This window comes from Pongo abelii, chromosome 19, assembly GCF_028885655.2.
Source record: "Pongo abelii isolate AG06213 chromosome 19, NHGRI_mPonAbe1-v2.0_pri, whole genome shotgun sequence".
NCBI lineage: Eukaryota > Metazoa > Chordata > Mammalia > Primates > Hominidae > Pongo > Pongo abelii.
In genome coordinates this window covers 18,654,678-18,774,505 of record NC_072004.2, presented here as the reverse complement: position 1 = coordinate 18,774,505, position 119,828 = coordinate 18,654,678, and the positions used below count along the sequence as shown (strand labels likewise).

The 119,828-nt window shown below is 54.5% G+C and overlaps 1 protein-coding gene, 1 long non-coding RNA gene and 1 other non-coding gene across 3 annotated transcripts; 2 read left to right on the top strand and 1 right to left on the bottom strand.

Annotated features, from left to right (window-relative positions):
- Positions 1 to 9,355: 9,355 nt before the first annotated feature.
- On the bottom strand, positions 9,356 to 98,350 carry PEMT (phosphatidylethanolamine N-methyltransferase). The gene is made up of 7 exons (XM_002827100.5): positions 98,059 to 98,350; positions 80,509 to 80,616; positions 25,849 to 25,964; positions 16,281 to 16,426; positions 13,203 to 13,314; positions 9,932 to 10,006; positions 9,356 to 9,641 (listed from the first exon to the last, which is right to left on the bottom strand). Exons 1-7 carry the CDS (start codon positions 98,152 to 98,154, stop codon positions 9,584 to 9,586), a joined length of 711 nt encoding a protein of 236 aa, XP_002827146.3. The 5' UTR covers positions 98,155 to 98,350; the 3' UTR covers positions 9,356 to 9,583.
- LOC129051021 (uncharacterized) lies at positions 59,117 to 61,626 on the top strand. Its single transcript, XR_010137937.1, has 3 exons — positions 59,117 to 59,196; positions 59,596 to 59,764; positions 60,019 to 61,626. It is a non-coding gene; the product is annotated as an uncharacterized LOC129051021 (long non-coding RNA).
- LOC112129859 (U6 spliceosomal RNA) lies at positions 82,189 to 82,297 on the top strand. The gene has a single exon (XR_002912196.3). It is a non-coding gene; the product is annotated as a U6 spliceosomal RNA (small nuclear RNA).
- Positions 98,351 to 119,828: the final 21,478 nt, after the last annotated feature.

The window sequence follows — 119,828 nt, the reverse complement described above, 5'->3', positions numbered from 1 at the left end:
CGGTCCCCAGCCGGGCTCTTGTTCCCGGGAGGCGACCGCCGGGCGGACGCGGGGTTTGGGTGCCTCTGGCGCGGAGCTCGGCACCGCGCGCTCGGGCCGCCAGAGGGCAGCAGAGGGCCCGGCCGGCGACCCAGCCGGCAGAGCTGGAACAGAGGCTAGGAGCAGGCGGGTGGGGAGCGGCAGGGATGGAGCAGGGGCCTCAGGGCGCCAGGCTGGGGCCCAGCAGGAGCGGTCCCCAATCCCGCGCTCTGCTGCAGGCCTCAGCCTGCTCCTTTCTCCCAGCCAGAGATGCTCTGTGGCATGGAGGGCTCTGCAGCCAGTGGCCCACCCCCTCCATCATAGCATTTTGGGCTTTTACTGTGCCGCGCGTGGGCCGACGTTCTCATTGTCTAGCTGAGAGAGCTGGAGCTCAAAGCCACAGCGAGCCCAGGAAGGCCCTGGGAGCACAGCACAGCCTCTTACCTTCTCCTGGGCCTCAGTTTTCTCTTCTGGAAGATAGTGATTCTGGTTCTGTGATTAAGGGTGAAAATATGCAAATGCTTTAGGAGGGCGGGGCCTGGTAATAACACTAGCAACAATAACAGTAGTATTGACCCATGGGGCCTGGTGAGGGTACTCTCAAGAGCACACCAGGTTGATCAGTAACCAGGAGTGGGGTGATGTTGCTGAACAGTGGCAACAAGCTATCTGGAGCCAGCTCCTCATCCCTGAGCTCTTGAGGAAGTCACTGCTCCTCAAGGCAAACTGTGTGCTCAGTGTTTTGCTTTGGCCACGTCTGACTTAGGAGAAACCTAGGGAGCCATTAGCTGTCACCACCGGCCCAGCTGTCAGGTGGTGGTGGTCTGCGGGCAGTGCTGTGGGTGCCATACCACCCACCCCATGCCTACCCGCCTCCCTCCCACGCTGGCACTTGCTGTAGGGGCTGCTGCAGGACACTCCTAACTTGTTTCTCAGCCCAGCTTGGCCCCCATCCTGAGTCCCTGCATGTCTCCCAGGCCTCACTCTTACTGTCAGATATTTCAAATGCATGCATCACACAGTGAGCATCCAAGGGCTCATCAGTGGCCCTGGCCTGGCTCTGATTCCTGGTGTCACTTATGCAGCAGTTATCCGACAGGCCAGCTGGGGCTGGAGCCCTGCCATTCTTGGTTCCTGCCCCCATCTGAGGTATGTCTGCCAGAGTCTGGGAGAAGGGGAGAGGGAACTGAGCCCCAGCCCTGGATATAGGGCTGCAGTGGTGTGGGATGTTCACTGCAGAAAGCAGCCAGTTGAGGGTACATGCGGGGGGCTCAGTTAAGGTACGGACCTGAACCACCTTCAGACTGAGCACCGCCTTCCTGTGTCTCCCACAGCGGCACTGCATGGGCAGCCGGGCTCTAACTTGGGATGACTGATGGCCAGGGCTATAGTGAAGGTAGACCCCACACAACCATTGCCTCCTGGGGCTCTAGTCCCAAGAGGGTCCATTTGATATGAGTGGAGGGCCCGAGGGTCAAGGATCACAGCCCAGCTCTCTCCTGGTCAGTGTCCAGGCTGGCCCCTTAAATCAGGAACATGACACTGGCAGGCACTGATCTAGCCTGTGTCCTCAGCCACAGTGATTCCTGGTACCATCTGTGCGTGGCCGTCTGCCCTACGGGTGCTGGGTTGTGAAGACCCAGGCCCACCTGCCATTCCCATTCTCAATGCCCCAGAGCGCCTCCTGTCAAGGAGGTGGCCTCTGGGACTTTACTCTCTCAAGCAGCAAACCAACTTCCTTGTTTCCACCCTCGTCTTTTCTTTTAAAAGGGCATCTCTTTCCTTTTATTACAAAAGTAATAAATGCTCCTGGTTTTTTAAAAATCCAAACCATTTCAGAAAGGACCAGAATGAAAGAAGCACTGGGATCAGGGCCTCTCTTGGCCACACCCAGGACAGCCTAGCCACCAATTCTGTGGGGTGGCATCTCCTGATGTCCCCACATGGCCGGACTCCCAACTGCATGAAGGAAGTCTTACCCCGGTGCAGCCTCTGCCACCCAGCTCTTTGTTCATGCAGGTGCCCTTTTTCCTTCTTCTGGGGTTTGCCTGTGTGACTTTATATCAGGCTGTACCCTAGGCTGGCTAATCAGAGTGGCCGGGGAGGACCGGGGGCTGGAAGACAAGCAGGAACAACTCGCAACTCACAGAACCATCCGCCCCCTGGATCCCAGAGTCCCACAGAGAGGGTGAATGTGTACTGGGCTTCCCAGCACTCCCGCCTCCTGGGCCCTGTCAGCCATCGCGGCATCTGATGTCCAGGTTGATCACAGTCCCATGCTGTATGCAATAAATAATTCTGTTTTCTGTGTGTTTGGGGCATGAGACAACAAACAGCGTGTATGAGGCTATGAGCCTGTTTGTAAATAGTATTTACCTGCAGTCCAGTGATTTTCCTGCTTAGAGGGGAGGGAAACTGTTTAAAATATTTGACTAAATGTCGGGGGTGATCTGGGGGTGGGCAGGCGGACCCACCCGCCTGCCCACCAGTCCCAGGCAGGAAATGCCAGCCACACAGCCTCATCTGAGGGCAAAGAGCAATTAGAAGGTTCTTGAGAGCTGGGCCGGAGGAGAATGCTGGGCACCCCGTCAGAGCTTTGCCTGTTGTGGTGTCCTGAGACAGAGTACACACAAGGGCCAGAAGTGGCCACTTCAGGTGACAGGAACCCAGAGCACCCACGGGCCTGGGCACTGCCGTGCTGGCCTGTGCGGCCAGAGCCCATCTCTACCAGCGCCTTGCACAGAGGAGGCCCTGAGGCGCGCTTCTGTCCTGTGTGACCCTGGTACGCCACCTCCTGAAAAGGAGGAAAGGGGCAAATAGAGCTGGCTTTGCATTCCCTCTGACAGGCTCCCCTCATCAAGCTGAGATTTTAACTCTGGTAGATTCCTCATCAGTGATGAGCTCTGTACCCGGCAGAGCAGACCCTTCCAGCAGAAGCCAGCTCAGCCCAAGGCTCCCGGCTCTGCCCCAGGAACAAAGGGTCAGGATGCACGGAGCTTTGCTGCCTGGCTTAGGCCATCCATCAGCAGTACATCCTCAAAGGCTGTGTGTGCAGAGGTGCTGGCGGAGGGAGTGAGCACCTGTGCAAGCAGGAGCAGGACTGAAACACTGGATATGGTCAGACCGGATGCCTCTCATGCCCCTCAAGCCCTGAGACAGATTCTGGATTCTAGAAAGCAAAGAGAAAACCTTGAGGAGCTCCATGGGTGATGAGGGAGGCACTGCCTGAGCACCTGCTTTATACACAAGGCAGTCATGACTATGATGGCCATTTTACACATGAGGGGCCGCAGGGTCAGTGTGTGCAGTGTCCATCTGGCCCAGCCCCACGCCATGCTTTTCCTCCCCGGCCATGGGCTCAAGTATTGCGAGTGGAATTTGAAGAAGTGAACCCCTCTCTCAACCCCAGCACAGCACGTTCCCACAGCCTGGACCTTGCCAGCCTTCAGGGGCCCCTCAGAGGCCGAAAGAATGTGGAACCTCAGGCCGGGCATGGTGGCTCATGCCTGAAATCCCAGCACTTTGGGAGGCCAAGGCGGGCAGATCACATGAGGTCAGGAGTTCGAGACCAGCCTGACCAACCTGATGAAACCCTGTCTCTACTAAAAATACAAAAATTAGCCAGCCATAGTGGCATGCACCAGCACTCCCAGCTACTCTGGAGGCTGAGGCAGGAGAATCACTTGAACCCAGGAGGCGGAGGTTGTAGTGAGCCAAGATCACACCACTGCACTCCAGCCTGGGTGACAGAGTGAGACTCCGTCTCAAAAAATAAATTTAAAACAATTTTTAAAAATAAGGCGGAACGTCAGGCGCATGGCCACGTGGCAGGGAGGCATGTCTACGCTTTCTGACAACCCTCGGATCACCCCACAAGACTGACTCTGCCTCCAGGGGTGGCTGACCCCGCTGGCCCTGGTGGCCTGGGGTTTGGAACAACATGATAGTCCAGGCCCAGCTTCCTGCGAACACACTGGAGCCCAGAGGCCCAACCCCTTGGCCTGCCCCTCGAGGGGCCAGGTGCCCAGGGTTGACACCCTCGGTAGCTCAGTCCTTCAGAGCTACTGCTTTGAGGGCACTGAGACCTTGTTTTTACCTCAGGACCTTTGCATTGCCACTCCCGATGCCCGGAGGCTCTTCCTCCCTCCTGCTTCCTCTTGCAGTTGGGTCTTGGCTCAAATGCCACCTCCTCAGAGAGGCCCACTTGACCACCATGGCGAAAACAGGTCACACTGCCACATGTCCCTTTCAAAATTTCCCGTGTGATGGTTGTCACTGATCATCTTCTGGTTCATACTATTCACACTGCTCCATTTTCTCTTAGGTTTTTAGGATACTAGTTTGAATCATAGAATAATACTGCTTTTCTTTTTTTCTTTTTTTTTTTTTTTTTGAGATGGAGTCTCACTCTGTCACCAGGCTGGAGTGCAGTGGCATGACCTCGGCTCACTGCAACCTCCGCCTCCCGGGTTCAAGCAATTCTCCTGCCTCAGCCTCCCGAGTAGCTGGGACTACAGGCGCCTGCCACCGTGCCCAGCTAGTTTTTTGTATTTTTAGTAGAGACGGGGTTTCACATGTTGACCAGGATGGTCTCGATCTCTTGACCTTGTGGTCTGCCCGCCTCGGCCTCCCAAAGTGCTGGGATTACAGGCCTGAGCCACCACGCCCGGCTGAATAATACTGCTTTTCTAAGTTAGAAATGGTCACATGCAGTATTGGCAACTTTATGTGGTCCAACTTGATATGACTTGGCTATAGTAGGGTGTACAGACGGAAAGTTTACAGCTTGAAGGTTCCCCTCTGTGCACACCTGTGACAGCACCGCATCCAAGCACAGGGCACCTCCAGTTCTGAAAGGCTCCCTTGTGCCCTCACCTGGCTAAGCCACTGCCGACTACACTGGCTTCTGCCACCGTAGATCCATTTTGCCTTTTGTGTCTGGTTTCAATGCATCGTGGGTCCGTGACATCCTTCCACAGGTACCGGCCACTCATTCCTTTCCTTGCTGCAGGGCAGACCATTGCGTGACTAAGCCACGATGTGTGTGTCCACTGTCCCGCTGGCGAATGCTGGGGGTTTCAGGAGGCAGGATGCAGTGGGGATGGGTGTTGCTTGGTGCTCCCAGGCACTTGTGTCTGTGGGGAGACCCAGGATGGAACTGCTGCGTCATATGTGGCCCCCCACCTATGGAAATGCACCATTTCTCCCCAAGGAAACAGTCCAGCCGATCCCAAATGGCAGGACTGCATGAGAGGTGGCCATCCAGGGGGTCCAGAATACACTGACAATTAAAAAAAAAAAATGATCGGGGCTGGGCGCGGTGGCCCACGCCTGTAATCCCAGCACTTTGGGAGGCCAAGGCGGTCAGATCACCTGAGGTCAGGAGTTCAAAAGCAGCCTGGCCAACATGTGAAATCCCATCTCTACCAAAAATACAAAAAATTAGCCAGGCATGGTGGCAGACACCTGTCATCCCAGCTACTCAGGAGCCTGAGGCAAGAGAATCACTTGAAGCTGGGACGTGGAAGTTGCAGTGAGCCAAGATTGCGCCACTGCACTCCAGCCTGGGCAACAAGAGCAAAACTCCGTCTCAAATATAAATAAATAAAAATAAAAATAAAAAATTATCATCAGGTGGGCATGTAAGAAGATGCAGGTACTGTGAAAAACAGGCTGGAAGTTCCTCAGTGGGTCCGTGTGAATTACCATATGACCTAACAATTCCACACCTAGGTATTTGCCCAAAAGCAATGAAAACGTGTCTATACAAAAACTGTCCACAAGTGTTTACAGCAGCATTCTTCACAACAGCCCGAAGGTGGGAGCAACCCAAGTGTCCATTGCCTGATGGATAAACACAGCGTCTCCATCCACACAGTGGGACACTGTTCAGCCGTAAAAATGAAGAGTGCTGAGGCATGGCACTACGCAGCCGAACCTCAAAAACACAGTGCCAAGTGAGAGAAGCCGGACACCAATGGACAAATACCGTGATTCCATTTAAAGGAAGTGTCCGGGAGAGGCAAATCCATAGAGACACAGAGCGGCTTGGTGGCGATTAATGCTGGAGAGGAGTCGGGGGTAACAGCTCAGGGGTACAGGGGTCTCTCTGGGGAGTGACGAAAATGTTTTAATGATTGTGGTGATGCTTGCACAACTCTGTGGATAAACAAAAACTCACAGAACTGTGTGTATGGCTTGTGAATTGTATGTATGGGTGAATTGTATGTATGGCTTGTGAATTATATCTCAGTAAAGATGTTAAAATTATAATAGAAATAAAACCATAAAATTGGCCAGGTGGCAGGACAGTGCGCTCCAGATTGAGAAGCGTCGATCTCACCCCCTGATGAACAGGTACTGGTTCCAGCCCAGCCCTCTCGCGGCACCCGGCAGCCACCTGCCTGTTGCAGAGGGACTCAGGACCTCTCCAGCTCCCCTGGACCCGCCCACCATGGGGGCTACACCCTTTTGTTCCCTCATTCATCCCCAAATCCTGGACATTCTCCCCCTTATGCAACTCTCACGTTCCCTCTTCCCACCTCACACCTCTGTCCAGGGCCCAGCACCATCACCACTGCCCAGAACAACTCTGTAGGGGCCTCCCCACCCTGGGGGCCTCCTCACAGTAGGAGACCCTGTTTCCACCCTGCAGCCAGGGGGAACCTGTCACTTTCCTGCCATACTCCATTTGTTTCTTGGAACCTGAGCCCCTCACCAGGCCTGCCTGTTGCAAGGGACACTCGGGGGCCCTGGACCCTCTCCTGGGTCGGCCCACCGCAGCCGTGGCACATGCTGTTCCCTCAGGCGGGAAGGCTCCTCACCCACCCTACTGCCTCACCTCCTGACACCTGCCTACACCCAGATCTGACTTCAAAACTCACCTCACCAGCGAGAATGATTCCGCAGAGCCTGAGGACGCAGATCGATCACTGCAGCGATGAGATGAAAACATCCCGCCCTGTCCCCATCCTGCAGTGGCTTGTCCCAAGGGGTGGCGTGCCCCTGAGGGCAGGGCACGAAAACCATGCTCATAGCTGAGTGAGTCCCCTGCCCGTGTCATAGAAGGACTAACTCAATATTGTTGGATGGATGGACGGACAGATGGACGGATAGATGGATGGATGAGTGTAAGGGGAGGGGTGTCCTGGTGGAGGGAATGGCGAGGGTAGACGCAGGAGTAAGCCGAGGTGATCTGAACCTGAAGGCATCGCAGGAGCCCAGATGGAGGGAAGGAGGCTGTGGTGGGACAGGCTCTGGGGAGAGAATAAGTCCTGGGCCCCAGGGTTAACGGGCCAAGACTTCCTTCTGAGGACAACAGGGGGTTGAGGGGTGTCCTGACCCCATTTGCATTTGGCAGGGGGTGGTGGTATAAGGGTGAAGCGCAGGGGTGAGTGGGGAGTGAGCAGGAGGTGGGAGCCTTGAGGGGAGGGGCCCACCGGGCTGAGCCAGGCCGGTTGCCAGGGAACCAGGCTTCCTCTGGCTGCACACAGAGCTGGGTGCTGAGTAAGTGGTACCTAAAAATAAAGCCCCCCAGCGGGGGCTGGGACTGATGGGGAGTGGAGGTGGGGAGCAGGGAACTGCCCAGGAACATGAGCAGTGCTCAGGCTGAGCCTTTCTGGCACCTCCCACCCATGGCCTGGATCCCAGGCTGAGCATCCTGGATGGGGAGACAGGGAAGGAGGCCCAGAGAGAGGAGCCAGCACAGCTGAGGGATGGAGGGGCTCTGTGGCCCAGACCCTGAGGGCCACCTGCCTGGGCTGCGGGGCCCAGTCAACTGGGCACCTGGGATAGTGAAGACACAGGTGAGGGTCAGCCTTGCCCAGCAGCCCTAGCACCATCATCCACTCTACCTCCATATGCAGAGTGGGAAGTTGGGGAACCTACCCAGGGCCAGGGGTGAGGGGGCTGGGGCTGGGGCAAGAGGAGTTGAGGGCTAGCAGCCCTGCCTCCACCGTGTGCCCTGGGGGCCAAGGAAGTGGGACAAGAGGCCGTGTGATGAAAGGGTCAGGTTCACTCCTCGGAAGCCCTGTGGCTTCTGACAGCTCTGGCCTGGGGACTCCTGTGCTGGGGGGAGAGTCTCCTTGCACCCGCCTCCAGCCCTCTGGGGAGAGGGCCAGGCTTGCCTGGAAAGCTCAGGAATGCGGCCCGGGAGCCCATCTTGGCGGTGTGAGCATGAAGATCCTGGATTGAGGGCGCTTTGTAAATGTCCATTCAGGCCATGGCTTTGCAGCCCTGAGTGAAAGTAACGGGAGGTCAAGGGAAAGCCGGCCCTCGGCCACTGTCCCTGAGCTTGACTGAGGATCCCTGGAGCTGGAGGAGGGCAGTGATCTGCCTGAGGTCACAGGTGGAAGAGGAGAGGGGCTGGAACAGGTGGAGGCCTCTCCCCGCAGAACCCTGATCCCCACACGGCCTCTGGGAGCCCCTGACTGGCCTTCGGGGCTCACAGAGAGACCCTGAGGGATAATGTTGACCAAAGCTGAAGGGCTGAGGGCCTCCGGCACCCCCAGGAGAATCACCCCAAAGCCCACCAAGCATAGAAGTCCTCGACCTGCCCCAGTCAGGGGGCCTGGAGTCCTGGGGGCTGAGGGGTGACCCTGCCACCAGCAGCAGAACTGGGATGAAGACAGGAAGTAGCGGTATGGGTGCTAGGAGGAGAGGGGAAGGGTGTCCCCTCTGTCTACCTTGGGAGTCCCAGTGGCAATGCCTGAGCCTACACTCCTGGTCACTGTGCCCTGCCTCCTCCAGATGAGGCTTACCCTTGCAGGGCCCACCCCTGCAAGGTGGGTGCCCAGTGTGTGTCCATACAGACACATAGGGTGCCCAGTGAGGCTTACCCTTGCAGGGCCCACCCCTGCAAGGTGGGTGCCCAGTGTGTGTCCATACAGACACATAGGGTGCCCAGTGTGTGTCCAGCTGCTGCTGGTCAGCACAAGGCCATTCTTTTAGGAATGACAGTGTCATCTGCCCAGCTAGACTGGGGTGGCCAAGGACAACATGCCCACACCTCTCCACCCTCACGCTGACGGACACGGGGCTGGATCCTCCAAGGGAAGAGGCAGCAGAGGGGCTGTCTTGGGTGTGCTGGGGCGGGGGTGGGAGCAGGTGACACAAGACACCAAGTCTCCTGGGGATGAAACCATGGCCATGGCCAGGTGAGCCCCTGATGCCTCCTAAGTACCTTACTGGGAGGCTTGGAGAGAGGTGCCCACCCCGCAGCTCTGAGATTTCAAGACAGAAAGGCTGGAGCCAGCCTGGCCCGGGAGCTATTGGACCTGATGTTTGTGCCCCAGGCCTGCTCCTTCTCCACACAGACAGACAGAGGCTGGAGCAGATGTTGGGGTCAGGGTGCCTTTATTGGTGAATGGGAATGTGTGGGTTGGAGCTCAATGGCCATATGTCGGCACATCCAGGGTCCCCAAGGCATCAGGTTCCAAGGCACTGGAGCAGCCCATGCCGGGGGTGAGCCCTGAGCAGCAGGCACCATTCTCGCCCTGCGCAGGGCCTGGCACTTGGGGCAGGCCAGGAGGCTGGCCAGGCCTTCAGCAAAGCTGTTGCAGCTCAATCAGCTCCTCTTGTGGGACCCAGAGGCTTTCTGCCGGTAGATCTCAGCAGTGAAGGGCCTGCCGGGCAGCGGGGAGAGGCTTCAGTCAGCAGGTCCTGTGGGTGACCCACTGCCCGCACCAGAGCTCTGCCTCCATCAGCTTGAGGGTGTCCAGATGGGACCGAGATCCCCTTCATCCCCCAGAGCCGCACTGTAAGCTACCATGGCCGCTCTGACCTGGGAGCCCTGGAGTGGGCCTGGCTGACGGCAGCCTGTCCTGAGCCTGCCCTGGCCACAAGGAAAGGTTCTAGAGGAAGAGACAGGGCCAGTCCGGCAGCCTCGTCCCCACCCACCACAGCCCCTACTCACTCTTCGTATAGGAGGGCCACCATGTAGGTGAGGGCCACCAGCACCGTCAGGAGCAGGCCCGTGGGGCTGGCGTGCCTGCAAGGACAGAGGCAGGTCAGGCCTGGCTGGAGCCAGGGTCTCTCAGGGCCACTGCCCACCTGCCCAGGCTGGCCCTTCCCGCCATGACCCAGGCCCTCCGGCTGACGCTGGGCCACTTGGGCTGACCAAGCCCAGGCAGCAATGCCCCTTCCTGAGTCTGGCTTTTGTGCCAGGACCAGGGTCCCCATCTTCTCGGTCCTGATCCATCTATCATCACCTCCTCCTGCGTGGGAATGAACAGGCCTAGCCACTGGGACTCTTCTGCCAGGCCGGACAGGCTGGGTTCCCTCAGGGTGGGGCCTGCTCACTCTTTCCGGGTCTCCAGCCGCCAGCCCAGAGCTGGGGACGCAGCCCCAGGCAGAAGAGTCCCAGTGGCTAGGGCTGTTCATTCCCGCACAGGAGGAGGTTCTGGGGCAAAGTGCTCCCCTGTCCCCCAGAAACCATGCTCTGAGGAACAAAGGCTGTTTTCTAGAAATGGGTCCAGGGTCCCCCAAAGCCAGTTTGGTCCACCCTGAGTCCCCAGCCCCCGGCCACAGGTGTAGCCCCATGGCCACGCCCTGGGAGGATCTGGCTGTGGGGAAGGGGGCTTAGGAGGTGCCTCCCCACCCAGCCCTCAACACCTAGCCCAGCTTGGGCTCTCCCAGGTGGTGGGACAGCGGCCCCATGCCCAGGAGCCCCGTGGTCACCCTGGCCCAGAGGACGGGAGACCCCAGGCAGAGCATGCAGCAGGCCCAAGGCTGGATGGAGCATCGCCAGGGGCTCTCTGCTGGTGACCAGCTCCTGACCCCGCCACACCAGTAAGCAGCGGCAGCTCGTCAGTGACGGCACCAAGGAGCCCGGGCGCAGCTGCTTTGGGTTTCCAGAAATAGCTGCCGTCAAGCTGTCCCCCAATCTATTTCTATAGTTACCTCTGATCCCACAGCTCCCGCAGGCGCTGGGCTGCTGCCGGGGAGGAGGGAGGGAGGGAGGAAGAGAGGGAGGGGAGGGAGGAAAGGAGCTGCCTGGCGGGCACAGAGGGTGCATGGGCAGGCCTGGGCCAGGGGCTGTGCCCTCCTTGGCTGCCCTGTGCCAAGCTGCCCCCTCCCCAGCCAAACCATCACAAGAACCCCAGGCAGGGCTGGATCAAGGTGAGGGCTGGAGGACACCTGTGGCCCCTGTGGGGACCCTCTGCCCTGCCCACTGCCTTCTGCCCCTGGACCTCACACTGGTCTGCCTGTCTGGGAGCTGCAGGAGGCAGGGAAGATGTAAGGACAGCAAAGATCCAAGCCCAGGCTCCAACCCGAGGCCTGGCATCCAGCAGCGACCCCATTGTGGGCGCCGAGGGGGACAGGAGCCCCTGCTTGCACAACACAAAGCAGGAGGCCCACCTGTCCCTCACAGCCAGGCCACCGCCTCTGCCATCTGTCCCCTGGCATCGGGCTCACTGCCACACGGCCTGCTGGGGTCCTACATGCTGGGGAGCTCACACACCTGGAAGGCCCATCTCTGGGGCCCTGGCAGGTGAGAGACAGATGGGCCGTGGGAGGCCTGTGGGGGTCCCCGCTGTGTCAGCGTCTCGCCAGGTAATGGCTCATCTCTAATGAGCTCCTGGACCATTGATGCCATCTCTCAGCACACTGCGTGACTGATGTCCTCTGGAGGCGGCTTGTGCGTCCCCCAGAGCCCTGGCCTGGTGGCCCCGAGCCCAACAGTGACTCTCACTCCAGGGCACAAGGCACTGCTGGGGACACTAAGCCACTGGGGAGGCACCGAAGGTGGGGCGGTTAGGGAGGGATTCCTGCAGGAGGGGACACCTCACGCTGGGTTTGGAAGGACTGACAAGGGGCATAAGTGGGAGGGTTCTAGGTGAGGGAACAGTGCGTAAGTGCATACATGCATGTGTTTGTGCACACAGAGGAGAGAGGGGGCCAGGTGTGTTGGGAACCCTAAGCCTGCAGGGACAACCTGGGTGGGGGGGATTGTTTGAGTTTGGGCTCATCCTGTGGCCCCAGTGGGGGTGCTCCATGGCCGGTGAGCCTGGGGGCACATAGTCTGGGCCTCAGGAACGCACTGCCCGAGTCCGGGCAGAGGGGCCAGGCTAGAAGGCAGGTAGGACGTGTCCCTGGGGACTGCCTGGCCTGGACGTGGCGTGGGGGTAGGGTGGGTCCCAGCCAGACCCACAGCCCCCCCTTCTAGCTTCTGCTGTCTCCAACCCCATCTGCTACGGTCCCAGCTGCTGAAGGTGGGGAGCCAGGAGGCAACATCTTGCACTTGACATTCATCGTTTACGATTCACTCCTTTGGGATCCTCAGGTCTTGGGGAGAACCTGTAAATTCTAGGCCAGTGATTTTCAAGTGTTAAACAAAAGCAGTGGAACACTGTCTGCCAAAAAACCTTCTATGGAAGAAAATGGCTAAAATAGAACTGCCGGGTGGGGGCTGGGTGTGAAGCCGAGGGCAGCTCCCGCTGTGCCATCCTTGACCGCAGGTCCTCTGACTCCCCTGGGGGAGCACATCTCCACACCTTGTCAGTACCCGTACCTGGCTGAGGCCGACAGCAGTTCTAGGCTTCCCTTATGGCATGGGGCCCCCTCTGTGGGAAGGGGTATCTGCCACATGGGCAGAGGCTATGGGGGCACAGGGAGTTCTGCCAGCTGCAGGTGAGCTGGGCCCTGGCGGCTCTGGCTGACCCCTCCTGCGGGGAAGATGGGTCGGGTGGTCCCAGCCCTGATGTCCCAGCACAGGGGTCTGCAAACTAGGGCCTACGGGCCAAGAATGCTTGTTACATTTTTAAATGGTTAAAAGCAAAGGATCAAAAGAATGTTTCATGACACATGAAAAAGATCTGAAATTTAGGCTTCAGTGTCTGTAAGTGGAGCTGTGCTGGTGCCGAATACGCGCATCCGTTTTCCTGCGTCTGCAGCTGTTTTGTGTGGCAGGACCAGGGTTCAGCAGCTGTGACCTGCCTGCAGCCTTTGAGCCTCCACACTCCAGCCCTCTTGGAGAAGCTGGCCACCCTGTTCTGGGATGTTGTTTCTGTTACCATAGATAAGACGCTTCTGAGAAAGGGAGAACCAGGGCACCTAGGCCCCCACAAATGACATGTTCTTCCTTTCTCTCTCTCCAGGGGCCCTGGCCCCAGCGTCCTGAGCTGCACCAGCTCCTCTCCGGCAGGTGGCCAGCAGGGCAGAGGGGCGGCAAGCCTGGTACTCACATGATAGCCCAGCCCAGGTAGTTGGCTGTGCTTCCCCAGTACATGGGGTTGTCCAGGATGTTGAAGGGGAACATGGTCACTCTTGCCTCCTTGAGGATCCCGAAGTAATCACCTGTGGATGAGGCAAGGCAGGGTCCCTCGGCTATTCATCAGCCCTGGCCACACCATCACTGAGGGAGGCCCCAGAGCGGGCTGTGGCGAGACCTGCCGGTGAGACAGGGCCCTGCCCTCCAGAAGGCTCCAGGGAGTTCAACAACGGGCAGAGTCAGAGGGACCCAACAGGCACGCAGACAGCAGAGGGCGTGGGGCCCAAGGACTGAGGTGCTGAGCACCGCCCCTGCCCCACTGCTCCTCTTCTCGAGCACTCTGACCCAGCCACGCTGGCCTTCCTCTTCTTCCTGGCTCTGCACATGCTGTTCCCTCCCCTGCGATGCCTTTCCCTGCTCTCTGTATAGAGAGCGCCTTTCCTCCTCAGGCCCTTCGCCCTCTGCTCATGGCACCTCTTTATGCAGACTCTTCCTCTTCCTGTCCTACCTCCTGCTCTTCCTTGCTCTGGTGAGTTCCTCTCCCTCTAGGGGCCTCAGCTGGTTGCTAAGGGCTGCTCTGCTCCACACCCCAGGCTGTGTGGCTCTGGCACCAGGGCCTGGCCACAGCACACACCTCCCGTCGCTCTGGGAGGTCAGCCCTGGTATTATTGTTTTCTCACTCAGCTGCCCAGAGGAGCTAGACCCAGTGGAGAGAGGGTGACTATTGAACAGCCTGTTCCAGACAGGCCAGCCATGCACCCGTCAGCCGCACAGCCACAAGGCATCCCCCGGTAGGGCTGCTCTGAGCCGTAGGGAGTGGCTGGGGTCACAGTCAGTGTCTGTCCCAGGCCCACAGAGGACGGTCCCACTGGACACAGAGTAACCGCTCCATAAAGGGTGTGGCATCGTTCCTCCCAGCCTTCTGTCCCCAGAAACCCCTCATTTGTCTCTCCTCCAGGGGGACAATGGAGCGTCATCCGAGGCGGAAAGTAGGGCAGCTGCCTGACAATGGGCAGCATGGGCAGGAGGGGTCTGGGAGCTTCATCACCATCTGGGGACACGGGGCAGGGCCCAGGACCACTGGAAAGTTCTTTCTTCCCAGGAAGCAGGAAGTGGGGCAGCGGGGTGTGCGTAGATGGCACAGAAACCCAATTCGAGCTGAGTCACAGCAGGAAGTGACCACCTTTGCCTACATCCCACGCTGCTGGTCCTCGGCGTTTCTAGGCCATATCTACTGGCAGGGCCACCGGGAGGCTGTGGCCACTGGTGCTTGCAGGCTCCTTCCCTCCCTCTGACTGTCCAGGACCCCCAGCTTGTTCTTCCACTGCCGAGGGGCTCCACCCACCATCCTGGCTCTCCTTACGCTGCCTGCAGCCCTCCCTGTCCAGATCCACCTGAGCACTGGCCACTGGAGGGCCCCTGCCGCTGGTCTCCCACAGGACCTGATTGTACAGCCCGGAGCCCCCCTTCCCATGTGGCCCTCACTGCCCTCACATCCTGGAAGGGCCCCTCCACAGCTCCTCTTGAGCCCCACCTCTCATCCTGGCTCCATCAGTCCAACCTCTTCCTTGCTGGGACCCCCTCTATGGCTCCCACCTCTCTGGGGATGGAGCCTCAGCCGCTTGCATGGCCTTCAAGGCCTCGGCTCATCCTCCAGCCCTGTCCCAGCCGACAGCACCTGTGCGGCCAGTCCAGCTGCTCCCCACCTCCAGCTGCCCGCTCCTCTGCCCTCAACCTCCCTCTCCTTGCACCAAGGCTTTTTCCCCTTTCCTACCTGCCTGCACCTGCCCCCACCTGGCAGATCCAGACGCTCCTGGCTGCCGACCCCCTGCCTGGACCAAACTCCCTACAGTGCCTGCCTGAGCAGGAAGCACTGAACTGCCTGTGGGTGCCCCCCACAGTCCCAGAGAGGCCTGGCCATGGGCGATCCAGAATGCTGCACCCACAGATGCCACTTCCTCCCTCGGGGGGACCCCTACTGGCGAGCACAAGCTCCTTGAGAACTTGGAGTGCCCTGTGACAGCCCATGGTGCCCTGGGGGCTGGGCCCAAGGAGCTGCAGCTGGCATCTAAGGATGGGGATGGCAGGCAGGCCCGGGAGCTCCTCAGGACACCGTTGGTCCCAGGAGACCACTGAGGCCACTGAAGCTGAGTGACTTGCCAAGCTCCCGCACTGGCCAGGGCTGACGGGGAGGAAGATGTGGGCCTTCCCACCCATGACGGAGAGCGGGCAATGTGGCCAGCTGGACCAACACCCTGCTCACTGGGAGGGGCTCCCCTTGGACAGGGACTGCCTCCTTCTGTCCTTCCAGGTTGTGAAGGTCCCCTCTTGTCCCCCACCCCTGCCCCCATCTCCCCTCCCACCCGGACCTCTACTGCCTTTCCCATGGCTGCTTTTCTTTCCCAGCTTCCAAGGAGCTGGAAGTTGCTGCCATCATGAGGGTCATTGGTGGGCGTCTAGCCAGGCCAGCACTGGGCTCACAGCCTGAAAGCACCTCAGCCACAGGCAGAGGGAAATGGAGAAGGGATAAGGTGCCTCTACCCCTCACCCCTCCCCAGACCTACGCCAGCCCTGCCTGCGGCCAAACACGACACAAACCACAATCCTGCCTGGCCTGAGAGCCATGCATGCTGGGAGCTGCCAGGGAGGTGGCTGACTCACCACCACCTCAGGCTTCTGTGCAACAGGGCCTGAGAGTCTTCTGCAAGGGGGAGCTGGTACTGGAGCTGGACTCAGGGAGTCCTGCACCCGGCCCGGGCCGCAGAACGGGCATTCAGTACATCTTCATTAGCTGGAGAGAAGCAGCAGAAGCTGCCTTCACTCCCCAGGAGGCAGCCACTCAGCACGCTGGGGTAAGAGGAGCTGTTGGAGCCCAGCCTCATGTTCTAACCATGGACAAGCCAGGCCTGGAGGAGGGAAGACGCCCCGATGGAGTGGGGCCCCCAGCATTCCCACTGATGTCACGGATAGCAGGGCGGCAGCCACCTGGCCCTGCACCTCCCTGGGGCTCCAGTGGGCCTGCTCAGGGTCACCCCAGCCCTCAGGGTCTTACCTAGGAAAGTTCCAGTGAACCCCAGTGCAAAGAAGCTGGAGAGCACAAGCACGACGCCCAGTCCCAGGAGCGCGAGTCCCAGGCTGTAGGCCGCAGGGGTGTCCAGGCTTTCCATCCTGGGCTGGCTCAGCATGGCCTGCGTGAAGCTGTGGGCAGGGGATGGAGAGGGAGGACGTCATGGCCAGGCAGGAGGCCGACCTCATCTTCTCGCCCTCTCCCCAGGGACCCTTAGAGAGTAGCCAGCCCAGGGCTGCCAGGCCAGGCAGGCAGCAGGTGGGGTCCGGTCCACCTGGGAGGTGGGTGACAGTAACAGGGAGGGGCCCAGGCCTGCCAGATTTTTAAATTTTTTCAAGAGAAGCCAGAAATCCTGACTCGTATGTGAAATATCCTAATTTTTAGAAATAGACAATTCATGAAAACCACTTTAGACCCTGCATGTGAGCAGGCTGGATTCAGCCCGAAGGCCACCAGCTTGCAAACTCTCATCCTGTCCAATGAGCAACTCATACTATGGAGGAAAGTGAGGCTCAGGAAAGATGCAGGTGCCAGGTTGCAGGGCAGGCCCAGGTGTCCCATTCCCCAACAGACTCAGTGCCCTGAGGCCCGGGGCGTGCTCTGTGCTAGGAATTGCACTTCCACAGCCCCTGCGGGTCTGGCCATATCCTGGGTGGCTTGACTTGCCTTTAAAGGCACTTTGGGCGCCCTTAATGTCCTCCTCCACACCTGAATTCCCCCACTAGGCTCCCTTTGGGGCCAAACCACTGAAGGCCTTGTTAAAAGGTAGTAGGGGCCAGGCGTGGTGGCTCACGCCTGTAATCCCAGCACTTTGGGAGGCCGAGGCGGGCGGGTCACCTGAGGTCAGGAGTTCGAGACCAGCCTGGCCAACATGATGAAACCCTGTCTCTACCCAAAATACAAAAATTAGCTGGGTGTGGTGGTGGGCACCTGGAATCCCAGCTACTCGAGAGGCTGGGGCACAAGAATCGCTTGAACCCAGGAGGTGGAGTTTGCACACCACTGCACTCCAGCCTGGGCAATAGAGCGAGACTTAGTATCAAAAGAAAAAAGAAAAAAAAAAGGCAGTGGCATGACCAAAAGGGGGTGACTATGATAGCAGTGGGTCTAGAGGCTCAGGTTCTCCAGTTGGCTCCGGAGGACTGAGGGCCTAGTGCAGGGAGGGCACAGGGGCTAGGCATGTGCTGATGTACCCGGGCCTCATCACAGGGGAGCAGGCACTGGTGGGAAGGGGGCCCTGGGTGCTAGAAGAAAGGCACACTCACAGGAAAGGCTGTGTGTGGGAGCACGGGCATATGTGACCATCCATCCATCTGTCCAGCTATCCATCCTTCCATCCATCAATGTATCCTCTATCTGCCCACACAACCATCCATCCGTCCACCATGAAGTATCTTTGTTTGCTAGGCCCTTTCAAGCAGATTGAAGCCCCCATCTTCATCCACTCATTCCATTCATTGGTGAATTCAGATTGTTGTGAAACTCCTTATGCTGAGCTAAGGACATACAGACATGTCTTTATGCCTCCCTGGAACTCCTTCCTCCAGCTTGACTGGGAGCTCTTGGGGAACAGAAGCTGCTCCTCCGTCCCTGCGTATCCCCCCAGCACTTGGCCCAGGCCACAGAACGGATGTTTAGTGCATATTCATCAACTGGAGAGAAGCAGCAGCCGCTCCTTCCTTCTCCTCCCATCCCCAAGAGCAGAGAAGGAGCCAGGGAGAAAGGGAGAAGGGTCTGTGGACAAAGCCACCAGGACCCGGTGGCAGAGGCGGGCACACCGACCTGTCAAACAGTGGCATTCGGGTGTCAGGGCAAACCCACTGCCGGTCATGCTGCCCACACCCCCAGCTCTCCACCCACCAGTGCCCTGCCCCGATCCTGCTGCTGCCCGGGCTCAGGGTCACCCCGCAGCTCCAGGCCAAGCCTCTGGGATTGGCTCAGGGTCACGGGCTGCCATGGAATCAGGTGGCCACATGCACACCCAGTGTGGTGCCACGATCCAGGCACACCTTCTCCCCTGCCTGGCACCCTCCACTCTCCTGCCTGCAGATGGTGGAGTGGGAGGGAAAGGAAGGGTGCCGGCCCTGCTCAGGAGCATGGCTCCCCTGCAAGCATCTGGCTCCTTGGCTGCCACTGCAGTGGGGACCAGAAAACAGACAGGGGTTGGGAGGGGTGAACAGGGGAGAGCATTCCAGAAAGAGGAAATAGCAGGGAGGGGTGCCTTAGAGTCTGGGGCAGGGCGTGGAGCAGGGAAGGTGCAGGCCTCGGCCCGGCAGGGTTTGGAATGCACTCTGCCTGCGGTGGAAAATGCAGAACCAGGGAGACCCATCCAGGTGCTGCAATAGGGGGTGGGCGCAGAGGCCAGGCCTGAGGACGCTGGAGGGTCACTCTGGAGGGAGACTCTGTCGCTCTTACCCGCTCCTGCGGAGACCCGAGCCAGGGCCTGGGTCCACACCCCACGCTCAGGGTTCCTCTGCCAGAATTCATCTGCATCACACAAGCAGGCAGCAGATGAAAGGGAACTTCCTCCCTCTGGTGTGGCCCAAAAGCCCAGCTTGTTGAGGGCCCAGCTTCCCTGGGGGCATGGCTCAACAGGCAAATCAGATCTGCTTGGAAGCAGACTCCTGATGAAGGGCAGATCTGGGGCCAGGCAGTGGGTGGGAGAGGCCCCAGATTTGCCCCAGACCTGACCCTCAGTCCCCCAGATGCTCCTCCGCCTACGGCCCCAGTCCTGGGGCCTTTCCTTTCCTTTCTCTGAGAAGACAGCCTGGGCTGGCTCCTGGCACAATGCTCTCTGGGTCATTTGCTCAGAGTCAGCAGAGGAACTGGGCTGAGCTCCTCCCTGGCGTTCTCACCAAGTGGCCCCTTACCCAGGCAAATACACTCTGATTCTAGATTTCAGGTTTACTGGATCTCATGGCCCGAATTAGGCAATCGACAGTGTTCTAGCTCCTCCATTAAGCCAGGAAAGCACAGTCCGTCCATTCCACAGGGAAATTAGTGGATGGATGAGTAGCTCTGTGACCCACAAGCTCCCTAACAGAATGAGGTAATATAGGACGCAATTTCCCTTGGAAGTATTCCGCACTAGGGGTGGGCAACGGAGACTCATTCATTTGCCTTGGGTTCTATTTTTAAGACCAGGATTGAACCTTCAGTCATTAACGTGATTTGAGGCTGTCTGCACTCTGCTCCCATAAAATCCCGGAAACCTTGGGGTGGAGGTGGGGAGGGGGTATCTCTGCCCTCAGTGTCCCCACCCTGTCCCCAGCTGGCAGTCCTGGGCCACACACCAGGCCACAGGCACACGGCCCCACCTGGGACAGCCCTGTCCCATTTCTATCTGCAGCCGACCAGAAACACTTCCCTGACTTTGATCATCCTGGGGTGTCTCCGCAACATCGTCCACATCCACGTGTGGCCTGAGTGCTGTGTACTTCACATCCTTCACCCCAGGCTTGGAGTGACTCTCTTTCCACTCCATGTCAGCTACACAACGCTAGCCATGAAATGAGTCGTCTGATGGGCTCATTTCTTTTCAAAGACATATTAAAATAAGCATGTAACTACTAAAACGAAAAAATGTTCATCTATGCAACCCCTGAAACCATCAAGGGGCTTGAATTTCAGGCTTTGACGCTGAACTAACTCTGAGCATTTGAATAATGTCACCTTTCCAAAGTGTTTCCAAAACCCATCAATAGCTGAGAGAGAGTCTGTCTTGTTTTACAAACAGGAAAACAGATGGTAGAAAGCAGGAGGGGCAGGATGGCTCTCCTGCCTCCTCATGACCTGTAAACAGCGGGACAGGCTCAAGCCTCACGGGCAGGCCAAGGACAACAGGCAGCAGTATCCCAGCACCCCTAGCACCTGGGAATCCCAGGCTGACACCCACTCTCCTTCCAGACTTCCTGGCAGTGTGTGCTTTGGGGATGGGGAGGGTGCCTCTTCCCTCCTTCCCAGCCTCAGCCCCTCAGGTGCCAGACCGGCCTGGTTTACCAGGGCCTGGGCCCCACTCTTGCTGAACTGCAGCCCCTCTCCCTCCTTCCTTCCCAGCAGCTGAGGGCCCTTGTGCCCAGGAAAGCCTACGCCAGGTTCCCTGTCCTAAGTGCCCCCCAACCCCTTACTCTCCAGCTGCCCGCACGGACCCCGCCCAATGGCTACCCCAGGCACCTGCCCCGAGGGAATCACTCTGGTGAAGGGATTTCACAAATAGAATTCAGGTCCTAATCAGCTGGCCTTGAGTTAATCAAAAGGGAGGTGACCCTGGGTAGGCCTTTCCAAAAGGGTCTAGAAGCCAGAGAGACCGAAAGCCAAAGCCACAGAGCTGCCTGCTGTGCTGCGGGGAGGCCACTAGGAGCTGGGCCTCAAGGACCCGCGTCCTGCCAGCAACCCGAAAGCATGGAGGACCACGCCTCGGGTGAGCTCACACCCAGCAGGCACCTTGATTCCAGCCTGGGGAGTCCCTGAGCAAAGACCCCGCCCCCCCCATCCAGCCTCCTGGACACAGAAACTGTCACTTAAACACACACTTAAACTGTGTGGCTTAAGCCGCTAAGTGTGTGGGAATTTGTTACACAGCAGAAGGAAACTAATACACTTGGCTTCCCAGTCCACAGACTCTTTAAAAATTCTGGCCTGTTCTGCCAAGATGGCAGGAGTCACTTTTTTTCTGCCATGGAACGCTGCACACGCCCAGCCCTCCATCGCTCCATTGGAAGCAAACTGTCCCATCGGCTCCATGCCCTCCCTCCTTCATGCAGCCGCTCAACTCCCGGCCTGTCCTGACCACATCCTGGAGCAGGTCCGGCCAGGCACTGGGTGGGATGCAGCAGTGACCAGGACATGTAGTCACCGGGACAGAGGGCCACCTGTGCCAGCCTCCTCCAGGGCCACAGTCCCCAAGGGCCTGGCCTCAGAATCATCAGGGAGTTTTTGAAAACAGACTTCCCCAGAGGGGCTCTGGGGTGTCTGGTGTCCCACAGAGTTGCGCCTGCCCCATGGCCTCTAGTATACAGAGCGCTGAGGTGTGTCCCCACCTGCCCTGCCCCTGCTGCCCAGCCTGTGAGTGGGGGCCGCCCTTTCCCGGGACTCATGGGCCCCACCCAGCCATCTGAAGAGCCGGCTCACTCCTCCAGGCCTTGGTCATAACGCTTCTTCAGCCAGGGCTCCGCCTGCACCCCACCCACCCAGACCACCTTCCAGAGACCACCCTGCCCCTCCAGGTGCCTCCTAGCCCAGATTGGGAGCACCTCCAGGTTGAGGAAGTTTCCTGATCAACAGCCACACTTTGAGGCCAGGATGCAGCTTCTCAGCTTGGCCGTGCCCACCACACCAGAGCACACAGGAGTCTCTCCCCTCAGAAGACCCAGAGGGAGCCCTGGGAGACTCCAGACAATTCCGATGTGCACTGGAACACAGTTCCATCCTGTGACTGGTGAACGAAACCAGGAGCTCGCGGATGCCCTAACAAGCTCGGCTGTCTCCTCCCACAGCCAGGAGGGAGGAAGGGCTGCAGCCCAGTCCTGTGAAGCCCATTCGAGCCCTGCCTGGCCATCCACGCCTCACCCGCCCCCATGGGCTTTCTCGAGACCAGCCTTGTGGCTCATCAGAGGGTAGCGGTCCAGCCAAAGCTGGCCAAGTTCAGCTGTGCAGGGGGCAGCTCAGGCAAGGGACTTCAACAAATGCCCCAGAGCCCATCAGCCTTCCTCCCCATTCATACTCCACAGCCACAGCAAACGGGTCTGTGCTAATGGCCCCCTCGGGACTGGCTGGAGCACATCTGCTTCCAGATAGCAGTGGCTCATCCTGCCCCGGGCCTCTCCTGACCACCTCTGGATGCACCGCTGGTGCAGACCTGCTAACACAGTGGCTTACTCTCCCCTGGGACCCGCTGGCAGGTCAGCTGCTGGTGGCCTCTGGGACATCCCGTCCATGACCCAGGCTTGGCTCAAGCACATGCCTATGTTCTCTGCCTACCACCTGACTCCTGCTGAGCACAGAGGCTTTCGAGCTCAGCCTGGACCCCACAAAGCTTGCCATCTCCCATGGAGAAAGGATGCCACACCCCAAAGGTCCAGAACAGGCACACTCATGGGGACAGAAAGCAGACGAGTGTTGCCAGGGGCTGGGGGGTGGGAGGTGACTGCTCCAGGCATATAGGGTGAAGAAAAAGCTCCGAAACTAGTCAGGAGGAAGGGCTGCACAACATCGGGAAGCTGCTAAATGTCACTGAATTGTAAAGCTTAAAATGGTTCATAACATTTTATGTTATGTCTATTTTACTGCACAAAAAAGAATACCCACCTCTAGACAGCCATTGAAGCGATGCATGCATGGGAAAGGGTGTGAGGTGTGGGGGGTGCAGGAGCTGGTCCTGAGGGTCCTGTCAGAGCCTGGCCCAAGAGCCTGGTCCAGCTCCAGCACCTGCCACCTGCGTGCCTCACATTGGCAGGTGTGGGCAGGAAGGACGGGTCAGCAGTGTGTGCACCATGGGCATGGCAGGACAGGGTGCAGGCAGGGGCCTGGAGGGGAAGAACAGTAGGGGAGACAGGACCAGGGCACGCCTCTGCCTTTCAACGCAAAAGGTGAGAGGAGAAAACAGCCCAGGACATCCTTTCTCTCCTCCCCAAAATCCAGGGGTGGCCAGTCCAACCGAAAGTCATGGCCCTGCTGGCTGGGAAGACGCCAGGTGAGGCCAACACTGATATGAGAGGAGGGAAAGCTGGGAGCCACCATCTGTAAGAAGCTGACTTCCTCCAGCTACCCCAGGAGGACTCCCAGGGCCCGGGATCCAAGAACAAACCAGACAGTGCTTTGCTGCTGTCTACGCCTGGAGCTGGGCTGTGGGTGGGCCTGTCCCCCTGGTCTCCTAGGTACACACAGCACTAGGCTGGGGCCTGGAGGAGGAAGGATGACCCCTGCCAGGGCCCTCTACTCTCTGCCTTGAAAAGGGGTGGATGACAGGGGCGGATCTCCAGGGTCAGGCAGATCCCAGGCTGTGCTGCTGGACCAGCAGGGAGGTGATGGGGAGCACTTAAGGAAGCCTCTGGGGTTTCTAGTGCAAGATGAGATTGGGCAGGAAATCAGAACTCAGCAGAGACTCAGAGCAGCTCCCAGGGGCAGGGCTGGCAGGAGGGGCTCGATCAAGGCAACTGCCTTGTGGCACTGGCCGGTGTTTCTGGGCAGTCACCTGGCCTGGCCTAGCTGCTCCTGGAGCTGTGTGCGCTGTGGGCTGCAGCCCACTCCTCCTGCTTTGTGCCGGCCCTGATGGTGGTCCCAGCATGCTCTAGGGAGCAGGGGTGGTGGAACAGCTCAGCCCTGGGCTGAGTCTCAACCCTCTGCAGCTCTCCACCTGTCTTCAGCCTCGCTGTTTCTGTGGGGGACTCCGAGCTCTGAGAGTTCAGTCAGCCAGCACCAGCCCCCTCCCTCCAGGTCGCTGGGGAGTGTGGATGCCTGGGGGCTGGAGGGCACAGAACCCTGACTGTCCTGCCAATGCAGCCAGGGCTCCAACCTGGGTAAGGAGGGACACTCTGCCGGTGGCCCAAGAGGCAGCATGGGTAGGAAAGAGGCCCATCTCCCGTCCCCTGATGCTCCCATAACCCAGCCTGGGTGGCGCCGGTGCCTGCCAGGTTCCTCTGGCCTAAATGGATGGAATCTTTTCTCCCTAAGCCACTGCTGAGCTGGAAGCTGCCTGTTCTCCAATGCTGGTCAGCGCTCCATGAGCTGTAAAACCTCGGGCAACTATTGCTTCTTTCCAAGCCTCACTTCCTCCATCTGCACAGTCAGACTCTTCTCTACCTAGAGGCTACAAATGTGAAAATGCTCCCTGGAGCAGGAGAGCCTAGGAGCTTGTGAGCACGCAGGCTGTGCAGACCCACAGGCCCCGAGGCGGTGCCATGGGCCAAACCCCTTGCCCTCCGAGGGGTGAAAAGCCCTCTCTGGGGAAGCCTCTTCACATCATTCAACCCAGGGCAGGTGCCAGGGGACCCACCCCTCTGAGGACCAAGACCCTGGGATAGCCACCCAGGCCTAGAGAAAACAGGCAGCCCTGGCCCAAAGGGCCAAGAAGCAAAGGCCAGGAGCCAGGGGTCCAGTGCAGAAGGCTGACCTCACTAGGACCCTGACCACGCTGCTCACCCACATTCCTGAGCCCAAGCCCATGACAATGACAGGAAGGCAGCAAGAGTGCCTGGCCATGGAGGGGGAAGGCCTAGGCCACCCTCGGTGAGTGTGCAAGGGGCCTGACCACCAGCCAGGCCTGCCCCGGCTCTGCACGTGCTGGCATGGAGCATTCACAGGCCCCTTCCTGTGTGCACCCAGTGCCTGCAGGCCAGGCTGGTCCGAGGGAGATGGGGCCACGGGCAATGGGGAGAGCCAGGCTACACGCACCCCATCCAAAGGGGCAGCTGTGCCTCGGCCCCAGTGAGCGCTCCACATGGGGTGTGGCCAGGCACACACAGAGCTTCTGGTCTGTCTCGACGAGTCAAAAATGGAGATTCTCTGGTGCAGTTAGTTTCTCATTTTTTGAAGCACCACGTGGTCCATGTTTAGTCCATGAGCTGCTGTGCGCAATGATTCTCAGGGTACTGTGGGAGGTGAGACCAGGGGCCCAGAGATGGGGCAGCTGCCCTACACAGCCTGCATCCCCAGGTCGCCTGCAGCCATCACATTCCACGCAGGTGGGCCTTGTCTAGCCTGGTGTCTGGGCAGAGAAATTCACTCCCAAGTGCAGTGGGCTGTGCCTCATCATCTAGTTCCAGTTCTTCTTCTCTGACCTTTTCATTTGACGGCGGGAAGGTGCCTGTCCCAAGTCCAGAGATGGGCAAAGAAGCTTTCGTTTTAAAAAAAAAATGTGAGACGGAGTCTCGCTCTGTCGCCCAGGCTGGAGTGCACTGGTGCAATTTCGGTTCACTGCAACCTCCGCCTCCTGGGTTCAAGCAATTCTCCTGCCTCAGCCTCCCGAGTAGCTGGGATTACAGGCACACACACCACCATGCCCGGCTAATTTTTGTATTTTTAGTAGAGATGGAGTTTCACCATGTTGGCCAGGGTGGTCTCGAACTCCTAACCTCAGGTGATCCACCCGCCTCGGCCTCCAAAAGTGCTAGGATTACAGGTGTGAACCACCGCACCCAGCCTCAAAGAAGCTTTCTGATGCTGATTCAAGCCTAACCTGGAGAGATGGTCAGGGCTGACCCCGGAGGGCTCCCAAGCCGGCATTCACCTTCTGACCGGACGCTTCCTGGAGGAGACTCCTAACACAGCCTTGGCTACATGGCAGAGGCTGGGATGTGACCTTGGGACCACCCAGGCATTGTCCCTTGTCCCCCATTCACATACCCCCATTCCTGAGGTTACTGGGGCTCCTCTGCTGGCCAGAGTCTAAATGGCTGGGAGGGGTAGGGTGGCTTGCTGTGGCAGGTGGCTCTGAGAGCTAACCCCTGCATGCTCAGACGCAAGGCTCCCGCGTGGTGAGGGATGAGGTACCACCAGTAGTGGCCCTCCCGCTAGCCCAGGGGTTGTGGCTCCCCAGTGAGAGAGCTGTGCTTACCAGTGCGAGCGCAGGAAGTTCAGGAGCAGGATGGTGACGCTCAGGGAGTAGCAGGCCAGGTAGGGGGATCCGAAGGCCCTGCTCAGCTTGCGGGTCTTGTGTTCCCACCGTGCAACCTAAACCGTGGGCAGAGAACAAGGGCGAGATGTTTCCTGGGGAGACTCCAGGGCAGGGGTGGGGGGCGCATGCCTCTCTCTGCTTCCTAGGCTCCAAAGCCCCCATTTCCAAAGAAGAAGAATTACACGGGAGCAACAATCACGTGCACCCCAGCTGCACATTATCTGCCCTGGAGCAAGTTCCACAGGGATTTTCACACTTGCTCAGTTGATCTGGACGGACAACAAGGTCCTTCTGGAAACAACCCCTCAACCAGACACAGCCATGAACCCACCAAGAGGCAGAAAGAGATGTCTGGCCGAGAAGATCTGTCCTTGGGGAGACACATGGGGTCTGACCTCAGGCCCTACCTGGGAGCTGCTGAATGAGTCCCACAGACTCTAAAAGGGCCCCAGCACAACTGCCAGAGGAGCCCATGGCTGCAGGAGCACGGGCCTTCAGAGCACAGGCCCAAATTCCCGCTGGGGGCCTCACAAAGTGTCCATCACAGGCACAAAGCAAAGCAAAGCAAACCCCTCACCCTCCTCCCTCTGCCCAAGTGCTCTTCTCAAGGCACAGACTTTCAAACAGTGACTTTTAGCCTCAGAAGCCTTTTACTTTGTTTTTTTTTCAAACTAATCACATCTGGAATCTCAACATCTGGCCACCAACGGTGGAGAGAACGGAGCTCTTCCTGCCTGTCTGCTGTTTCCACAGTCCTGAGCTGGTTATTGCCCGGGCCTGGCCCAGCACACTGAGGAAGGAATGGAGAGAAGGGGAGGGGGCAAGGAGGATGCAAAAAGACAAGCATGCAGCCTGGGGTCAGGGGCTGGGCTCTAGGTACGTGAGCAAGTTGCCTGTGGGCCCAGAACAGGCGCCTGTGTATGCACAGGAAGAGCCTCAGAGGCCTGCTCGCAGCCACCTACCTCCACCCCAGCCCCAGCGATGACTGCTGCCTGCTCCACTTCCCAAGTGGACCTGCCTTTCCCAGCAGTTGCGGCAGGAGAGTGATTAGCGATGATTTCCTCAAGGCCACTGACTCCCAGGAGGTGGCTCCCTAGTGAGTCCTCTGTCCTCTGTCCTCAGAGCTCCTTGGCAGTGGCAGGCTAGGGGGCAGCAGATGGGGGGGAGAGGGGCGGGGCACGCCAAAGTTTACAGGAAGGAGAGGTGAAGGAGGTAGCTCCCGGGCCTTCCCCTCAACCAGCTGTTGGCACTGCAGCCAATTCTCCCAGAAGGTAAGCAGGCCCTAGTCCAGGTCTCAGCAGGTGGCCGCTGCTGACTCTGTGGGAAGCTCAAAAGGCGGAAGGAATGAGCATTGCAGGGGTGAGGAGGGGGCTGCAGTGACCTTGCTGGGAATGTGTGGGGTGGGGTGGGGGCAGAAGAGAAGCAGCCTGCAGAGAGCACCGCGGGGGCCCAGGACCACAGCCTGCTTTGTTTTGTTTTGTTCTAATTTTGAGATAAAATTCAAAGTAGTTTTTAGCTGTGCAACCATCACCACGGTCTAAGTCCAGAACATTTCATCACCCCAAGTAGAAACCCCATCCTCCCCTTCCCCCCTCTGCCGGCCCCTGGCAACCACTCATCACTTTCTGTCGCTATGGATTCGCCTATTCTGGACATTTCATATAAACTGAATCACACGCTACATGGTCTTTTGTGTCTGGCTGCTTTGACTTTATGTAACATTCTCAAGGTTCGTCCGTGCCACAGTGCGTAAATGCACTTCATTCCCTCTTACGGCTGAATACGACTCCAGTATATAAAGATTTTGTCCACCGGTTCAGCAGCTGATGGACACTTGGGTTGCATAAGCAGCACTGTCCACGGTGACCAAGGCCAAAGCCAAGCAACATTCGGGTGCTTGCTAGGAATAATCGTGCCTAAGTGTTTTGTGGATGTGTGTTTTCACTGCTCTCAGGTATACACCTAGGAGTGGAATTGCTGGGTCACATGGTAAATCTATTTATTGAAGAGCTGTGAAACTGTTTGCCACAGTGGCTGCCCCATTTTCCAGCCCCACCAGCAACTCATGAAGATTCTAGTTTCTCCACATCCTCCCCAACACCAGTTATTTTCCGTTTTCAAAAATTATAGCCTTCAGGGGTGGGGGACACTGGGTGTGGTGGCTTACACCTATAATCCCAGCACTTTGGGAGGCTGAGGTGGGAGGATTGCTTGAGCTCAGGAGCTCAAGACCAGCCTGGGAGACATAGTGAGACCCTGTCTCTCCAAAAAAAAAAAAAAAAAAAAAAAAAAAAAAAAAAAAAAATTTAAATTAGCCAGAAGATTGCCTGATTGCCTGAGCCTAGAAGGTCGAGGCTGCAGTGAGCCAAGATGGCACACCACTGTACCCCAGCCTGAAAACAGAGCAAGACCCTGTCTCAAAAACAAAGAAAAGAAAAGAAAAAAAAATTTTATAGCCATCCGAGTGGGTGTCAGGTGGCTTTGGTCTGCATTTCCCCAATGATAAAGAAATACCTTTCCAGCTGGGAGTGGTGGCTCACGCCTGTAATCCCAGCACTTTGGGAGGCCGAGGCAGGTGGGTCATGAGGTCAAGAAATCCAGACCACCCTGGCTAACACGGTGAAACCCTGTCTCTATTAAAAATACAAAAATTAGCCGGGCGTGGTGGTGCACATCTGTAGTTCAGCTACTCGGGAGGCTGAGGCAGAATAATTGCTTGAACCTGGGAGGCGGAGGTTGCAGTGAGCCGAGATCATGCCACTGCACTCCAGCCTGGCAACAGAGCAAGACTCCATCTCAAAAAACAAAAACAACAAAAACCTTTCCTTCAAGGGCTCTCTCTGCCATCCTCAGCCTCCCATACAGCCCCCCTCCCCCAACAGACCCAGGCCACACCTGTCCCTTAGCCTCGGAAAGGGCCAATGCTAAATGAGCTTTCAGAACAATCTAATGACAACAGAAAAGCATCCAGCAAGACTAACCCAAGCGGGAAAGAAAAAGAGGAAACCACGCCTTGCCCCCCGGCGAACTGGTATTCGATGGGGCTGTTATTCCGAGGCAATCGATAAACCAGCAGCCAGCAGGACTCCCAGAACTTCCTTCCCTGCCTGGCAGCACCACCGTGTCCTCACTGGGAGCCCAGCTGCTCATTTCATCCGACAATCAGCGGGTGCTGGATGCAGTCGCCTCCCAGGGCCATGCATGTGAGCCCTTAGTGGGCAGTGGCGTGGCCCAGCGCTCTGCTGTCACTGCTTCTGGTTTTTGCCTGTCTTCTAGATTTCCAGAATCCTAGAGTGGGGATTCATTTGCCCAATCCTCCGTGCCCCTGGCTCAAATTTCCTCTCCCCAGGGCTGCCAGGACCCTCCAGGTAAATGTAAGCTTCAGATAAACAACAAACTGGCCAGGCGCAGTGGCTCACGTCTGTAATCCCAGCACTTTGGGAGGCCGAGGCGGGAGGATCATGAGGTCAGGAGTTCGAGACCAGCCGGGCCAACATGGTGAAATCTCATCTTTATTAAAAATACAAAAAATTAGCTGGTCGCAGTGGTGTGCACCTGTAGTCCCAGCTACTCAGGAGGCTGAGGCAGGGGAACCGCTTGAACCCGGGAGGCAGAGGTTGCAGTGAGCCGAGATCGTACCACTGCACTCCAGCCTGGGTGACAGAGCGAAACTCCGTATCAAACAACAAACAAACAAACAAACCATGTTTTGGTGCAAGCTGTCCCATGGGACTGCTTTTAATCCTAAAACAGTCTGTGCTGTTGACCTGGAACCCTAAGGCAACCGGGCCCTGGGTGTGTGTTTGCTCCATTCAGTAGCCCAGCCTCTCCCACACCCTGGCAAGGAGTCCCCAGCTGAGCTCTGGAACACACAGGTCTCCTCCCCAAATACCGGCTCCTTTTCTTTTTTTGCAAATCTCACCCACAGCCTCTACCCTAGGGCAGAAGAGACAGGCCCAAGGCAAGCAGAGTGGGAGGAAAACAGGGATGGGGTCGAGACCCAGGAACAACATCCCGGCCTTGACGTTCGCCAAAACCCGACAGCACTTCATAGGCAAATCACTCAGCTGCCCGCTACCTCAACTGAGTCACCTGCAAAGTACGAAAACCAGGACAGACAGTACCCGCCACCCCGATCCCCAAGCCAGCATGGTAGGAGCGGTGGAGCAGGTGAGGGATGAAAGGCTCCCAGCCCTGGCATACGGCCCAGGACATGTGAGAGCGCCCGTCTCTCCCCCTATCCGTGGCTCAGAGCAGGGACTGTGTCTGATTTCCTTCTGGGTCCCACTCAGATGGGAACCGCCTCCGCCCATGCACATGCCCATGGTGCCCGTCTGGCCTGAGGTGGCAGCTCCGGCCTCTGTCTCCACGCCAGGACCCGTGCTTCTTCCCTGCCCTTTCCAGGGCACTATTCTTGGTGTCCTTGGACTCAGAGGTTGTAACTGGCAGCCCAAGATGTGTTCTGGTCAAACTCATAGCATGTTTAAAATATTTGGATCAACAATTAAACACTCAGCGTTTTTCACATAAAAGCCAAGGCTTCCCAAATCTTGGCAATGAGCACAGCCTCCCACCCCACAAGTCCTCCACCAGCCCAGCTATGCAGTAAGGGCCCAAGAAGCACGACCCCCTTCTGGGGACAAGACCCTTTCCTAGAGACTTCCTATTGGTCTCTCAAATTTCCTACGCGTTCTTAAAGTGAGGCCACAGAAAGTCGAGTTTTTTATTTTTGTTTTTAGACGGAGTTTCGCTCTTGTTGCCCAGCCTGGAGTACAATGGCACGATCTCGGCTCACCACAACCTCCGCCTCCCGGGTTCAGGCGATTCTCCTGCCTCAGCCTCCCGTGTAGCTGGGATTACACGCATGCGCCACCATGCCCGGCTAATTTTGTATTTTTAGTAGAGACGGGGTTTCTCCATGTTGGTTAGGCTGGTCTCAAACTCCCAACCTCAGGTAATCCGTCCGCCTCGGCCTCTCAAAGTGCTGGGATTACAGGAGTGAGCCACTGTGCCCGGCGAGGGTAGAGTTTTTAAATCCCTCTTTGAAGTGAGACACGGCTCCTTCACACTCATTGAAGGACTGATGTGCGAGTGTCCACCCCGGTGCCCAGCAGGGCAGCTCGCGGCTCCCAGTGCCTGGTTCTGGGCTCAAACACCGGCTCCTCTACTTGCAGCTTGGGCAGGTTATTTCCCTTCTCTCTGCCTGTTTCCTGACCTGTAAAATGGAGCTAATAATTCTCTTGACCGCGTTAGAGTTGCTGTGCAGATTAAGCGAATTCCTGCCCATGAACTGCCTGGAGCGATGTCTACACCACGCGCGTGGGCGTATGGCGGTGCTGCTGTTTGTTTTGTTTTGGAGTGGGCAAAAGGGTGAGAGTCAAGAGGCTAAGTCCGCGCTATTGGCCTGACGGGCCCGGGCAAAGTTGATGAAGAAAGTCTGTTGTGAAGCAGTGTCCCCAGGGAGAGGACAGGCAGACAGACTTGTGCCACACTGGGCTCGCCGGCTGCCAGGCCTCTCCCCTCTGCGGCCAGCCCTTGACGGACTCTCAGAAGCTCCTCCTCTCCCACCTTGTCCTTCCCTGGCTAAATCTGCCTAATACCCAGCTGCAGTGGCAGGTCCCATCTGGATTCCACAGCCAGGACCCCCCACCACCTGGCCTAGGGCTCCCAGCCTGGGCACCTGGGGGTCTAGAATGCCCCAAGCAAAGGGCTAGTGCTTCGCATTGGTAATGAATGCCGGGGAGGAGCTGGTGTTTCCACAAGCTTTGCCAAGGGCCCACGGAACCACTGAAGGAGCCTGTCCCTTTCGTTTAGAGGACGTGGGCCGTGCGCCAGCACAGAGGGGCTCATAAGTTCCAAGCTTCCTTCTGCCTTCCTGCTTTTGCCTCCCGAACTGCCCCCACCTCACTTCTACAGCTGGACCCACCCCTCTGCCTGCCTGACTGGCCCCCTTTCCAGCCCCAGGAGCCGCAGCCAGTGCCTTCTCACTCCTGAACTCCTGCCTCGCGGCCCGGCAAGATGTGGCTGTGGCCTAACAGTTCACACTGCGTCCGCCTCTGCCTCCACGATGCTGAGTCCCGCGCGGGGCTACCACCCGAGGAGGCGCTCAACAAGCACGGGTCTGTGTGGAATGATGGATACATCAGCGCTCCGAGGCCTTCTCTCCTCTCCTCTTTCCCTCACCCTGCAGGGAGCCAGGAAGGAAGGGGGCCCCTAGCTGGGCTCCATGAAGAGAGGAGGGGCCCTAAGGCCCCCAGGGTACCTGTAGGTGACTTACAAATGTCTGAGTGAGACGTCCCCGGGGCAGCAGGGAGCCTGCCCATGACTCCTGTCTCTCCCTCATCCCACCCTGGCCCCCCCAGAACCACAGGCTCCTATGAGAGGTCAGGGATCTCAGAGGCGGCAGAGCCCAGCCCTCCATTAGCCTTCGGAACAGAAACTCAGGGCTCCACTGGCATCAGGAGGTGGGATTCAGGATCCCCCAGTCCCACTGGAGTTGACAAGGATGGGTGAGGCTGCCAGGGCCACTGGGCATCCCCTAGGCTGGCCCCGATGGCCCAGGCCCAGCAGCATGAGGACAGCCCATCGAGGCGTTTCCTCCCCAGCCCCAGATCAAGGTCACTGTGGTACTGTCACATAAGCCTCATGTGCACGCCATGTGCTGTCCATACCGTGCATCCCAGCGGGGTCTGGACCCCTCTCCCTTCTCACCAGGGCTCATAGTGGATGGGGTGTGTGTGTGGGAGTTCAGCAGAGCCCAGCACAGGACCCAGTCACTGCCAGCTAGGCAGGCCCTGGGCCAGCAAGCAAGTACGTGTATGAACAGGCAGCTCTCCCAGGTCGCACCGTGTCAGCCCCCTCTGCTCTGCACATGCTAGGCCCAGCCAGCCTGGTGACCTGGATCACACCTGCCCTTCCCAACACCCAGTTCCACCTGCCCTGCCAGGTGTGCACAGCCCTGGCTCCTTTCAGATCTGCCCCAATCTGGCCAGTGCCGCTGAACCTGGGCCAGGGCCTCTCCAGGACATAGGACCAGTGACAGCTCAGGGCAGCATCCAAAGCGTCCCACAGCACATGGCTCAACTGCCCTTCCACGTGACACAGGCTGCCCGAGGGCTCCAACAGTCATTGTTTCCAACAGATCAACAGACCTGCCCACTCCACCGGCTAGTCCAGTGAATCAATCCCTGTCCAAGGTACACCCAAGCTCTCGCCCTGTGGTGAGCGCACTTTTCACTGCAGTGCCAGAGATCAGGTCCCAGCACCAGCTGCCCGCTTCCAGACAACCTGCACCCAAGGCCCCAGCAAAGTGGCGTGACCCAGCTTCACACCCGAGGGGCCATGGCACAGCAGGGGACACTCGCCTCCCCCAGCCTCAGTGCTTATGCTCAACCTCTTCACTCCGCTTTGCTCCCCAGCTCCTCCATTATGATGGCCCACAGAGCACAGGAGAAAGAGCAATAGGAACACGGTCTCTGAGTTCAAATTCTAGCTCCAGCACTACCTATAGCATCCTATAAAGATGGAACCCACCCCAGTGTCCACAGGCAGGGGGAGGGGCTGAATGAACTGTGCTACAGCCCCATCCTGGAGAAGGGCTCCTTGTAGAAAGGAAGAAGGAAGATTTCTACCTATTGCTATGGTGTGAGCTCCAGGATATATTCATTAAGTAAAAAAGCAAGTACAGAAGAAGGTGCACCCAACCTGTTGTATAAGAAAATGAAGAGGGGCTGGGGGGAGATACACACACAGCACTTGCTTACATTTTCAAAAAGAAACAGGGGAAGGACAAACCCAAAACTGATCAAAATTATTACCTACAGGTGAGGGAGGAGACATGCCAGACATTTACAAATGTCCTTTGTTGACTATGGAACCATGTAAATGTTTTGCATAATTAAGAGTAAGAACAGGGCAGGCACAGTGGCTCACTCACACCTGTAATCCCAGCACTTTGGGAGGCCGAAGCGGGCGGATCACCTGAGGTCAGGAGTTCAAGACCAGCTTGACCAACATGGTGAAACCCCGTCTCTACAAAAATACAAAAATTAGCCGGGCATGATGGCGGGTGCCTGTAATCCCATCTACTTGGGAAGCTGAGGTGGAAGAATCCCTTGAACCCGGGAGGCGGAGGTTGCAGTGAGCTGAGATGGCACCATTGCACTCCAGCCTGGGTGACAGAGAGGCTCCGTCTCCAAAAAAAAAAAAAAAAAAAGAACAAAGGAACTACTAGAAATCCAAAAACTCAATCAATGAACCTGGTAAAAACACAGATAAGAAGTTTCAAGTGATTTTGAAATATAGTATTTTGACTAATCCTCCCTCCTGCCGCATAGCCTGAGAAAAAAAGAACCAGAAAGATTCTGGACTGCATCGAGTAAATCTTTTGTTGGTGATAAAATATTTAATAATACAGATATTATTATTATTTTGACTATATACACATTAATTATGTTACTGTATTTAGGATCCAAGCTTCCTATAAGAGAAAAGTGGTACAAAAATGAAATTAAAAGGTTGAACAAAAACTTTTGAAATGGAAATATTGGTATGAATTCATGATTTATTTCTATTTCTAAAAAATTCTTTTTTCCATTACAAAAAATTGGCCGGGCGTAGTGGCAGGTGCCTGTAATCCCAGCTACTCGGGAGGCTGAGGCAGGAGAATTGCTTGAACCCAGGAGGTGGAAGTTGCAGTGAGCCGAGATGGTGCCACTGCATTCCAGCCTGGGCGACAGAGTGAGACTCTTGTCTCAAAAAAAAAAAAAAAAAAAAAAAAATCATTTTTCCTAGAGAGGCCTGGAACAGTGAGCACCCTAGCATTCAAACTGTGGTCTCCAAATATCATTTTCCACTAAAAATAACCAGAACTCCTCGGTTAAAAGGCCGATTCCAGTCTACTCTGGGAACAGAAGATGTTGAACCTGAGACTGAAAGCTATGAAAGATGAGGTGGAAACGCCAGAAGAACACTAAGAAACACTTGAAGGGTCCCCAGCTGGCTAAAGGCGGACATGCTGAGGTTGCTAGGACACTAACGCATTATTCTGAAATTTTTTTTTCTTTTTTATGGGACATGGTCTCAGTCTGTCTCAGTAGGATTGTCTTTGTTCACAGACAACAATAATCATCTATGTCAAAAAATCACATGGAAACCACAAATAGATGGATATGAAAATACAAAAAACTTAGAATACTCAAGACAACTCTGAAATAAAAGGACAAAGTGGAACTAACACAACCAGATTTTGAGATGTCTGACAAAGTGCTAAGGCAATTCAGTGGAGAAAGGACAGCCTTTCCACAGATGCCACTGGAACAATTGGCTATCATAGGCAAAAAAAAAAAAAAAAAAAAGTGAACTTCAATCCATAACTCAGAAAAAATATAAAAATGGATTAAAGATGGACTATAAATAGAAATATAAACCTAAATCTATATATAAATATATCAATCTAAATATATAAAGCCATCTAAAACTTTTAGAAGAAAATAGACTAGAGAGAATCTTTATGATCTTGGATTATATGATGATTTCTTAGGCACAATACGAAAAGCATGATTCATAAAAGAAAACGTGATAACTTGAAATTCACCAAACTTTTAAAGCTTCTTCTCTTCAAAAGACATTGTTGATAGAATGAAAGGATCAGCCACAGACTGGCAGAAAATATCGGCAAAGCACGTACTTCTTGAGAGACTTATATCAAAAATATATACAGAACTCTTAGAACTTGATAATAAGAAAACAAAAAACTCAATTTTTTTTCAATGGGCAGAAAAACCCAGAGCTAACATCATACTTAATAGTGAAAGACTGGATGCCTTCCTCCTAAACTCAGCAACAAGACAATGAAAGGACGTTCACTCTTACCACTGCAATTCAACTTTGTACTAGAGGTTTTAGCCAGGGCAATTGGGCAAGAAAATGAAATAAAGGCATTCAGATTGAAAAGAAATATGTAAAACTAACTGTATCCACAGATGACATAATCTCATACATTAAAAATCCTAAGGAATCCACTAAAAAAAATTCAAGCTAATAAATGAGTTTAGCAAAGCTACAAGATGATTGTATTTCTACACATTTGCAATAAAAAGTCTGAAAATAGGAATCAAGAAGACAATTCCATTTACTATAGCATTTAAAGGAGTAAAATGCTTAAGAATAAATATAACAAAAGTACAAAACTTACTCTCTGAAAACGAAACATTGTTCAAAGAAACAAAAGATCTAAATAAATGGACAGACATTCCATGTTCATGGATTACAGACTGGTTAAGATGGCAATACTCTCCAAACTGATCTAGAGATTCAGTGCAATCACAGTCAGAATCTCAGCTGGCTTCTTTGTAAAACTGACAAGCTGATTCTAACATCCATATGGATATTGAAGGGTCACAAAATATCCAAAACAATTTTTTTTTTTTTTTTTTTAAAAAAAAGGCCAGGCTCAGTGGTTTGTGCCTATAATCCCAGCACTTTGGGAGGCCAAGGCGGGCATATCACCTGAGATCAGGAGTTCAAGACCAGCCTGGCCAACATAGCGAAACCCATCTCTACTGAAAATACAAAAATTAGCCGGGAGTGGTGGTGGGCACATGTAATCCCAGCTACTCGTAAGGCTGAGGCAGGAGAATCGCTTGAACTCGGGAGGCAGAGGTTGCAGTGAGCTGAGATCGTGCTATTGTACTCCAGCCTGGGCAACAGAGTGAGGCTCCGTCTCAAAAAAACACAAAAAACCAAAAAACCAAAGTTGGAGGACTCACACTTTCTGATTTCAAACTTACCACAATGCAACAGTAATCAAGACAGTGTGGCACGGACATAGGGATAGACATAGACCAGTGGAACAGCATAGAGAGCTCAGAAATAAACTTCCACATACATGGCAAGTGATTTCCAGCAAGGCTGCCAAAACAAATGAGTGTGGAAAGAACAGCCTTTTCAACAAATAGCACAAGGACAACAGGATATTCACGTGCAAAAGAATGAAGGTGGACTCTCAGCCTCACATCATATACAAAAACTAACTCAAAATGGATCAAAAACCTAAATGTAAGAGCTAAAACTATAAAACTCTTAGAAGAAAACATAGGTATAAATCTTCATGACCCTGGATTTAGCAATGGTTTCTCAGATGCGACACCAAAAGCACAAGCAATGAAAGAAAAATAAACTGGCTTTATCAAATATTTAGACTTTTATACTTCAAAGGATTCTATCCTGAAAATACAAAGACAACCCACAGAATGGGTGAACATATTTGTAAATTATTTATCTGATAAAGGATTGTATCTAGAATACATAAAGAATTCTTACAAAATGGCTAAAAGTAAAGAGGGTTGGAGAGAAGCAGAGCAATTAGAAGGCTCACTCGTTGCTAGTCAGAATGCAGAATGGCACAATCACTTCTGAAGGCAGTTTGGCAGTGTCTCTCTTGTTTTTTTGAGACACAGTCTTGCTCTGTTGCCCAGGCTGGAGTGCAGTGGCGCGATCTCGGCTCACTGCAACCTCCGCCTCCCAGGTTCTAGCAATTCTCCTGCCTCAGCCTCCCAAGTAGCTGGGATTACAGGTGCATGTCACCACACCCGGCTAATTTTTGTATTTTTAGTAGAGATAGGGGTTTCAACATGTTGGCTAGGCTGGTCTTGAACTCCTGACCTCAGGTGATCCACTCATCTTGGCCTCGCAAGGGATTACAGACATGAGCCACTGCATCCGGCCCAGTTTGGCAGTCTCTTGAAGCGTTATGCACACATCTACCACCACATGACCCAGCCATTCCACTCCTAGTATTTACTTAAGAAAGATGAAAGCAGCTATCCAGGCAGACTTGAACATGGATGTTTACAGTAGCTTTACTTGTAATAGTCAAAACCTGGAGACAATCCAAATGTCCATCAACCAGTGAATAAGTAAACAAACTAGGGTGAATGGATACAATGGAATACTACTCAGCACTAAAAAGGAACTACCAGTCCATGCAAGAGCATCCATCACCCACAAAACAACTATGCTGAGTGAAAGAAGCCAGACAAACATAGGGTATACTGTATGATTCCGTTTTCATAAAATTCCTGAAAATGCAAACTAATGTCCAGTGACAGAAAGCAGATCAGCAGCAGCCCGGGTTAGAAAGGGCAAGAGGGGCTGGGGGGATCTCAAAGGTGGGAATGGATATGTTCACAGTCTTACCTGAGTACATGCCTCCTGGCTGTAGAAACACATCAAAAATCAAATTGTAGGCGGGGCACAGCAGCTCTCGCCTGTAATCCCAGCACTCTGGGACTTTGGGAGCCAAGGCAGGAGGATTGCTTGAACCCAGGAGTTTGAGACAAGACTGGGCCAGATGGTGAGACCCCTATCTCTACAAAAATAAAAACATTAGCCAGTGCAGTGGCACATGCCTGTAGTCCCAGCTACCCTGGAGGCTGAGGTGGGAGGATCATTTGAGCCCAGGAGTTCGACGCTGCAGCACGAATGCACTCCAGCCTGGGCAACAGAGCAAGACCCCACCTCTAAAAAAGACAACTCAAATTGTATGTTTCATATAGGTGCACTTTGTTGTAAGTTGGTTATTCCTCTATAAGGCTATTTTATTTTATTTTTTGAGATGGAGTCTCACTCTGTCACCCAGGCTGGAGTGTGTGGCACAGTCTCAACCCACTACAACCTCTGCCTCTCGGATTCAAGCGATTCTCCTGCCTCAGCCTCCCGAGTAGCTGCAATTACAGGTGTGCGCCACTATGTCTAGCTAATTTTTGTATTTTTAGTAGAGACGGGGTTTCACCATATTGGCCAGGCTGGTCTCAAACTCTTGACCTCAGGTGATTCACTAGCCTTGGCTTCTCAAAGTGCTGGGATTACAGGCTGAACCACCACGTCTGGCCTGTAAGGCTATTTTAAAATGAAATTATTAATTTTGCTGAATGTTTAATGTAGTATATTATTAAAAGTCCTTACTTATGGCCAGGCATAATGGCTCACATCTGTAATTCCGGCACTTTGGGAGGCCGAGGCGGGTGGATCACGAGATTGGGAGATCAAGACCATCCTGGCCAACATGGTGAAACCCCGTCTCTACTAAAAATACAAAAATTGGCCAAGCATGGTGGCATGTGCCTGTAGTCCTAGCTACTCAGGAGGCTGAGGCAGGAGAATTGCTTGAACCCAGGAGACGAGGTTGCAGTGAGCTGAGATCGTGCCACTGCACTCCAGCCTGGGCGACAGACCAAGACTCTGTCTCAAGAAAAAAAAAAAAAGTCCTTACTTGTTAGAGATACATTCTGCATTTCATATGTATGTGAGATATTTACTGATGAAATTTGATGTCTGGATTTGCTTTAAAACACTCTAGTGAAAGGAAGCAGACAGGAGTGAAGGGGAAGAGGCGGAGAGGGGGCAGAAGACAGATGGAACAAGAATGACATATTGTGAGAGAATTCTTGAAGCTGGGCATTGGGTACGGTGGTGCAGGGGTCATTAAACGGTTCTAGTTTAGTGTATGTTGCATATTTTTGAAAATAAAAAGTTAGAAGGCAAATCCAGGCTTCACTGTTTCCCAGCTGTGTGAGCTCAGGCAGGTCCCCAACTTCCCTAAGGGTGAGAGTCTCCATCGGTGAGCAGGGGATGCCCCTGCCCTCCCTTGGGTTCTGTGAGGGCCTTGGTCCAGTGTCTGGCAATGGCTCCCTTATTCTGCCACTGTCTCCCCAAGGGCCTACAATCTCCTGACTGTGGCATACAGGCCCTGTGCCACTGCACTGACTGTGGCATGCAGGCTCTGATGACACCCACGGCACAGTGACGTCAGCCGACACTGGCACAGGGCTTGCTGCACACCAGGCGCTGGGGTGAGTGCAGCCATGTATCCTATTCAATCTGCATGCCAGCTCCACGGGGGATGTCCGATAGTGTGCCTCCCTTACAGGACTTGCCAAGGACACACAGTGAGTAAATGGATTGTAACTCAGGTCTGGCTTCAGTTATGACCCCTGCCACATGCTGTTCCTGAACATTCTGGGGCCTCCCAACTCTGATGGGGGGATCTGTGCCAATCTGACTTCATGGGACCATCTCCCCTCACTCAGACCCCAGCCTCTGTCCTTGGCTTCACCCAACAAGCTCAGGCCAAGTTCAAAGGCCTCCTCTGTCTGCCTCCGGGTCCGAAGCACAACCAGGCAGCCCCCAACCTTCCTCCTGGACAAGGAAGCCCCAGGGTCGCTTGTTACCTCTGTCAAGAACTCAGCAGCCCTGCAAGGAACAGACCAGCAAAGGTGACCTCATGGGAGTGTCCACGCCCTGGCTGGCTCCTGTGGGTTTGAGCAGAGGGAAATGGTACAGAGCTGTCCCTTCCTCACCCAGTGGGAAAGTCAATGGTGTTCCTCTCATGAGGGCCTGCTACACCTGCCCGTCCACCAGGTGCAACTCATGCTCCGTGCTCCCTGCATCCACTGAAATGGTCCATTGGCCCTGTGGGACCTGGTATAGCCGAGAGCAGGATGAGGCTGGCCTGGCAGTGTCAGCCCCTACTCAGGGCGGCTCTGGTTCATGGTGCTGTCGGGCCTGGCCCAGTCTGAGTGGAAGGCAAGAGGCCCACAGCCCGAAACCCTTCACCAGTGCCAGCACCCAGCCCGGAAAGTCAGGGAGCGCGGGGTCTCCCTCAGCAGATAAGACGGCCTCAGCTGCTCTTACAGGCCGGGGGGCACGGAGGGACAGGGTGTCTGCCACGTGCCCCACTAATGGGTCCCAGTGGAGATTTCAGGCTGGACGATGACAATACATTGTGCTCCTTTTCCCTGTCTGTCTGAGGGTCTCTGAGCCCTGCTTACACAGATGGCTCTGTCCCGAATGTGGGGCTGCTGCTGCCCTGGAAAGAAGGAGGGAGCCGGCATGCCCAGAGTCCAGCTTGAAGGTGGGAGCCCAGAGCTCCTCGAATCCTGCCCTGCTCCTGTGAGGAGGCCCCACCTGCTCCTGGGCCTGGCCCCCTTTGCCTTCCCCTTGCCCTGCTACTAAGAACCCCCCACCGGCCAGAAGGCAGATGCTGTCCCTGCAGGTCCCCAACCTGTGCCCTCCATGGGTGACTGTGGTCCAGCGACAGCAGAGGCTAGCTCCAGCCCAACACACCTGGCTCCCCCAAGCCCAGCCCAGCCCAGCCCAGCCCAGGACCCCGAGCCATCCCCGTGCCCAGCAGCCTGCAGGGGCCTTCCCCATGCTGGCCCAGGCCTCAGGCGGGATCCCCTGTGTGTGTGCCACTCAGCTGCCGATTAGTCATGCTCTGCCACGTGGCCACCTCTTCCATCCCTGATACTTGCCTTCTGGGAGAAAGCAGGAGAGATAAGATAGAGTGGGAGAAAGAAAAGGAAAGGCCCGGACCGCTCTTTGCTCCTGGAAGCTCTGGCTCTGAGACTGGGAGAGGCAGACAAGCCTTCCAGCAATATGACCTGTGCCTGGATTTCCCGGGGACGGAGGAGATTTGAGACATGGACAGTGCCTGCTGCAGGGCCCAGCATGGCATAGAAGGCAGGTGTCTTTCCTTCCCGCCACTCAGCCTTCCAGGAGGCTCGGAGAATGTTTGTTGACTTGGAAGACAGTCACACAGTTGTGACTTGGGTGGGACCTCGTCCTCACGTCCAACCGGCCACCTCCAGGGAAGATCAGGGCAGAAAGCACCAGGGAGTGGTCAGCTGGCAAACGCCCTCCTCGGGAAGGGACAGCTGCTGCCGGGACCCATGGCACACCCGTCCTTGCTGTCTGAGGTGGTCTCCCCAACGCTGCAACAGGGGGCCAGTCAGGGGCCTGGGTCCCAGCCCTCCCAGCCCTCAGTGACCTGCAGGCCCCATGATGGTAGAGGGAGGGTGCTAAAGAGCTGGGTACCTGAGCCCAGCTGGACAGGGAGGCAGGGAGGTCACTCCATCAATACACGCTGAGTGGCTTCTCCAAAGGCGATGGCCACCAGCAGCACAGAGAGCCCCAGGCCAGGACAGAGGCAGTATTGTGTCATTGCTGTCACGGCTCTTACTTAAATAAAATATATATTTAAAAATTTACCTCAGGCTGGGCAACAAAGTGAGACCCTATCTCTACAAAGAATTGAAAGATTCTCTGGGCGTGGTGGCACATGCCTGTAGTCCCAGCTACTTGAGAGGCTGAGGCAGGAGGATCACTTGAGCCCAGGAATTTGAGGCTGCAGTGAGCTTCGATTACACCACTGCATTCCAGCCTGGGTGGCAGAACAAGACTCTGTCTCCAAAAAAAGAAAAAAAAAAATTAATAAATACACTAACGGGGAAGAGGCAGTTGTTTCATCAGAAGATTCGCTGAGTCATTTAAATAGGGAGGCTTTCTACTGCATTTATGATGTCTGATTTATGCGCAGCTTTTTAAAGTGTCTTTTCTTTTTACATAAAACAAACCCACCTGTACAAAGCAACTGAAAAAGTAGCTTAGGAGTGACTCCAACTTTTAACCAAATATAGCACAAAGCGTGATCCACCTTCTTGGGTCAATATTTACCTGGACTTCAGCCTGCCTCGGAAAGGAAATTTGAAAATATTTGGCGAGTGGCAGAATGGTTGTCTGGCTACACAGGCTGATAAGCAGCTGGGGCTCAGGTTTCCAAGCTGGTCTTTTATGGGCGAGAGACATTATCACCATCATCAACGCCCACGTGCTAGTAGTAGCACCCACTGTTAGCCAGCTTTTTGTTTTGTTTTTGTTTCTTAAAGATTAATATATTTTAGAAGGGGAGACTTTAAAAATCATTTTTAGGTCAGATTTATGAAGGTAACACATAGAGTAAAATGTACCCTTTTTAATGTACAGGTCTATGAGTTTTGTTGTTGTTGTTTGATATTAGTAAAGATGGGGTCTCGCTATGTTGCCCAGTCTGGTCTCCAACTCTTGGCCTTAAGCAATCCTCCCGCCTTGGCCTCCCAAAATGCTGGGGTTACAGCTGTAAGCCACTGTGCCCCAACCAGGTCTATGAGTCTTGACAAATGCATACCACCACCACATCAGGACACAGCACTTCCAGCCGGCTACAGGCTCCAGCCCAGAGCCAGGCCCTTCCCTGTCCCACCCCAGACACTCCTGTCCTGTGTTCCATCCTCCTCAAGTGTTTCCCTCCTCAAGTGTCACAGAAATGGAATCGCGCAGGCTGTGGCATCCTGCACTTGGTATGATGCCTCTGTGACGCGTCCAGGGTGTCACATGTATCCCCAGCTTGTTCCTTTTTGTGGCTGCACAGGATTCTTTGGTGTGGATGTGCCACAGTCCATGTGTCCCTGCCCCAGCTGAGGGACTGCTCGTGAGATTTTGCTACTGTGTAACTGTGTATTTTCATTGCTCTGAGGGCCAATGTGCTGTCAGCTAATCACTATCATGGGGCCTGAATCAGCTCACAAGGTCACTGTGCAGGGGAACCATTGCCCTCATTCAGGGGCACAGAGCCCCGGGCACAGCCCCGCAGCTGAGAAGTGTCAAGGCATCCAGCCTGTGGGACTCCACCCCTGTATCACCACCCTCTGTCTGCCGAAGCCCCTGTGCCCCACCCATGCACTGGCACCTGAGTCTCTCAGGAGTGTGGGCAGGAGGGGTCCTGGGAGGCTGGTGCAGGAAAGACTGACCAGGCAGGTGGCAGGGAGCTCACAGCCTCCAGGCAGGAGGCTCAGGAGCAGGAGGGCCCACCCCAGGAGTGCAGGGACAGGGGAGGACAAGGAACAAAGGCTGGGGGCATGGAAGGACAGAGACACCTTCTGGAAAAGACAGAATCTGAGTTGAGCCTGGAAGCAACGCCCCAAGGGAAGGGGCCAAATGGGCAGCAGCCAGCCCTGGCCGTGGGTGGGGATGGGGCAGGGGTGCAGGATGGAGGGTGGGGCCTGGAAGGCTCATGGAGGAAGGAAGAAGAGCCTCAGAGGGGCCTTCCAATCCCAGCTCCAACCCTCCCTCCCCTGACAGAAGACCCCCAACATGGGGCAATGGCCGGGACGAGGAGGGGGCTGTCCCAGGTGGACTCTGCACTTTATCCCAGTGCCTCCTCTGCACCTGCTCTGCCCAGAGCACACAGGCGAAAGCACCAACTTTGGGCTGAGCACAGCACACGTGAGGGAGGGTGGCCAGCCAGCATGGGTTCTGGCATTATGGCCCGGGGGTCAGGGGAACTGAGCCCCAGGAAGACTCCCTAGGCAGGTGGCAGCAGCCACTGTGCAAGGAGAGGAGCCAGTGAGTCAGGAGCACCAGCTGGCCTCCACCAGCCACACCCCCAGAACCCGCATCTACTAGAGGACACTGTCAGAAGGAGCCCAACATCCAGGCAGCTGCAGGATGAGAGGCCCTAGGCAGGCTCCGCCCCTCCCCATGCTGCCCCTCTCCAACAGGGTCCCCGCAGCGCAGCCCACTCCTCCAGGCAGGCTCAGGGTTCAGAGGGTCGCGCAGCATGCAGCCTCCTTCTCACCCTCTCCTGCAGTGACCCCCTCGCTCCCCGCCCTTGGATGGCACCTGGCACACTGCCCACTCATCACTGGCGAGTGAATGGGCTCCCGAGTGCTCCCCTGTGAGCACCTCAAGGCATACAACAGGTACTTAATAAATGTTCGCTGATTATAAATCTGCAGTGGGCAGGGAGTGTCTCCACTGCCTGATATTTGTCTATTCTCTTCTCGCTTTCTGTGGGCACTGACAGCAGTGACTGCCAGTTTCGGTGCCAGCCCTGTGCTGAGTCCAGGCACCCTGGCCGCTGAGTGCTCGGCTGAGATGGGGACAGAGCCACCGCTGGCATTCTGGGGTCACAGATGCATCTGCATGTTTATTCCAACCGACAGGATTGTTGCTGACGTTAGCAGAATTGTGCTCTGCCCGCTGCTATATACAGCACCCGTATGAGGTAGGCGCCAGGCCCAAGACTGGGCATTACAGAAGCACCCCTATCCTCCCAGAGCCCTGCAAGGAAGATGTCTTCCTCACGCACGGACAGGGGCGGTGGCGCCTCAAAGTTTCCCGAGTCAGCCGGACCACCTGATCCTGAGCCCCAGCTCTTTCAGCTCCTCCAGCTCCACACATTCCTAAAACCCAGGCTGCCCACCAAACAGGAAGCAGGGAGTATCGTGGACCATGGCCCGCAGCATCTGTCCCCACTTAGCTCCCAGGAGAAAAGGCTGGCAGGCAGCCCCAAGACCACCGGCCGCAGCAGCAGCGGGGTGTAGGCAGGCTCGGACATGGCAAGCCTCATCCCAAAGCGCCGGTTCCCTGGGCCCAGCTCCAGCGAGCTAGAGCCCACACACTGAGCTTGAAACATCTGCCCAGACCTGGGACTGCTGTAGGGCCTAAAGCAGCGGTGAGCACAGGTTTGTTGAGGCTTCTGGGGATAAATATTTTGATATCTGTGCTCCAGGAAAGGATTCTGAGCTTCAGAGATGAAGCAACCTGCCAAGAAGACTCCTCAGCGACCGGGGCCTGCCCAGGGCATCTGCAGCCAGCCATGGCCTGGGCTGCCAAGGCAGAAATGTTTCCACATGAGCCCCTTACCCAGACAGAAAGGGCTGCTACCCCTGGCCCCAAGGCTAAAATGACAGGCCACAGACACGTGAGCCCAACACCCAGGGCTCATCTGCCTGGCGCTGGCCTCTGAATATCAGTGCCTGAGCCAGAAGGGCACAGCCCACCTTCCTCTTTTTTCTCTTTTTGAGATGCAGTCTTGCTCTGTTGCTCAGGCTGGAGTGCAGCGGCATGATCTCTGCTCACTGCAACCTCCACCTACTGGGTTCAAGCAATTCTCCTGCCTCAGCCTCTCAAGTAGCTGGGATTACAAGTGCTCGCCACCACACCCAGCTAATTTTTGTATTTTTAGTAGAGACGGGGTTTCACCATATTGGCCAGGCGGTCTCAAACTCCTGACCTCAGGTGATCCACACGCCTCAGCCTCCCAAAGAGCTGGGATTACAGGCGTGAGCCACTACGCCTGGCCCACCTTGTTCTTTAAGGCAAGCACTGTGCCAAGCAACCTGGTTTGCCTGATTGATCTCCTGCTCAGTTAATCCAGAAACAGGGGCCTAGGTGGCCTCTGGGGACTGGCTTGGGATAGAGGGTGCTTGCTCAGGTCACCCCAGATGAGTCTTCTCCATGCCCTCAGCTCACCACGGACTCCCAGGATTACCTCCCGCCACCTCCAACTCCCCTCCTGGCTAATGCTTTCCTCTCAGGCCATGGGGAGAGCAGGCTGAACCATGCCAAGGACACAAACAGATGGAGGGCAGGGCCTTCGTGTTTTGGTGGGATTGTCTTTCATGGAGGAAAAACAGGGGAATGGGTTATGCCCTCCAGTAATGACAGTGACCACAATCCTGGTATTTCTAGAATCTCTCAGTTTCGGGGCTTTTCCACATGCACAAGTCCATGAGATCCTTGCCTGGGCTCTGTGAAGTAGCTGGGATTGTACATGTGATCCCATCTCATAGATGAGCAAACCCAGGCTGAGGGCAGCCTGCAGGGACCAGGCCACCCCCTCCTTTACGCCGTTTGGCCACCGTTGGGGGAGCAGGGCCCAAGGCTGCAGGGACCACCCCAGGGGATGGGCAGTGAAGCTGCCGTTCCTGCACACTGCCGGGTCTGGAAGACTCTGAGGCTGGAAGGGGCATGGGGACATCATTCTTCTCCTCTCCAGCTGCCTTCCCCCAGAGCATGGCCTCCTCACATCAGTTACTTAAATCAGTTACTTAAACCCAGTGTGGTTCCCAGACCAGCAGCACCACCGGGGAAGCACGTCAGAATGCAGACTCTCAGGCCCTGGCCCGGGCCACTCGGCCACATTCTGCATCTGCTCCCGATCCCCAGGACTGTGGAGAAGCCATGTCTTGTCCTACAGAATCCTGAGGGCCTCCCGTGTGCATGTGACCACTGACCGTCCACTGCCAGGGCGTTCTTCCCAAGTGCGACCACGGGGACTCCGCTGAGCACTCCACACTGTCCTTTCCCTCGTCCGCCTTCCTCAGGCACGCGGCAGTGAATCCTGCAGAAGTCTCAACAGGCTCAGTACCAGGACCCAGCCCTTCACCACATTCAGTGGCCCTTCCAAGCATGTGGCCCCAGACCAGGAGCTCCTGCGGCACTGGGAAGGTGGCTGCCCTTTGAAGGGGCCACAGAAGGCAGCACACACCACCTGGATCCCGGATCCTCTGCCTGAAGCACAGCTGCAGTAACTTTCATGAAGGTATGAAATGCTCTCATGACAAAGGGCAAAATCCAGTTGTACCTTTTTTTCTTTTTCTTTTTTTAAGATGGAGTTTTGCTCTTGTTGCCCCAGGTGGAGGGCAGGGGCACGATCTCGGCTCACTGCAAACTTTGCCTCCCAGGTTCAAGTGATTCTCCTGCCTCAGCCTCCTGAGTAGCTGGGATTATAGGCGTGCACCACCACATCCAGCTAATTTTTGTATTTTCAGTAGGGACAGGGTTTCACCATGTTGGCCAGGCTAGTCTCAAACTCCTGACCTCAGGTGACCTGCTTGCCTCAGCCTCCCAAAGTGTTGGGATTACGGGCGTGAGCCACCACGCCCAGCCAGCTCATGCCTTTTTTGACCCAAAATAGAACCTCTGAGCTTGACCATGCATACAATTTGCTAGATGACTGTCAGTGACTTGCCTCCATGTGGGAGGAGAGAACTCCAAGGCTGAGGTCCCATTTCAAGGCATCTGAGAACACAGCCTTGCTAGACGTCTTAATGCCTCCTATAGGACTGGCAGCTTAGAGGGCAGACGTGGTCGGTGAGGGGGGCACTGGATGGGGGTCAGGAAAGTTGAGCACCTAGTGCATGCAGAACACGTCCTGTGGATTATTACAGAATCCTCCTGACAATCCATGAGGAAAGAACTTTATTTTATATAAGGAAACAAGAACATGGAGGCACCCAGACAGTGAGTAACTGGCCCAAAGCCACACAGCTGGGAAGCAGGAAGCCCAGCTTGTGTTTCTTTCTTTTTTTTTTTTTTTTTTGAGATAGAGTTTTGCTCTTGTAGCCCAGGCTGGAGCTGGAGTGCAATGGTGTGATCTCGGCTCACTGCAACCTCCACCTCCCGGGTTCAAGCGATTCTCCTGCCTCAGCCTCCCAAGTAGCTGAGATTACAGGTGCCCACCACCATGCCTAGCTAATTTTTGTATTTTTAGTAGAGACAGGGTTTCACCATGTTGGCCAGGCTGGTCTTGAACTCCTGACCTCAGGCATCCCAAAGTGCAGGGATTACAGGCATGAGCCACCGCATCCAGCCTCCAGCTTGTGTTTCTAACCATGAAGTCCCCCCACTGCCCCGATTCACTGCACAGACCACAGCCTTGGCGTCCTCAAGTGTGATGGGCAGGGGATGGCACAGGTGCTCATGAACATCTGAACCAGTTCTGGCTTCCTTTAGTCCTCCGAACAGAAAAGACATTTCAAAATGGAGGCAGAACAGGGCGGCTTTCTCCACTTCCCAACCAGCAGACACGGGTCCAAGAGCATCTTCCCTGCTGAACCAGGACCATCAACCACATGTGAAATTGGGGGCAGAAAGGCGGGCATTTTAGCCACCAAACTCCAGTTTGGAGACTGACCCCAGCTGCAGCATTCTTACCAAGGGACCTGGACATGTTATTTTGGAAGGAAGGAGAAAGGAGGCAAACAGGCCAGCTGTTCTCTCCAGAGGGAGTCCAAGGTGGGCCCGGGCCCAGGTTAACTTGGACAAGGCACTTCCTGTTCCAAAGGGCCACTCAGCGTCCCGTGCGGGCGGCCACCAAGGAGCTGTCTGGCCTCACATCCCTCAGGGTCCTTGCCAGGCCACACCCTATTTAAAACCTGACCTCTCAGGGCAGTCTAGGAATCATGGCGTGTTGAGCGGGGCAGCCGGGACTTCAGTTGTCCTGTTCTAGAGCATTCTGAAGGACCTCACCCACCCATGCAGGTCACCTGTGTAAGGACAAAGGACAAACACACCTTGAAGCCCCTCACCGTCCTGGCGTCCCAGCCCACCTCTCACCCAGGTCTGTCCAAGGTGCGCCCGGAGGGCACATGCCCCGTGGTCTCCAGCACATTCCATGCTCCTCACACTGTTCCTGCCACCTGGAGGAGCCCATTGCCTGCCTACATTACAGGTGCTGTCAGGCCATGCTGAAGATCCTCCTCTTGTGGCCACCGTCCCCACATGTCCCAGCCCCAGGGCCATTCCCATGGGCCCACTGGAGAAGCCACAGCCCATGCCACCAGGCTGGGCTCCTTGTCCTGCATGCTGAGTCTTGGCTTCAACTCCTACACCAGAGACGGCCTCCTCTGCTCTTTCTGCGGGGCTGGGTCCAGCCCATGACTCATTCATTCATTCCATTCCAGAACAAACCCTACTCTTGCCTGCTTCCAAACTTTTGCTCGAAATGTTCTCTTTTGTGATAATGAAGTTGTGCTGAGGTAGGAAATGTCCTCCGTTTTAGAGATGCTATGATGGAGTGCAGAGGGACAGGTCACGGCGTTCGTGACGTCAGCTACCAAGGCAGGATGTACTGGAATCTAAGTGCTGATGTTTGGAGGTTCGTCCTCTCTACTTTTCTGTAAGCTTAAAATTTGTCAATTTTAAAAAAGTACTCCTCTGCCTGAAAAACCAATTCCTTTCCTTGCCTGTCTCTTCCTCCTAAAATCTCTTTCCTTCTGGAAGGAGGCCACGACCGACCTCCTTCCATCTTCTGTCCCTGGGCCACCTCGCCTGGGCTCACTCCCAGCACAGCATCTGCTGAGCCCTGAAGCCTCTTCTGTACCCATCTTATGTCCTCAAGGAGCCTATAAACTTGCCAGGTGGGGCTGAGCCTCCCCACACCTCCCTGGGGCTATGCACAGACGCTCTGGCTGGATCCAGTGGCCTGGGCTAGAAGGCGGTGTCACCTGAGGCCAATGAAGCCATCACTAATGGGAGAAGAAAAGAGATGATGGCACCTGTGGAGAAGGGCATGTGTGGGCCACGGTGTGGCCCGATGCCTGCTGGACGCCACTGCCCCTGGGTTTGGCCGGGCTTTGCTCTCCCGTGTCTTGGTGGTTAGCCAGGCAGCCCTGAACCCACCAGGCAGAGTCAAATGGCCTGGGCCCCTCCCAGGAGCAGCAGGGCTTTCTCCACCACATTTTCAGAAGCAGGCTTCAAACTGGTGCCAGGCTGGTGGGGGGTGCAGTAGGCATGATCAGGTTTAAGTGACTCTCATTGTTTCTGACATTTGCTAATAAGTCTGATAAGGCCCCGGGAAGAAAATTACAAGATAACGGGATGGCATCAGCTGGGCTAGGAAGAGTGGCCTGGCCACCTGCCACCCATCCAGCCCCCAGGCCTCTGCTCACAGGCGCCTGCCTTTGTCCAACCCTGGGGAGCCTCCCTGTCCACCCTGGGGCTGGCCTAGCCTATGGCCAAAGAGAGGCTGGGACAAGGTGGGGCATTAGTAGCCCAACAGGGCTTGCAATTTGGAAGCAGGCCACGAAATCCCAATTAGCTCTCGACCATTGCTGAGTTTAGATGACAACCAAGGCTGCCTCATTATCTTCACGGCTGCAGTCAAAGCGAAGTTGGTTCATTTGCTACGTGCTGACCCTCTCCATTTAAAGGACAGAAAAGAAAAGAGGTGGCCGTGGCTGGACCTCTGCATGCACTGGTGACTGCAGGATGAAGCTGCCCATCTGCAGAAGAGCTCCAGGGGGCCTGCGCCCCCGAAGAGCTGGGCTGCCCACTGGTCTCCAGCTCCAAGCGTGCTCTCCAGCCACATGCTCCTCCTGGGGGGCACCCAATGTTCCCTATTAGCAGCTCCGCTGTTACTGCAAGATAATTAATTCAATTGGAAATAATTTAACAGGCAAGGAGCTCTGAGGTGCTATTTCACACCTGCTGAGGCAGAGAGAAATATTTGCAAACCAGCCCAACCCCAACTGCAAGCAAATGCCAGCCACAGTCCTCCCAAAGTGCAGAGCTCCCGACCCCTCTCCACACACAGATCTGTTCTTCAGGTAGCTATGGAGGGCTGCCAAGTGCCAGGCCCTGGGGCACTAGGACAAGCAGGCCAGGCATTCAGGGACTCTACCCAAGGGGGCCTCCTGTCTGTGCCGCATGGACTTTGTGTGATGATGCCAGAGATGCGCTCGCCAAAGAACAGGGTGCTGGGAGAAAGAATAACCTGGAGAGAGGGCAGTCAGGGTGGTGATCTTCACACTGTGGCATGCAGGATGAAAAGCAGACACCACATAGAACACAGAAAGAAGGGCCTTCCAGGCAGAGAAGCATTGTGTGCAAAAGTCCCAAGTTCAGCCTGGCTTGTCTCCTGCATGGCTCCCCCAGCCCTGCCTGTGTGTCTGGAAAGCCTCCCTCCTCTTCCTCCTCCTCCTCCTCGTCCTCCTCGTCCTGTCTGGGGCACAGCCACAGGGCCCTACCCTGTGCATCTCCTTCCTCATGCTCAAGGACAGAACCCCCAGGACCTCCAAGCGCCCGTGAACTGAAAGCAGGTTTATCTCGGACTTGGTATTTAAGGGTAAGGTGTCTGCATGACAGGAGCCAGAACACGCTAGTGAGGGGCATGGAAAATCTAAATCACAACTGAATTCTGTGGGAAATGTGAAGATGGAGAAGCCAGAAGGAAGGAGCTAAAGAGCAAGAAGAAAATTGGAAAACACAGAGAACGTCATCGAATCAGAGCCAGTGCGCAGGCCACCCCAAAGAAATCTGACGGCAGCCACTCTGCTGCACGCACAGCAGCGGGATGTTCTATCCGAACCTCCCCCCGCCTCCCGGGATACCCATTAGGTTCCAGTCTCCCTCCAGGGGAAGGAATGACTTCCTTTGGTCCTCAAGAACACTTTGAGGTAGCTACCGTCATAGTGGCGGTCCACAGACGGGAGCTCCAAAGCTGGCCAAGGTGCACACAGCCCTGCTGGCGTCCAGCCTGGCTCTAGGTGAGGCCAAAGCTTGAATGCCCTGGGCTGGGTAGGCTGGGCCAAGCCGTGCTGCCCCTGAGGGCTGACCATCCAGTGGGGAGGGACAGCGTGTATACAACATGCCATTCTAGAATGGTCCCTGGGCTCCTAGGGGTCTTCTGGAGACCAGGGGTCTGGGGGAGGGAGAGGGATTCCAAAGCTCTAGGCTGCACTGGAGATCATGTCACCTGGGCCCTTGAGGGACCCAGAAACTCCTCGAGGCGTCAGAACATCAAGTCTGTGGCTAAATTCATACCAGAGTCTGTGACGGCTTCATGGTGAGCACAGGTCTTTTTTTTTTTTTTTTTTTTTGAGACGCAGTTTCACTCTTGTTGCCCAGGCTGGAGTGCAATGGTGCGATCTCGGCTCACCGCAACCTCTGCCTCCCAGGTTCAAGCAATTCTCCTGCCTCAGCCTCCCGAGTAGCTGGGATTACAGGCATGGACCACCACGCCCGGCTAATTTTGTATTTTTAGTAGAGATGGGGTTTCTCCATGTTGAGGCTGGTCTTGAACTCCTGACCTCAGGTGATCCGCCCGCCTCGGCCTCCCAAAGTGCTGGGATTACAGGCGTGAGCCGCCGTGCCCGGCCAAGTACAGGTCTTGAAGGACAGGAGGTAGAGCCTGTCTGGGCAGTGTGTGGAGGGTGGCGAGTGTCCACACTATGTGGTGTGTGTCTGGAAGGCATAGTGACCAGGCCACATCTCCTCAGCAGGACCCTGACCAGGCTGTGAGACCAACCCTCTGCAGTGACAAGCAGCCATGGAATTTTTTTCTTTCTTTCTTTTTTTTTTTTTTTTTTTGAGATAAGGTCACCCAGATTGGAGTACAGTGGCACAATCACAGCTCACTGCAGCCTTGACCTCCCTGGGCTCAGATGATCCTCCCACCTCAGACTCCGGAATAGCTGGGACTATAGGCATGTGCCACCATGCCCTTTTTAACAAAATTTTTATTTATTTATTTATTTTTGAGAAGGAGTCTTACTCTGTCACCCAGACTGGAGTGCAGTGGCACAATCTTGGCTCACTGCAACCTCCGCCTCCCGGGTTCAAGTGATTCTTCTGCCTCAGCCTCCTGAGTAGCTGGGACTACAGGCGCATGCCACCACACCCAGCTAATTTTTGTATTTTTAGCAGAGATGGGGTTTCACCATATTGGCCAGACTGGTCTCAAACTCCTGACCTCGTGATCCACCCGCCTCAGCCTCCCAAAGTGCTGGGATTACAGGTGTGACTTTTATATTTTTTTGTAGAGATGGGATCTTGCTATGTTGCCCAGGCTGCTCCCAAACTCCTGGGCTCAAGCAATCCACCTGCCTCACTCAGCATCACAAAATGCTGGGATTACAGGCATGGGCCACTGCGCCCAGCCAACCGTGGCATTTTTTACCTTTTATTTTAGAACACTTTTAGATTTTCAGGAAAGTTGCAAAGACAGCACAGGGCAGGCCTGTGTGTCTCCACTGAGCTCCCTGAGGCTAATACCTCAGGAAGCCACAGGCCACTTATGAAAACCATAGCTGTGACAATCTGTCCATCCTCTTGGGCAAAAGCAGTGCTTTTCAGGCGGGTCTGGGGCTTCCGCAGCTTTTCAGCCCAACAGACAGGAGGCACGTCCTCATCTGGGCCACGCTGTACCTGCACACACACTCAGTCCCTGCAAGTCCGCAGCTTCCAGAGGCCATGCCAACAGGGGGTGGGTAGCGTGGGCGCCGGGAGGGAGCACACACTGCTCAACAGCAGGGAGGAGCATGAAAGGCAGGGTGCTGACGGAAATGGATCCTTCTTCACAGGGTGGTGAGACTGTCCCTGAAAACAGTTCCTCCCTGATAGCGGGGGGCGGGGATCAGCAGGGCTGGGCACAGGGACTCTCTCTTCTCGCCGGTACAGCCTGGATTGAAAATACCACGTTCTGTGCTCACTGTGCTCCCCACCACCCCCCTCTGGAACGTGTCCCGTGACCCTCTGAGGACACGGACGTTCGTGGTTCTCTGTCACCCAAAGGGAGGGACAGAACAGAACAGCACAATCTCTGCCTGTTCCAGGGCCTGCTGCCGCTCGGTGTCTCTGGGGACGATCTTCGCAGCTTTTCTGTGCCACCGATCAGGTCGAATTTCAAACAAGAGTCCATTTGAGCTTTGCAGATGCACAGCTGGGATGGAATTTGGGGTCCCCTGTCGCACTTGGGGGTCAAGGGGTGTGTGCACAAGCCACACCTGAATGGTCTGCTTCAGAACCCCCCCTTCCCCCCACTCCCCACAGCTATTGAGGGTACGCCACAGCACCTCCTACCACCACATAGTTCAAAACCAAACAAGAACAGAAGTGGCGGGATCAGGGTGCATTGGGATCCCATCATTTATTGCCGTGCATTTGTGTGATTGTTGCAGACTTCACGAATTTTTAGTTGACAATTACTTGCATTCATTCATTTTCCAGCCCGCTTATTCTAGTTCAAGGTCGCAGGTGGCTAGAGCCTCTTCCAGGGCACAAAGCCTGGACAGGACGCCGTCCCATCACAGGACACACTGGCACCCACACCTGCTCAGACTGCGACCACTTAGATGTGCCAGTTCACTGAATGTGCACATCATGGAGATGTGAAAGAAAGCAGAGTACAGAGAGAAAACCCACGGAGTCGTGAGAACACACAAACTCCATATGCACACAGTGGCCGCAGCAGGGAATCAACTTTTTATCATCAACGTTGTAACTAAAGGACGTTATTCCAGACCCTGCTGCAGATCTTGCATGTACCTGCCCACGTGTGCAGATTGGTGGTATCAGGTGGTTTAATTTAGCACTGTGCATAGTAGGAAAAGTTGGAAATAAACCAAATGACCATCGGTGGGAGAACGGGTGCAAAGGTCAGCACCTGGGAAATGCTAATAAACGTTAATTACTGTTATTATGGGACCGTAATCCTCGACTGTTGATGAAGGAAATGATGTTGAACGCCATGCAGAAGGCTGCAGAGAACATCTCAGGAAGGGACCCAAGACACTGGCAAGGGGCTCAGGGGAAAGAGATTCAAGGGGGACATTGTCACTATCTGCCTTTTTGTGCTGTTGGAATTTTCATCACGCATCAGTGTTAACTGCTTAAAATTTTAAAATTTTGAACATAATAACTGCAGACTAAGCCTGTCCCAGAGGCAAGGGGCAGAGGGCCACACACGGTGGTGAGCTGGAGCTGACAGGCGCCTCTGAGGCCCAACAGGGCGGATAAGCTGGCGCGGGCTTGCAGGCCTCCACAGCAGCCCAACCCAGGCCCCAATGAGAACACAAGCTGGCGTGGGAGTGATTGGGCCTGTCTGGGGCTGAAATGCTTTCACTCTACGTAGGATTCCAACTGGCCTGTCACAGGACGCCCCAAACAGCAGATAAGCAGCAGCAAAACAGGAGGGGCATGGGACAGGCACCAGGCACCATGAGCAGCAATGTGACACTGGAAAGAGGGGCCAGAAACACCGAACAAGGAGAGTCCTGAAAAAGTGTAGCACCCTCGGCCACCAGCGCAGGGCACGAGGGCCGTGTGTCCCAGCTCTGGTGAGCTGCTAGCCGGCGACCCCTCGTCACCACGACACGGTTGGATGGAGGAGGGCAGGGAACCTACCTGAGACTGAGACAGTTAATTTTTAAAAAAGACGAAACAAAAAAGCTTCAGGCATTTAAAGTTCCACTGAAGTCTGGGCGTGGTGGCTTATACCTGTAATCCTAGCACTTTGGGAGGCCGAGGCAGGCAGATCACCTAGGTCAGGGGTTCGAGACCAGCCCGGGCAACACCGTGAAACCCCGTCTCTACTAAAAATACAAAAATTAGTCAGGCACGGTGGTGTGTGCCTGTAATCCCAGCTACTTGGGAGGCTGAGGCAGGATAATCATTTGAACCTGGGAGGTGGAGGTTGTCTCTACAAAAAATACAAAAATTAGCCGGGCATGGTAGCACATACCTGTAATCCCAGCTACTAGGGAGGCTGAGGCAGGAGAATCGCTTGAACCCAGGAGGCAGAGGTGTCGGTGAGCTGAGATCACACCACTGCACTCCAGCCGGGCGACAGAGGGAGACTCTGTCTCAAAAAAAAAAAGTTTCACTGAATACTGGAGAATTCTCTGATGCAAAATGGGTTCCTCCCGGAGGATCCTGGGTAAGTGGGTATTTCATCTGCCATTTGGGATTCTCATGTCTAATAAGGGCCTTGCCTGAAACGGCCACCACCGTCCCTCCCATTCCCTGACCCTGTGCTGAGCCCCGTGAGGAGACACCTCTGTGGGTGAGACGCTGCTCCTCACCCGCGGCGCACCCAAGCCCCATCAGGGCGGTGGGGAGTCCACCCCCACTCCCGGTTGAGGGGTGTGGGTGCCATGGAGACCTGCAGGCTGCAGAAATGCGGCCACGGTGGCCCTGCGTGGAGATGCCCCTCTCATGGAAATGTGCTTGATCCATAATTAATAAGGGGGCAAGGGCATGCTGTCGTTTTCTTTTTTAATCACTCCGCTGTCGTTTTGACATGGAGACCCAAGATCTAAAATTAGGCCACTGGATCCCGCACCTGACTTTCTGAGCTCCCCAGGGCAGGGGCATGTCTCAGCGCTGACAGTGAAGAGGTGTCAAATCTGCACTCAGGGAACAACCGTTTCTGAACACACTGCTCCCTGCATCCCTCATCCCTTGCCTCCTTTCCCCCAGGCCAGAAGCCTTGGCTGGAGGGCGGCCCGGCCCCCCGTGGGTCCACTCTCCTCTGCAGAGTCCCAGCCCCTCGCTGGCCTCGCAGAACCCCCAATCGCAACCTTTTCTTCATGGAAACCAGCACACAGGTTTCCATTTAGGTGTGAAGGTGCCTGGCCGGCTGGAGGATTAGGAAGGCTTTGCTGTCCCCACACACGGTGTCCTCAGGGACCTGTATCCATGGCCAGGAAGAAGTTAATGTCACTGCCTCCCTCTATCCAGGACCCAAAGTTTGGGGCAGGGACAAAGAACAAGGGGTCCGGGCCCCACCCCACCCTCCAGAAGGGGTGACCTGGCAGCTGGGTGGGAAAGGCGCCCCACATCGCCGTCCTGGCTCAGGGCAGTGTCCGCCCGGAACTTGGCTGCAGGGATGCAGGGCGCCTGCACACTTCGGACTTTCCGTGTCCTCCCTGTAACTATCCCTGTCTTCTGCGGAGGCTGTGAGAAGCCGACAAGAGATGGAAAGAGCGTAGGCGACCACACACACAGGCCCTTACCAGCGGCCACCCGGGTCTGCTGGTGGTGCCACTGTCCCAGAATGACCCCTCACATGAAACTGTGCTCCAGCCCCTCACTCTGGATCCCCCCAACTCTGCACTTTTTAAGCCCACAGCGGCTCCCAGGCCCATGATGGGCCCGTGTCCATCCAATGGCCAGCACTAACTTGACCCAGCACCCCCTGCTCAGTTCAGCTCCCACGCGTGGCCTCCTTGCAGGAGAGCCACGTCCAGCACCTTCAGCAGGTTCTCCCCGGCAGCACCTGGCAGTCAGATGTGGCCAGATGGTCCCTTCCAGCTCTGTACCCTACGTGGAAAGCTGAGCTAAATCTAGAAACTTCTCTGGACAACTCTCCTCAGTTCCCTACTATGTCCTCTGCCTGTCCTGAAAGCTGCCGTGTCCCTGCCATGACAGGAGAGAAGCCGCACTTGGGGGAACCACTCGCCCTCCCTCCCCGCTGCCCAGCAGTCACAGCCCTCCCACCCACAGCACACCCAGCCAGGGGTGGGGTGGGGGCTCCTCTGGGCAGGAGGGTCCAGAGGCTTCTCCCGGAGGAGGCACTGGACCTGAGACCTGGTCCGTGAGCAGGAACTGGCTGACTGGGAAGGCCAGCAGAGGCCAGGCTCGGGGCCTGGTAGCCAGGATCCTGCAGCCAACAGCAACCCTTTCAGCACCTGCTCCGTTCTGTCTTCTTGTCTGTTTCTCTCACAGACATACCTTGTGCAGAGAAGGTGTTTGGTTTTCAGTACAAAGAAGACAGCGTTAGAGACCTGGCCCCTCCCCTCAGCCACAAGGCAGTGGGAGGCTGGCCTCTGTCGTCGGTAAACAAGGGTGCAGTTCCTGACAATCCATGAAGAGAAGATGCTGCCCCAGATGTTCACAGCCCCCCTCCCATGTCCTACTCTAGAGAGAGCTGTCGTGACCCCAAAGGCATGAACATGGCCCTCCGTGCAGGGCCAGCAGTACAGGAACCTGTTCTGGAAGGCAGAGTGCGCGGCCAACAGGGTGGGCAGCTTGCCTCCCTGCTCTGGCTGCTTTTAAGCCAGCAAACGTGAGCTGCGAGCTGCACAGGCTGAGCCAATGGAGCCGCTTCCCTGCAAGGTTTCATCAGTGACGGCCAGAGTGAATTCAGCAGATTTTTTTAATTTTTATTATTTTTATTTTTAATTTTTTGAGACAGAGTGTCTCACTCTGTCTCCCAGGCTGGAGTGTAGTGGCACGATCTCGGCTCACTACAACCTCTGCCTCCCGGCTTCAAGCAGTTCTCCTGCCTCAGCCTCCCAAGTAGCTGAGATTACAGGTGCCCGCCACCACTCCTGGCTAATTTTTGTATTTTTAGTAGAGACAGGGTTTCACCATGTTGGTCAGGCTGATCTCAAACTCCTGACTTCAGGTGATCCACCCACCTCGGCCTCCCAAGGTGCTGGGATTACAGGTACGAACCATCGCGCCCGGCCAGCAGATTTTTTTAAAGCTCCCACAGCACAGAAATGAAAGGGAACACATATCTACTCATTCAAGGCCATGCACGGCCTCCACTGGGGATGAGGATGGGCACCAGAGTGACCACACACACATGCATGAGCACTAATGGGCACAGCTCTAAACCCTGCACAGGGACCAACTCACTGGATTCTCACGATGACCCTACAAGCAGGTACTCCCACTATGCCCATTTAACAGAGGAGGAAACGAGCCCAGAGTGAGGATGTGGCTTGTCCATGTCACCCAGCTGGGAAGCCATGGAACTCTGCAGAGCACTGTACCCACCCCCAAGAAGAAGGGCGACACGGAGGGATGAGGCCGAATTAGGGAAGAGCCAGAGCTGGCTGGAGACAGCAGTGGGACACATTCTGCTACGGCCAGAGCACGGGGAAGCGGAGGAGATGCTCACCAGCACCTGTCACGTCACAGCTCAGCCTGGCCCACTTCCCGAGCCTCGGCTCCCACCTTTCACAGTGTGCTGCCCTGGACAAGTGCCCTCCATCTCAACAGTTTCCCCTGCAAGGTGAGGAGGAACTTTCTAGAACTGCCACCTCTAGGCCTGCATCACAGAAGAGGGTGGGGGTGCCATGTCCCTGCCTGGGCAGGGGCAGCGTTCACACCTGAGTGAGTCTGAACCTCCCCGTTCCTTTGGCCCCCTTCAGGACCTATGCTGGTGCTTGGGTTCCACTCAGAAGGTGGTCTGGGCTCCCCTGAAAGCCAATTTGGCCACATCAGCTCTGACCACGGCCCATCCACCCAGACCACTAAAGCCTGTCACAATGATCCCCGGGCCCAGCCAGCCCCTGCGCTGCCCTCTGATCACACAGAAGCAAATGCTCGCCCTCTCCGGCGGAAGCCACCTATGTTTTTCTGCCTCCCGTCCTATGAATATGGCATCTGGGTGGGGCAGGCAGAGTGGCTCCATAGAAGGAGGGGGATGTGTGTGGTTCCCTGGGCTTCTCCTCCAGGTCTCCCTCTGCCTGGGAAGAGCCAGCAGGCTTGAATGCTCCACTTCTTTCACAGATGATGTGGCTTTAAAGAAACATGCTCTGAGGCCTTGAAGTGCTGCGCACTGTGCCGGGCACCAGGCCTCCGTGATGAGTAGAACACAGCCACTCCTGGGGAAGGGCACACGCAGCAGCCACACGTCACACTGAAGCGGCTGGATGGACGCCAGAGAGTCCACAGGCAGGTGAGGGGGAGTCCCCCAGACCATGAGCTCCAGAGAACAGGGCCACGTCCTGCTCAGCTGAGCATCCCTAAAACTCAGGAACAGGTCTTCTGACTCTCAGAGCAGCCCTATGAGGCAGCTGTCATTGGGAGTCTCATTGCCCAAGAGAGAAGGGCCTGGCCCAGGTGCCCAGCAAACTGGATGCTCAGCCAAGGCCGGAGCCTTCTGCATGAGAGCCTTCCTTCCTGCTCTCTCTCTCTTTTTTTTTTTTTTAGATGGAGTCTCGCTCTGTCGCCCAAGCTGGAGTGCAATGGCATGATCTTGGCTCACTGCCACCCCCGCTTCCTGGGTTCAAGCGGTTCCCCTGCCTCAGTCTCCTGAGTAGCTGGGATTACAGGCATGCGCCACCACACCCGGCTGTTTTTTGTATTTTTAGTAGAGAGGGGGTTTCACCATGTTGGCCAGGCTGGTCTCAAACTCCTGACCTCAGATGATCCACCTGCCTCAGCCTCCCGAAGTGCTGGGATTACAGGTGTGAACCACCGCGCCTGGCCCTTCCTGCAAATTCCTGTTGCCTCTGAACACGCATGACGCCACATGAGCCACTCCAAGCAACTGGGACTGAGAGGAAGGTTAAAACGCCCTTTGTCTGCTGGAAGATCCTTGGAGTGAGAGCTTTGCTATTAATGGGGGAATCAAATGCGTCTGCAGATGCCGTGGCTCCCGCAGTGCTGTGGCCCACTGCCTCTCAGTGGGAAAGCAAGGTTCTCATCTTCAGCCAAGCACAGGATGCCGAAAAGAGACAGAGAAGCCCTCAGTCTTGGCAGATCCGCAGGGGCTCTAAGAGGACATAATTTGCCTCTGATGCCTCAAGTCTCCCTCACCTTGCTGAGCTGCTTCTAGGTTCCCGCCAGAGGATTCAGTCCCAGGTCAGATGCCTGCCTGGCGTCCCTTAACCCCTGGCTTTTCTCCCAGAGCCTCTGCACTCAGCAATGCCCCCAACCACCACCACGCATGCACCGGCTCCTGGCCTCTGGGCAGCCTGTTAGTCTTTCCTGCCCGGCTGATTCTTGCCGCCACCTCCCCAGCCTGACCCTCACGCAGGGACACACCAGAGCAGCAGACCTACATAGAGCCGACACCTCTGGCCACCCTGTACTGGGCTCCACTGGCCTTTGTTTCTTTGTCCCTTGCTTCATTATGAAAGGGACGTGACGTGCTGACAAAATTACACATGGTAAACAGACGGGAAATGCAAAATGGAAGATGCTGGTGCACACAGAAAGTCTTGGAGGAGGAAAGCCAGGTGCGTGGTTGAGAAGCCCCTGCTGCTTCGGAGGCTCCTGGCTCGCTCTGGGACCCAGGCGGTTACGAGGATGCCTGAGCAGGTCCCTGTAGCCTCCGGACTCAACTTCCTGCTCATCTCCAAAAGCCCACACCTCCCAGAACAGTACTTTCCATGGGGCAAATGCCCAGGAGATGTTTGCTGAATGAATAAAGAACTGAGGCAAAGCTCAGCAGGACTGAAATGGGGTGGGCCCAAGCCAGCACCAAGGAGTAGAGGGGGACATTGCAGGGGCTGGTGACAATGACAGGCCACTCTCCCAGTTCCGTGTAGAGCCAGGCGTCCGGGACTGTCAGGTGTTCCCGAGGGAAAGTACTGGCTCCTGGAGCCCATGGCTGCCAAGCTGAGCTTCAAGCCCTCCCCAGGGTTTCCTAGGAGGAAATGGCATCTCTAAGCGAATGGCCAGGGAGGGCCAGGGACTGGCTAGGGACAGAACCATGCTTGGCTGGCTGGGCTAAACACCAGAACCCCAAGAGCTTGGCACCTGCAGTAGCTTCCTGCTGCAGGACATTCAGAGGAGGCAGCTGGAGGCACGCAAAGAAAGGGCAGTGGAGGCTGGGCACGGGAGCGCATGCTTACAGTCCCAGCACTTTGGGAGGGTGAGGCGGCAGAATCGCTGGAGCCCAGGAGTTTGAGACCAGCCTGGGCAACATGGTGAGACCGCCGTCTCCACACACACAAACACACACACACACACACACACACACACACACACACAAAATTAAAAAATTAGGGCTGGGCATGGTGGCTCATGCCTGCAATCCCAGGGCTTTGGGAAGCTGAGGCAGGTGGAACACGTGAGGTCAAGAGTTCGAAACCAGCCTGGCCAACATGGTGGAACCCTGTCTCTACTAAAAATACAAAAAATTAGCTGGGTGTGGTGGCACACGACTGTAATCCCAGCTACTTGGGAGGCTGAGGCAGGAGAATTGCTTGAACCTGGGAGGCAGGGGTTGCAGTGAGCTGAGATCGCACCATTGTACTCCAATCTGGGCAACAAGAGTGAAACTCTATCTCAAAAAAGAAAAAAAAAAAAATTAGCCAGGCATGGTGACACGTGGCTATATTCTCAGCTACTCGGGCTGAGATGGGAGGATCTCCTGAGCCCAGGAGGCAGAGGTTGCAGTGAGCAGAGATGGCACTACTGCACTCCTGCCCGGGCAGAGTGAGAACCAGTCTCAGGAAAAAAAAAAAAGAAAGAAAGAAAGGGCAGCAGAGTGGACCGGAGCCTGGCTTGGCAATGGGTTTGTAGTGATTTCTGAGCCCTCCTAGGCCTCAGGTGCTCCATGTACACTATAACAAGGTCCCTTCCAGCTGCCACCCCTCCAAGAGCCTGCCCCCACCACCTAGCAGGAAGCACCACTCCAAGGTCAGCCCACCCAACCAGGGTCCTAAGAGAAGCACGAAACCATTCTTAGCAAGTCTGATTGGAAAGGTTTCCATCAGCAAGTCCTTCACCATTTCCAAAATGCATCCCATCCCAACCCTGTTCTCTCTGCATCACTGCCATGGTTGCAGAAACCTTCATAAAATCCAAATCAGACCTCGTCTCTGCTCACTTCACCCCGTTGCAGCTTCTTACTCTCCCCATTTTTACAGACAAGGAAACTGAGTCCCAGAGGCCCGGTATGACCCGCCAAGGCTGCACAGCTAGCAAGTGTGCCGGCGAGGCTGGTCCCAGCCCCTTTTCCAAGCCTGGCTCCAAGACATAGGACTTCAGAAAAGGGGACCCTGGGGAGGGCTGGAGGCAGTGGGGTCTGAAGGAACACTACGTTAGGACTTCCCATGCAAGCCTTGCCAATGAGATCAACACTACTGTACCCATTTCACAGAAGAGGAAACTGAGGCTCACAGAGGCTAACTGAACTGCTCGAGGCAGGCAGAACAGGACTGGAAGCCAGGCAGCCTGTTTAAAGTGGGTGCCTGCCCCTCAGAGGCCTGTCGGGGAAGGGAGCCTGCTGTGAAGGGGGCCAGCCAGAGCCTGGGCACCTGTGGAGAGGGACAGGGGTCAGAGGCAGTCCAGCACTGAGCTTCTTGAAACGGGCCTGTGAGTACTCAGAGGTGCCAAAGGCTGGTGGAGCCAGATGAAGGCCAGTTCTGGCTGGTAAGGGACATCCAAGTAGGGGTGGAGGAATTGTGGCCTCTGGATTGGGTGGGCATTTGTGGTTATCAGTGAGTCTCGGCCAGGATTCCCAGGAAACCCTAGGCACAGAGGGGAGCCCGAGAACAGGATGGCAACAGAAGTGTGGGGGCAGAAAAGACCCACCATGCAGCCCCACCCCCTCCCAGTTTCTGAGTGGGGAACCTATGGTTCAGAGCAGTGAAACGGCCACCCCAGGCCAATCAGTGGTGTGACTGGGGCTGGAGCCCTGCTGCACGGCTGCGAGTGGCCCAGTGCTCTTCCTGGCCTGAGTGGGCCCCACCTGAGTGCTGGGGAGTCAGAGGTGGACAAAGCCTCTAAGGCCCACTGGCTACTCTACCCCACCTGAGGCCTCCACCAGGCCCGCCAAGACCCAGCCTCTAAGACAGTCACAGCGAAGCCACAGCCTGACCTGGCCAGAAAGATCCCCGGTGACCTGGCTGGGGCATGTCCTTTGCACAGCGCCCCATGTGCTGTACGCTGTGCACTCCTTGACCACCATGTGGTCAGGGCAGGCGTCGGGTGAAGGCAGACAGGGAGGCCTCCAGTGTGCCAGGTGGGACGGAAAGGCTCTAGGCCCCACCCTAGGGGACACCAGAGGCAAGAACGTGCCTGGGTGCAGGAGAAATGTGCCCTGGGCCAGGCCGAGCTGCCTGCCTGGGAGGCAGGAGCAGACACCAAGGGGCCACCCCATCCTCGCCACTCGCCAGCCAGAGCCAGGTTCTGGACCAGCTCTTGGCACATATGGTCTCATTTCATCACCAAATGCCACAGCAGACGCTGTGGCAGAGGTTATCCGAAAAGGAGACGGAGGTACAGGTTAGGCAGGTAACCTATCCAAAGCCACATAGCTAAAGAGCAAAAGGGGCTGCCTGGCGCCCAGAAACTGTGCTCTCTTCACCACACCGGCCCCGGGGAGGGGTTAGAGAACTGGGAATGGAGGCACGGGCCCCTGGGGATGGTGGAATTTGGAGCCACATCTGTGCAGACATCATCACCTTTTAACCAAACTGGCCCTTGAGGAAAAGCCTTGCCTAGCCAAGGAGCAGCATGGTGACCGGGTGACAGGTCCCAAACAAGCCACCCTTCCTGTCCACACCAGCTGCATGTCTACACAGGCTCCCTGCCGCCCTAGCCACAGGGGCAGGGTGTCCAGCCTCCCCTCGACACTCCTCCCCACCTCCACCTCACCCCACCCTCACCTACACGCCACCTGAGCTCCCGCTTGTCCTTCCTGCTTCAAGACTACCTTTAACCAACTATCCCCTGGGCCCTGGAATCCCTGAACCCTGGGCCTGGCCTGACACACATCTAGGAGTCGGCAATGTGTGCAGTGTGACTGAAGATAGCAAGGACCCCGGCTGCGCCTTCCTCTCCCCTCTCTCCTCCCCTCCTCCAGACCCCACACTCAAATTCTATTTGCCTCAGGTTCCATGGAGTCTCACATGATGGGCAGGACCCACACACACCACAGTCATCAAACATTTACTGGGCGCTGTGGGGCAGGGCCGGGAGGACAACAGCCACTCCCAGCTCACACTTATCAGGCTTCAACTCTGCCTGGCTCCCTGTGCTGCACATAGAGTGTGTCACATCCTCACACAACTCAGGAGGTGGAACCTACAGGTAACCGTCTTTCACAGTTAAGAACGCCAAGGCACAAAGCTTGCCACAGTGAATGGCCGGCCACAACTGGAACCCAAGCAGTGAGGCTGCAAGCTGGAAGCTAAGTCCCCGTGAGTCCCTGCCTGAGCCCACCCTGAAGAAGCCTGGAAAGGTATCAAGGACAAAACCCACAGAGCAGTTCCTCAACCGATGCCCTGGGATGGCCGCCCGAGGGAGAAGTGGATGGTAAGGCTGGAAGTGAGAAGAGGGAACAGACGAGGGTCACTGATGCTGAGCCGGCTCAGCCAGGCAGCTGTGCCTGGGTCACAGATGAGAACACCAAGGCTCAGAGAAGCCAGGAACCTTGCCCAGGTCCATCTTGCTATCAAAGGCAGGACAGACCTGTGTGCTGAGAGGCCCAGAGAGATGAGGGGGGCACAACCGCACCGGGCTCCCGAGGATGGCAAGGGGGACAGACTCCAGTGGGCTCAAGGACATGGGGGTACCACTTCCACGTGGCTACCTCACGCGGACGCCCCACGTGCAGCCTGACCCACAGGAAGTCCAGTCATAATATTGACACAGGCAGGGCACACAGCAGCCGGGAAGCTGGGCTGTCGCAAAGTTGGTGCAGGGCATGTGAGGGCACCCCAGGCTCCTGCGGGAGGGGCCTCAGGACCGGATCTGGGCCAGATCCACGAGAGGCACTCAGAGGGCCTCTTCCTGCCAGCGAGGCTGGCGTTCCAGCCCATTGGAGTCGGCCGTGCTGCGGCTCGGGGCTGTTTTTCCACTTTCCTGCCATGATGCATCCATGTACCAGGCAGTGAGGGGCATAGGGGGCATGAAGCACAGGGCAGGACCAGCTCTGCACACACAGCCGAGGCCCTGACAAGTCAAGTGACTTCTCGGGCCTTCAGCTGCTGCTTCTGTAACACCAGGGCTGCCCCTTAAGGTAGATCAGATCCGCTCAATCCATGTGTTGTGTCTCAGGCACTGAGCTCACTGCAGCGGCAGCCACGACAGTGGCAGGAGCGGTGATGATGACAATGAGGCTGACCACCGTGACAGTCACAGTGGAGGCACAGTTAGCACTGAGCTCCTGCTGTGGAGGGCACTGTCCCTCGCCACGGGCTGTCCCGCCCCTCAAGACAGCTGCAATCCCTCGATCTCACGCTCAAAGGCTGTTGGGGAACATGTGCCTTTGAGCAGACAAATGCCCCTGGCGGAGCACGGTGGCTCACCTGTAATCCCAGCACTTTGGGAGGCCGAGACAGGTGGATCATTTGAGGTCAGGAGTTTGAGACCAGCCTGGCCAACATGGTGAAACCTTGTCTCCACTAAAAATGCAAAAATTAGCCGGGCATGGTGGCCCACACCTGTAGTCCCAGCTACTTGGGAGGCTGAGGTGGGAGAATTTATTGAACCTGGGAGGCGGAGCTTGCAGTGAGTGGAGATCGCACCACTGCACTCCAGCCTGGGTGACAGAGCAAGAGTCTGTCTCAAGAAAAAAAAAGAAATGCCCCCAGGTCCCACCAGACCCCTGCCCAGAGGAGGCCATTTCCCATCCCCCTGCCCCATGTGGCTTCTCTGATGTCAGGCGTGTCCCACGTCCCCATCCACCTGACAAGGAACCTGCACGCAGCCATCCTTTCCTCGCAGATGCTCCCTTTTCCATGCTTCTCAATTCAACGGGAAGGAGGCCTCAAGTGGCTGCTGGTGACTTTGACCCCTGCCTTGGACACTTACCTTGTGACTAGGACAGCCTGGCCGAGGCTCCAAGATCTGTCTCAGCAGCAGGGGAGAGTTGGAGGGTGGGCGCTAGGGGTGCAGGAGGCCCCAGCCTGAGGAGCCGGCAGACTAAGAGCCCCTGAGGCCCTCAGAGAGGAGCACATTGGGGGTTCCCACCAGCTGCTCCTTAACAGCACCTCCACCTCCCAGGGAGGCTTCCTGACCTCAGGCACATGGGGCTTCTGGGCAGACACCTGGTCTATGTGAGTGTTGTTATTGGTGCCAGCCGTCGGTGGGGCCAAACCTGGCCTCTGACCCCTCAGCCCTTCCAATAACCGTATCTGCAGGGGCCCCCTCTCAGCCCCACCTCACAGGGAGGTGCCATCTCTCAGTTCCACGGAAATGCGAAGGGGGAAGCCCCAGGATTCTGCAGCAGGAAGCACAGGGTGCCCCTTAGGAAGAAGGGGCAGTTTGGGCCTGAGATGGAGGAAGGCCAGAAAGGCGACTAAAAACTTCATGAGCAAAGATCATTAATAGCAATAGCAACATCGCCCATCCACGCTGGCTTTATTGCTTTATTACAACCATGCTGCTGCCGTAGGGGGGTGGCAGGCAAAGTGACAGGTGTGCTGGGGCCGCTGTGTGCCTGGAGCCAGGCTGCCCACACCAAGCTCCTCAGCGAACCCTGAGGAAGGGACGCTATGCTCATCTTAGAGGAAAGACCAAACACCTTTCTAAGAATGCACATGGCCAGGTCTGAGGCCACTAGGGCACCCAGCTCCAGCACAGCCCCACCCACCTCACCCAGGAGCGGGGCACTGTCTGCCCGCCTCCCCAGGAGGGCATTGGCTCCTGGAAGAGGGGAGTCTGTAGCACTCGGCCTGCACAGGGCTTGTGAGGCCCTCACAGGGCGGGGCTGTGGCCTCGGCAGCTTTAATTCTCTAGAGCCCCTGCCCAGCCCCTTTAGGCCTGGCTGTCCCCTATGTTCTTCCTCCTGAGTCTCGGGAAGGAGCCCTCTTGGCTAAGGTGGTTTTGAGAGCAATCCCACCAGCCCCAGGACGGAGGCATGGGTGGGTCAGGGGGAAGGAGAAGAGCCACGGACGCCGCCGAGAGGATGCGGCATCGAACACCAGGTCCTTGGGCAGTGGTGGCGGCACTGGTCCTACGGTTGCTTCCCACCAATGGCTCTTACCCCTCCGGGACTCTTACCCGCCCACATTCTACTCCTGGCAGGGACTGAGGGCTGGAGATGGAGTATGGGGCTCAGGTGGGGGGTTCATGCTGCCTCCCCTCTGCCCCCAGTGGAATCTTCATCCCTGAATCCAGCTGTTTCCAAGCCCTCTTCCCCATCTCCTTTGGATTAACAGAGGATCCAGAATGGAAAGGATCTTGGGAGATAATTTACCGCCTTTGATTTTAGCCCAGGAAACTACAAGCAGGAGAGGGGACCAGAACTTGCCAAGTTTACACAGCAGGGCGGTGCAGAACAGAATTACACATGACAAGGGCACAGAGGCCAGAGACGGCAGAGGCGCTTCAGCAACATCTGGCCAGCTCACAGCAACCCCCAAACCTCAGTCTCCTTGGAAACTCCAGCTAAGTCCCATGAGCAGCCCGCTCCACCTGGGAAGGCGGGTACCCCCAATCTCTCTTCCTTCTGCTCCCACAGCTGCCCAACGGGGACAGTGCCTAGCAGCTGCCAACACTGTCCTCACCAGAGGGGCTCACACCCACTGCCCATGCCAATTCAAACGAGAGGCTGTGATGTCAGCTGGACAGGTGGGACTCAGCCTGGTAGGAGTGCCCTGGCCAGGGAGGGCCTTGGGAGCAAGGCCTCCAGGCACACATACCCCTGCACTGCACATACCGGGTGGGGTCCCTGCCTTGGTTCATTTTCAGCATGGGATGATGGGACAAATGTCTTCCCAGGAGGGTGAGCCCAGCGGCTGCCTGGAACCTCTTGCACACCTGCAGAGCCCTGCACCTGCCTGCCAGTGCCTTGCGAGACAACAGCTGGTTTTGAAAACTGTGGCTGGGGAATCTTTGCAGGCTCCACCTCCCACCCTCTGCATCCATCCTCAGGACCCTCCTAATTGGCTACTTCCCATCAGTCAACCAGATTCTCCATCCTCCTTCCCCCAGGACCTTTGAGTCAGGCTGCTCTGCCCCCATTTCAGCTTCTCTTGAGATCTCTGCCCACTGCCCAGGGCACACCTTGCCTGTAAGCAAAGGGTCCCCACAGCCAGCCCAGGCTCGCCAGCCACCAACACCTGCAGGAGAGAGACCACACCTCTGCGTCAGGCCAGTGTCCCCTTTTTTGAATAAAATGATGGAATCATCTCAAGGTCCAGCAGTAACACAAACAAGGGAAACTCCCCTGGAACAGAAGCTCAGTGTCCTCAGCCCAGCATCTTCTGAACCGGGAGGCCCAGTGGGCAGCCTAGCACTTACCATCTCCCATCTGAGCCCACCTGAGTCTCACTGTGCCACACCTGGCAGGGAATGGGGAGGGCAGGGAGTCGGGACAAGGAGGCAGGAACAGGGCTGCCTCTAGGGCAACTGATGAACCCTGGCAGCAGCATCTGTGACACTGGCGAGCCCAACACCAGCTGCCACTCTGTGGCCCCGTGGCATTGGCCACAAATGAGCACATCCATCATCTCCTGAGTCTCAAGCTGTCCCTCCCGGCTGACTCCGCACTTCTGGAGAGAAAGGGGCCGCCAGCTACAGAAATACTTTCCAAGATGTATCCCTAGGCCATGAGAATTTTCTGGGCAAGAGTTTCTGGGTCCAAGTGAAAGTGCTTGGCCTAAAGCTGGGAGCAGTGGCTGAAAGAGGTAGGCCTGGGTGTTTCCACTCATGCAAGAGCTCTTCTGGAGATGGAGCAGCCAGGCAGCTCCCACAGCTGCTTCTCCTTGGAGCCCAAACCCTTTTACACCCATTCACTCCCTGAAGGCCTTGTTGCACCTCTGAGCAAAGTGGGGCAGAGGCTGCTCCTCCAGACCCAAGGGAAGGGTTTTGTTTTGGGTCACCGAGTAGGTTAGCAGTGAAATGACACAAAAACTCATGCTTTGGAAATTGTCCATGGAATTTCATTCAGCCTCCAAAGAAGACCCAGGAATGGGGTAAAGCAAATAACACAGCCCTGCTGGGCTGCATCTCAGTTCCTGACAGTGCAGGCCTGGGGCCTGGCAGGGAGTTTTACAGGGAGAGAAAGAAGGCACGAGAAAGTGGGGAACGGCCAAGCGGGTCCTGCGTGATCCCAGTAGAGTTAGGGGTGAGTGTGCCTGGTTGCATGGCTTCCTGGGGCCGCCTCAGGATTCCTCCTCCAGGAAAGAGGGCACCCTTCACCATCCATGCCTCACAGCACCAGGCCAGGCCCAGGACATCCACAGGTGCCTCAGACCCCACCCCTAGTTTCCAAGAGCTCTCAGTCTAGGTAGGAGGCAAAACACACAGTTTCAACCTCAGTTCCCGGGGCCAGGGCTCAGCACTGCCGCAGGGCTCGGGAAGGCACAGGGAGGAGGGCCCAGCCATGTCTGCACAGAGCCAGGGCTCAGGGAAGCCAGGGCTCAGGGAAGCCAGGCTGGAGAAGCCAAGGCAGCCAGGTGAAGGCGGGAAAGCCGGCGAAGGGGAGGAAGCAGAAAGTGCAAAGGCACTGAAGTACAGAGAAGAACGCATCTGCAGAACAGTAGTGGCTCAGGTGGCCCAAGCTCTGGGAGATTAGTTTCAGGAGATGCACCCAACTGGGCGCAGGGGGCAGGTCACGAACGAACCTCACAAGCCATGCTTAGCCTGAAGGCCACCGGCCGGGTCCACAGAAAGGTGGAAGTAGGAGGCCCAACCTACTGGGAATGCCTAAGAAAAGGGAAAGTAACTAAGGCCGCCTGGGTCCCCTGCCTCCTCTCCTCAGTGTGGGAGGGATCCCGAGAGATGCCTACACCAAACCCTACTGCCCAGGGCCGCACGTTGCCTTTCGGTTAGGGTGATTCTGCTCACACTAGCGGTGTCCAATAGCCTTCATCATGCTGTGAATGCCAGAACCAAAAATAAATAATCCAGGGAAGACACACTTGGGTCCCACCCAGCCATCTCTGGAGTATGAGGAACCTGCAGGCAGGGATGGGCCAGCTCAGCGGAAGAGATCAGCTCAGTGGGGATCCTGCCTGCCAGGCTCCAGGTGGGAGTGCACTCCCTCTCCCCTCCCTTTTGTTCCTGTCCATGTCACTCCCAGCCATCCTGGCACAGACTGTGAACTGACCCAGTTCGAGACACGTTGTTGTACACTTTGTCAACACGTTGCTTGGGCACCACAATTCTAAAGTTAGCCCTAGCCTGATGGCAGAGGCTCCCCACCAGGCCAGTGCCAGCAGCACACAGAGCAATGCTGCTGCCCAGCTCAGCTGCCATTCAGAGGCAGGCAGTGCCCCAGGGGCAGCAGGGCTGTTGCCAGCTAAAAGCCCACGTCCACTGCCTGGCTCTGAAAGATCCCACACTCATGTGCCATGGAACGGCTTGCACTTGAGACCCAACATCAAGGGGCCAGGGGAGTGAGCATGGGCACTGGGGAAAAGGAACTGACTGTCCCCAGCCATGGAGCTGAAGCTAGACCTGCCATTCGTTCTGCAGGAGTCCAGCTGTGAGCACAGCCCAGACAGGAGTGGGGGAGACCTGGGAGGGCCACGGTATCTTAGGTGACACTGGTCTGAAGAGACAAGAGCCCTGTGCTCCTACAGCCAAGGTCTCAGTCAGGCCTGATGAGCCAGCTGGCTCTGCTCAAAGAAAAACCCTTCTTGTGCCACAGGCTCCGCCAGTAAGCCCAGCTCAGCTCAGCCTTCCCGCAAGTGCAAGAGGCCCTGGCAGAGGACGACGCTTTCTGGTCCAGAAACACTGGCTTGGAGCCCATTGGATATGCGGCCATGCCCTGGGAGCCAGATTTCTGAGCCAGATGGAAGCAAGAGTCTCAGACAGTTTGGCTCATGCCCCCATCCTAACTTCTGACATACACACACACTCACACACATGCACACACTCACACACATACACACACACACCGCCATCCTTGAGCAGACAGTCCAGATTGCAGGTATGCACTTGGGGTCCTCCCTCACAAGCCCCAGGCCCACCTGTAGTCCACCTTCTGTCTACACTCACATCCCTTTCCTTGGCCTCCTCGACTCCTGCCCACCCTGCCCCTACGACTCCTCCAAAAAGCCCACGTGGGCCAAGTGCTGCCCTGCCTATGGCCCACTGTCACCTCCTCCAGCCCCCACGACCCTGTCTCCCCACACATTAGCTGGTTATGCTCTCTCCTGTAACTCCTTGGTTAATAAGTTGTGAGCTTTCTTATTAACCAAATGCTGATTTTTCTATGTCACATCTACTGTCCAATCTGACCTTGTTAACCCAGCGCCAGCCCAGGAGGGCAGGGTCCCGTCCGGGCACAGAGCTGCCCCAGAGCCAGGACTTGGTAAAGCGAGGGGATGGCAGCATTTCAGAGCTGGATGGTGCCTCAGCTGAGCATCCTCACTTTACAGACGGAGAAACCGATGCCCAGGGAGGGGATGTGAATGACAAGGGCACAGGGCCTGGGCTGATCCCACAGCACCTACAAGGTCGGCTTTCCTGGCACCTGGAGGGATCCCTTGGGGCACTCAGAAACAAGCCATAGACCGCTGGCTGGGGATCTGAAAATGGAAACTGAGCCAGCAGCAGCAGCAGCAAACTCACACTAAGGGTGGTAGGCAGGTGAGGGAGCTGCAGGTGAGGAGGTGACTGAGGTGAGGCAGGAGCACCCACACCTTTTCTTCCTCCTCCTCCTCTTCCTCCTCCCAGGAGCCAGGAGTACACCTCACCTTGCCCACAGTGCCACCTACCATCTGGCCACCCTGGGGTGCAGCTGCTGCCAGTACCAGCCAGCAGGTCAAACATCCAGGCCCTGGAAACCCCAGGCCCAGCCAGCGGCCCAGCGCAGCAAGCGGACTCTCACCTCCCAGAAAGGAAAAGCTGCCTCTTCCCAAACTAACTCTCCAGACTAGAGTGGCCAACTGTCCTGTTCTGCCCAGGACTGACTTGGGTTCCAAGGAAAGAGACTCTCAGGCTAAAAGCAGGAAAGTCCCTGGCCAGAGGGACAGGTCAGCGTCCTGATACAGACATAAGGCCTGCTGCCCCTCTATAGGTATCCTCTGCAGGGCCGAGGGCTGGGGCTTTGGTATGGTTGACAGTGAGTGTCAGAACGCCTGTCTGCAGCTGACTCGTCAAATGCCTTTCCTCCCTGGAGCACACATGCAGGAGCTGCCCCAGGTCCAATAGAGCGAGAGGTCTTGGGCAGGGTGCACTGTGGGAGAGAGGGGCCTCGGAGGAGAGGAGCTGCATATTGACCTTGAGGATGGACCTGGGTGTCCCCAAGCAAAGACCTGCATATGAGAGCCAGGCACCCAGGGAGAGCAGAAAGCAAGGTGGCCACGCAGGGCTTGGAAGGGGACAAAGGCACCAGGAAGCACCCTCCCAAGGCTGGAGGAAAACGGCGTGACCCCGTGTGCATCTGCCATCCTGGCAGGATTCCTTACAGCTCCCCTTCAGGTTTACGGGGTCCCAGTGAGGAAGGGAAGTCAGACACAGGCAACTATGCCTAGAAATCCTTCTAGGTTGGAAGTAGGGTTCCAACTTGCTATGTCTCCAGCAGCTTTGATGTTGGTTACATGCAACTGGTCTTCAATAAAGTTAAAATACCAAAGCATGTGCACACTTTGCTCTTGTAAATAACAATGCTCAAGGCAGCTGCTGTGCCTCCCGTGCTGGCTCCCTCGGGACGACACAGGGCATGGCAGGGTAGGGCAGGGCAGGGCAAACAGGGGGGCTCCGGGAGCTGGAGTGGCACAGGCTACCTATCTTATCTTCACTGGGATGCCAGGAATCGCTGAGCCTACTACAAATGACTGCTGCTCTTTACCTCCGTGCAGTGCTTTATTTCACAAAGTCGGGGTGTGCATAGAACCTGGCACAATGGAGCCTCACCTTGTCCACCAAGTGCCACTGCAGAAAACCAGTCAATGGGCAATCCACGCTCACGAAGCCAATAAACACTGCCTGGACATCCATTTCTGCCAGACACGGTGCTGGGCACAGGCACTGAGCTACAACAGGTGCCCTACCCTCCTTGACACAGAAGGTCAGGCAGCAGCTGCCACCCGGAGCACTGCACATGCCAGGATTGGGGACGCAGGAGCAGAGCAGGCTCCACTTCAACTCTCTTAGGATGCTCCTGGGATGCTCTGACTAAGAGGACAGTGAGAGACAAACAGTGACAGCAGGTATGGCAGGCTGTGCTGAGGGGTGGGTACTCAGAACGCCCAGGCAGCCATGCCCCTCAAGGGACATCAGGCAATGTCTGGAAACCACTCAGATGGCCTGGGCTTGGGGTACTACTGACACCTAGTGGGCAGAGGCCGGGGACACTGCTGGACACCTGTAGTGCCAGGGATGGTCCCAAAAGTCAGCAACCCTGAGTCAGAGAGGGCAGGGTGGGGAGGCACCAGGGAGGGGACACCTGACAACGACCACTCCAAGCTGTGGTAACAAAGGTCCATGGGCAGCCTTGCACAAGGAGGCCAGATCACCCAGGAAGGCCCAAGACCTGGGATGACTGAGGATACAGGTGGGAGGACGCCTGCCAGAAGGGCCTCCCAGGACAGGGGAAAAGTTCCACTTCCTGGAAGACCTGGGGACCTCTGAGTAGCTAGAGAGGAGCAGTGGGGAGACTGGCTGCAAGCAGCTGCTGCTGGTGATCTGGTGCGGGTGATGGCATGAAGCCAGGTGGAGTCTGCGAGGGTACAGATCCGGGGCAGGTGAGAAGAGGGAGTCCATGCTGGTCCTTGGACCACTGCCCTGGCATCTGGAGCGATAGAGAAAGAACAGAACATCGGGGAGGTCTTGGCAGGGGCTCCCTTTGAAGACTGGAGACTCCCAGGTAGGTCCACAGTGCCTGGACCAAGGTCCTGAAGCCCTGAGGAGTCCAGGCCACAGACTGAGACTCAGACGACAGAGGGAAAAGCCTGTCAGTCCCTCTGCAACACCTCGATCTTTGTTTCCTGAGCCCTTATCACAGTGTTCATTACAAACATATCTGTGCTCTGGAAGGACAGAGGTCATTCACTCTCTGAGGACGCATACAGTGCCTGGTGCATGGCACGTTCTCGGTGACTATTTGCTGAACAAATGAACATCAGGTGGAGGAAGCAGAATTCACAAGAACAGCAGGAAGAGAGCCAGAAAAGCATCGTGGCGCACAGGAAGGCAGGTCTCCAGGAAGAGTGAGGGTCCGCAGTGTGAACTCCTCCAAAGACCCAGAAAGAGAAGGCCGGAAAAGCCTCCCATGGTCTGAACAAGGAGGAGCAGGAGAAGGCCTTGGGAAGAAATGTTCCAACAGAGTGGAGGAGATGCCTGCTGGCCAGGTGGAGGGAAGGGTGGCAGCAGGTTGCTCACCTAGGAAGCCTGAGAGGGAAGAGGGAAGGGACGGGGTGGGTGCTGATGAGCAGACGCGGGCAGCACCCCAGCCCAATGCTGGGAAAACAGTCCCTAGAGCCACAGCCCAGAAAGGCACACAGTGGGCCTGGGGCCAATGCCCCTCTCCAGTACCCCCAGCTCCCCAGGAGTCCAGACTCACACACAGTATGTTTTGTTTTGGGTTTTTTGTTTGTTTTTTTTTTTCCTGAGACAGGGTCTCACTCTGCCACCCAGACTAGAGTTCAGTGGCTTGAGCATAACTCATGGCAGCCTCGACCCCCAGAGCTCAAGTGACCCACCCACCTCAGCCTTCCCAGTAGCCGGTGCTCACCACCACACCTGGCTAAATTTTGTATTTTTACAGAGATGACATTTCATCATGTTGCCGGGGCTGGTTTCAAACTTCTGGGCTCAAGCGATCTACCTGCCTTGGCCTCCCAAAGTGCTTGGGATTACAGGCGTGAGCCACCATGCCTGGCCTTCTCACACTGTCTGGAGCCCAAGGACATCCGTGTCTGACACAGGCAAAACCGAGCTCTTCCTCCACAAGCCTCTCCTCCCACGGTTGCCCCAGGGCAGCCAACGGCCTTGCCTCCCACGGGTCACTCAGGCCCAAACATGGGCTGGCCAAGCTGCCTCTCTCGGCTCTCCCTGACCACTGCCCCCACCTCTGCCAGTCCCACTGTGGTCAAGCTGCCATCTGGGGCCTGCTGGCCTCTCAGCTCCACCTTTGCCTCTTCTCCTCTGTCCTTGGTGCAGGGACCTTGAAACTCTGACTCAGATCATGCCACCTCTGCAATGGCTCCCAGCCCAGAGTCCATGGAATGTCTCCCCATGGCCCGCAAGGCCTGCACCACCGTCCCCAGCCACCTCTCTGTCCTGCTCCTCCATTCTCCCTCTGCCTAGCTCCAGCGGCAGCTGTCCCTTAAAACCTCCGAGGACACTCAGAGTGCCCCAGGACTTTTGCACTTGTGTTTTCCTGACAGAATGCTCTTCCCCAGACACCTGAGGGCCCTCCTGCATGAGAATCAGGTTTCTGGTGAAAGGACACCCATCAGAGAGGCCTTCCCTGACCACCACCCCCGTCTGTCCCTCCCCTTGCCTGCTGTGTCACCAGCAGTGCTATACATTCATTCACCACTGAAGCTGCTGCGTGAGGGTCAGGGGCTGGCATGGTGCCCAGCACACAGCAGATGCTCAATAAACATTTGAAGAATGTATGAATGAACCTCTTCAAGCTTCAGTCTCCAAAGGGGATATTAACAGCATTTGCTGTGAAGATTCATTGAAATACTGCATGAAATGCACTGGGCACAACACCTGAGCATGAGTCCCACCACCACCAGCCAGCCCTCCACAGCAACTGCAGATAAAAATATTCAAGTGCCGGGCGCAGTGGCTCACGCCTGTAATCCCAACACTTTGGGAGGCCAACGTGGGCAGATCACCTGAGGTCAGGAGTTCGAGACCAGCCTTGCCAACATGGTAAAACCCCGTCTCTACTAAAAATACAAAAATTAGTCAGGCACAGTGGTGCGTGCCTGTAATCCCAGCTACTCAGGAGGCTGAAGCAGGAGAATCACTTGAACCTGGGAGGTGGAGGTTGCAGTGAGCCAGGATCGTGCTACTGCACTCCAGCCTGGGCAACAGAGCAAGACTCTGTCTCAAAAAAAAAAAAGAAAAAAAAAGGCCGGGCGCAGTGGCTCACGCCTGTAATCCTAGCACTTTGGGAGGCCGAGGCAGGTGGATCACGAGGTCAGGAGATCGAGACCAGCCTGGCCAAGATGGTGAAACCCATCTCTACTAAAACTACAAAAAAATTAACTGGGCTTGGTGGCAGGCCCCCGTAATCTCAGCTACTTGGGAGGCTGAGGCAGGGGAATCGCTTGAACCCGAGAGGCAGAGGTTGCAGTAAGCCAAGATCATGCCACTGCACTCCAGCCTGGGCGACAGAGTGAGATGCTGTCTCAAAAAAAAAAAAAAAAAAAAAAAAGAAGAAAGAAAAATTCAGGAAAAAAATGAAAACAAAAAGTAATAACATAATAACACAAAAAATAATACAGTGTAACTACCTAGCATGTACATTGTCTTGGGTATGATAAGTAAACTAGAGATGATGTAAAGTATATAGGAGGGTGGGCATACGTTATACTCAAATACAACATTGTTTCCCATCAGGGACCTGAGCATCTGCCGATTTTGGTATCCACGGGGAACTGGAACCAATCCCCTGTGGATACCCAGGGACAACTGCATTGATAACTATTAAGTTATTTAAGTGCTTCCCTGGTTGTGGCCTGTTGGCCTGTCTTTGTTTTTGTTTTTTAAGACAGGGTCTTGCTCTGTCGCCCAGGCTGGAGTGCAGTAGTGTGATCACAGCTGCACTCGACCTCCCGGGTTCAAGTGATTCTCCTACCTCAGCCAACTCAGTAGCTGGGACTACAGGGGCACACCACCACACACGGCTAATTTTTGTATTTTTTGTAGTGGCAGGGTTTTGCCATGTTCCCCAGGATGGTCTCCAACTCCTTGGCTCAACTGATCCGCCCACTGGGCTTCTGGCATCACGGAGCTGGGCCTCGACATCCCACTCCAGATGCCGTCCGGATACTCTCCCCGGCAGCAGCCCACAGAACTGCAACATGTTTCTTAACTTTTCTCCTTTTGAAACCACTTTGAAGAGCTCGCTCCCTCTCCCACTAATGACCACAAACTGTTCCAGTGAAAAACTTTCTCAAAATGAGACTACTCAAAAGCTTATGACCAAAAAAAAAAAAAAAACCGTATGCCAAACACACAGACACATGCTGTCTTCCAAATCTTACTGCATCTTTTTTTTGTTTGTTTGTTTTTGTTTTTGAGACACAGTCTCACTCTGTTACCCAGGCTGGAGTACAGTGGTGCAATCTCGGCTCACTGCAACCTACGCCTCCTGGGTTCAAGAGATTCTCCTGCCTCAGCCTCCCGAGTAGCTGAGACTACAGGCATACACCACCACATCTGGCTAAATTTTTGTATTTTTTGTAGAGACGAGGTTTCACTATGTTGGCGAGGCTGGTCTCGAACTCCTGACCTCAGGTGATCCACCCACCTCAGCCTCCCAAAGTGCTGGGATTACAGGCATGAGCCACCGCGCCCGGCCAAATCTTACTGCGTCTTAACCACTCTGCCATTCATGAGCCACTGAGAACCTTCACAATGAACTGCACAAAAACACACTGTTGGCTAGGCCAGTGGGAAGTGACCTGAGGGGGCTTGTGCATAAATAAAAGCATCCTCAGGACCCCCATGCATTCAGCCAGCCAAGCTCCCAGTGCTGGGAGACCCACATGTACCTCAGTGACTGCTGGTCAACGTCAGGCCTGCAGGAAGCCAGAGGGCAGGGACCTCCTCTGGCTGTGAGAGCCCAGCATCTCCCGCAGAGAAGCACTGTGGACAGCAAAGAGCGTGGCACACCCAACACTCCAAGGGTTAGGCCCACAACGTCTTCCAACAGGGGTCTTTGGCTTTTTGAGTACCCTGGCCTCGCTTCCTGTGGCTGCTGTAACAAATGACCACCAACTTAGGGGCTGAAAACAACAGCAATCCCCAATCAGTTACCACTGGGCCAAAATCAAGGTGCCGACTGGGCTGTGCTTCCACCAGAGGCTGTGGGGGAGACTCCGTTTTTTGCTTCTTCCAGCTGCTGGTGGGCCTGGCCTTCCTTGGCTAGTGGCTTGGTCACTCCAGCCTCTGCCTCCATGGTGACAAGAGACACTCCTGTGTTTCAATGTCCCTGTGCCACTCCATTGTTAAAAGGACACACACAATGGCACTTAGGGCCCACCTGGGTAACTCAAGGCCATCTCCCCAGCTTAAGCTTCTTGACTTCATCACGTCTGCAAAGACCCTTGTGTGTGTGCCATGTAAGAGACCTTCATAGGATGCGGACGTCTTTGCAGGACCATTTTTCAGCCTCCAAACCCCCTCCTCACCCTTCACCACCTCATATCTCTGGCAAGCTGGGTGTGTGCAAAGGTGAAAGGAGAGGGGAAGCATGCAGGCCAGGCAGTGGGAGGGAATGCCAGGATGGCCAGGCACTGCAGCTGCAGCCCTGGCTACAGGGGTCCATGTCAGGAGGTTGGGGCCGGCTGGGGACGGTGTGGCTGAGAGTACAGGTGCTCCCCAGCCCAGCCAAGGCTTCTCAGGAGAAAGGGGTGTCTGGGAGGCCAGTGTTTGGCTACACCAAGCTCGCCAGTCTCAGTCCCACCTCTGGACCTCCCCTCGAAGCCCCTCCCCTGTGGGCCACCGGAGCATCCATACTCGGAGTGTGTCCAGCATGTTCAGGACAGCAGGGACAGGGCATTCTTTGGAATGCACTGTCTTTGACATGAGCAGGCTGGCCCCCACCCACTTCTCTCACCAGATGGAGAAAAATCTCAAGTCATAAACTAAATGAAAAACATGTCCTGTTCTGCCCTGGGATCAAGGGCTCACCTTAAATGAAAACTGTCTGGAACAATGTGCTGCTGACGCTGATCTTGGCCTTACTCTGCAGATTAGCCTCGGGGGTGATCACAGGACGCTCAGGGCTCTGCATCAGCAAGCCCAACCCCCGCTGAGCCCCGGGACCACCCACTCCCCTAGCAGGATCCCTGGGAAGCAGCCTGGAAGCACCCCCCAGAGACAGCCTTGGGAGAGCGGGCCAGGAACCCCAAGAGCTTTACCCCACAGTCTGGGAGGCGTGGGGGGCATCTCAGAAAGGCTGCAGAAGGAACTGACGGCCCTCCCTTCCCACACTTTCCTCAAAAGGCCCAGAGCCCACTTCCCACGCAGTCCACCCACCCCTTGGTGCTGGTCCCCAGGCACCCAAACATCCCCTGGCACCCATCATGAGCTGGTGCCACGCTGGCGGCTTGCTTTCAACTCATGCCAGCTTGCTCCTGCCACCCAGTTCGCCTGGGTCCAGAATGTGCAGGCCGTTTTGCTGGAAGCCTCATGTGGGAAAAATAACCATGTTTTTGGAACACATGAGGGGTGGGAGATTTACAAGCAAGTGGCTTTACTGTGTGACATGGCAGACGGGAAGAGAGCCCCCACTTCCTGGGCAACCCACTTCATGCATGAGAAGGCCATCAGATTGCCAGGCACATGTGACCAATGGCAGCCCCACCATGGGGCAGCGTTCTCCTGCAGGTTCTTGTGAGGGTAGGAGGGCCACCCCTGCAGTCCTGGACCATCCTGATACCAGCCTGGGCAGCCCAATGGCTGCTGGATCCCGAAGGCGAGACGGCAGGAAGCGCCTAGTACTCCACATCAGCCAGCGACAGACACGAGAGGGAAAAGTAGAGCTGTCTGTCTGTCTGTCTGGCCAGCCAGCAGCAACCGCCGCGATCCCCTGCATGTGGGGCTCACCCAGCAGTGGGATACTCCCGTCTGGACAGTGTCAAGCACATCACTTACCACATTCCAGTAGAGCGGATTGAAGGCGATGGTGACGACGGCAGCCACGAAGCTGGGATCCAGGGGGTCCACGTAGCCCAGCAGCCGGGTCATAACGCAGAAGTCTGCCTGCAGGGACAGAGCCAGCATCAGCATCCCCCAGACACAGCAGGGCCTGTGAGCCCCCAGGAGTTGGAGACAAAGTTACCCTCTGGGAACACGCTGGGAGGCCTGGGAACATCCAAGTCCGGCAAAGGTTACTACAGTGTAGTCTCATAAAAGGGAAGATAAAAAGCTGAAACCTAATGACCTGTGTCATGTCCTGGGAGGGCGGCCGCAGAAATGTGCCTGGATGCCAGATGAGGAAATCAGCACCTCTGAAGAGGGGTGCCTGGCACCCTGAAGGGAGGTGACACCAACCCTGGTGTGACTGAGACCCTCCTGGATGAGGGTTCTCAGAGGCCCTAGAGGAAACCCAAGCAGCTGAGATAAATGTGAAGAGATGCTCAACCTACCCGGAATCAGGTAAAAGCAAATTAAAACAATAGTGGTGTGCCTCTCCTCGTCCACACTTGACAGGGGACAATCTTGAGTGCACACGAGGGTGTGAGTGGGGCGGGGTAAACTGAAAAAGTGTGCGCCCACATCCCGGCCACACCACCCGCATACGTGGACACTGCCCCCGCCCCGCCATCAGCTTGCATGAAAACATCAGGAACAATGACAAACAACTTAGGTGTCCAGCAACCAAAGAAATGAAGAAAAAAAAAAAACCCGTGGCCCATTCCTACAGCAGCTAAACTACAGCAGTTAAAAGCACTAGGTCGGCCGGGCGCGGTGGCTCACGCCTGTAATCCCAGCACTTTGGGAGGCCAAGGCGGGCGGATCACGAGGTCAGGAGATCAAGACCATCCTGGCTAAAACGGTGAAACCCCATCTCTACTAAAAATACAAAAAATTAGCCAGGCATGGTGGCGGGCGCCTGTAGTCCCAGCTACTCAGGAGGCTGAGGCAGGAGAATGGCATGAAGCTGGGAGGCGGAGCTTGCAGTGAGCAGAGATCGCGCCACTGCACTCCAGCCTGGGCAACAAAGCGAGACTCCGCCTCAAAAAAAAAAAAAAAAAAGCACTAGGTCTACACACAGCACTGTGAAACGTTCTCAAACACACGGCTGAGTTCAGCGCCTAGACAGAAATTTCTAGAAAACAACATAAACTATAGTATCAAATATTCAGATTTTACATTTTTTTTTTTTTTTGAGACAGAGTCTCCCTCTGCTGCCCAAGCTGGAGTGCAGTGGCGCGTTCATAGCTCACTGCAACCTTGAACTCCTGGGCTCACTTTGGGAGGCCAAGGTGGGAGAATCACTTGAGGCCAGGAGTTTGAGACCAGTCTAGGCAACATAGTGAGACCGTGTCTCTACAAAAATGTAAAAACTACCTGGGCGTAGTTCCAGTTACTTGGTAGGCCAAGGCAAGAGGATCGCTTGAGCCCAGGTGTTCGAGGCTGCCGTGAGCTGTGATTGTGCCACTTGCACTCCAGCCTGGGCAACCCTGTCTCACAAAATAAACAATTAATTAATTTAAAAATAAATTAAAATAAAAAACTGTTTCTAAAATGCACTGAAAAATATTATGATGTCTCTCCATATGCAACTCAAAAATTTTTAAAAATACTAAATTATACAATAAGTGTAAAGTTGTGCTCACTTTGGCAGCACATATACTAAAATTGGAACAATACAGAGAAGATTAGCATGGCCCCTGCACAAGGGTGACACACACAAATTCATGAAGCGTTCCACATTTTTGGACACAAGGAGGGGAACATCACACCAGGGCCTGTCAGGGTGCGGGGGGCTAGGGGAGGGATAGCATTAGGAGAAATACCTAAGGTAGATGATGGGTTGATGGGTGCAGCAAACCACCATGGCAAATGTATACGTATGTAACAAACCTCCACGTTCTGCACATGTACCCCAGAACTTAAAGTATAATAATAAAAATCTTTAAAAAAAATTAAAAACAAAAAATAAAAAAAATAAGTGTAAAGTCCATCAGAGCTGTGATCTTTCCCATAATGGTGTGTTTTGTTCTATTGCATTTGGAAATACAGTAAATTCCTTCAAAGAGCGCTTTGATCTCCCACATTTTGGGGAAGGGGTGGGGAGGAGACGGTGCTTCTGCCCAGGGTCAGCCAGCCCCGGGGGGCAAGCGCAGCCTCCACTCCAATCCTTGCTTCCCCAAACGACAGTCTCCTGACATAACTCTGCCTGCTACCAGGCCACTTGCAGGGTGTGACCATGGGATGTCTCTCAGACGTCGATCAGTATAAAGCCATCTTCTGCTATGGCCTGCCATCCTTCCCAAGTGTGGTCTCCCCACCTGATCAGCCTGCATCCCTGAGGTGCAAACAATCATCTCACTACAGGGCCAAGGGCAGAGCTAAGCAGATATTAAATGCTCTAGGCCGGGCGTGGTGGCTCATGCCTATAATCCCAGCACTCTGGGAGGCCGAGGTGGGCGGATGACCTGAGGTCGGGAGTTTGAGACCAGCCTGGCCAACATAGTGAAACCCTGTCTCTACTAAAAACACAAAAATTAGCCGGGCATGGTGGTGCATACCTATAATCCCAGCTACTCGGGAGGCTGAGGCAGGAGAATCACTTGAACCCGGAGGTGGATGTGCCACTGCACTCCACTGGGTGACAGAGCAACACTTCGTCTCAAAACAAACAAACAAAAAGCTCCAATGCAGGCCCCTCCTGAGGGATGAATGAGCTGACACAGGACCAAAGGTGCACTGCTACTGGAATCTGTAGACAGCTGAGTGAAAGAGTGGCCACGGCAGCAGGCATGGGCATCAGTAAACAAATGACTAAGAAAAGCCACTCCGCAAATGGCGGGAAGAAGGAACCCAGGGAAGCACCACTTGCCTAGCTGCGGCCACAGCCTCTGGGCACTGCACAGTGCCTGCCCAGCGCCTGCAGCCAACAAGGCCTGGCGCTCCAGCAGGTGCCTCCCAACGCCTGGGGCTGTGAGCCTAGGCCCACACTCCCCAGAGCAGGCACTGGCCGCTCATGAAGGACAACTGGGCCAGGCTCAGAGCAGGTTGTCCTGCCCTGAAGGGAGGGGAAGGGAGGGGAGGGAAGGCCTGTGATGCAGCCCCAAAGCTTCTAGAACCTGGGGCTTAACCTGAGGCCTGGCCTTATCTTCAGTTTGATGATAACATCTATTAAGCACCTCCAGTCCAGGCACGGTGGCCTGTAATCCCAGCACTTTGGGAGGCCAGGCAGGCAGATCACAAGGTCAGGAGTTTGAGACCAGCCTGGCCAATGTGGTGAAACCCCATCTCTACTAAAAACACAAAAATTAGCCAGGCATGGTGGCGCATGCCTGTAGTCCCAGCTACGTGGGAGGCTGAGGCTGAGGCAGAAGAATGGCTTGAACCTGGGAGGTGGAGGTTGCAGTGAGCCAAGATTGTCCCACTGCACTCCAGCCTGGGTGACAGAACAAGACTCCGTCTCAAAAAAAAGAAAACCCACATCTGATTCCAAGGCCCTGTCCCTTGACAGCCTGGTGGGGGGAGGGTGGAAAGCTGGCTCAGGGAAGAGTCCTGGCTTTGGTCATGCCTGGCACTTACGAAGTGCACCAAGGGTGAGTTATCCCCCTGCATGTGCACAGCAGACCCCATGAGTGGGCCAGCGGCCAGTTTTCACCCATCCCTCCCACTCCCCATTCCCCATTCAGCCCCCAGCCAAAGCCTGGCCTCACCCTACCCCTCCCTTGCCTCATTCCCACTACCAATCCTCCCGCGGCCCATCTGTCATTCCGCCTCTTACACAACCACCTCATCCACTCCCTCCCCCAACCCTGGCTTTGCCGGTTGCTCCCCAGGGCACAGCAAAGGACCTCAGTGGCCTCCTGCCTTTGGACTTCCCCCAGAGCCCTCCCCATGGACCCTTACCTACAGACCAGCATGCTGTTAGCCAAGCCAAAGAGGAGAAAGGGCAGAGTGAGTCACAGGGCAGAGCCCCGCTCAGCTAAGGGAAAGGGGAAAGCAAGAAAGGCCTAGGGACACTGAGCCTGGGGCCAGGAAGGGACGGAGGGCATTTTCCAGGGCCAGGAAAAACACTTCCCATACCACTGGTGCCTCTTCAACTCTACAACTAAGAGAGGTGCATCTTCCTGAGTGTAAATGATCTTCTACTACTTCCCCACTGGGCTCTGGGGGAAATGCTGCCTCTCATAAGGAATTCAACTCAGCGTTATCACCAAATGCTGAGCTCCACTAAGGAGGCCTTCACTCTAGGGGGTCTAAGAAAACACAGGACCTGGCAGTGAGCGCAGACCCATCTCTGGCCATACTCTCAACCACCCTAAAAGTAAAGCCCTGTTGTTAGCCTACTTTGCAGATAAAAGAGACCCCAGGCAGTGAGGAGCAGAGCCAGCCTGAGCAAGTCTAGCCCTACCAGACAGAAAGCCCCATAAAAAGGGGATAAGGATAAAAGTGAGTGCTTCTGGGTCTTGAAACCCAAGGAAACTGGGAAAGTGAGCAAGAAATATGCTTTTTTCACCTTTTGTGGGAGCCAAGATGAAGGAGGGAAACTGAGGCACTGAAAGATTAAGCAACTAACACTGGGGGAACCCAGCAGCAGCTGACATCCACCTGAGTCTCCCAATTACGGCTGAACTGGTCAAAGCTGGAACATATCCACCCCCTCCCCCCTCTCCCTCCTGTGCCCAGGTCCCAATGTTCTCAGGTCAGCCTGTCTCAGGAGGGTGGTGGTGTCCATCCGGTCACTTCAGTCACCTTGAGGAGGATTTGTGTTGCCCGGAGAAGCACCTGCTTCGCTGGAAAGAATGACTAATGGTTCAGAGTGGAATTCTAGGCAGCAGAGGGAAGCCCCTCCCAGCTCCCTGATCCCCACTCAGAGACATGATAGTCCCTTTCTGATAGCTGTCATTTCCAAAACCCCCCTCAGGAGGATGGACCTCCCTCCTGAAACTGGATTGGCAAAAAAAGAACCAAAAATCCAGGTCAGACGTGAGCAGAGTAGCAGAGTCCTGGGTCCCACATCCAGGCTCTGCCTCCGGGTGTCAGAGTCTCCCTTGATGGCCTTCCCTGCACACCTGTGACCAAAGGGCGGTCTCCCATCCACTCCCAGCCCCAACCTCCTTCATACAGCAGAGGTCCTGGCTTTCTGCTACCCAGTAATTCTAATGGAACCCCCCCTCCAAGGCTCCAGGTTGCAGAGGCCTTGGAATCTGACTAAAGGAAAGGAGCTACCCACCACAGCCAGGAGGTCCGCTGAGCTGCAGGAATAGTTCGAGTCCCACAGGTCACCGACGAATAACCTCAGCTGTTAACACCCCAAAGCGTGGGTAAGGAAGAGGCTTTATGGTAATTTACTCCATTGAGGGGTGCAGGGTTCTCAGGAGCAGCACTCTGTGGTCAGGGAATGATCTGCAGCGGGTCAACATGTCACATTGTGACACATGGACAAACAGCAGGCCTGGACAGGCAAAGTCACATCGATTCCAGGCCACACACCACACACAACAAAGGGAAGGGGAATGGGTGGGGGCTGCTGGACAGGGGACAGGGTCCTCCTGGGATCCATCACCCCTGCAGAATCTGCCTGCAGTGCTGCAGCCCCCACTGCCCCCAGAGCTGCCCTCATGCCCTGGCACCATAAGCTGACTCGGGTAACGTTTATTTGGGGCAACTTTGGGTTAGAGCCCTGTGCCTGGCACAAAGACATAAGGATGAGTGTGCCAGAGTCTTTTTCCTCTAAGAAGTTTATTCTCTGGGCCGGGCGCGATGGCTCACCCCCGTAATCCCAGCACTTTGGGAGGCCTAGGCAGACGGATCACAAGGCCAGGAGTCTGAGACCAGCCTGGCCAATATGGTGAAACCCTGTTTCTACTAAAAATACAAAAATTAGCTGGGCATGGTGGTGCGCGACTGTAGTCCCAGCTACTGGGGAGGCTGAGGCAGAAGAATCACTTGAACCTGGGAGGCAGAGGTTGCAGTGAGCCAAGATCATGCCACTGCACTCCAGCCTGGATGACAGAGCAAGACTCCATCTCAAAAAAAAAAAAAAAAGAAGTTTATTCTCTGGCTGTGCCCAGTGGCTCATGCCTGTAATTCCAGCATTTTGGGAGGCCGAAGCGGGCAGATCACCTGATGGTCAGGAGTTCGAGACCAGCCTGGACAACATGGTGACACTCCATCTCTACTAAAAATACAAAAATAGCTGGACATGGTGGCAGGCACCTGTAATCCCAGCTACTGGGGAGGCTGAAGCAGGAGAATCGCTTGAACCCAGGAAGCAGAGATTGCAGTGAGCCGAGATCACGCCACTGCACTCCAGCCTGGGCAACAACAGCAAAACTTCATCTCAAAAAATAAAATAAAATAAATATATTTTTAAAAAAGTTTATCCTCTGGTAGAAGAGGAGAAGCCATTTCACATTAAGCCAGCCCCCTAACCCTGTTTTTCCACATAGGAGGCCACCTGGCTCAGAGGACTCTGGCCTTTGGCAGCCACTGTCTGAGCTGGGAGCTTCACCACCCACCGTGAGGGACCATGGCAAGCCTCCCATGACCAATCCAAGCCCAGGTTTCCCTTGAGTGGAATGGGGGTGATGAGACAGGCCACCGGAGGTTACCTTCTGCACAGAAGCGAGACCAGATGTAAAAGTACAGGGCCCACTCAGGGCCGAGGCTGGCGGCCCCTCTACTCTGTCTGCTTAATGTCAACTAATACAGGTCCCTCTCTCACCATTCACTCTCTGGAGGGACCCTCCTGGATGCTGGAATCTGAGGTCAGGCAAGCCCTGGGCAGCAAAAACCATCTCATGGCAGGAGGGGTGGAAGTTAGAATGTCACAATGCGACTGTGTTCTCTAGATCCCACAGTAAAACGAAATGGCCGGCAGCTGCTCCAGTTCCCCAGATCCATAACTCTTTTCAGGAGGGTGAAATGTCATTCATTCTTCAATTAACAAGTGTGACCTGAGCCAAACTCAAAAGGCACTGACAGCTCACGTGCTCCAGCAGGGGTGGGCGTGGGGCCCGTGGGTAGGACCGTGCTTCTTAAGGCCCTGCTCGCCTCCACGCTGGGCTGCCTCTTCTCACTCCTCTGCTGGTTGTGAGCTTCACCCCATTTTCTTTTTTCTTTCCTTTTTTTTTTTTTTTTTTTTTGAGATGGAGTCTTACTCTGTCACCCAGGCTGGAGTGCAGTGGCGCGATCTCTGCTCACTGCAAATTCCACCTCCCGGGTTCACGCCATTCTCCTACCTCAGCCGCCTAAGTAGCTGGGACTACAGGCGCCCGCCACCATGCCCGGCTATTTTTTTGTATTTTTAGTAGAGACAGGGTTTCACGGTGTTAGCCAGGATGGTCTTGATCTCCTGACCTCATGATCCTCCTGCCTCAGCCTCCCGAAGTGCCGAGGGATTACATGCATGAGCCACCGCACCCGGCCCAAACCTGGCTAATTTTTTATTTTGTAGATATGGAGTCTCACCACATTGCCCAGTTTGGTCTGGAACTCCTGGGCTCAAGTGATTCTCCCACCTCGGCCTCCTCCCAAAGTACTGAAACTACAAGTGTGAGCCACCAAGCCCAGCCATCCTCCTTTTCTTTACCTTTACCTTCCAGGGCCCAGGACAGAACCTGCTAGGTGCTACTGTGTCTCTGTGTAAATACACATTGTATTTTGAAGACAATAGTAACAATAAGCCAGCCAACCTTCACTCGGAAGTGAACTAGCTGCCAAGCTCTGGCAAGGGACTTGCAGGAGACAGAACAGAGTGCTCATGAGACAAGGACGCCCGTGCCACGGCGGGCAGCCATCTCTCCTCGCTGAGCGCCACTTCCTAGCCTGTGAGGTGGGAATGGTAGAGGTGCCATGGGACGCCAGGAGGATTAAATGAGAAAGTGCAAGGAAAGCACTCAGCGCAGCGCCTGGCGGGGGGCATGGCTAGACAGACGCTGGCTGTGACAACCGTGTCATCGAGTCCTGGTGACAACCCTGCGAGGGACGGCCACTCTTCAGATTAAGAACTGAGGTGAGCGGCCAGGCGCGGTGGCTCACGCCTGTAATCCTAGCACTTTGGGAGGCCAAGGCAGGTGGATCACCTGAGGTCAGGCATTCAAGACTAGCCTAGCCGACATGGTGAAACCCCGTCTCCACTAAACATACAAAAATTAGCCGGGCATGGTGCTGGGCGCCTGTAATCCCAGCTACTCTGGAGGCTGAGGCAGGAGAATCGCATGAACCCGGGAGGCGGAGGTTACAGTGAGCTGAGGTCAAGCCACTGCACTCCAGCCTGGGCGACGGAGCAAGAATCCATCTCAAAAACAAACAACAACAACAACAAGAAGTGAGGTGAGGTATGAAGCAAAAGCTGACAGAACTAAAGGGTGGAAAAGACAAATCCACAGTTCTTGTTAGGGCCCTCCATGGTCCTGTCAGTGACTGAGAGAATCAAAGCAGTGGACAAGAAGGCTGCTGGAGCTGGCAAGGTCACCAAGTTTGCCCAGAAAGCTCAGAAGGCTAAATGAATATTATCCCTAATACCTGCCACCCCGCTCTTAATCAGTGGTGGAAGAACGTCTCAGAACTGTTTCAATTGGCCATTTAAATTTAGTAGTAAAATACTGGTTAATGATAACAATGCATCGTAAAACCTTCAGAAGGAAAGGAAAATGTTTTGTGGATCACTTTGGTTTTCTTTTTTGCCTGTAGCAGTTTTAAGTTATTAGTTTTTAAAATCAGTACTTTTGAATGGAAACAACTTGACCAAAAATTTGTTGGGCAGGGCGCGGTGGCTCACGCCTGTAATCCCAGCAATTTGGGAGGCTAAGGCGGGCGGATCACGAAGTCAGGAGATCGAGACCATCCTGGCTAACACAGTGAAACCCTGTCTCTACTAAAAAATAAAAAAAATTAGCCGGGCGTGGTGGCAGGCGCCTGTAGTCCCAGCTACTCGGGAGGCTGAAGCACGAGAATGGCGTGAACCCGGGAGGCGGAGCTTGCAGTGACCCGAGATGGCGCCACTGCACTTCAGCCTGGGCGACAGAGCGAGACTCCGTCTCAAAAAAAAAAAAAAATTGTCACAGAATTTTGAGACCCATTAAAAAAAATCTAATGAGAAAGAAAGAAAGAAAAAGAAAGAAAGAAAGGAAGAGAAAGAAAGAAACGCAGGTGGAAAATCGGGAGGACGCAGCTGACCTGAGCAGCGCCATCCAGTGGCTGGACCTGACCACAGCACACGGCAGCCTTGGGAACAGCCTGGAGTCTCTTTGGTGTCACCAAAACAGATCACAGTTGGGGCCATCAAACAAACCTTAGATTTAAACGAATAGAAAGCATACACAGTATGCTCCCAAACCACCACAGAATTAAACTCGAAATCAGTCACAGAAAGCGATTGTGGAAAGAATGCACGCGAGGGCCAAATGGGAAGTCTTGGGAAATCTAGAAACATTTTGAACTGAATGAAAATGAGAATAGAACACATGAAACCCTGTGGGATGCGGCTAAGGCAGGGCTTCTATTAGTAAGGAAGAAAAGTCCCAGGTCAGGAATATAAGCTTTGCCCTTAAGAAATTAGAGAAAGAGTGGCTGGGCGCAGTGGCTCATGCCTGTAATCCCAGCACTTTGGGAGGCTGAAGCAGGCAGATTACTTGAGGTCAGGAGTTCAAGACCAGCCCGGCCAACATGATGAAACCCCGTCTCTACTAAATATACAAAAATTAACCAGGCATGGTGGAGGACGCCTGTAATCCTAGCTACTTGGGAGGCTGAGGCAGGAGAATTGCTTGAACCCGGGAGACGGAGGTTGCAGTGAGCCGAGATTGCACCACTGCATTCCAGCCTGGGCAACAGAGGGAGACTCCGTCTCAAAAAAAGAAAGAAAGAAATTAGAGAAAGAGGAATAAGTTAAACCCAAAGGAGGCAGGACAAAAAAATTAAAGATAAGCAAAAATCAATCAAATTGAAAACAGGAAAACAATAGAGAAAAAAAATTACACCCAAAGCTGGTTCTTTGGGGAAAATTTTTTTTCCCAATAAAATTGAGAAACCTCCAGCCAGCCTGACCAAGAAAAAAAGAGAAAACACACAAAATATCAATATCAGAAATAAAAGACGGGACTTCTCTACTGACCTCACAAACATTAAAGTAATAATAAGGGAATACTATGAATAACACAAATTAAGTAACTTAGATGAAATGAACCGATCCTTGCAAGACACAACTGCCAAAATTCATTCAAGAAATAATCCTTTATCTTTTAAAGGATTTGAATTTATGGCTTAAAAACCTAAAAAAAGAAAGCCTTGAGCCCAAATGGTTTCCTGGATGAATTCTGCCTAACATTTAAGGAAAAAATAATTCCAATTCCACACAATCTCTTCCAGAATACGGAAGAGGGAGGCAACACTTCCCAACTCACTGTACTACCCTAACATTAAAACCAGGCCAGGTGTGGTGGCTCACCGCCTGTAATCCCAGCATTTTAGGAGGCCAAGGTGGGTTGATCACTTAAGGTCAGGAGTTTGAGACCAGCCTGGCCAACAACCCTGTCGCTATTAAAAATACAAAAAACAAAACAAAACAAAACAAAAACCGGGTGTGGTGGTAGGTGCACCTGTAATCCCAGCTACTCAGGAGGCTGAGGTGGGGGAATTGCTTGAACTCGGGAGGCGGAGGTTGCAATGAGCTGGTATCACGCCACTGCATTCCTGAGTACATGCCTGACTGACAGAGCGAGACTCTGTCTTAAAATAAATAAATTAATTAAATCAAATAAAACCAGATAAAGAAAGAAAATCCCCCCAAAAATTAGAGCAAATCAAATCCAGCAATATATACAAAGGATAATAGGTCAGGACCAGCCAGGGATCACCCCAGGAATCCAGAGCTGGTTCAACATTCAAAACATCAATGTAATTCATATTTACAGCTTAATGAGGAAAAACAGTGTCATCTCAACAGAGGCAGCGGAAACAAGCTCCAAGAGTTTCTGTCATTGTTTTGATGAGCAGCCACAGAAAGCCTCAACCCTGCTCTGTCTTGGCTGTTGCCAAAATTACTGAAGACAAAATGTATGGCCTTGAAAACACCACAGAGTAACTCATCTAATATAATGGCCTAATGTTTATTTCAACTAAAGTAATACAATCAAAAGATTTTTGGAAACGATTTTGGATAGAGGCAAACATTTTTCCCTGAAAGGCAGTCAAGATACCCCACATCGGCCGTTGGAGTTTTGCCTCCAGGGCCTTACTTGGGTGCCCATATTACAGACAGGGACCTGTGTCCCCTGCCCCAGATCTCTCAGCCTTCTGAATACAAGGGCTTTGCCTTCTTAAAGACCACCCTCAGGTGGGCTGCACTCGACACTTCATAAAGCTTCTCTACACCCCTCATCTCATTCTGTTCTTCACAATAACCCCCTCACTGTCCCCATTCTTCTTGACACCAACACCAAGCTGGAGACATCATCACTCACCCGCTCTGGTGAGCAGGTGATTCGCTATGGAAAAGGGACCTGAGACCTGGGCATGCGCCCTTGCTCTGATGACCTCAGTGTGCTCTGCCAGCCTGGGTGCCCGCACCCCTAGGCCCTACTGGAGCCATCTTCTGAATCCTGGAGGTGCCCCTGCCTGTGGACATTAAGATGCAGACCCTGCTCTCGTCCACCTGCCACCCCACTGCCTTCAGGCAGCTACCCAGCTGAAGAACAAGGCTCCAGAATCCCCTGACAGGGAGGGCAACAAGGAGCAAAGGGGCCTCAGTCAATGAGGCTGCAGTGGGCACACTCCTCACCCTAACTCCTCAGCCCAACAGCTGATTTTTTGGGTTGTTTGTTTTTGTTTTGAGACAGAGTTTCACTCTTGTTGCCCAGGCTGGAGTGCAATGGCGTGATATCGGCTCACTGCAACCTCCACCTACCAGGTTCAAGTGATTCTCCTGCCTCAGCCTCCCGAGTAGCTGGGAGTACAGGCATGCGCCACCATGCCTGGCTAATTTTTTCTATTTTTAGTAGAGACGGGATTTCTCCATGTTGGTCAGGCTGGTCTCCAACTCCAGACCTCAGGTGATCCGCCCGCCTCAGCCTCCCAAAGTGCTGGGATTACAGGCGTGAGCCACCGTGCCCAGCCCAAACGGCTGATTTTTTTTTTTTTTTTTTATTAAAAACAAGCAAGATTCTGTACCTGCTGAAGCAGGCCTAGAAAAGAGCTGGTGTCCCCTCCCCCTCCCCCTCCCCCTCCCCCTCCCCCTCCCCCTCCCCCTCCCCCTCTCCCTCTCCCTCTCTTGGGTCTCCCTCTCCCTCTCTTCGGTCTCCCTCTCCTTCTTTTTTCGGTCTCCCGCTGTTATCGAAGCTGGACTGTACTGCCATGATCTCGGCTCGCTGCAACCTCCCTGCCTCGGGCTCCTGTGACTCTCCTGCCTCGGCCTGCCGAGTGCCTGGGATTGCAGGCGCGCGCCGCCACGCCTGAATGGTTTTTGTACTTTTGGTGGAGACGGGGTTTCACCGTGTTGACCGGGCTGGTCTCCAGCTCCTGGCCTCGAGTGATCTGCCTGCCTCGGCCTCCCGAGGTGCTGGGATTGCAGACGGAGTCTCGCTAACTCAATGCTCAATGGTGCTCAGGCTGGAGTGCAGTGGTGTGATCTCGGCTCGCTGCAGCCTCCACCTACCAGCCTCCTGCCTTGGCCTCTTAAAGTGCTAGGATTACAGCCTCTGCCCCGCCGCCACCCTGTCTAGGAAGTGAGGAGCATCTCTGCCTGGCCGCCCATCGTCTGGGATGTTAGGAGCCCCTCGGCCCGGCCGCCATATCTGGGAAGTGAGGAGCGCCTCTGCCCGGCCGCCCATCGTCTGAGATGTGAGGAGCCCCTCTGCCCGGCTGCCACCCCGTCTGGGAGGAAGTGAGGAGCGCCTCTGCCCGGCTGCCCCGTCTGGGAGATGAGGAGCACCTCTTCCCGGCCGCCCCGTCTAGGAGGTGAGGAGCACCTCTGCCTGGCCGCCACCCCGTCTGGGAGGAAGTGAGGAGCGCCTCTGCCCGGTTGCCCCATCTGGGAAGTGAGGAGCGCCTCTGCCTGGCCGCCACCCCGTCTGGGAAGTGAGGAGCGCCTCTGCCCGGCTGCCACCCCATATGGGAAGTGAGGAGCGCCTCTGCCCAGCCGCCCCTTCTGGGAGGTGAGGAGTGCCTCTGCCCAGCCGCCCCTTCTGGGAGGTGAGGAGCGCCTCTGCCCAGCCGCCCCTTCTGGGAGGTGAGGAGTGCCTCTGCCCGGCCGCCCCGTCTGGGAGGTGAGGAGCGCCTCTGCCTGGCCGCCACCCCGTCTGGGAGGAAGTGAGGAGCACCTCTGCCCAGCTGCCCCATCTGGGAAGTGAGGAGCGCCTCTACCCGGCTGCCACCCCCTATGGGAAGTGAGGAGCGCCTCTGCCCGGCCGCCCACTCTGGGAAGTGAGGAGCGCCTCTGCCTGGCCGCCCACTCTGGGAGGTGAGGAGCGCCTCTGCCTGGCCACTCCGTCTGGGAAGGGAGGAGCGCCTCTGCCCGGCCACCCCGTCTGGGAGGTGAGGAGCGCCTCTGCCCGGCCGCCGCCCCGTCTGGGAGGAAGTGAGGAGCACCTCTGCCCGGCCGCCCCGTCTGGGAAGTGAGGAGCGCCTCTGCCCGGCCGCCACCCCGTCTGGGAGGAAGTGAGGAGCGCCTCTGCCCGGCTGCCCCATCTGGGAAGTGAGGAGCGCCTCTGCCCGGCTGCCACCCCGTATGGGAAGTGAGGAGCGCCTCTGCCCGGCCACCCCGTCTGGGAAGTGAGGAGCACCTCTGCCTGGCCGCCACCCCGTCTGGGAGGAAGTGAGGAGCGCCTCTGCCCAGCCGCCACCCCGTATGGGAAGTGAGGAGCGTCTCTGCCCGGCCGCCCCGTCTGGGAGGTGAGGAGTGCGTCTGCCCGGCTGCCACCCCGTCTGGGAGGAAGTGAGGAGCACCTATGCCCGGCTGCCCCATCTGGGAGATGAGGAGCACCTCTGCCCGGCCGCCCCGTCTGGGAGGTGAGGAGTGCCTCTGCCTGGCCGCCACCCCGTCTGGGAGGAAGTGAGGAGCGCCTCTGCCCGGCTGCCCCATCTGGGAAGTGAGGAGCGCCTCTGCCCGGCCGCCACCCCATATGGGAAGTGAGGAGCGCCTCTGCCTGACCACTCCGTCTGGGAGGTGAGGAGCGCCTCTGCCCGGCCGTCACCCCGTCTGGGAGGAAGTGAGGAGCACCTCTGCCCGGCCGCCCCGTCTGGGAGATGAGGAGCACCTCTGCCCGGCCGCCCCGTCTGGGAGGTGAGGAGCGCCTCTGCCTGGCCGCCACCCCGTCTGGGAGGAAGTGAGGAGCGCCTCTGCCTGGCTGCCCCATCTGGGAAGGGAGGAGCGCCTCTGCCTGGCCGCCACCCCGTCTGGGAGGAAGTGAGGAGCGCCTCTGCCTGGCTGCCCCATCTGGGAAGGGAGGAGCGCCTCTGCCCAGCCGCCACACCGTCTGGGAAGTGAGGAGTGCCTCTGCCTGGCCACCCCGTCTAGGAGGTGAGGAGCGCCTCTGCCTGGCCGCCCAGTCTGGGAAGTGAGGAGCGCCTCTGCCCGGCCGCCCTGTCTGGGAAGTGAGGAGCGCCTCTGCCCGGCCGCCCTGTCTGGGAGGTGAGGAGCGCCTCTGCCTGGCCGCCACCCCGTCTGGGAGGAAGTGAGGAGCGTCTCTGCCCGGCCGCCCCGTCTGGGAGGTGTACCCAACAGCTCCGAAGAGACAGCGACCATCGGGAGCGGGCCATGAGGACGATGGCGGTTTTGTTGAAAGGAAGCGGGGGGAAGTGTGGGGAAAGGAAGGAGAGATCAGATTGTTGCTGTATCTGTGTAGAAAGAGGTGGGCATAGGAGACTCCATTTTGTTCTGACTAGGAGAAATTCTTCTGCCTTGGGATGCTGTTGATCTATGGCCTTGCCCCCAGCCCCGTGCTCTCTGAAACATGTGCTGTGTCAACTCAGGGTTAAATGGATTAAGGGCGGTGCAAGATGTGCTTTGTTAAACAGATGCTTGAAGGCAGCATGCTCTTTAAGAGTCATCACCACTCCCTAATCTCAAGTACCCAGGGGCACAAACACTGCAGAAGGCCGCAGGGTCCTCTGCCTAGGAAAACCAGAGACCTTTGTTCATGTGTTTATCTCCTGACCTTCTCTCCACTATTATCCTATGACCCTCCCATATCCCCCTCTCCCAGAAACACCCAAGAATGATCAATAAATACTTCATAAATTAAAATAAATAAATAAATAAATAAAATAAAAATAAAAATACAAAAAAAAAAAAAAAAAAAAAAAAAAAAAAAAGAAAAGAGCTGGTGGAGGTCGAGGTACCCAGAGCAACACTGTTTGGTATGACATGGCAGCCACTGGTCACAGGCAGTGCTACAAGCTTGGAATGCCACAGGACAAAATATGTCTGATATATATTTTGATAACAATAAAATATATTATTAAAATTATTTTTTCTATTTCTTTGCTATTTTCCATTTCTTCTTACTAATTTAACATGGCTACTAGAAAGGTTTAAATTATGCATGTGGCACACGATGTTTCTACTGGACAGCACAGCAGCACAGGGCTAGCACCTGAGATCCTGCAGCTCAGACACCCATAGGGTGAACAAAAACCTTGCAACTCTCCCAGGCCAGGGACTGACATATTTTAAAACCGGAGATTTCGATTGAGGAGGGAGTAGAGCTACCACATAAGCAAATATGTAATGTTGTATGTTGTATATTGTATGTTTCTTTCTTTCTTTCTTTAAGAAAAATCCCTTGGCAACAGGAAGCTTAACTGCACCAACAAGGACAGCAGAAGAAAAACAGATTGTTAGTCAACGAGGGTCACCCTGACCCGAACCCCAGCCCCAGCTCTCTCCAGCTGCACAGCCCTGGGGAGAAAGGAGAAAGAGCAGAAAAGCCCATTCCTCACACACCCAGTTAGTCTCCCCTGCCCACTGGCAGGCCCCTAGCTGGGTCTGCAAAGGGACACTGCCCTCTTGCATTCTGCCCCCCTTCTACACGGCTCCCCCACCCACCCTTCTGCACAGTGGCTTCTGAGGGCGCCCCTGGGGATGATCATGACCTCCCATCTTGATCTGAGGATTATCAGATACAGGTTCACCTGGTGAAAATGCAGGAGCTGTAGGGGTAGGACCCATCACTCATCTGACTGCATGCTGTAATTCAATGAACAGTTTACTAAAGTAGTAGTCTTCTTCCTGTCCTCTGCTGAGCACCCAACAGGCCAGCGGTCCTGTGCTCCCTCAGGGCCAGTGGCCCATCTCCTCCTGTGCCTCCTGGAGGGCTTCGCACCTGCCTCCCTCCACTGGGGAATCTTGCCCCACTGACTGACCTTTCGGCTCTCAGATCCCAGGTCCCTCCCTCGCAGATAGGGCAACAGGCTCTCTTGGGATTTCAATCAGCTACTTCCCATCAGCTACTCTTCAAAACACTAACTGGTGTTAGCTCCTTCAGAGAACTCTCTGGCTTTCCAGGCCTACAATCTCCCTCCCTAGAATGAAAGCTCAGTGACAGACATGCCCTTAACCTTCTGAGTGACACGAGGCCCTCAGTACGCCCTGAAACAATACTGGCTGGATCAGTGAGTGAATAAATGCACATGTGAGTAAGGAATGAAGGGAGCGAAGGAACTGGATTAGAAGCTGTTTGGGGCAGAGATGTGCCTTACAGGCTTCATGAAGAGTGGGTGATTTAAAAGGTAAATGGAGCATCTAAGAGGAAGCTTTGATAGAAGGGAGAATGCAAGAGAGGTTGGAAATTGGAATCCACTGGAATTGGGAGCCTGGGGAGATGCCAGGACAGGCACTCCCTGGCCTAGGACTCTGTAGAGGGCAGCCTCAGCAGGCAAGCCAGGCCCCCAGCTTCTGCGGCCGGTCGCACCCATTATGGCCCCGAAACGGTTGGGTGGTGGTCTACAGCCTGCTCAGGGCCGGCTGGGAGAGAGGCAGGGTCCCCACCACTCTCCTGCCTCTGGGCAAAAGCTGGCCTCCTGACCCTGGAGGATGGACGGGAGCAGGGGCCACACAACACACTCCCAAACATATAATCGGCCTCCTTCACCCTCGCCCACGCTCAGTCACACACAGCCTCGGTCATACACACTCACACTCACTCTCCCGCACACTCTCAGAGCATCACATAATTTCAGTGAGACACACACAATCCCAAAGACTAACTCGCACAACCTCTGAGACTCACACAATCTCAGGGCCACACACAGGCACACAATCAGACGAGTTCAGGAACGCCCCCGTCTCTGACACACGCAATCTGAGGTTTACATGCGCCCGCACACGCACACGCACAGACAACAGCCGGCGCTCCCGCAAGCGGCGCCCCGCCCCTGCCACGCCACGCCTCCATTGCCTGGGAACTGGCGGCCCCGCCCCGCAGCGTTTGAGGCGCCGCACGCCTTCACGCCCCTCGGGCCTTGCAGATCCCTCTCCCAGTTTCCGCGGCGGTCCGGTGCGGTCAGTACCTGTCTAAAATCAATATTGCCGAGGCCTCCGCAGCAGTCAGGCCCCGCCACCGAGCTGCTCGTTGCCTCGGCTCCCGGGTTCCCAGATCTCTTCATCCGGGGGCCGCCTCAGGAGGGACCACGGGGGCCCCCCCTGCAGCCACGCGCCCCCGGAACCGGCCCTATAGCACCGGGTAAGTGCCGCCAGCCGGGGCGCTTTCCCGGTGACCCCCAACATATCCCGGCCTTCTGGGAAATGTAGTTCCCCGTCACCGCGAAGCGCCTCTTTATCTGGGGGCTCGCGACAGCGTCTAGAGGAGCCGAGACTACAAGTCCCAGTGTCTTTCGCGGCAGAGCCTGCCGGTTCCGCTGCAGCTACGTGGCAGTATCCCCTTGGATCCGGCCTCCGGCCCAGTGCCTTTGGTCGCCGGCTGCCGCACCCGAGCCTTGAACTGACCTGGCGTCCCTGCCCTTGCCTGGCGGCGGTGGGGCTAGAGGCCGGGGGCCGCGGGTCGTAGCTATAAGCAGCTTCCCGCGCAGCCTCCTGCGGACTTGGACTTGGCCCGGGTCAGACACGCCCAGGGCCCCCCGCCCTCTTCTGAAATTCGCTTTATTCTGGGGGCGGTGCGGGACGAGCACTGCCTGGAGCTTCCCGCCCCCGCGGCGCCCATGCTCTTTAGCTCGGCCAAAGACCCCTCCTCCACTCATTTTTTCCTTCATTCATTCTCTCATTCACTCTCGAGTATTTTCTGAACCAGTCTGTGCGCTGAGGGTACGGTAGGGAACAACACAGAGTCCCCCGCCCTCGCTGCCTCCTGACTGAGATGAAAGACAAAATGTGAATAAAGGGTTATAATATGGATGAGTACTGTGGTGGAAAAAACGGGGTGGGTCAAATGGTAGGGAGGGATGCTGTCTTAGAATGTGCAGGGGAGGTGCCAGACATGCCAAGTGTGAGGGCAGGGCAAACAAGGGAAGACGAATGGTATGTACAAAGGCCTGGAGACAGGACGGGCACCTAAGGAACAGAGAAAAGACCGGTGAGCTGTGGAGTAGTGATGGAGGGGGTCAAATGGAAGAGAAGAGTTTAGATGATCGGGTCCCAAAAGAACCCCTTTTGTAGGCCGGGTGTGGTGGCTCACTCCTGTAATCCCAGCACATTGGGAGGCCGAGGTGGGCGGATCACCAGAGGTCGGGAGTTCGAGACCAGCGTGACCAACACGGTGAAACCCCGTCTCTATTAAAAATACAAAAAATAGCCGGGCGTGGTGCGCGCACCTGTAATCCCAGCTACTCAGGAGGCTGAGGCAGGAGAATCGCTTGAACCCAGGAGGCGGAGGTTGCAGTCAGCGGAGATGGTGCCATTGCATGCCAGCCTGGGCAACAGAGTGAGACTCCCTCTCAAAAAAGAAAAAAACCCTTTTGTAGCCAGGTGTTATGTAATATGGGGAAATAGACTGAGAGGTTCCAAGATTTGCTCAGTCACCCAGACTGCTGGGGGCCCAGGCAGGACTTCTGCAGTCAGCTGCTTCCTGCTCCACATAGCCCGTTTCTCTCCACCTTGGCCCACAGCACCTACCAGTATTGAGCATTTACTGAGCAGCCACTGTGTGCTGCTTTAGAGGTAGTCCCAATCTTCACATCGCTAGGATGGGGCAGGCCAACCGAGGAGACAGGAAAGACACTGGCTTTGGAGCATGCACTAGCTCTGTGACTGAGCCCACCTTCATTTTCCTCAAAAGTAAAAGGGAAATACATGTTGGTAAAACTCATCACCCAGGAACTGGCCTGTGGGAAGTGCTTAGTAGGCATTGGCCCCCGGCAGGGCTGGGGACACAGGCTCAGGGCTGGTTCTCTGACTTACCACTGTTACTAATGAGTGTCGGGAGCCTTTCCCTGCTCAGTGTCCAGGCAGAGCTGCTAGAGGCAGAGCCATTTCTGAAGGAGCCCCCCGCAGCGGGAGGGCTTCTAGCAAGCCTTTCCCCTCCGCCTACCACACATCCACTTCACTGATGTTCCAGTCTTCTGACCTAACTGGTCACTCCTGTTGTTTTGTTAAGCCCAGAAAACAAATTTTTGTGTTTGCTTTATCTGAGAACAAAGTAAGGCAGCCGTAAGAGGTCACACCAGAACTGATGCAATCAGATCCTCTACTCCAGCCTACCCAACCCGGGCCCCCTTCCTCTGTGAAAAGCAAACACCCCACCCAGGAGACAGACTTGCAGCTTGAAACAAGTCAGATAAAAACCTCCTGCCTGGCTCACGCCTGTAATCCCAGCACTTTGGGAGTCCGAGGCAGGTGTATCATGAGGTCAGGAGTTCCAGACCAGCCTGGCCAGCATGGTGAAACCCCGTCTCTACTAAAAATACAAAAATTAGCCAGGCATGGTGGCGCACACCTGTGATCCTAGCTACTAAGGAGGCTGAGGCAGGAGAATCACTTGAACCTGGGAGGTGGAGGTTGCAGTGAGCCGAGATTGCACCACTGCATTCCAGCCTGGGCGACAGAGTGAGATTCCATCTAAAAACAAAAAAAAAAACCCTGCCAAAGATACTTTGGGGCACAAGTACTTGCCTGAGCCCTTCGAAAGCTCCCAAGTCTGAGAGCTTGTAGAGAAATTATCCAGGCCAACCTCCCTCACTGAAGCATTCCTTCTGTGCCATCCTGGGCAAATGGAAAAGTTGGTTCTGCTTACGTGCCCCCAGTGATGAGAGGTTCCCCACCTCTTGAGGTCACCCGCTCCACTGATGGACATGGGTCCATTAACCCAAAGTCATGATACCCATTAACCCAAAGTCACCCTTGCTGAAGCTTTAACAAACAAAAGTTCCTTTCTACCTTCAGGGTTATCTCTCTTTGCCCCTTGATTGAGCTCTTCAGATATAGGAAACCATTTATCACGGAACAGCTCCCAGGGCAAACCTCCTGATGGCCTCTCTTTTCTCTAACCCCACTTCCCTGGCTCCTGAATTCTGAATCAGGCTGCAGAAACTCCCAGCAATCATTAAAATGGGGTTTTAGTGCTAAAATTAACATGTGTTTATTGGGTGCCTTTGGGTAAAACCTAAACCTTTCCCTACTCTGAATCTATTTTCTGTTCATAAAACATAATGATATTTCTATCATAGAATATTTCTTGAGTATAATATCTCTTGAGTGAGGCTGTTGTGAGGATTAGAGGTAATAACTCGTACAAAAGTGCCTGGCATACAGTGCATTCTAAGAAAATGTCCAGGCCGGGCGCAGTGGTTCATGCCTGTAATCTCAGCACTTTGGGAGGCCAAGGCAGGCAGATTGCTTGAGCCCAGGAATTCGAGACAAGCCTGGGCAACATGGCAAAACCCCATCTCTACAAAAAAAAATACCAAAAAAAATTAGCCGGGTGTGGTGGCACGTGCCTGTAGTCCCAGCTACTTGGGAAACTAAGGCGGCAGGATCACTTGAGCCCAGGAGAGAGAGACTTCAGGGAGCTATGATTGCGCCACTGTACTCCAGCCTAAGTGATGAGAGTGAGACCCTGTCTCCAAAAAAAAAGAAAGAAAAAAATGTTTCCCTCCTTTCTATATAATTGAGATTTGGTGGTTAAGGTCACACTCATGGACATGCTGCTGGGATTTAGGATACCACTGGGGGCCAGGAGAGCTGGCTGACAGCTCAGGGACCTGCCAGAGTTCCTGGGAGGAGATGGGTGGGAAGGGGCCAGGATGGGTGGCCAGAGCTGCTCCCCAGATAGCATGTACTGCAGGTTATCAGAAACCCTATTGTCACTGGGAGTGCTTTAAAACCAGGAAGGTGGTGAGGGGCTATGGCCGCAATGCCCAGCACCCCCTGCATAGATTCAGGCCTGATTGCCCTCATCCTACCCCGGGTGGCTCCAGGAACAAGAGGGTAGCCAGGGTGGGAGCTGGGGCAGGGGAGAGGTCATCTGGAGATGTGTGCCCTGATCACAAGTTCCCTCCCCACTCCCATCTGCCCTGAGCTTTGGAAGAAGCCCCTTCCCGAAGGACCTACTACTTGCTGGGAAGAGGGCACGGGAGTGAAGTCACCTGAATCCAGTTGTCCACAGCCTAGGCCAGCCTGGGAAACACCAGCAAGGATGTTGGTGCTGGCAGGGCCTCACTGCCCCTGTGTCCACAGTGTCCACAGAGCACAAACCCCTGCCTTCCTGCTGGCCTCCAGAGGTCCTAAACACCCCAGGTATACACCCACCACAGGGCATTTTCATGTGCTATGTCCTCCGCCTGGGTTGCTCTTCCCCGCATTTCCTCCCAGTACCCTCCTCACCTCCTCTGGGTTCTGCTCAACTTCCACCTCTCCACCCTGTTGAACATGCTGACTTCCCCACGCTCGCCATGGGCCTCTCCCAACTTTATTCCTCTCCATGGGCCATATCATTTAACAAATGTATTTAGTGCACTTCTTTATTTTGTATAGTGTCATTCCCTGTCCATCCCCCATCCCCTATAAGGGGAACTTCAACAGGGCAGAGATTTTTTGTTTGTTTTTTGAGACAGAGTCTTGCTCTGTCGCCCAGGCTAGAGTGCAGTGACGTGATCTCGGCTCACTGCAACCTCTGCCTCCCAGGTTCCAGCAATCGTCCTGCCTCAGCCTCTCGAGTAGCTGGGACTACAGGTGTGCACCACCACACCCAGCTAATTTTTCTATTTTTTAGTAGAGACAGGGTTTCACTATATTGGCCAGGCTGGTCTCGAACTCCTGACCTCAGGTGATCCACCTGCCTCAGTCTCCCAAAGTGCTGGGATTACAGGCGTGAGCTACCACCCCTGGCTTTTTTTTTTTTTTTTAAGAGACTCCTGGGTTTAAATTCCTGGGCCCAGGCGATCCTCCTGACTCAGTCTCTGGAATAGCTGAGACTACAAGTGCATGCCACCATGCCCGGCTAAGGGCAGGGATGTCTTTTTTTTGAGATGGAATCTCACTCTGTCACCCAGGCTGGAGTGCAGTGGCATGATCTCAGCTCACTGCAACCTCCCCCCAACCCCGGGTTCAAGTGATTCTCCTGCCTCAGCCTCCCAAGTAGCTGGGATTACAGGTGCACACCACCATGCCCTGCTAATTTTTTTGTACTTTTAGTAGAGATGAGGTTTTGCCATGTTGGCCAGGCTGGTCTCGAACTCCTCACCTCAGGTGATACGCCCACCTTGGCCTCCCAAAGTGCTGGGATTACAGGCATGAGCCACCATGCCCGGTTCTGAGGGCAGGGATTTCTGTTTGTACACAGCCCTGTCCTGGGCACCTAGCTGTGGCACAAAGCAGGCACTGAATATACAATGAGTGAATGAACACTGTAGCTCTGCCACTCTGAGTTGGGTGATCTTGGGAAAGCCACTTTTCTGGGCCTCAGTGACCGTGTCTGTGGAATGGGGAGGGTGACCAAGTCTGTTACCTAAATAAGAGACCAAACCCACCTATTAAGATTGAAGTTCGGCCGGTTGTGGTGGCTCATGCCTGTAATCCCAGCACTTTGGGAGACCAAGACGGGTGGATCACCTAAGGTCAGGAGTTCGAGACCAGCCTGGCCAACATGGTGAAACTCCGTCTCTACTAAAAATACAAAATTAGCCGGATTTGATGGCAGGCATCTGTAATCCCAGCTACTAAGGTAGGCTGAGGTGGGAGAATCACTTGAACCCGGGAGGCAAAGGTTGCGGTGAGCTGAGACCGTGCCATTGCACTCCAGCCTGAGCAATAAAAGCAAAACTCCGTCTCAAAAAAAAAAGATTAAAGTTCCTGGCTGGGCATGGTGGCTCACGCCTATAATCCCAACATTTTGGGAGGCCAAGATGGGTAGATTGCTTGAGCTCAGTAGTTCAAGACCAGCCTGGGAAACATGGTGAAGTCCTGTCTCTACGAAAAAAAAAAAAAAAATTAGCCAGGCGTGGTGGCGTGCACCTGTAATCCCAGCTACTCAAGAGGCTGAGGTGGGAGGATCACTTGAGCCCGGGAAGTTGAGGCAGCAGTGAGCCATGACGGCTGACTACACTCCAGCCTGGGCAGCAGAGTGAGACCCTGTCTCGGAAAACAAAACAAAACAAACAAACAAACAAACAAACAAAACCTAACCATGGAAACAATAGCTAATCTGTCTGAGTTCTTGCTGGCTGCAGGCTCTGAGCTCAGCACTTGAAGAACACATTTTCTTTAAGCCTCACAAGATCCCTGTGAGGTAGGGAATGTTATTCTGACTTTCCAGATGAGGTAATTGACTCATGTGGAAGGTACTGGCCCACAGTCACACAGCTGAGTAAGTGTCAGAGTTGAAACCTGTGGTCTGATGAAGGCAAAACATTCTTCCTTACCATGGCCCTGAGGTCCTAGATGGTCCGGGCCCAGCCCATCTTCCCAGCCCTTCTTGCCCTCTGTACTCCAGCCACACTGGCCTCTTTGAGGTTCCTTCCAGCCACAGGGCCTTTGCACCTCCTGTTCACTCTGCCAGGCACACTCTTCCCTTCTCTTCTTGGAGATCAAGAATGGTCCTCTCATCATCTGCCTGGCCCACCTCCACATCCCCTGCCAGCAGCCAGTACACACCTGGCACCAGGATGGCAGTGGGTGAATATTTGCTGAATGAGGGAGGTCAGAATTGAATTTAAGTCCCATGAAAATATCCTTCAAAAATGAAGGTGGCCGGGCACGGTGGCTCGCCTGTAATCCCAGCACTTTGGGAGGCTGGGGTGGGCGAATCACGAGGTCAGGAGATCGAGACCATCCTGGCCAATATGGTGAAACCCGTCTCTACTAAAAATACAAAAAAATTAGCTGGGTGTGGTGGCACGCACCTGTAGTCCCAGCTACTTGGGAGGCTGAGGCAGGAGAATCACTTGAGCCTGGGAGGCGGAGGTTGCAGCTGAGATTGCTCCACTGCACTCCAGCCTGGTGACAGATCAAGACTCCACCTCAAAAAAAAAAAAAAAAAAAAAGGAGGCAAAAAGGCTGGGCACGGTGGCTTATGCCTGTAATCCTAGCACTTTGGGAGGCTGAGGCGAGCAGATCACCTGAGGTCAGGAGTTCGAGACTAGCCTGGCCAACATGGAGAAACCCCATCTCTACTAAAAATACAAAAATTAGTGGGGTGTGATGGTGCATGCCTGTAATCCCAGCTACTTGGGAGGCTGAGGCAGGAGAATCACTTGAACCCAGGAGGCAGAGATTGCAGTGAGCCGAGATCGCGCCACTACACTACAGCCTGGGTAACAGAGCAAGACTCTGTCTCAAAAAAAATAAATAAATAAAAGCGGAGGCAAAGTAAAGCTATTTTCAGACAAACAAAAGCTGAGAGAATTGATCACCAGCGGGCCCAACCTGAAAAGAAATACCATGGGCGGGTTCTGCAGGCAGCAGGAAAATGATCCCAGTTGGAAGCCCAAGAACACGGGAAGAAATGAAAAAGACACATACGTGTAGGTAAATCTAGATAAGTATTAGGTGCTTGTAAAAATAAAATAATCTTGTGGAGTTTTAAATATTTACCTTGATAATTGAGAGAAAAGGCAGAAAAAAATCGGTAAGACTATAGATTTGAACATGATTGGCATTCATAGAACTCTCCTCCTAGCAACTGTAGAATGTACCTTCTTCCCCAGTTCACACTGAACATTGGCCAAAACAGACCCTATGCTGGGGCATAAAGCCAATCTCAACAGATTTCAAATGATTGAAATCATAGTTTATGCTCTTCTTTTTTTTTTTTTTTGAGACGGAGTTTTGCTCTTTTTTGCCCAGGCTAGAGTGCAGTGGCATGATCTCGGCTCACAGCAACCTCCGCCTCCTGGCTTCAAGCCATTCTCCTGCCTCAGCCTCCGGAATAGCTGGGACTATAGGCATGCACCATCATGCCCGGCTAATTTTGTATTTTTAGTAGAGATGGGGTTTCTCCATGTTGGTCAAGTTGGTCTCAAACTCCAGACCTCAGGTGATCCGCCCGCCTCGGCCTCCCAAAGTGCTGGGATTACAGGCGTGAGCCACCGCGCCCGGCCTATGCTCTTAAACATAGTGGGATTAAACTGGAAAACAAGATGATAACTTAAAAAAAAATCTTCCAATATTTGCAAACTAGACAATACTTTTTCTTTTTTTTGAGACAGGGTGTCTGTCGCCCAGGCTGGGGTGCTGTTTCACAATCATGGATCACCGCAGCCTCGACCTCCCGAGTTCTACTGATGCTCCCATCTCAGCTTCCCAAGTAGCTGGGACTACAGACACTTGCCCCAATGCCTGGCTAAATTTTTTTGTATTTTTTGTAGAGATGGAGTTTTACCATGTTGTCCAGGCTGGTCTTGAACTCCTGGACTCAAGCAATCCATACTCCTCAGCCTCCCACAGTGTTGGGATTATAAGTGTGAGCCACCACGATGGGCCAGACAATACATTTTTTTCAGCCCCAGAAACAAGGTCCAGCCTGGGTCAGGTGTCGTCCATGGACCAGCAATGGGGACCGAGGGCTTGGGGTGCTATCACTGGCTCAGGGTGGGTCAGGTGACCAACTCTACTCAAGCAACAGTGGCCAGGGGAGGGGCAGGTGACCAGACTGCATGAGAAGATAGCATTTCCCATTTAATCTCACAGATAGAGGGCTGGGGTCAGGAGGAGGCATGAAGCATTGAGTGCCAACTTAGTGCTACGCGGACAGACAGAGTGCTGTGCGAATAAACAATAACAAGCCGTCCCTGCCGCGGTGGCTCAGAAGCGGCTAGGGCATAAGCAGGCCATTACCACAGAGTGGAAAACTGCTTCGCAGGGGTGTGCACAGGAAGGGGGGAAAGAGCAGCATTCAAGACTTGAAGGCAGGCCGGGCGCAGTGGCTCATGCCCGTAATCCCTGCACTTTGGGAAGCTGAGGTCGGCCGATCACCTGAGGTCAGAAGATCGAGACCAACATGGCCAACATGGTGAAACCCCAGCTCAACTAAAAATACAAAAATTAGCCCGGTGTGGTGGCCCCCACCAGCTACTCGAGAGACTAAGGCAGGAGAATCACTTGAATCCGGGAGGCGGAGGTTGCAGTCAGCCGAGATCATACCACTGCACTCCAGGCTGGGTGACAGTGAGACTCCGTCTCAAAAACAAAACAAAACAACAACAAAAAAGACCTGAGGCCGGGTGCAGTGGCTTACGCCTGTCATCCCAGCACTTTGAGAGGCCGAGGCGGGCAGATCACTGAAGTCGGGAGTTCGAGACCAGCCTGACCAACATGGAAAAACCCTGTCTCTACTAAAAATACTAAATTAGCCAGGCGTGATGGGGCAGGAGGCTGAGGCAGGAGTATCGCTTGAACCCAGGAGGCAGAGGTTGCAGTGAGCAGAGATCGCGCCATTGCACTCCAGCCTGGGCAACAGGAGTGAAACTCTGTCTCAAAAAAAAAAAGACTTGAAGGCAGCCCTGATTAGAGCTAAGGATGGGGTAGGGCCTCACCAAAAACTCTTTCCCTCCAGTGGCACATGGATCTGCTTAACGTTGGAGTCTTGTTTAGGATTATTCCCTCAGGGTTGACCCTGGAAGCACAGAAGACACAGCCAAGCTGCTTTCTAAAGCTCAGTGCCTGCAGAATAGTACAGTTCCCATTTCCCTGCATACTCACCAGCACAGAGTATTAGTCCAAAAATATTTATGTTACTTCAAAGTTGAAAAATTAGTTGAAAAATGTTATTTGCCTCTTTCCCACATTATTAGTGATGTTTTCGCATGTGCTTTGCATTTAAATTAGAATAGTGTTTTATTTGCACTACTTACCAACACAACTTCTCTTTGTGCCTTTTTTTCAAAAACACCCACGGATCTTAAGGGCCAGGCTCGGTGGCTCACGCCTGTAATCCCAGCACTCTGGGAGGCCGAGGCGGGCGGATCACGAGGTCAGGAGATCGAGACCATCCTGGCTAACACGGTGAAACCCCGTCTCTACTAAAAAATACAAAAACTTAGCCGGGTGTGATGGCAGGCGCGTGTAGTCCCAGCTATGCGGGAGGCTGAGGCAGGAGAATGGTGTGAACCCAAGAGGCAGAGCTTGCAGTGAGTTGAGATCACACCACCGCACCCCTGCCTGGGTGACAGAGCGAGACTCCATCTCAAAAAACAAACAAACAAACAAACAAAAACAAAAACACCCATGGATCTTAGTCTTTGCAATCTCTTGAATTTATTAATTTAAATGAATTGGACTGTTGTAATGTTTAAGTGATACTTAAAAGTTTTTACGTTGCTGGGCGCTGTGGCTCACGCCTGTAATCCCAACACTTTGGGAGGCCGAGGCGGGTGGATCACCTGAGGTCAGGAGTTTGAGACCAGCCTGGCCAACATGGTGAAACCCTGTCTGTACTAAAAATACAAAAATTAGGGCTGGGCATGGTGGCTCACGCCTGTAATCCCAGCACTTTGGGAGTCCAAGGCAGGCGGATCATGAGGTCAAGAGATTGAGACCATCCTGGCCAACACGGTGAAACCCCGTCTCTACTAAAAATACAAAAATTAGCTGGGCATGGTGGTGCATGCCTGTAATCCCAGCTACTTGGGAGGCTGAGGCAGGAGAATTGCTTGAACCAGGGAATTGGATGTTGCAGTGAGCCAAGATCCTGCTACGGCACTCCAGCCTGGCAACAGAGTGAGACTTTGTCTCAAAAATAATAATAAATAAATAAGTAAATAAAATTAAAAAAAATAAAAATACAAAAATTAGCCAGGTATGGTAGTGGGTGCCTGTAATCCCAGCTACTTGGGATGCTGAGGCAGGAGAATTGCTTGAACCCGGGAGGCAGAGGTTGCAGTGAGCTGAGATCACACCACTGCACTCCAGCTTGGGGCACAGAGCAAGACTCCGTCCCCGGGGGGGAAAAAAGGTTTTTACCTTGAAAATTTTCCAACCCAACAAAAAATTGCAAGAATTATACATTAAACATCCTATATGCGTCACCTAGATTTGTTTTCAGCATTTTCTGGCCTTTGCTTTATCGGTTTCTATACAGTGATTTTTTTTTAATGAACTATTTGAGGGTAAGTTGCAGACTCTTCGCCCCTAAATCTCCAAAGAACAAAGACATTCTCCTATGAAACCACAGTACTGTGATCAAAATCAGGAAGTTTACCATTGATACAATGGTGTTAGCTAATGTACAGTCCATATTCAAATTTCTCTGATTGATCTGACAATATCCTTTACCGTTCATTTTCTCCTCAGATCCAGGATCATGTGCTGTCTTTAGCAGGCTGTGATCTGGAACACTCCTTGGTCTGTCTTTGTCCTTCAGGAGAGACATTGACATTTTTGGAGAGCACGAGCAGGGTATTTTGTAGACGGCCCCTCAGCTGGGTTTGTCTAAGGCCACCTCCTGACTCACTGCAGGCTCTGCAAGAATGTCACCTGCGTGCTGCTCTGTCCCCGGTGCCTGTGGTGCCATGTTACGGGGAGCTGTGATTGCTGGTGAACAGCAGGCGTCTCCTCTGCAAAGGCACGTGAGGTTTTGCTATTTTCTTTGCTCTGAATGACCACTGCTGATGTGATGTTCTTATTGATTTGTGAGACTCGTGAGGCGTTTAAAGCCCCTCTCAGGAGGGCAGCTCAGATGCAGCTGTGTCTCAGCGAGCGTCAGAGACTGACGGAGGGGCAAGCTGTCATCCCAGCCCTGGCTGCTTGGTCAATGCGTCCTTGTTAATGCTGACATCCTTGCCTCCCTCCTGACGCCAGGCAGGAGAGAGGCTCTCTGTGCTCTGAGATTGAAGGGTAAAATCACCTATGAATGAGTCAACAGCCCAGCTGCAACAGACTCCCTGAATTCATGTCAGACCCAAGGGGATAACCCAAAAGGAGCCTCTGGGGGAGGGCTGGGGAGCTCAGAGCTGCTGCAGATATGCTCCCAACTACACCTCTCCAGTCCCTGCCTCTTCATCTGTAACAGGAAGTGCCTGGCTTAGATGCTGTTCAAGTGTCTTGATGAGGGCAGGTGGCATCTGAATGGGACAGTTCTTTGTGTGCGAGTGGTCTCGCCAAGTGCAGGATGTTAAGCATCCTTGGCCCTCATCCCCAACACAAAACACCCCACAACCATTTCCACAAGGCTCCAAGGAGGGTGTTGTGGCCCCCAGCTGAGAACAGCTAGGTGATAACTACTAATCTCTGCTACTGTGTATGGAAGACATCTTATGTGCTGGCGTTGTGCCAAGCATTATCCCGTTTCTACTTCGTAACAATCCATATTACGGATGAGAAAAGTGAGGCCCAGAAAGGTTAAGCAGCAGCCAGGTAGGGTTGGAGCCAGGACTCTGGTCCCAGTCAGCCCAACTCTGTGGCCCATCCCATTCACCTGTGCACTCATGGAGGTGATGCCACACGTGGGTTGTGACCCCAGGTTCCTGAGTTAAGCCTGAGTGAGAGGTTAATATTGTCCCCCCTTCCCCTGTCACCACGGGTGGAGCATGCTGCCCTATGCCATTGACATTAGGTCGGACCATGTGGCTTACCTCGGCTCATGGAATGAGAATGCACAGGACATGAATGTGCTTGTGTAATTTGCTTTGGCTTTTTGTGCTCCAGTGACATACCATGAGAAGCATATACCCTGGGTGACTGCTGCCCCTTTAGCCTGGGGCCCAAAACAAGCACATGTGGGGGACACCCAAGCCCTGCCTGGGCTCACTGGACTGTGGACTGAAGCAGCTGCCCAACCCAGCCCAGCTGGATTAGATCAGTCAATCCACACTCAACCTGCAGACTCATGTGCATGAGCTTACATATTTATTGCCATAAGCCACTGCATTTGTGACGGTTTGTTATGCAGCATTACTGCAGCAATAGCTGACTGATACAACCGTCCTGGCTCCCAGGACCAGCTTGACCACTTACTAACTGCCAGAGCTTGGGCAGGTGGTTTTGCCTCAGTAGATCTTTGTTTCCCCATCTGTATAACGGTTGAGTAATAGTACTGACCTGCCTGTTATGAGGATTGAAGGTGATCACGCTTTTAGTATAGTACCTGGTATATAGAAAGTATTTAGTAAATGTTAGTTATTCATTGCTACCATCAGCACCACTATTACTATTATTGTTAACTGTGCCCCTTGGGATCCAGTAGGGAGCCCTCACCTCTACTCTCAAGAATTCTGACAGTCTGGAGTTAATGAATGGGAGGGGACTCAGCCCTTCACAGAGGTGGCCCCAGAGCACCTTGCCCTGGTCCCAGAGGTGCTCCCTGCCCCTGACTCACACTCACCAGGGCCCACTCACCCTCAACCTCAACAAGCATCTAGAATCGACTGCTTGGCACCAGATGGCCAAGTGCCTCACAGGGAGGCCCGGATGTGTCAAAGTGACCCAAAGTCCACAGGAAACCCAAAGCCAGGCTTGTGTCTCTTGACAGGTTCACCCTCCTTCAGCCCAGGATTTATTACGTAACCAACACTTTTAGCAACAAGCTAGAGCCCGGCAACAGGGCCCACCCCCTAGTGTAAGAGTGTGAGAGTGTGAGCGTGTTTGTGTCTGTGTGTCTTTCAGTGTCTGTGTGTATGTCTGTCTGTCTGCTTTATTGTGTATGTTGCTGAATGGATCTGTGTGTCTGTTGCAGTGTGTATGTCTGTTTCAGCATGAGTGTGTTTCAGCATCTGTGTGAGTATGCGCGTCTGTTTTTCAGTGTGTATGTAAATGGGTGTGGCTGTGTTTTAGTGTGAGGACAGTTGTGTTTCGCCATGTTGGACAGGCTGGTCACGAACTCCTGACCTCAGGTGATCCACCCACCTTGGCCTCCCAAAGTGCTGGGATTATAGGCGTGAGCCACTGCACCCGGCCCTTCATTCCTTTTTAAGGTCCACTAACATTCCACTGTAGGTACACACCACATTTTGTTTATCTGTTCATCAGTTGATGGACATGTGGGTTGTTTCCACTTTCGTGCTATTGTGAATAATGCTGCTGTGAACATTTCATGTACGAGCTTTTCATAGACATGTGTTTTCATTTCTCTTGGGCATTCTCCAGGAGTGACATTGCTGAGTCACATGGTTATTCTGTGCTTAACCTTCTGAGGAACTTTCAGACTGTTTCCAGAGTGGCTACACCACTTAACATTCCCACCAGCAATGCACGAGGGTTCCAATTGCCCCACATCCTGCCCTTGTTTTTGTTTGTTTGGTTTTGGCTTTGGCTCTTTGATTATAGCCATCCTCAAAGATGTGAAGTCTTATTGTGGTTTGATTTGCATTTCCCTTATGGCTAATGATGTTGAGAGTTTTTCCCATGCTATTATTGGCCATCTGTATATCTTCTTTGGATAAACGTCTGCTCAGATGCTTTGCCATTTTTAATTGGGTCATTTGCCTTTTTATTACTGAATTCCAAGATGAAGCAGGACTACACATCAGGAAGGGTTTAAAATGGAATGCTGGAAATCACAGCTTCTTAAGGTTGTCTCCTGTCTCTGGGGGACACCCAGTCTTCGCGTCCCAGAGGCAACCCCACTGCGAGTCCCTCCAGCCTTTCATCCCATAGTCCCACTCCACTCCATCTCTAGGGAAAACGTCATTCCATCTCCCTAGGAAGTCACTTCCAGGCAACCCCAAGGCCTTTCCTTTATGGAATCAAGGGCTCTTTAAAGTGTTTTTCTAGGAAAGATCTGCTCTTGCTCCAAACATCTGTGCTGCTGCTGTTGCCTTGTATGTATGCGGGAATAGCTAAAGCCAGCTCCTTGGAAATGGAACTATGTGCTTTTTCTTCCAGTCACTACACATAAATGACTTCTACTTTTCCACTTCTTAGTCAGACTTCTCCTTCAGACTCTGAACTCTATCCACCCGCTGGACTCCTCCGAGGAGGTCTTACAGGCACTTCACCCCATCTCCTCCTACTCCTTCCCCTCCACTCCCTGTTTCTTGACCCCAGCCCTCCCCCACCCTAGGTCCCAGTCACCCTAACCAGACATCTAGGCGCCACTCAGACCCCTCCCTCTTGCTCCCTGTCACGACTAATCAGTCATCGACTCCCATAATTGTTCTCTGAGATAGCACTGCTCAGGCTTCATCAGCTGGCACCTGGACAGTCGAGACAGCTGGCTTTCCCAAGCTTCCATCCTTTCCAAAGCACCCTCCACCCAGGAGCAGATGACTCCCTTGCTCAAAACCTTGCAATGACTCCCTACTGCCCAGACCAAAATCCCATCTTCCCAGGCTGGTGTGTGAGACCCTTCCATGAATCAGTTCTTTCATTTATTGATTCGCTCATTCTTTCAATTTTCTGAGCATCTATTATGTGTGAGAGACTGGCAAGCGTCTACAGAGCATCTGCCATGTGTGAGACAAGCCAAGCAGGTGACCAGTGGCACAGTAGGGGCCTGTGGGGGACAATGGAAACAGAGAGGAGGGGACCAAATCCAGGAGAAGGTGGTCACCCAGTACCCACCCCAACTCCAGCCATTTAAATTATCTCCAGTTCCCAGAATGCACCATGCTCTTTCATGTCTGGGGAACTTTGCAAACCCACTGAAAACTCTTCTCCTGTCGCCCTTTTTGCAAACTCCTTCGAGCCTTCACAACCTGGTTGAACTGTCTTGTCCTCTGCAAAGCCTCCCCCCAATGCAGAGTTGATTCTGTTAGTCCTGCCTTTGAGCCCCCACAGCCTACCAGAGACCCCATTACAATGTTGATCTCATCCAGTTACTGTTTTTTTGGTTTTGTTTGTTTGTTTGTTTGAGACAGAGTCTTGCTCTGTCACTCAAGCTGGAGTGCAATGGCGCGATCTTGGCTCACTGCAACCTCTGTCTCCTGGGTTCAAGCGATTCACCTGCCTCAGCCTCCCAAGTAGCTGGGATTACAAGCATGCACCACCACACCTGGCTAATTTTTGTATTTTTAGTAGAGATGGGGTTTCACCATGTTGGCCAGGCTGGTCTCAAACTCCTAACCTCAAGTGATCCATCTGCCTCGGCCTCCCAAAGTGCTAGGATTACAGGTGTGAGCCACCACACCAGGCTCGTTCAGTTACTGTTTTAACTATGATGATCTTTATGGAAAATGAAATGCCATGTTGGTTTTACTTTCTGCTGGTACAGACACATCAGGGAACCACAAGTGCCTCTCCCCCAACTCCCTGCACCTCCCACCTCCACCAAGGAAGAAGCAATTTTTCCCATCTAAACCTCTGGCATGTGCTAACTCTGGTTCTCAAGCAGGGCTGATTTTTTTTTTTCTTTTGGGATGGAGTCTCACCCTGTCTCCCAGGCTGGAGTGCAGTGACGTGATTTTGGCTTACTGCAGCCTCCGCCTCCTGGGTTTAAGCGATTCTCCTGCTTTAGCCTCCCAAGTAGCTGGGATTACAGGTGTGCACCACCATGCCCGGCTAATTTTTTATATCTTTGGTAGAGATGGGGTTTCACCATGTTGACCAGGCTGGTCTCGAACTCCTGACGCCCTGATCTGCCCGCCTCGGCCTCCCAAAGTGCTGGGATTACAGGTGTGAGCCACCGCGTGGGGCTGATTTTGGCACACACACACCCTAAGGACATTCATCGAAGTCTGGACACACTTTTGATTGTCACAGCTGGGTGGGGGTGGGGGTGCCACGGACATCTAGTGGGTAGAGGCCAAGGAAGCTGCTAAAAGTCTACAATGTGCAGGGGCTGGGCGCGGTGGCTCACACCTGTAATCCCAGCACTTTGGGTGGCCAAGGCAGGTGGATCATGAGGTCAGGAGATCGAGACCATCCTAGCTAACATGGTGAAACCCTGTCTCTACTAAAAATACAAAAAATTAGCCGGGTGAGGTTGCGGGCGCCTGTAGTCCCAGCTACTCGGGAGGCTGAGGCAGGAGAATGGCGTGAACCCTGGGGGCGGAGCCTGCAGTGAGCCGAGATCGCATCACTGTACTCCAGCCTGGGCGACACAGCAAGACTCCATCTCAAAAAAAAAAAAAAAGTCTATAATATGCAAGACAGCCCTCACAACCAACAATTATCCAACCCAAAATAGAACAGTGCCAAGGTTGAGAAACTGTCCAAATTATAGGTGGAAATACAGTTGTGTGTGTTTCGGCATTAGAGGGCATTCCCAGGCCTAGGTGGGCCCTGGAGATGGCCCATGTTCAGGTTGTTATGCTGGGAAGGTGTAGGTGCATGGAGGACATTGGCCGGCTGGGCTGTGAGGAGGAGCTGTGGGCAGGGGCTTGCAGAGATGAAGAAGGGAGCCCTCGGTCTGGCTGAATCCCTGGATGGATCATGGGGCCTGTGGGCTCCTCAAGGGGAGGAGACCTGTCCTCCCTTGAAGCCAAGCTGGGAGATAGTGGTGCCTTCCAGGAGGGTAAGTGGGCACCTTGCTGCCTTCCACCTCTGAAGGGCCAAGTGGTGCCCAGGATATCCATGTTTTGGCTTCTTCCTGGGCACATGTGGAGACTCCATTTCCCAGGGCCCCTTGCAGGTAGGTGTGGCCACATGACAGGTTCCAGCCAATGGAGTGTGATAGGAAGTAATGTCACCACTCCAGGCCTGGCCATGGAATTCTCACACAACCCGGGCTCTCTCCTTCCCAGTAGTATCCTAGCTGAGCCAGAGGATGCTAAAGGCCTACAGGGCAGCAGAGCCACAGATGGAAGGAGCCTGGGTGCTTGAGTGACTATGCAGCCTCCCCGGCCTGCCATCCTGTCTGGTTGGACTGTGACATGAAGTAGATGTGAAACAGATCTTCATCATGAAGAGCCCTGGGCCTTAGGGGTTTACTTGTTACAGCAACTAATTTTATTTAACTAATACTGGTGGGTCAGCAGGAACATCCAAGATGAAAGACAAAATTCCCCTTCAGTTTTTCAGGGCTGTTCAAGTCCTAAAATCCAGGGCTGATCCTGAATTATTCCACCCTCCTCGCCCACCCCATTCTCCATTAGACTCTTTTGTAGTTTTTGCCAACCTTGGCAAGTGGGGCCTTGAGTAGGCCTTAATTTGATCCTTAAAAGTAAAGGGATTTCTTCCACCCTGAGAGTTGTGTGATAGTTTGTACCAGTTACAAAATTTGTGTTCTTTTTCTTGATGGACTCTGAGCCCCTTGAGGGGAGGGCCTGGGCCTGATTTGCAGATGTCACAAAGGCCCAGCAGTGGGCTGGGTAGGCAGCAATCTTGAGGAATTGTTTGTGGAAATCTCTGAGCATGTGATGTCCCTGATTGGCCAGCTCATTCTGCCTTTATGGTTTTTGGTTTGGTTTTTTTTTTTTTTGCGACCCGGGTCTCACTCTGTTGCCCAGGCTGGAATACAGTGGTGCAGTCACAGCTCACTATAGCCTCCACCTCCTAGGCTCAAGCACCTCTCCCAACTCATCTGGGACTACAGGCATGCACCACCATGCCCGGCTATAATTCTTATTTTTTTGTAGAGATGGGGGTCTCGCTATGATGCCCAGGCTGGTCTCAAACTCCTGAGCTCAAGTGATCTGACCACCTGAGCTCAAGTGATCTGACCTCCCAAAGTGCTGGAATTACAGGCATGAGCCACCACGCCCTGTCTTCCTTTGTTTGTGTTGATTATGAATACATTCACTTGCAAAAAATAACAAAAAAAAAAAACCCAGAAAATCCGATCAACAGAGACTTAAACAAATAGGTGTTTTGTTGTGTGTGGTTTTTTTTGGTTTTTTTTGTTTGTTTGTTTTTCATGGAACACAAGCTAGAAGCAGGCAGTTGCTAGCATGAGGGAACTTGACTTTGCCATCCCTATATTGACCTTTTTATTCTCATGCTTCAGCCTCATAGGCACAAGATGGCTGCCATAGCTCTAATCATCACACTGGGGTTCGAGGCAAGCAAAGGTGAGAGAAATGTCTAGGGCCAGGCTAACTGTATTTGTCTCTTCATCAGGGCAGCAAAAGCTTTTCCAGAAATCCCCCCAGCAGACTTCCACTTTAAGAGTGATTGGCCTGAATTGGGTCAAATGGCTAGTACAAGAGGCTGGGAAGTTAAAACAGTCACGGTTGGCTTAGAACACTGATTCACAAATGAATCTTTTTTTTTTTTTAAGCACAAAGGGAATAGGTATTAGGAAAGCAACCAATAGTGTCTGCCTTGATTTCCAGTACTGTATCTGGGGCTTCTGCCAAAAGTCCTTTCTCCTAGGGCCAAGAGGGCCCAGGCCCGTCTTCTCAAGGTTACCACACCTGGTTTTCCCCATACCCGAGAGTATGTGAGGATAAAACAGCAGAGGATCGAAGGGTCTGTTGCCCACCCTCCCACCTTGCCTGCTGCCCTGTCCTGGTGCTTCTCAGGAAGCCTTCGGGGTACCCACCACACCCTGTCCCCATGCCCTTTCCCAGTAGACACAATCCCAGCCACTCTGATGAAGCTGGACTCTGTCCCCAAGAGATAGAAAGTGAGCCACTCTCCCAGCAGAGGCACAGGGTCAGTGTGTTCTGCAGAATAAACACAGTATTCCTAGGTACTCTCATCTGAGAAGCTGCCACATCTCCCTAAACCCCTGGCCTTCCCACATGATCTGAAAATAACCACTGATACTCACATATAGAATGCAGAATTCCAACGAAATGGAACTAAAAATAGCCAGAGGAAGAAGGACGTGCCTCAGACAGATGATGTTTAGCCAAACATGGGAACAAAGGATGAGCCTGGGGCCTGGGAACAGGGTAATAGTAGCCAACATGTGCCAAGTGCCTACTGTGTGGCAGGTACTGAATGGAGTGCCTGGCAGGCATCGTACTGCGGGTCCCTCGAGTCAGCCAGAGGAGGTAAGTACTGTTACCACTCTCATTCTGCAGAGAGTGAAACAGGCTCAGAGGGGTAATGCCTAGAGTAGCATCCAGAACGTGAGCTCTGGTCAGATAGGGTTTGCTTCTCAGTTTAGTCATTCCCTAGGTGTAATGTGTTTAGGCCTCAGTTTCCTCATCTATAAAATGGGTAAGATAGTAGTAGCTACTTCATAGGCTCACTGGGAAAACTCAATATAAGTCATATATGTAAAGTACTCAAAACCAGATCTGGCACGAAATAAGCCCTGGATGTATGTGTGCAAATATGATACCCATTTTATAGGTGAGGGAATGAAAAATTGCAGATAACTATGCATTTGCCCAAGGTCACAAAACCAGTAAAAGGTAGAGCTGGCCAGGCGTGGTGGCTCACTCCTGTAATCCCAGCACTTTGGGAGGCCAAAGCAGGTGGATCACCTGAGGTCATCCCAGCACTTCGGGAGGCCGAGGCAGGTGGATCACCTGAGGTCAGAAGTTTGAGACCAGCCTGGCCAACATGGTGAAACCCCGTCTCTACTAATAATACAAAAATTAGCCAGGCTTGGTGGCACATGCCTGTAATCCCAGCTACTCAGGAGGCTGAGGCAGGAGAACTGCTTGAACCCAAGAGGCTGAGGTTGCAGTGAGCTGAGATCGCACTCCAGTCTGGGCGACAAGAGTGAAACTCCGTCTCAAAAAAAAAAAAAAAAAGGTAGAGCTGGGACTCAAAGCCAGGTCCCTCTACTACTCTAAACCACCCACCAGTCAGCCTGACTCCAAGTGGCACAGGCCAGTGGGTTAATGGGCAGGAGAACAGGTTCTATACACACCAGGCAGTCTAGTGGGTCCCCTTGAGGACCACAGGCAAAGCCAATGAGGGCTGTTTCCCTTGCCCCGAGCGCCCTGTCTCTCACCTTGACCTGTCAACATACCACCCGTTCTTGAGGGCTGGGAGAGAAGCCCCCATCTCTGACTTCTGGGTGGTAGACGCCTGGCTGCAGAGCCCTCCTGTGACCCCGTTCATCAGTCTTGGGAACTCATAACATTGGGGAGAACAAGCACAGACTTTGAGAACCTGCACACCACCCCCACCCTGTAGAGGTCCAGAAGTGTCTCACTGGCAAGCAGCCTAGGTCTGCCTGTCATAAACCAGGAGCAGGCAGAGATGGAGACCGCACTGAATTAAGGCATCCAGCTACTAACATCACAGACAGAAAAGCCTCCCCAATGGACAAGCACAGTATTGCCTCTGAGCTATTCACATCAAAACTAATAGAACCTGAATCTGAGTAAGAACTAGACCCAATCAGCAAACTGCAGAAAATACAGGAGACAGAGGAGCATGTGAAACACCACCACAGAGGTGCAACCAGCACAAATCCAGACTGCCAGAGACCCTCCAGGGAGAACAGCTGGCTTCCTCAACAAGTAAATGGCAATGCATCAATGAGAAAGGAACCAGGAGCCTACGGACTAAATGAGAAATATCATTATCAATCAATTACAGTGCTGGGCCTTATCTGGATCCCAATTCAATTATATGTATTGCATATTATATACATGTCTATATATTATGTACACACACACATGCCAATTGGAACAATGTGATTCTCCAGTGAGCTATTTGATGATTCTAAAGAACTATAGTTACTTTATTTATTTATTTACTTGAGACAGGGCCTGGCTCTGTCGCCCAGGCTGGAGTGCAATTTGGGCTCACTGCAACCTCTGCCTCCCAGATGCAAGGGATCCTCCCACTTCAGCCTCCCAAGTGCTGGGACCACAGGTGTACGCCACCATGCCTGGTGAATTTTTGCATTTTTTGTAAAGACAGGGTTTCGTCATGTGCCCAGGCTGGTCTCAAACTCCTGGGTTCAAGCAACCCACCTGCCTCGGCCTCCCAGAGTGTTGGGATTACAGTCATGATCCACTGTGCCCAGCTTATAGTTACTTTAAAAAAAAATTTAAAAAAAGGTCAAGCATGGTGGCTCACACCTGTAATCTAATCCCAGCACTTTGGGAGGTTGAAGCAGGAGGATCACTTGAGCTCAGGAGTTTGGGGTTGCAGTGAGCCACAGTCG

What these genes read in the sequence shown, in the direction of transcription:
- PEMT (XM_002827100.5), bottom strand. Translation starts at nt 98,154, where the DNA reads ATGAAGAGATCTGGGAACCCGGGAGCCGAGGCAACGAGCAGCTCGGTG. An exon ending in ATCCGCTCTACTGGAATGTG is followed by an intron (nt 25,965 to 80,508) that starts GTAAGTGATGTG and finishes CCCACGGTTTAG; the next exon opens with GTTGCACGGTGGGAACACAA. An exon ending in AACTTCCTGCGCTCGCACTG is followed by an intron (nt 16,427 to 25,848) that starts GTAAGCACAGCT and finishes CCCTGCCCACAG; the next exon opens with CTTCACGCAGGCCATGCTGA.